The sequence below is a fragment of the Tetrao urogallus genome, assembly GCF_951394365.1.
Source record: "Tetrao urogallus genome assembly, chromosome: 6".
NCBI classification, from domain to species: Eukaryota; Metazoa; Chordata; class Aves; order Galliformes; family Phasianidae; genus Tetrao; species Tetrao urogallus.
The window spans coordinates 10,422,918-10,567,096 of record NC_136819.1 but is presented as its reverse complement, the minus strand read 5'-3'; the positions used below and the strand labels follow the sequence as shown (position 1 = coordinate 10,567,096).

At 40.6% G+C, this 144,179-nt stretch overlaps 2 protein-coding genes across 2 annotated transcripts; one reads left to right on the top strand and one right to left on the bottom strand.

The window, feature by feature from the left end:
* Positions 1–59,525: 59,525 nt before the first annotated feature.
* On the top strand, positions 59,526–117,479 carry TUB (TUB bipartite transcription factor; the record flags this gene model as incomplete). The annotated part of the gene is made up of 13 exons (XM_079537671.1): positions 59,526–59,563; positions 81,992–82,043; positions 83,535–83,697; positions 93,220–93,354; positions 103,158–103,325; positions 106,830–106,901; positions 107,768–107,889; positions 108,728–108,919; positions 109,479–109,591; positions 110,692–110,806; positions 116,020–116,118; positions 116,546–116,717; positions 117,346–117,479. 13 exons carry the CDS (start codon positions 59,526–59,528, stop codon positions 117,477–117,479), a joined length of 1,575 nt encoding a protein of 524 aa, XP_079393797.1.
* Positions 117,480–131,741: 14,262 nt separating this feature from the next.
* On the bottom strand, positions 131,742–142,758 carry RIC3 (RIC3 acetylcholine receptor chaperone; the record flags this gene model as incomplete). The annotated part of the gene is made up of 6 exons (XM_079537235.1): positions 131,742–132,235; positions 133,307–133,452; positions 137,063–137,156; positions 138,567–138,645; positions 139,885–140,105; positions 142,608–142,758. 6 exons carry the CDS (start codon positions 142,756–142,758, stop codon positions 131,742–131,744), a joined length of 1,185 nt encoding a protein of 394 aa, XP_079393361.1.
* Between the last annotated feature and the right edge of the window lie 1,421 nt (positions 142,759–144,179).

The following is a 144,179-nucleotide window of genomic DNA, read 5'->3' as shown; positions in this document are numbered from 1 at the left end:
ATCTTTAACAGAGAAGGCTAAGTATGATAGAGGAGGAAACTAGCAGACACTAAAGAAAAGGAGGAGCATTTTTCAGGACAAATAAATGACTGAAGAAAAAACCATTATCCAAATGTTTCATGCAGCAGGGAAATATACGCACCATCTGGGGAAAATGTTGAAGGCACAGGGAATAAATGTGTAGTATGTAAAGGATTGGGATTTCCAATTGAAAGAGCAGAGTGTTGAACTGGAGCCTGGACTGGCTGTGTGCCAAAGCCAGTGATTAGTAGAACAGATCAGTGGGAGAATTTTAAGGATGGAGAGTAAAAACTCTGAGAGCTGATGGAAACTGATAGATGTCGGTGGGGGGAAACATTCCATTTTATAGTTGGTAACCTTAAGTTAGTAACTTTAAAGAGGAAAAACGTGATGGTCATGTACAAAATTGTTGTTTTTTTCTCTGAAACTTTTAGTTCTCTAAAGCCTTCAAAATATCCTTATGCTAGATGATGAAACATACAGATAAGTGCATAATATACGTGTAGAATGAAGAAGTGTGTGAACTTTCAGATCTCCCTACGTATTTAGCTGTAATACTAGTACCAAGACAGAAATGTATTTTGGTCCCTCTGTTTTGGCAGCCTTGCAGGAACTTTCAAGTTGAAACTATTTTTAAAAAGGAATGCTATGAAAATGAATGTTTTACTTTCTTTGTGAAGTCATGGCGTAAGCGGTATGGTCTCTAGATGTGAAGAGTGAAGGGCAGTGCAGCAAACTGCTTCAGCTTCAGGCTGACATCCCATTTCCTTCCTGCTTGGAGAGTTCATTAGCAAGCTGTCATTAACAAATTCAGTGATGATTTCTAGTAGAACATGAAGAGAAAAAATAGAAATGAAATGTACATATATTTTTACAACATGTTTGTAGGTGTCTATAAAACCTCTAATGTTTCCTTCAGTTATATGCTTAAAACCCGCGTTCAGGATTTTTCTTGAGCCATGAAGATGACTCCAGCATTTCCTCAGGGTAATAAGGGCAATAGGTAGTCATAAATGAAATGTGAATGCTATGTGAAATGCCATAAGAAACACTGTTCTGGTATCATTTGGTAGGTTTTATTACTTCTCCTTCCCTCTTTTTGTATGTTCTGCAAGAGTGCTTTTTGATACCACAAAATATAAGGCAAGAAAAAGAAAACAGTCAGAAATTGTTATAACTTTTGTTAGCAGAAATCATTGTAACCTTTGCTAAGAAGTGGAGAATGTGGCTGGGAAAGGGAAAAGCTGTGATGTGTGCTGTGTTAGGAGTTACACTGATGGTAGCTCAATAATAGGGGTTTTTGAACATTCAAGGAGAGGGGAAATAAATAGGTCCATACAGGACTTGGTGAATATATTATAGGGTCAATGAGGCAAAGGGCCAATGAGCATCTTCACACAGCTTTGCCTGATGCACTAAAGATGAGGAAAGAATTCTGCAGTCTAAATTAGAAGGAAAGGAACAAGAGATAGACCATGCCTTAGTCTCAGAAAGTGAATTGGGATTTTTGAGTCAGGCCAAATCAGTAAACAGAGGCTGGGCTCGGAACCCCTGCACCTGAAAGAAGAGTTAGAAATGAGTCAGGAGATATTTTATCCCAAGAACAAGGAAACAGTGCTGAAGCCACTGATTAAAACAGAGACCACTGACAATAGCTAAGATGGAGGGGTCCCACAGGTGGTTACCAAACGGTGCCGTACGCAGCAGTCAGGATGGCAGACATCCAAGAGCAGTATGGCAGGTTAGCTGGAGGAACAGTGAATCTGTTTTCCTCCAGTTAGTCCATTGGTTCTCTTACGTTTTGGTCATGTTACTCTGACCAACTGCTAGTCAAACACCCAATTATTTGCTATCAGTTCCAATTCCTGCACCAGTTATGGGTTCCTAGAGAGACAGTGTGCAGCAAGAGTCTTTCAGTCATGCTTAGATATGATTAGTCCAGAGAAAGGGCTCTTCTGGTTTGGAAGTCTGGTTCATTTTGAAATCTGGTGGTTTCGTGTACCAACAGCAGCATCTTCCCCCATTCTTTGCGTTTTGCTGTCTCTGAATGCAAACAGCTATGTTTTGCAGGATGGAGAAGTTCCTGGTAGCCCTTCGGGGAACTGATGGCATTGATATTAATGTTTAACTATTGATACAACCTTTGTTAATTTTGCATGCCTACTTAGACTCACTCCTGTCTTCACAGAGTTTACGGACAATCCTTCAAAACATATTTATTGAAGTTAAATTTTGTCCAAATGAAAATTCTGTCCAAAAATCCCATAGAAACATTTTCTGTGCAGACTCCTGCTGTGCTTCTTGTGGCTTTTTATGTACGATCATGCAGGTTTTGGTAGAGCTGTCACCTAGAATTCCACCAGAAGACAGGGAACTTGCATGGCCACTGTTGGTCCTCTGTAGCAGGGATGGAAGTCAAGGTGCTTCTTGGATAGCTGGGGCTGCTGTGCTTCTCTGAGAGTCTGCACAGGGAAGCTCCAGTTCCTAATAGTAAAGCTCTGTTTCTACTTTATTCCTCTCTTGATTTTTAAGTAACTATTTTTTCTTTCTCCCATGTGAGGTATAATTGAAGAACAGCTGTATGGGCCTTCCCAAATTAAATTTGCTGCTTCGAGATAACTTAGTGAAACTTGGATTTCATAAGGGGATCAAACAGTTGTGATCTGATTTGCAGCATTTAGTTATCTGTATCATGAAACAGTGCATTCAGACCTTAACTAACTTTCTGGAAGGCACAGATAAATTTAAAGGAGGAAATAAAGAGAATGACCAGTAGGCAAATCAGTAGCTATTGATTATTAAGCAGCTGCTTGGTCTCACTACAGAGCAAGTGAGTTGGCTTTTATGCACATGCAAAGTACTGTTAGCTACCAAGAATGATGTATGTCGTCAGTGGATTTAGATGGTTTAATTGGCTCTAAATGAACCTCAAAAGAGCAAATAGCTTGCTCTATGCAGATTTCTGAAGATGAAGTCTTCTAAATAATACAGAATTTATAGTCTTGTCTTGCTAGAGATGAGTGAGTAATAGGTAAATACTGAGATGGAGCTGAGCAGCAGTGGGACTGGATCTGGATCCCAACATGTGGTGTGAAAAAAGGCTTGTAAGGTACTCAGGGTGACTGCTTGCATGGCATACCATGCTTGAAACAGCTCTGGATTTTAATCCAGGCTACAGCAGATGTTTGTACCGAAACAAACATAGTCTTGGAAGAAGGCTGTAGTTTGCTTCCTAGTTGTGTTCTTCGGTGAACATAAACATATTATCCTTTTTCCAGTAACCACATATCTGCCCTCTTGACCCTGAAGTTTCCCTCCTTTCATCTACCTGTGCCTACCTGTGCGACCTGCTGTAGGGAACCTGCTTTGGCAGGGGGGTTGGACTCGATGATCTCTGGAGGTCCCTTCCAACCCCTACAATTCTGTGATTCTGTGATTCTGTGATCTTGAACGCACACCACATAAGCTACATTTTCTCTCTTGCATGTCTTATTTTAATTCTCTTCTACCTAGCAACCCCTTAAATGTATTAATTAATGGGGATTTTGAAATTCAATTTGGGCCACTGACGCGGGAAGCACAGGAGCCGGTCTGGGCTATGAACCCCAGCTGAGGCCAAAGCCTGTTAAGTCCCTCCTTGCAACCCTTCTGTTCTGCTGCTAATCACTATAAGAGGATTACCTTGAAGCAAGGGATGTTGGATACTACAGTCAAAGATGTTCATGTCAGTTGCTGGGCTATTTTCATTCATGCATTTGCAAACATAAAATGATTTAAAAAAAAACAAACCAAACAACAGGTGAACTGAGTCAAGTCAGTGGTCAGTGTAGTCTTGCTTAGAATATATCTACCAAGAAAGGGAACTGTGGACCAAAAAACAAGAAGTGGCCTTAAATTGGAACTGAGTTGATGTTCCAGAGTTGCTATAAGCCAGAGCTTTTGCTCCCATTGTCCTCTTGTTTTCGGAAGAGTATTTTACTGTACAGACGTTTGTTTCCTCATATGAAAAATAAGCGACCATAGTACTATACTGCTATATTTGTTGCTGTCTAAATTGCACTGTCTGTGAAGATTCATTGCTTCCACAGTCTCCTGCTGCAAGCAACACCAATATAGCTCTTTCTGTTCATGATTTCTGGAGCTCCTAGAGCAGATCTTCAGCCTGATGGCAGGGATTATTAAATAAATAATCTTAAATATGATATTATTAAATGCAGATACTCCGTCTCTTGCTTGGGAAGCAAAGTGGGAAGGCAGAGACATTCTCCCAGTATGTATCATCTCCTTGGGCATCAGCTATGGGCTGCCTGTAAGGCAAAGTGAAACACCAGCAGTGCTGTGCTGCAGTGGAAATTGGTCTAGCAAGCATCTTTCTAGGCAGACTGGGGCTCGGAATGTCCAGACTGAACATGATTGTGCCACTGCATGCAGTTGAAGCGTAGATGTGGTGACCAAACTCTGTTTTGTTCAGTATGGCATCCTTACCAATGTGTCATCTGTATACATTGCATTCGTTCACTGAAAAGTTTATAAGGACTAGTTGTTTTTTTTTAAATGCAGTTAAGGTGATATGTCTGCAAAGCCAGAGGCATTTGTTGTTCTTATCCGCTGCAGCGATGCTTTTTTGTTGTGCTGATTGTGCTGTAGTTTTGCTAACACAATGCCAGTAAGATGCTGAATTAAAAGCCAAATGTAAGAATGGTGTATGTTGGGACATTAGAGGAAGCCATGCATTTATCTTTGACTCAGCCTGAGTCTCCTGTGTTGACAACTGTCTTTCTAGTACAAATGCCTCTTTCACTTAGCTTGCAGCCCATAACCCTGTGGGATTGTCTGTGTGATTGGAAATATGAGCCTGAGTCCCTCTTCTGTGAATTTTATGCATCACGCCAAGAACAATATTGCAGAGATGATTAGTTTAGCAATTACCTTCTTAGATGGTTTTGTGCAGACTTTGCCCCAAAGAACAGCTGCTACTATTTTTGTGTTTTTATTATTTCTATGTGTTGAACACTGCCTCCAGTAGTGGTATGATGTTGCAGCAGAGCCATTTGCAGGTCTCTGACTTCCTTAGCATGTGACTGTGTGGCTCTGGGCAGCCTGGTCTGGTGGTTGGCAACTGTGCACATGGCAGGGGGGTTGAAATTAGATGATCACTGTGGTCCTTTTCAACCCAGGCCATTCCATGATTCTATGATTCTATGATTGCTCATTTTCTACAGCTACCCCTTCTGAATTTACTTTTTTTGCTGTTATCTTGGTCATGGTGCAGCCAAATAACAAATTCTGAATTCTGTGTACAGTAAATGAAATAATGTATATCAGAGTTGAAAACAAACAATTTTTTTTTTACTAAGTAAGTTTTCTTTTCCATTCTTGTGTAGGTAGTTGGAAAGGGAGGGTAGGTGACTTAGATAAGAATAGGCAAGGAGGGAGGGGGTGATACAACTCATTACGTAGCAGAGAACAATATAGGAGCCCTTTTATAATCCCTTTCTGAAGCATCCAAGATTCAGGCTTTTAAGGTGGTGTAGATATCATGCGAAAAATATTCTAATATTACCTGGCTTCTGTCCATGTGTACCATCAGCATCTATCTGCAGAAGACAGATACATGTCTGTAAGTTATTTGATTTTATTAAGTTTGAGATAATTGAAAAATCCATCCCTGTACAATGAAATATTCAAGTAGGTACTAAAATTCCACTGACTGTGACAGTGAGGCTGTTCTTAAATGCTTGTTCAGCTCAGTTAAGGTTCACCTTTGCTTGAACTTCGTGCACAACTTTGTGCTTTGCCACTCAGCTCTGCTGGAAAAGGTGAGAGAAGAGCAAAGGTGCCAGGGGGACATCTCACCACAGCTTTTCTGATTCATTTAAATTCAGGCTGACATTTAACTGCAGCTTCGTGCTTCCCACCTTGGCCCCAGATGTGCTTACAAGCGCTGGAGGCTCCAATTCATGGAAACTTCTGGCAGGCACCTGAGGCCATCCCAAATTGTATTTGTAATATCTTTCACAAATTAAAGAATGATGATGAGCATTAAGCTTTTCCCCCTTACTGGAAAGGAGGCAGAAATAAGAACAAAAAAAGGAGAGTACTAAAAACCCATATGAATATAAATGAATATTATGACTATACAATTGTATAACTTTCTACTTGGCTTTCCTCGAATGTAAATCAGATTATATCACATCTAATAGGTTTCCACAACATGATTTGGAATTGTCAAAAGCCACAGTTGTAGTTGGCTTCACACACAGTACATTTGTTAGCTCCTCTACCTGTGGGGCTCACATGGTAGAGCATTACCATTCTGGGGAAGATGGTAAGGAACAGAAGTAGTGATTGAACTGCAGTGACCAATTCCTGTTATCTAGTCCCTCTTTGAGCTGTTATGTCCTGGATTCACACTCCAAAAAGAAAAATACTCTCATCATATAAAACAGAACATTGCTGAAGAGACAAGAAGCATTACTGTATTTTAGGGACTTCTGTTGCTGATGTTGCTCTCCATCATGATCTAGCTGTACAGACTGAAGAGCCTGTGATGTGCTGCTGAGAGGCCTTGGGCTCTGGTCACACCCTCTGCTAAATTTGTATATGTTTGCATGTTTATTTTGGGGGGCATTTTAACCACTGTTGACTGTAGGACTAAACTTTACACATTGTCTCTTCACTGCAGCTATGCTCTCAGCACAATTCAAACTGTGGGTGCAGGTACCTGTGTGGGGAACTTGTCCCTCCTGAGCTGGATGGGACCTGAGAGCAAGCTGAACTCCTTTGAGGTGAGGGAGATGCCTGCTGGTGGTCATGCATGTGCAGCCTGCATCTTGCCCTCTTTGCCCAACCTCCCCTTTTGGAGGAATACAAGGATGCGTCAAAGAAGCATCAGGGAAATGATGGCTGTATTGCCTGAAGGTGATTCAGTAAGAGTTTGGTTTCCAGATGACCGATGTTTTGCATCAGAAGTGGTGTCAGCTGCCAAAAAAATCCACTTACAGCTCTGTAGCTTCTTGCTACAAAGGAGGCAGAAGGGATGCTATGGCAAACGCAGCAAACAAGTAAAGCCTGGGAGATGCTTATCCCAGGAGAGCATTTGTCAGCATGTATGAGAGTAAATAAAAACAAGAGAGCCTCTATAAGCTGAAATCAAGCCAGTCTACAGACCATTAATGGTGTTTGCTGCTAATTGCACTTGGGAGCATGCCTGTTCAGGAAATCCCAAGGAGCATCTCATGCGCTGCCAGCAGAGAGGCATTGGGGGAGGCTGTGGTGCCTAAAGGGAGAACAGCAGAACTCTGTGGAGAAGCGACTGGCCTTGTGCAGGGCTGGGGAGCAACTGGCAGTGATGGCTAAGCAGGCAGTAGAGCCTTGCTGCTTCACTGACTTCTTGAAATGCTGTTGAGAGGAGGGAGCTTGGATTCTCCTCTTCTGGTATAAGAGCAGAGGCTTGAGTGAAGATGCGGACATCTCACTTGCCCAGGCATGGAAAGAGTATTTCTTATCAGACATCAGAAGATGAAAAGTCTCTAGAATTGGATGTTTCCAAATAAGTTCCCTCTGTGATGCTCCCTGTGAGCCGTCAGCGTGCTCTGGGCTATCTCTACCATCCTGCACGTCCTGTAGCTGTGAATTATATACCTCTGATGAGATTCTTCTGATATGATATCTGATGATATCCTCTGGGTATTCTAGAAAGCTTTCAGGCCCACTGGATGAATATTTTTGTCCAAAATCATATTCTCATCCTTCAGTCTGAAGAGGTTTTAGTGCAGAAAGAAATACATGAAGATTAGGAGGATGCTTTGTTTTCTTCCAACTACTTCAAGCCCCATCCTTTTTATTCCTCTTCTGTCCTACTTCATTGTCTGGCCTTTTCTTACTGGTTTTTACTGTTGTTTCATTTTTGGCAATGGACAGTCAGGAAAAACAGGCATTGTTATTTTGTGTCTCAGCAGTGGACAAGGCTGGGGACAGTGAAGGTAGACCACAGCTGTGTGCTTGGTTTAGCTCCTGGCTGAGCTGTCATGTGGAGGAGTCATTTGCCTTCTGAATCAAATCTGTGCTGTCTCACTAGTGTATTAACTGACAGTTGGCCAGAGCAATGTGAGCTGTTTTGTTGAGGTATTAATCATATTTTGAAGCAGCATTTCCTTGTGGTGGTTGTGGAGTGAGTGCAGCTTGGCAGTGCTGAACGCTTTGCTTGTGCAACAGTGGAGTAGCAGCCAGGCAGCACCATACTTGGGAATATTTCCATTGCAATGGGTGCGAGAGTGTGGTTGTCTGTGTTGATAGGGCTCAAAAAAGCCAGTTTGTGTTTGCTGTCTCCTGTTACTGGGGTACATGGGGGCTGAGGGGAGTCAATTGTCTGGGCATACCTCATTTTTTAAGTTTAAACTGAAATACTAAGACTTCTTAGTGGCAACTAACCAACAGCGTGATGCTGGTGCTATGTGCCATAGGTTGCACAAGGTCTCCAGGCAAGGCAGCCTTTGGTGGAAGGAAGCATCTCTTAGCTCTTGGGATTGTGCTGGTCACATTGTTTGCTTCCTTCTTATGCTGTATGTGCTGTTAGACATGGAAAACTTGTTTTCAGGTGCCCTCTTCTGCAGAAAATGGTAAACTATGTATGCATAGCAGGGCTCTTTCTTTGTAAATGCTAGTCTTTGGATAGTTTCTCTGCTCCAAGGGAATGTGGTCTCTGTCAGTACAGAAGGGCTTACTCTCAAAAAGAAGTATCAGCTGGAAGGTTTGTGGAAGATGAGCTGCTTTTAACTCATGTTTTCCCTTCCAAAGTAAAGCATGAACAGATAAGGCATTGGTAATAGGCTGCCATGCAAAGCAAGCAGCGGTGTAGATGCCATTCATGTCATTCATACTCATCGTGAAAACATTTGTCATCAAAGGGGAGTGGGAATAGGGGCTCTCCTCCCAAATGGGCTATTAGTGCATTTGGCTTACGTAGCTCCCCTGCCTCAAACTCTATTCAGGTTCTCTTCTCCTCTACTTGCCGCTACGTACAAGGCACCATTCCTTCATACTTTTGATGACAACAATTTTAAAGCTCTATTTAGTTGAATAACTGTACCTTATTTGTACTTGCTGACTGAAGACAGTCATCGCAAAGCACTGCATTCGTCTGGAAATTGGATCTCGTCTCCTGGAGCCTGCACTGTGAGAAATGCAGTCTGTGTCTTTGGCAACTTGCTGGGCTAGAAGAGCCAGCCCAACCCTCAGCATGTGTCACAGCTGTCACTGACGCTGCTCAGCACTTCCCTGTTAGCAAACAGGACAGCAGAAAGCGGACAATCCTTTCACTTGCCAGCAATCACAAAGCTTTGGTGAAGCCAATAATGGGCAGTTTTCCTATATGTTCCCCTTTTTGGGGCTATTCTATGTGGAAGCCCCACAGCTGCTGTCATCAGCAGGACTAAGTGTTACTCCAAAGTGCTAAATCATACAGCACTGAGTACCTATGGCAAAAAATAGCTTTATGCAGATTGCAGTTACTGAAGGGAAGATGAATTCCCCGAGGCTCTTGTAGGAGGGGGAATAAAAAGTCTTTTTGTCCAACTATGTCACATTTATGCAGTCATGTCAAAGCATGATGGTGTGCTGCTTCTGCTTTTTGGAGGACTCTGGATTAATTGCTGTTCTTTCGAGGACAAGGTACGTGAAAGACACAGCGATTGATGACATAGCAGGCCTTCCCCTCCTCCCTGGAAGCCAAGTTTTCAGGAGCAAAAAGGAGAAGGCTGCTAGCATGGTGGTGAGGTTTCTTCCTGAGACCTGCTATATTGAGAAACATTCTGCTCTGCACAAAAGGAAGCACGGTGGAAAAAAATATTGAATAGAGAGCGAATTCTTCATGAAGAAGAGTGAGCTTCTTCCCATGTTGCATCAGTGATGTCTCCCAAAAAGCAGTCATGGTGCAAGCAAAGGATATTGCGTACAAACCACTGAAGGGTCTCTATGTGGCCATGTTACGGGGATACATATTATGCTGAGATACAATTTCTTTCCTGGCGAGACATTTCAAAATATTTTTCTTTCATTACGTGGAATGAAAGTGATACTGCTTTCATCTGGGATGGACAAAGGCAAACTATCTGTCTTTGGCGTAGCAAACAGATCTTCCAGCAGAAGATTTTACCTTTTAACTTGCAGTTTTTTGGGGCAGCTCTCCATGCCTGGCAGCTGTTCTGCTCCACAGCAGTGCTGTTCAGTGCATCCCAGGCTTGGCCAGAGGCGGTTGCCCTGACAATTCACTGCTGATGAATCAGAGTTGTTGCCTAGGCAACTGCCTTCAGCTCTAACTGGAAAATGATGAGTTAAGGCCATGTCTTAAAACTCCAAGGCCTCCATCACACTGGAGGCTCTACTAAGCCTTAATCTTTACAGGCATGTGCTGGAAAGATGCAGGGTGGGGACAGCATGGGAGAATGCAGCATAACTGGGAAACAATAGGTGATGCAGCACAGCAAACTCTAAAGTGAAAAATTCTGTGCTGGACAGAGAAACCTATTATAAATTCAGGCAGTACTTGGTTACCTGATGGAGAGGAGAATGCTGAGGAACAGCCAGGCCTGGCTGATGGCTGCCTGCTACTCTAGTGGTCTGTCACCAAGTTTCTCAGTATGAAACTTCCCATGTTGCAGTTTGTGCCTGTTGCCCCTTATTATAGTGCTGTACATCTCCAAATTAGTCCAATCCAGTGGCTTGGCTCCTGCCCTTTAGTATTATAAACAGTGATGAGATCCCCTCTGAGCTTTCTCTTCTCCAAATGGAAGACTTCCAGATGCATCTCTTGAATCTATGGCTATGGTGATGTAGCAGTGGGGACTACTGCAATCTCTACTGGGGAAGCTAGGGATTATGGTGTAAAATGGAGGGCAGAGAAGCTGGTTGAAGCCAGAGCAGGAGGGAGTCCAAGTTAAACTTTTAGAAGGACTTCCTAAGTCCTATCTGTCAGCAAGGGATCTCCTAGGCCAAAAAAAATAGATGTGTAATGAAGGTTATTACACAAAGCAAACGTTGTGTGATTAATTCAACAGAATATGTTTTGTGTGTTGGAAAGAACGATTTGATGCATAGGGCTGCAAAGAAAGGAACTGTTACTTTTTAAGAATCTAAGCTGGAAGTCATAAGCCTTCGTCATGATCTGTCTCAAGAAGCACAAAGTATCTGACTGCATCTATGTCTGTCCGCAACATTTGTGTTGAAAATCTGGGCGGCAGACAAATGTAAGCCTGAAAAGAGTCATAACAATTTTCTTGTAAGCCTGAAAAAAGAGTCATAACAATTTAGAAATGGCCAGTCCTTGGGAATTTAAGGTAATTAGAAGGTTTTTGGGTTTGTTTTCCAACATTGCTGAGACTGTTGCTTCTGTCTAGCTTTCCTTGGAAGTCTGGGTTCTGAACATATGAGTGCTGCAGATATTAACATAACTCCAATATGTATTTAAGTTTCTTCTCTACAATGCTGACTTTTACAAACTGGTGTATATAATACAAAATCCATCCACTGCTAACCACAGCAGTAAATTGCATGCTGCAGTGCAGACAGATGAAGTACTTTTCTCATAAACATACAGAAATGGTCACACAAGGCCTCTAAGGGAGGAGAGCTTTTTCTTGCAGTGCTTCTGCTAGAGCCATCAACAACCTTGACAGGTCTCATTTCCTGCTGAAATTGAAACGTTTCCTGGGAATAGATTAATTACTGCTAATAGTCTTGACAGAGCACTGTCAAAATGACTTGTTTTGATTTATATGGAGCTCAGAATGCAAGTCAAAATGACTTGCTGGTGCTTGAAATAAGATTCTTTGGAGTCCTAAGTTTAGTGCTTCCAATTCTTCTTTAAAATCAGTTCCTAGATGAACTGGAATTTCTGACATGAAGAATTGTTCCCAATCAGTTTCAGCTTACAGTTTTCTTTCCTCTTCACATTATATGTCAATTGTATTTATCCAAGTCACATATAAAAGAAAAATTTTATTCTTAAAATGATGATTGTTAATATTTATCCTTATGCTTTTGTAAAATATCTGTATGAATTTACAGTTGGCCATATAGCTCTGGATTTCAAGACTTACATATACTAGATATTTGAATTGGTGTTGAGGATTGATGAAATGTTATTTTTTATCACATACTGGGGACAAAAATTATCACCCTTTTCTTGATCACGTCTACTGAAACTCGTTGAGGCCCCTCCTACGAGTATGTTATGCATGAGATGCTGAGGAAGGCTTTCATTCCTCTTACCAGATCCATGAAATCCTAACCCCCTCATTTTTCTTTAGGAAAAATATGTGATGACAGTCCTTCTAAAATGCACTGTTGACTACTTCATTAGGAAAACGCAGCCAGCTGTGGCACAAATCCCAGCACAGCTGTAGCTCCATGTTGTATTGTGAGAGGGTTGTGGCATATGAAAGCAAAATAAATGAGGGCTCCTTTCTTGCACAGCATTATGGTTTCTCCCTATCCTGGAAATGTAACATGGAGGTGTGTTGGATCAGTAATCTGTGAGCTCGGATCACCTCGTGTGAAAGAAATTTAGAGGAAGGCTGTGAGGTGCCTGCATGTCAGAATCTCTTATGTTTACAGTTTAGAGTTACTTGACATTTTGCAACAGTGTGTGTGTGTGCTCTGCAGACACAGACAAATATCAGATTTTTAAAAAGGCGAAGTGGAAAAGCAAATGCTTTGTCTGGTTGAAGTGAGCCAAAGGAAGAGCATTGTTTGCTCCCCCAGGGCATTTTATGATGATTTGCCTTAGGCTTCCCAGCAAAAACCGCAGAAGCACCTGGCTGTTGTTTATTTTTTTGTAAATCTCCATGAGAAATAAGAATTACTTGTGTCAACATTTCAGTTTAACTGCAAACAAGATTTATTCAGCAGCTTACCAACACTCGCCTTTTTAGACTTCCATATGTGGGATCTTTGCATCTGTCTAAATATCCCAATTTGTCTGTGGTCTGACTGTGAAGCTCACACAGTGTGTGGAGACTTCTTGTAAGGGCAGCTGAAGAAGTCAAGCCCCTGTCTGTACAAATACATTTTAAAATATCAGTGTGGCTCACAGTCGAGAACTGGGAGCACAACAGAGCAGATATTTTACCAACATTTTGCCTCATATTTAGCATGTGGGAGAATGTGTCCAAACTTGCTTTCCTGCTGGCATGGAATGCACGAAGGAGCTGTTTTGGACCACCTTTACAAATACCCTGAAACCACATTCTGTGCTGAGAATTGCTAATGCTGGAGAAGAAAATGTGGTGCCAATTGTCTGTTGGAAGTCTTGAGATGCCACACTGAAATACTATACTGAAATATCCGTGTTTTGAAACTCTTTATGTCTTCAAGTCCTCCCATAATGCTCCAGATTAAAGTAGAAAAAAGTCATTTATTCTTGTAGTTGAAATAAACAGCATTTGTCCGAACAGACAGAATGCACTGCCAGAAAGTTTTTAGCTGGAGCATTTGCCACTCTTTCCAGCAGACTTTGGTTTCATGATGCAGTCACGAGGCAGCTGAAGGAACCAGTTAGAAAACAACGATGCAGCTCAGTGCATGTATGTGTTTATGGCATTCCTGTCTGTAAAGCCCACTGAACTTCTGGTGAGGGAAAAGAAGGAAGAGCTTCTTTGGGGCCAAAAAGTGTCAGTCTTCTTGTCGGCACTGAACCCATACCCTGGCACTTGGAAAGATTGTAATGTTACATTTGTTTTTTTGGGGGACTCCTCTGTTAAAACAACTTACTGTCCAATCTTCAGCTTGAGAAGCTGAAGGGAAATTTCATTTCTAATTTGTTTCCCGTGGTGGTTTAAGACATTAATACTTGTATATAGGTACTTGTTTTCAAATAATTGAAAACAAATAATTAACTGATTTCATCTCTTCTTGTTAAAAAATAAAACCCCAGGGATGAGTAGCTTTTCTGTTTCCTCCCATTTTTAGTGTCTTCTTAAGTCTCAAATTCATTTCTGGTGCAAGAAATGGAAGGCATCAAATGAAGCTGATGTGGTAACATGGTCAAACATAAGCAGAAGGAAATAGATTTTTGCACAGCAGGCAACAGATGTGTAGCTCCTTGTCATGAAAAGCTGTGGATGCCAGAGGTTTTATACAGATTCAAGGGTTTGATTCAGGGAATGCCCTTAACTGAGGATCCTGGAAGACTGGAGGAATTAGGATACTTTTTTTTTTAAGGATTATGATGTTTTTCTCCAAGTGCCAGCACATGGCTTCACACAGGATACTGAGCCATGTGGACCCTTGGTCTGGGGCCGCACAACTGTTGTGCTGTTCTCACTGTGTTTCACACTTTACACTGTTCGCGTTTCCATGGCTTTCGTGGAAACAGAGAAACACCCCAGAGATCAGTGCTTCTAGCATTTGCTGATGTAATCCCTTTGAGGTGAAAAGAGCTGTATGAGTAAACATAAAGTCGTGTTCTAACCAAGTACATGAGGCAGTGAAATGGCTTAGAGACCAATACATGTGAATGGTATTCACACAGCAGTTTTCTTGCAGCAATCCAGACTTCAAGAAAGGAAACGCTGTTTCCCATAAAATTGCCACTGAAATTATTGTTGGAACTGTTGAGAATCCTACCTGGGAATATGCATGTAAACAATAATACATAAATAAGTCAATTCTTTAGACATGAAGAGCCAGTAAATGTGTTGGAGAAGAAACATGAGAGCTACGGACAGCAAAAGATTCAGCAGTGCCAGGTAAAGCATCTCTGTTCTGGCTCCTTGTTTTTCGCAGTTGTTTGTATTTTGAAATCCTGCCATGTGTTCTACTCCCAGTGTCAGCCTTGAGCTCTTGTTGATATCTAATCATGAAGTGTGTTTGCTTACCAGAGAAGGTGTGGATTCTCCTTCCTTGGAGATCTTCAGAAGCTGTCTGGATGTGGTCCTGGGCAATCTGCTCTGGGTCTCCCCGCTTGAGCAAAAGGTTGGACCAGATGACTTCTGGAGAGGTCCTTTCCAATCTTGACAATTCTGTGATTCTGTGAGCTAGCAAACTTTCTGCAGAAGCTGCTTTTTTACTGAGAAGTATATGGGCTACACTGTCCCTAACAGCGGAAGTCACATTGAATATAACAGAAAAAAAGAGGGGAATGCATCATAGTGTGGGTAATTTTGCTGAGGGGAAAGATGTTTGCTTTTTCAGATTGATCTCTTTAAGTATGACTCTTAGAGGAGGAACAAATCCTGCTCTCTTCAAAGGAACAGGCATGATTTATGGCCTGGAATGGTGGAAAGTACTTTGAGAAGATGTTAGGATCTCCAGTGTTAAACTCTAGCTAAAAGACTGAATACTGTGCATCCAGAACAGAAAGCAGGATTGTGATGTGTTGAAAGCACTGGACAGAAAGAGAAACAGTGCTGGATGAAAGAAGCTGGAAAAAGAAATATCGCTTGACAGATCTTCTGGAACCTGGTATGTGAGGATCTCAACCCATCTCAATCCATCATCAGAGAGCTCTTACAGGGGACGGGTGGGGAAGGGGTTGAGGTAGAAACAAGCCCCAAAACAGCAAAAACATGGATTGTCTCGCTTTGTGTTTAAAAGCCAGGAGAAAATAGTGTAATGTTTTCCTATTCAGAGTTCTAAAACACAGTGAGAAGTCATCCTGAGCCTCAGCTGCTCCAGTTTGGCACAGCGAGCTTTGCAGCAGTTGCCACAGCTAAAACTGCATGGATTATATGCTGGCTTTATTTATTTATGTATTTATTTTTAATCTAAAGGCAGTCTGACAGTGTTGCAGGTTGCCCAGAGAGGTTGTGGAGTCTCTATCTTTGAAAGTACTCAAAACATGGCCTTGGACAACCTGCTGCAACAGCTTCTGCTGGACAGAAGGAGTCGGACTAGGCGATCTCCAGGGGTACTACACACCTGGGGATCCAAGCTCAGTAACAAGCAATATGAGTGGTAATTTTTAGTATGGTATTATCCTTCATCACATCTCAGTGTTTGAAGTAAAATTATTTTGTACCTGTGTCTATCAGATAAGGCTCTCAGAATAATGGCACTTTTAGGAGCAGCTGGTTCGCTCTCTGCCTCTGCTTCTGTTGCTTCAGCTCAAGAAATGTCTAATATTAACGAGCCTGTTATAGCAAACTGCTCCTAGCCTAGGCTTAGATCCATTATTTTTAACAGTGCTCTTATCTGTGCTTTTACTATTTAACATTTTAATTCTATTCTGGGCAAGAAATAACTGTGGGATTGAATTCTGTTGCTTTTTGCACTATAGGAACATCCATGCTAAAAGATTTCTGCAACAGATCCATGCTCTGGGGAGGGGGACAGAAAATAAGAACTGCAAATACATATGAGCACAGAGAGTATTTGCATGTGGCTCCCTGGGAATATGAGAAAAACATCCAGAATTATTTCTTCCGTCATTGTCATGGCACAGCTGTTTTCTCAGAGGCCATAAATGAACACCCTGGTGATTCTTGAGCCATTTCTCTTTCACCTCTAGTCTCTGATGCAAGCAGGCATAGAGCTAGCAAGGACTCTGCTTCAGGCTTGATCCAGCAATGTGATTTTTCCCTTCAGTCTTTGCTGCTGTCGCAGGTGAGGTTACCTCCTCCAGGAAGGCAGTAGGTTATTAGTGTTGCAGAATCACTGCCAGCAAATAGTTGAAATGCCTCTCTCTGGAATAATTAAAGACAAAAGCTATGGGGCCAGCAGAATTACAGGTGAAGAAATCCTGCCTTTAGTAAGGAGGCCATTTTCCTACCTGCTGTTAAGTTGACTGAAGCAAAAAGGCTAATTTTTGGAAGGCTGCTGAGCCATGTAACGTTGCTTCATTTTGCTTTTACATTTCAACACTAATATTTATTTGTTGAAGGTTCATTTGCTGTTTTCAAACAATGCCTGTATTTCAAATATATTAACGATTTGAGTAACTCGCTTATTACATTCAAGAAATTGAATAACTCCTGTATGATTAGTTGCAGTAGCCTAGTCCCATGGCATTAAAAAATAAAACATAAACCTAATTTCCGAGTTGTCTTTACATGTGTCAGCAGCCAGTCCTACTTTAATGCTGAATTATTTCCTACATGAGATTTGGAAATATTTCTGTGGTCAGTGCTGTATCTTCATGTACTTACAGGGTAATACTGAGGAATCATCTGTCAAATATATCAACTAAGGATTCCTAACTTATAAGTGGTTCTTATTATATAAGGCATCCTCAAGATAAGAAAGTGCAAGAGACAATAGTATATGCTTGCTCCAAAGAAAACCCATGTTGGTACAGAATTTGAGTGCTGTAACCGTGTCTGGCAGTAGCTTTGTAGTGTTCATATGGTGCCAGTAAAAGAAGAAATTCAAGAGGCTCTCTGGCTTTTCCCTTGGGGCTGCCTACAAAATCAGCCCAGATGCTGACATCCCCTGCATCATCCAGGACCATCGGGTTCTTGAATTAGGTTTTGCCACTTGTTTCTTTGCTGTTAGCTTTTATTTTAGTTTAATGTTTTTTCCGATGCTGAGTTTAGGCTTACAATCTGGGTGCTTTGAAAATAGATCCTTTGGAAAAAACTAAGCTAAGTTTTCTTTTACCCTGTTGAGGTACCGCATTTACATAGCAAGAAAAGCTGCCAGGCTGTGCGGTACAGCAAGTGAGAAATGTAGAACAGGGAGTTGGCAGCATGCTGCACCGAGGCAGAGAAGAGTGAGGGGCTAATCAGGCCTATGGGAGAATGAACAAACCTTCCTAGAGACCAGAGGAGTAGTGCAGAGCTTGCTGCTGTGCAGAAAGGCATTGTGTGCACTAAAACAAGGACTGGAATTAACGACAAGGCTGGGCAAGGTGAATGTTTCATGTAAGATTTTCTATTGTATCTTTCCCTGTTGCTGTCTTCCCCACCTTCTTTTGTAGGCACAATTGACTACTTGAAGTCTTGATCTGAATGAGGAGGGCAGGATGAGTGGATAGTTGCAATGAGTCATAAAATGAAGCAAGAGGAGCTGTACTTTAGTATTTTCCTGAAAGAACTTTTACATATTATACCACAACAGAGCTCCTGTAATTCAGAACACGAACATAAGAAGATACTAGATGACAGTTTATGTAGTTGTAAAGAAAGTCTTCTATAGTTTAGCATGTGCCATCTTTCTTACTCCTCCCATGTTCCTTCCCTGCTACTGTTATGGCGTTTGAATCTCTTATAAAAAACATGTACATTCCAAGATGTAGCCTGAAAGAGTTTTTATAACTTGGCCAAAGTAATATGAAAGCAGTTATGTCCATGCAGAATACTGGAACCAAATCCAATGCTTGTTTTTGTGTTGAGCAAATTTTATGTTGCCTGTAATCTGTTTAGACTACTGAAAAGTCAGACAAATTCACCTGATGGAAACTTAGGCTCCTTTTCTTGGTGGGTGATACTACATGAGCAGATGTTAGGCTCTTGGAACAATGCTATTGAAAGGAAGTTGTCACTGCTGTTTCCCATCCATTTATCAAAAGGTATGTGCTATGCTGACTTCAGAAGGGGTACTGTGGCCCGCTGTCATGCATGTTTCATCTGTGGATAATCCTATTTATATTATAACCGTAATTGGGTTTGAAACGGAACCTTAGTGTGCTTTGTAACATGTAGATACAGGAAAGGGAGGGACTTTCTCAACTCATGGGACATATACCAGAGGCAAGTTCATAACAGCAGATCAACATCTGTAGGCTAGATAGCTGATAGAGGAGTCCAGGGGAAAGACGAGCAGAAGTCTGAAGGATTGCTATCTAGAGGCAGATGGTGGGAAAGGATCTGAGTCATTCTCTGAAAGGTGTAATACAGGAGTGTTTAGAAACAAAAACAGTAATGGAAGCCAAGACCACAAACATATCAAGGTTGATAGTGCTGATGACAACCATGGGATCAAGTAAGATAAAAGATGAAGTAAGATGAAGATGAAGTAATTTTTTAAGTGACTTGACAAGTATAGAGGTATCAGATATTTTTGCTGGAGATCTACTGAAAAAAGTAAAAGCTGTAGTGTAGTGATGAGTCTGAATTTGAAATAACCATCTCTTCAGAAAGCCAGTATGATGAGAATTTTAATTAAATTCATGTTAAAGTGTCTTTCAAATTTGGGAAGCAATGATGAAATCAGCATTATTAACACTTCACTTTTTTGGGAACACATTTTGTGTTAGAAAACAGAGGGGGAAAAAAAGGAGTAATCACTCAGTTCATGTTTTTAGAAACACAGTTAGAACTAAGTATATCTTCCCCACAATATAAGAATGACCATAAATCTATATTTTGAATATAAATTATACATCTACATTACATTTATATTCCATTTACATTTGTGCAAAGTTATATTATTAATTCTAAAGATCTGAGGATTTTTTTTTTCTAAGATTTTGTTATCCAAAACTAGACTTTGAAATAAAAAGGTTGAGAATATTCATTACATCACTATGGAGCTGAGAGTCATTTTAAAGGATACAACAAAAGTTAAGGGTTTTTTATTTAGTGATGCAGATATGTATGTGTATTCTCACAGAAGTGACCTACTGTCTTGATGCCATATGACTGATGTACAATTCAGGTGAAGTTCTTAGCCACCTGAGAGCAAAGCTCTGATTCTCACGTGTTATTTCTGGCAGCTGAGAGCCTTTCACCAAGTGAGCAGGCAGAGGGGACTGGGAAGGCTCTTCTGTCTGATGGGAAATCAGTGAAATATGTGGAACGTGACAATTAAATGTAATAAATGCAATGTTTCCGTAAGGGAAAATTGGGGAGGTACCCAAGACTAGTGTGTCCCAACAACACAAAGAGGCACGGGCATTGTTATGAAGAAGACTGGCTCTTGAATGGCCATCCCTGCTTCTTTTCTGATGGTAGTAACCCTTTGTGTCTTGTAGTGCTTAGTTCAAGTAATTACCCATATGAAATAGCAAACTGCGTATTTGCATTTTTTCCATCAGCTCAGAAAGCTTAAACAAGCACTTGGACAGCTTCATGAGTAAGGCATCACTGCTCAGCTCTGTTTGTGACTGTGCAGTGTTTTTGACTGCCAATGGGTCAGTGGTTATTGTCTATCATTGCTCACTCTCTTCTTATGGGGAACAGTGTGTGCTGCTTCATTTACGTAAAATGTTGTGGACATCTATGGAAATTACCTATTTTTAGTGGCAAAGGAACTATTTTTTAGTCATGTTCAACAAATCTGGTCCGATAAAGGCATCATTTACTTGAATTTGATAGTAATGAGAATGATACAAATTCAAAGTAAAGTTATCTTTTGTTTTGTTTTCTTAGCTATAAATCTTATGTGCACTAGGCATTCTCTAGTGGTTTGAAGCATGAGGAACTGAAACTTATCTGTTTGTGCTCAAACTGGGGGATCAATACAGATACCACAATTTCTGAAATAGAGCTATATCACCAGGCATGTGATTGAAATAGGCTTCAGTGTTGTAGCAAATAAAGATATCAGCCTAACTCACCACAGCAATTGCATGTGTCCTAACTTGGTAGGCCCTAAAGCATGTGATTTTGACTGCTTGTAAATAAGAATCGAAAGACACAAGATGCCTAAATGTTATTGATCTTGGTTAAGCAAACAGCAATTAGTTTTCTAATACACTGTGGCTCTGGTTTCAATGTTTTCTAGATAAGTGACAATATATAGCAGCTGAGCATGTCTCTTCATATTGTTTGTAGAAGCATAGATTTTTTTTGCAGTCTGTTCTGTGATCAAATGCTCTTAGAATAGACTGTGCTTCATCATCCTTTTTAAACAGGTCACAGCTAAAGTAGCCATGGAGAATTCTGGCTATTTGTTAGGAAGTAGTCATTCTTTAGCTCAAGAGGAGAAAAAATATATATTTCTCTATTAAATGTGATCTGTGACAGTCTGTGACTTGGAAAACTCCAATTGGGAATTTAGGCAATACTTCAGTGTTTTATTGCTTTTTGTTTTTTTGTTTGCTTTCTATTTGTTTACCAGAGAAACATGTCTCCTATAAGAATGCCTTTATTTGGCTGTGGTGTTGTTACGTGGCACCTGGTGACTCTGGGACCTGGCTCATAGGCCCTCCTGGGCAGGGCTCTTACAGGGTCCCGTCTACATTTACCTGCCCAAAAATGTGTCTGCAGATCCATCTTCACTGCATCTAGTAGAAAGAATGGAGGTGGATTCTGCCTTGTCCTTACTGCTAATTGAACAGAGGGGATAGGTGCAGAACAAGACAAAGGAGAATGTATTGCCAACTGAGGAGAAAACGGGATTCGGTATTTCCTACCTGAGCTTTTCTGGCATTAAAGTTCCAGTGGATTGTGCAGAGGAATGGGGTAGGAATGGGAATAAAGAGAACAGGAAGAAGAGGAAGACAGATGAAGGCAGGCAGGAGAAGTGACCTGAGGTGTAATGAAACAGGTTTGGAGGGTCTGGAGCAAGCATTCACACAGGCAGAGTCATTAAAAACTGCTTTCTTACAGGTATTCTTTGGCATCACCTTAGTAATGCGTTATGTGTTTTGTTTTGTTTTTGTTCCAGTGCAGCAGCCTGTTGCACTGCCTGTTTAACCACCTGCTGCCACTGGTTAAACTGCAAAATTGTAGATGGGAATTAGATCCCAGTGAAACAGTACTGTTCAAATGTTACTTAAAATTCTTATAACAAAATAATCCATTGGATGAGATGTTCAAAATTGCCTTCAGCTTTGTGAATCTTCTTTGGGTTGTTTGTTTGTTTGCTTTCTATCTATCTTTGAAAAACCATTTCATAGCAAAGAACTGACGGTACAGACTCCAGAGTTCTTTAGCTATCTTCTTAGGTACAAACCCTTATAAATAGGAGGGGTGTTTTTAGATAAAGTTTTCTAATTTATTCTCTTGAAAATCCAAGTTCATTGATTTCTTGATATCAGAATAAAATTTCAGTAGTAAGGATTGACAGATGGAGCTCAACCCAGTACTAGCTCAAAAGGTTAAAATTCTTTTTACCTTGGTTGTTTCATTTGGGATACAAATGCAGCCTAGGTGGTGAGCTTATTTGGATTTGTAGTATTATACATATCTCAAAAGATCGGAAATTATATCTTCATCTTAGATTTCAGTACTTAACAAATCCTTTGCTTTCTGTTCTGTAAGCATTGGTGGTTTTTCTTTAAATAGAGTTGCAAGTTCAGTGTACTTACAGTAATTGCTGTTCTCATCCTTCTATGCCAAATAAGGTAATTGAAATTCTTTCTTCCTCCTTTGGTCTGAACACATTTTCATTAGAACAAGCGCGTGGTCTGTTAAGATTGTTATCACAAACACGTTTAGAGGTATTGATTTGATCAGGGTAAGCATGGCCAATTACAGTCTTCACAGTAAATGTAACTGGTGCTATCTGTAGGGATGTTTAGAGAGAAAAAAATATTTTGAAATTAAGATCTAGTTGGATGTTAGAGAGTGGTCTAGTTGCCTTACACTCTGTGTAACCAGGTGCAGTGTGTGAAGTCACACCATTTAGATTCCGTCCTGTTTCTCATGGCCTTCATAGTGGTCTAAGTCACTGCAGAAGGGAAGAAACCATACAAGTAACATCTTACAATACGCAATCATTTTCTGCTTAAGTTTCTCTGTGAGCTATGCAGTCAACAGGAAAAAGAATGCCAGACACATAGGGAAGGTACTTTATACAAAATAACAGTGCACATGCTCAAAGGAAGCCAAGGTTACTTGAGGGAAGAAAAGGAACTTTCTCCCTGGTGGGCACAACAGATGAAATGTTTATTTAGGCAAATGGGACTTAGGCTGGCCGTCTTCTTTTTAACTACCTCTGAAGAACCTTGGGAACAATGCCTGGAAAGAAGCTGAAAGGTGCGATACATAAAATGTTCATGATGGAAGGGGAACAGGTGTTTTTTTCTCTCTTGGTAATTCTTAATTATCATTTTCAAGGCAGTAGAAGGTAGGGTTTGTTTTGTTTTTCTCTTTATAGCTTGGGGAATTTTAGAGCATGGTAAACAGTGGGTTTTCTCTTCCAGTAAGCAAGCTGTTCTGGGCACTCAAGGCGTAGCTTTTAGCCCATTAGATTAAATCCTGCTGTAGTGATGGATGCTGCAACCACCCTATATTGCTGACAATATGGTGTTTCTCCTTGCTTAATTAGTCAGTAAGATAACCTTGAAAGGCAGCAGTTGCCTTGACAGGATCACTGAGAATGGTTAGATGCAATGTGTTGTGTTTTTTCATGTAGTGATTGTTTGGTTTCCAGGAGATGACAGTCAGCTGAGGCTTGACATGAAGGGGATGGAAGAAGGAAAGAGCATTTGGCCAAGAGAGGAGAGAAATGCCTTGCAGTAAAGAGCAAACAGGATTTGACATATGCTTACCAACCACAGGGTGGTCTTTCAAGAGTTTGTGTGAGCTGGGCAAATTGAGCTCCAGGTCTGCCTTCCCCCAGCATACAAAGAAGCTATGAGAAACTACTGCAAGTATGTAGGAAGTTGAGCATTTTAAGTATGGTCAGGGTGCTGGATCAGATGTAGGCTAGCCAGTTCCTGAGGGATGCTGAGACAATACAAGGGTAACTGGGAGCCTTCTGTTACAGCAGAACCAAGAAAAGCAGCCTTGATAAACAAACGTTTTATATGGATATTTCCTTTATAATAAAACTCATCTCACCATTAATAATGCTTTTGGAGCCTTTCCACAGCAGATTAAAGCTTTTTTGAGGAGCTATCTGTAATGACTGGTTCATATATCTCAAGCTGCCCAATCTCTTCCCTGCAGGCCAAATACCAGATGTTTGCCCTGTTACTGGAAATAAGGGAGTGGATTAAAAACATATAACTGGGGGAAGTAAGCGAACTGTTCTTGACCTGGGACTTCACTCTGCTCTTGTGCAATCTTCTTGTGCATTTTATTATCATCAGCAAGTCTCCTGCAGCTCAGATGCGAAGAGTTCTGTTTTATACCTAAACTGATATATGTGTGTATATATATATGTATATTATTTAGTGGAAGCTTTAACAAATTAATTTCAAATTCTTCTTCCCTGCAGAACTCATTAAGCCTAGCCTGCCTGTGCCTCTTCGGGGTTCACAGGAATAGTACTCTCTTCTCCCAGATCTAGTATTTATCCCAAATATCCAATATTTTTTCTGAAGGGCTCAGTGTTACAGAAGTACTGAACTCCTGGGAATGTCTCTTTCCTACAGAATCAGAAAAAAATTGATTTGTTGCTCAGTAGTGAGGTCATTGAGGGCTACCACCCTTCATGATGGTACAGGGGGCCAAAGGTAATAGAAGAAACCTGTACAAAAGCTGTGGACACATCATGTTACATTATAGAGCATTCATTTGCTTTCACTTTTATCTAGTAAAAATTCAGTAATGGGGCGGTAATTATTTGTAAGTGGCATTTCTGTGTGCACTGTGCTGCTAAAGCATAGTAAAATGCAAAGACTTCCCAGCTTTCATCTCTGGCTTTTACAGAGAGATGTAATATATATTTGTTCTGGTGGACTTAAATCCTAATGCTAGATGAAAGTACAAAGTCTGAGAAAAGTCTTGAACAGCATGATGGAGAAAAGGAAATAGGCTGTTGCTAAGTGTACGTATTGTCCATGTGCAGATGTAAACCACCTCTGATGCTGTGTTTATTCAAAAGTAAATTTAAATGGGCATTGGTTGTAGTTGTCCCGGGCTCTGAAATGGTCTCTTTAATATTTAGATATACCTTTTTTTTTCTTAAATTTGAACAGGACTTCTATTTTGCAGGCACAACCCAGAATTTGGGGGGTTTTGCTATAGATACTTTGCCTTGCAGTGAAGTATGTCTGCCACGTTTTTAGTTTTGTTCTGTAAATGGTTTTCAGTGTGATAAGCAAAAACTTTTGCATGACACTGACGAAGGAAAAAACAGCTCTTAGGCTTCAGGCTATGAAGACACTTTAGAAAACTGTGAGCAATTGGAAACAAGGTGGCTTTTCTAGTTGAGGCTCAGTTTTATTGTAAGGTGAAAGACTTGCAATGGCAGCTAGGCACATTTTTCAGAGAAGGGTGCAGAAATTTCTCTGGGAAGCTGCAGCATAACATCCTCAGCGATAAAGAAATTCCAGTTTGCTGTCTCCAGAATGCAGGATGACGTCTCAGTAGTTGTCAGCTGCCAGTGCGGCCTCCGAAAGGAGAGAAACATCGCCATCTTGAGGTTGCTGTTCTCTCCGTTGACATGTAATGAGAAAAGAGTTCAGCTTCAACTATTGAAAAATAAAAAGTCTTCAGCTCTGCTTGGGAGGTTTTGCTTGAACACAAAGATCAACGTATTGCAACAGAGAGAACTTGATTTTTCCCATGATGTGCCGTTTCTTCTTCTAAAGAAAAAAAAAAGAACTATGGAGTGTATTTAAATTCTGCATTACTACTTAAAGTATAACACTACAGGAGGTTCAAGTACTTAATGGTCCTTAATGTGTGATTTTGTGTGTTTTGACTGTACAAGACGATTCTATTTTGATTGGGACCGTGTGTAAATTCTACTGCATCAGGGCGACCCAAAAAAAAGGGAAGCCTACCAACCAAATAAACCAACAAAATAACCCTGCTCCCTCAGATTTTTTTCACTATCCCACTTAGTACACTTATTTCTATCTTTCTGCAGTCAGTAGCAGATACAGAGGGAGCAGTTGAAGAAGTAAAATAAAGAATATTTTATCACCTGTTTTTCTACCCAGAGAATCAGTTATGGCAAGTCTGTTAATAAAAGAGCGTTGTTTATGTATTTGTCCATATTCATACATACAAGGCTTGGTTGTTGGTTTAAAGAAAAAGCCCAGCCATGCTAAGAATCAACCTCCTGGCAGATAATTCAAAGAAAAAAATATGTTTACCAGATGGCAGCACTAGCACAGAAAAACCAGTCTTCAAATATACCAATGGAATACCCATGCTTATAACTGAAGCTGTTATGAGCCAAGAAGGGAAGGTCTTAAAATCAAGGCTGACAAGGGAAATAAAGAAACCGTGGATCTGCTCCTTTCCAGCATTGTGGGTCACATGCTAGCCATGGCACCTGGCACATACTTTATGGCAGGTGACTTTATGGCATGGGAACATCCACCTTCCAGCTGAAGGCTGCTGACTGGGTGTCATTCCATGGTGCACTGGAAACTGCCCATCATCCTGTGGTGGAGTTCTCATTATTTCAAAGTACTTGATGTGAGCATCTAAAGACAGAATGGAGCCACTTCAGAGAGAGATGTCTTTTGAGATTGTCGCCCCAGATACGATGACAGCTGTGTGACTGTCTGAGAAGATGCATAGCTAAGACTACAGCCAAGTCTGTGCAGATGGGACTCATTTTCCCTTCCTAGAAACCAGAGTGAAAGACAACCATCTTCTGGGAATGACACCGTAGAAGTCTATTTTAATGTGTAAGAAAATAAACTAAGTGAGAAGAATGTGATCCCTTGGTTACATTCATGTACTTGCTTTATTTGCTTTCAGAGGAAGAATGTCCATGGACTGGGCCCTCTAGGTGGAAAACATTGTAATTTATTGCTAAACTGCAGTATTGACAATTATAAATACATCACCAGTAGACTTTTATAAAAACCTGAAATTAAAAATTAATTTGAGTATTTACATTTTTTCCCATGACTTTCAAGCATTTCAGAGGTAATGGGTTTCCATCTTCTGCAAACCTGGCAGCAGCAGGCCTGCGTAGGAAAGTGGATCTTCTTAACCAGAAGCTCTTCTTCAGTAAAAGAGGTAAAGTGTCCTGAGAATCTTAATATGTTGTTACCCACATTTGCTACTTTTCAACCTATTCTTTACCCTTTAAAGGAAGGAAAACCTGCTCCCCATGTGTCAGACCAGCTTTGCTCCAATCGAAGCTGATTGTGCTTCTAAATGTGGGATCACATGGACCTGATCAGAGATTGGGCTTAAGTTTGTGCTCTGCGTCGAACTTCAGGACTACCTTGGTGAAATCCTTTAACATTTAGTCTGGGCTCAGTAGGGAACAAGAAATAATTTCGCTAATGATCAATGAGGTTTTTCTGAAGTCGTTTTTGTACCTCCACGGCTTGTGCCTTGGTCTGAGACTCCTGCCTTGTACTTCTGGTAAACCAGGTAGCGCTCAGCTTTCCTTTCACATTTGGAAAGACTTTGAGTGTGGGGCTGTTTCCCGCCTGACAGAAGCTAGATGGAAATATGGCTTACTTACAAAAGTTAGAAACAGCTCATAGGAGCATCAGTTGTGCAACCAATGTATGAGGGGAAGAAGAGAGCTGAGTGTGCAGTGCTACTGAGACTCTTTCCAAGCCACTGGTTTTGCATTTTTGTTTACCCTACCAAATTATAGATGAAAGTACAGGCCTGAATGTGCACATTAGGAAAAAGCACTAGATAACTTCTACTTAATTATGTTACAGCCCGTTATTTCATTAAGACGTAATTGTCGATTTCATTAGACTTAATTTATTGCATTTTTAATGCCACTATCAAAGTGAACTATCTTAGCCATAAGAAGTAGCATATCATCTTCTATTGTGTAACGGCTAGCATGCTACTACATGCCTGAGATCAAGAGCTGGCTGTCCTTCAGACAGATATAACTGCAAACCATTGGGTTTGGTGCTGCGCTTGCTGGGCAGTTGCCTGGGGCTTCTCTCTCAGCAGGTCAGAATGAAACTCCACAGCTCTCAAATGTGGTAAAACTTAGCTGTCTGTGTGTTTGGTTTTTTTGTTTTGTTTTTGTTTTAATATTGCATTTTTTATGCACTCATGGCATTAAGCACTTGGGCAAGCAGATTCTCAATCTGTTTTCATGGATACTGAATTGCCTTGGTTCTGTGTTCTCAGAAGGCCTGTTCTGAGGCCTTCTATTCTAAAGCATCACTTTTGCTTTAGAATAGCCCTTTGTCTGCAGCAGGGGGCAGATGTTCTGAAGTGTATGGCTATACCAACAGCCGTTTCTGGTTCATCATGTGGAATATGCAGTGGTTTGCTTCCTTGCATCAGCATGGTTTTCTGAATGGTTAAAAAACATAGTATAGAAATTAATGCAGGTGTAATTTTGGCAGGTTGGAGAATTACATGAAAATTCTATTTTACTTAAGAAGCATGCTTTGCATTATTGCCTCTACAAAAGGCAGAATAACCTGGATGTTATCCCTGTTTGTCTGCTGTAGTGCTACTGCTTCAGCTTCTTTACTTGGAGGGGAAAAGATGCCAAGTATGACTTAGGAGCAACTAGGGAAGGCTGTGATAAGAGCTGCAAGATTAAGATTAATTGTTTTATTTCAGTAAAGGCTGGAATTGGCTTTTTGTATGGCTTTCAGTGTCCATTTCCTTTTCAGCTGAGGAGAGGCAGTAGAGAGCAGATGGAAAATCCTTATCTGAACTGAAAGAGCTAGCACATTTCTGGGAAGATGTAGCTCATATTGCAACATACATATTGCTTTCCCTGTAGATTGCTTTTGTGAGGAGGAAGAAAGAAAAAGCACCGCACAGCTAACAAGCTCTCACAGTGAGTGTGCACTGGCTGTGCCGTGTTATCCCCCTACTACCTGGAAGGCTTCAGTCGTGGGCACAGACACTGATGTCATTCCTTTGGAAAAAGGCTGAAATAAGGTAGCATGGTTTTCTGCGGCAGTGAGGCAGCCTGGCAGCCTGGTCTGGTGTCTGTACAGAGCCCCAAGCATCAGCATAGCAGAGCAGAAAGCAGTTGTGCCTTGATGGGTTATTACAGAAGTCTTATACCAGCTACAAGGAGGGAAAGTTACCTCCTCTTGGCATGTCAGGAAGCCTGTAAATACTGTCCAGATTAGGAAGCTGCAGTGGAGTAACAAATAATGTTTGTAATTGGCAGCAGTTGTCATCATCCAAATCAGCCCTGACCTACCTGGCTGTGTGCTTTGCAGCATCTATTTGCATTCTGTGGTTCCCTTCCATCAGGGTGTCATTCATTACCAAGATCGTTCTGCCAGCAGTTGCACAGCGCCTGGGGATGCCAGTGTAAGAAGGAAAATGACATTTTGAGAAGGATGTAATTTCTTCTTCAACACTGCAAAACATCCACCCATCTGTCACAAATGCTTGTCTTCTTTCCCAACACTCTGGCATCTCCGTATCACTCACACAGAGCGTACATCTCAGCACAAGAGAATTTATCAAATTAGTGTTATCAATCATGTGCCAGTTCACATTACTTACAAGTGCCAGAACCACCTTCTTTTCACCTCTTACCATCAGGCTTGGGCTTTTAATTTTAGCTTATCCTAGAGAAAAGACAAGTAGGGAGGGAGTGCTGAGGGTGTTTCTGGAAGACAAATTGGATTTCTGCATCCTGAAGGAAACCTGCTGTCAGGTCACAGTGTCAAAGGTGGAACTCTTAAAGCCACACGTCCCTACTGTGCCCAAATCCTCCTGCTGCTCCTTTTTGTTTGAAGCAGCCTAGCAGCTGTTTTCTGCAGATGCTGATTCTTAGCAGAGAAAAGGCGCTGTGACTCACCTAAGTGGCTCTCAGGCAAACAGCAAAACAAATAATCTTCATGCCATTGATTCTGAAAATCACGCTCAGCCCCAGGTCTCCAGTAAAACACCAGCTGTGGTTTTATTTAACACCCTGGGGGCTGACCTGTGCTTTCCAATGTCACCGTGCCATTTAAAAACAGTACTTCCAAAGCCATTCAGTTAACTGTTGTGAAACATGCTCTTGGACTATAATGAAGTGTCAGGTGCACAGTAATTAATAACACGCTTCAAAGTTCTTGCTGTGTGAAAATACAGTACAGGGTGTACCTATCTTACCAGAACTACTTTCTGTTCAGATTGACCTGAAATTTTGGTTCATTAAGCTGTCAGCAACTCACAACAGCTAAAATGAGGAGAACACGTTGATTAGTAGCTTCAGAAGCTGCGTTTGTCTCTGTGAACAGGAGCTGGCTGTAAATGGTAGGCTGCTTTTGATGTTTGTTTATGTATTGCTGCCATATTGATCTTTTGGAAAACCCAGAAGTCCAAGTCACGGTATTGCAGCAATCCGTGTTACAAAATGAACATTAGCGCATCATTAAATGTATGCAAATCTGAAACAGAGCAAAGCCCAGTGAAAAGCCAGTCCAGTTTAATGTAGAATATTGGACATTTTGTATATCAATTGGTGTTTGTGGAGTTACAGTCCACAGTTTGTGAGTTATAGTCCATAATAATGGAATTTGGAACAATTCCATTATTATGTTATTCAAGAATAGCTTTCTCAAAAAGATAAAAAAGAATATGTGGTACGCAGCCTTACTGTGAAGATTAGACAATGTGCTGTTTCGTCTGTTAATTATTTCATTTACTCAGATATTTCTACTGATGTCTTCCATCCATCCTCCTATGGCCGCCTTCAGAAGTGTCTCAGACTTTGAGGCAAGAACTTGATTTTCTTTATCAGAAATTCATATGTCTTGTGTATCCGTGTGCCAATGCAGAGTTTGAAATCGGCCTTAACAACGCTGGAGAAAATTAATTCTCCTTGTGTCTCAGTCAGTCACCTTGAACGCCAACTTCCAGAAGCTAGATAGCATTTGTCATTCTGAGAATTCTGCTATTCTGTCAGCGAGATAAGATGAAATCTCAGATTGGTAAGGCATGCACAAAGCTTATCAGGCACTTCAGTGGATGTACTTTAGTTTTAGAGGGCTGTGAAAGATGGGAACCAAATCCAAGCGCCTTTTTTATTTTTCATCTGGCCACTCCTTGAGAAGAGACAAAATTGAAATGCCAGCGGTTAACAAAGAAGGCAGCACTTCTTTAGTCACTGGTGGCAAAAATACTTTAAACTTGATAACTTTAGGCAAGCTAATTATTTATTTGCATCACTACTTCTGGAGGTTTTCAAGAAAAGGGCAGATGTGGCAGACGTGTTAGTGGGCATGGTGGGGATGGGTTGATGGTTGGACTAGATAATGTGAGTAGTCTTTTCCAACCTTAATGATTCCACAGAAGACAGGCCTCTACTGCATGGTGCTGACCAGAAGGCTTTGGAGTATGTGCTCCTGAAAAGGAGTGAATGGTACAGTAGCAAGTACTGAGCAGAGAAGTCAACATGCACGCATTGCACCCTGTAGCAGTAAAGGTGTTTGTCAAGGGCTACTAAGCAGACCTGTCGGGTAGCTCCAGAAGCCCTAGGATTATTTATATTCTTTTGCCCTTCCTCCCTTCCTCACCCCCCACCCCCACCTCCATCAGCTTTTTGTCTTACATGGAGGGTCCTATCTCCTGCTATAATAATAGAAGAAGGAAAGTGCCCTTCCACAGGCAAAGAAAGAGGCTGCCACTGAGGGTATGACCCTACAACTCTGAGAGACTCCTATAGTGCTGAAGGAAGTAAATTATAAAATATTCTACAGGGTAATGGTATTTGTGATTTTTGTGCCTGGCCTCATTTGTCCTGATGAGCAACAGTTATTTAGTCTGAAGGACCTTGTGGTACAGGACCAATATCATTTTGACAGCTCACGTGCCTAAGCACTATGAATAAGGAAAAAAAATAGAGCTGAATCTAAATTTATTTTATTCCCACGTTGTTGTCATGAAAGCTTGGAAAGAGGAAAGTTTTCTTCTCTTTCTCTGTTATTGGTATTGCTACTGCTAGGAAGTCCTGGTACTCACTCCTTTTCTTGAGGGTACCTGCCTCAATCACATTAGCCACTATCTCTCATGGGATTCTTAGGAGATTTTACTTCTTACTTCTTACTTCTTATCTTAGGAGATCTTAGGAGCCTTACTTCTGTTTTCCCTCCTGCATCCTACTAGTTCAGTGGCCCATATGTAGGACTGTATCTGACTATTTCTAATGGGAAAGGTTCCCTGGCTATCACAAAGCCATAAGCTTGGCTTTTCCTTTAGAGCTCTGCCTTCCTTCCTGCCAGCCATCAGGCTTCCATGTTGGAAAAGTGGTAAAAGAGACACTTAGCCCTATTCCTCTGAGAAGGTGTGATTTTCACGCTGTGTCTCATAGACGTGAAGGAGACACACAAACAGAAGACAGAAATATTTCCCGCTGGCAGAAAGAATAGTTTTTACCTCAAGCCTCTTCCATCCTGATCAGCAGGAGACACCAAGGCTGCCCAGAAAATTCAGACTAGTTTGCGTGGTGGATTATTAATGGGATTCTGGTCTAGCTGAAATGAAGAGATGGGCAGTCAGTGAGAGTGCTGAATGTACCATGCAGTGCTATGTCCAAATGTGTGGTCAGGTCATGCTGTGATGGGTTTCGAACCATTTCAGTGCATAAGCCTGGTCTCTTGCTAGTCATAACTGCAGATTTAACACTGAGGATGAGCTATCAGGCTGCGTTGTAGCCACAGGACAATTGTCAGCTGTAATTCAAAACTTGTCTGTGCCCTGAGCTGTCTTCCTGCAAAATAAATAAATTAAAAGAAATAAATAAATCCACCACTGTTTATCTCCAGTATTGTAATCAGAGTAGCTGAATTATGGTCAGAATGGGAAAATAGTGCAGTCAGAATTTGCTTCTGTGGTAACAGGACTGTTAGCAAACTGTCAATCAGATACAATTTGTTTCAAAGAGAAGTGTGATGACAACTCTTCTGGAACAGAAACTCCATTATCCATCACCTGAACATGCTGCCTGAATGATATAACATCCTTCAAATGTCCCAAATCCTTTTATATGTTGTCTGTTTTCAGTTGATTGGAAAATTGTTTCCTTTCTCCATTACAAAATTTTTCTCCTCATCTCTGCTATCAAAGCATCCTTAGTTTTAATGTGGAGAATACGATGAGGCCTTCATGCTGCCTAAGAATATCTTCAAAGATAAAGCAAATGCTTTATGTCAGGTTATTGAATGAGCTTTTTAATGGACTGTCAGAGGGAAAATCTTGGAGTAAGATACAGCAAGATTGATTGCGGGGGTTGACATTAGGTAAGTAAGTACCTGCTAGGTGGAAAGCTGATGGTTGGGGAATAGTGGTGGAGCAGAAAGGAGGTTAGCTCTCTAGTACAGTTGAAGGGGACATAGTGTTGAAATATGCAAAAAGTGCTCATTTTTATTTAAAAGAAAAAAAACAACAAACAGCAAAGGAAGCAGGTGGCTGGTACACAGAAAGGACATGGGTGAAAGGACATGATGCTGGCTGTGCTCCCACCCCTCATCTCTAAGCCGATGCTCCAGGCAGAAGCAGAGAAGCAGCAGGGCAGTGGAAATGCTGTGCCATGTGGCCTTCCGCAGCCATTAACCCACTTTATTCTTGGCACTGGCTTAGCAGCAATGGCTTTCTCTCTGTCTTTGTTAGCCTGGATGAGGATGGACTATCACAGCTCCTGCAGTGGCAAAGTCCATGAACGTGTTTTTGAGCCTTTCAGTATCATCATCAGAAAGGAGCTGGTTCTGTGCTGAGCATTGTGTTGGTGTGTTAGCAGGTGGGATGCCCACAATGGGATGCGCAAGGGCCTTCCAAAATGTTCCATTAGCAAACTTTAAACCTGAGATCAGGGCCAAAGGGCACTGAAGTCTGTGGAAGAATATACTGGCAAGAGGATGGGTCTTCCTTTGAGAACTTTAATTGACTCCTGCTTAAACAAGTTGCTGGCTGCCCCAAATACTAAATGTACAACTTAATCTGATAATGGCATCTCTCAGATGAGTTCTGAAGGAATGTTTTAAAAGCCCTAATCTGCCTTTCATGTTCATGTTGCATGAACTAGAAAATACTGGAAATGAATGATTCTCTTGGTAATATATTTTTGTTACCAGGGACTTGAAGTAGACATACAAAGTCAGAAAATGCAGATTTTATTCTGGATTCAAAAGATCTGTTCCTATTCAGTTTCTGTGCATCTCTCCTGAGTTGTGCCTATTTTATGAAGTGTATTAAAGTTGTTTTTTATGAGTACTCTTCGTTTGGATCTGGTGACAGCTCTTAGCATTTTCGAAAGCATGACCTTTACTAAGTAATCCCAAAGCAATCTTAAGTGGAAATCCATCAGGTGAGAATGTATTCATTCAAAGAAATTAGGAAAATGCAGAAGCCTCCTAAGAAATAGAGCAGTAGAAGCTTTTTGAAGTGCAGTGTGGTTAGAAGTGGTTAGTAAAATAGAAGTTTTGTGTGATGGGTTGCAAACTGCGTAGTCTGCCAGCACTGAAGTACTGGGAGAGAAAACCCTTATCTGGGACATTCTAATACATGCTGTACTTCAAAAAACCAAGCTATATAGCTTCTATAATTTTCTTCATATAAGAATATGTCATGAAATGTGCTGTAGATCAGAAAAAAACAGGCATTCTTTAACTTTGTTTATGCAGCTTCAAGCAGCATCTAAAAAGGTCACCTCCAGATGTTTGGAAGGGAATAGGAATGCAGACTGGGGATTATTGCTGCTTTAATTTTTTTCCTGTATGGATTACAGAAAAACAAATGTGTGATATTTATTAACTGGCAGTTATTAACTTTTATTTCTGAGTTTGATTCTTGCCTGTAATTGAACAGGCAAACTATATGTGACTGTGCAGAAAATTATAGCACTTTATCTCAAAGAATATCCAGATTTACAGGTCAGTATCAACTGAATTATAACCAAAAGATGTAGACACTTATTTTCATAGGTTCATGGAATGGTTTGGGTTGGAGGGGACCTTGGTTGCCCCACACCAGATCAGGATGCCCAGGGCCCCAGCCATCCTGGCCCTGAATGCCTCTGGGGGTGTTTGTTTTCGCTACTGTAAATTGGGAAAATTAGCAACCTTCACAATTTTTAAACAATTAGTCTATTGAGTAATGTTTAAAAGAAAGTACATGAAAAAAGCCCCAGAAGGTTCCCAGTGATGACTGTTTCTGATTTGTGTCTCCTTATGAGCCTGTAAGACTATCTAGAAGAGTCTCTTGCCACTTTAAACTGAAAGAGCATGAGAACAGCTTTGCAAAGTGATTCCTGATTTATATATGCATGTCAGCATTTCACAAGTACTAAAATACAGCATTTGCTTATTTGCATGATTATTTGCTTTGAGCCTGAGCTAGAAGATATCAATTTAATCACCACTGTTTTATTGGCTCTTGGATCACGCCTCTAGATGTATTTTATAAATGTGAAATAATAGTTCTGTCATGCTGGTACCTTGTTTTTATTCATATACATTGGAATACAGAAATTGTTTGTTTTTTTTTTTATTAAAACACATCACAGGCATATTTATTGATTGGGCTTAAACTAAGACAGAGATTTAAAGAGAATGAGCTGGGAGCTGGAGTGTTATGGGAGCTGGTACACCTTTCCATCTGAGGGAAAGGGCATTATCTGGACACCAAAATAGCCAGAATTTCAAACAACTTTAACTTCAGTTAAGTGAATCACATGATTAAAGACTTTAAAAATGTATGATAGAACAAACTCTTCTGGGTGTTCCTTATTTAGAGCTAATTAGGCTACCTTGACCTGCAAGAAAATTAAATGAAGCATTGCTGGGAAGAGAGAAAGTATTTTTATTTCAATTTTTGTCTTGAGGGAGAGTTTTTGTATGACAACCTTCTGTAACGTTGATCTTTCTATACATATTATTTTTATCATGCATGTATCATTTTGATTTACTAATTAGATTACTTTAGCTCTAGAAGGTAATCAGGTCACTCAATAATTCACTTTAATAGTTGTAGTAGATTTTAGGGAGGAGGGGAAAAAATCTTGCAAGCGACTCTTAAATTTCTACATGAAACACTTTTTCTTTTGCTCCTGTTCCTCTCTGCAGTTTGGTACTGATAAAAGGGGAGAAGAGAAATTAATGAAACTTGATTTTTTTCTGTGGAAGGAGACTCTACAACCTCTCTGGGCAATCTGCTCCAGTGCTCCATCACTCTTATCATAAAGAAGTTCTTCTGCATGTTAGTATGGGACTTCCTGTGTCCAAAGTTTCAGGCCATTACTTTCTGTCCTATCGATATGCACCACCGCAAAGAGCCTGGCCTCATCCATTTGCCTTCCATCTTCTTTTACGTATTTATAAATATTTATTAGATCCTCCCTCAGTCTTCTTTTCTCCAGGCTGAGCAGCCCCAGGTTTTTCAGCCTTTCCTTATATGGGAGACCTGCCAGGCTCCTAATCGTCTTTGTGGCCCTCTGATGGACTCCTTCTAGGAGACTCTCATCTTTTTTGAACTGGGGAGCCCAAAACTGCACATAATATTCTAAATGTGGCCTCACCAGGACAGAGTAGAGAGGGAGGATAATCTCCTTTGACATGTTGGCCATGCTCCTTTTAATACACCCCCAGATATCATTGTCTTTCTTGGCCATAAGGGCACGCTGCTGGTTCATGGCCACCTGTTGTCCACAAAAACACCCAGGTCCTTCTCTGCAGAGCTCCTCTCCAGCACGTCAGCCCCTAATGATGATGCTTTTTTGGAAATGGAACGACAAGGTCTGTGCACAGTATTTGAAATTTAGGTGCAGCATATATTGACTTGTTGAGGAAAAGACATTTCTTTTAAGTTCAGATGATCTGTTGTCTCCATCCTCCACAACGTTTCTTTGAAACTTTCCAGCCTATAATCATAAAAGTGTAACTGTTAATTTATGTAAAGGAATGTTTTTCAAAAATGAATTTCCAATAAGGCTCATGGCTGTGGCCTGAATAGGTTCTTGCAACACTGAAGAGACTGTTCCACATTTGTGTTTGCATGAGATTTTTATTTTATGTCAAATGGATGTAAAAGCGTGGTTATAAATTTATTTATTTCTGAAAATGTTACTTAATCCATAAAATTGGTGTCTCTATGCTTGATTTGCATGAAGGGACTGTTTTTTAGTAGAAACAATTAAGTATTTTTATAATGCTAATCAGGTAGCAGAAACTTGTAACAAATTTTGTGCAGGAAATTAACAGACCAGGAATGAAATTCTTGGCTCTGTGAAACAAGCAGTAATATTTCTATTGGTTTCAGGGATGTATTCCCTGTGAGCTTCTGAGTAATTTAAAAATGCTGAATAGGTTTTAGACCACTGGCTTTCATCAAGTGCAACTTTTGAACAAAGAAACAGCTAATGGTGCGACTAAACACTCAGGTATGATAGATAACTTTGTTTGGCAAAGTACAGCCAACAGCTTATCAGCTGCTACCCTGTGCTCTGTAAGCTCTGGATACAAAAGGGGCTCAGTGCTGTCAGATTGAGTCAAATTAACTCCAAATGATGGGGCGATATTTCTTTGGGGCATCTCGTGGCATGCTGTTAATTTACATGCTCTATTGCTTACGGTTCTGCTCTTAGTGGAAAGCAAGCCCGTTAGAGCACTGGGAGAAGATTTTGTATTAGTTCTTGAAACATGTTGAGCATTTTGAATAAAGAGTAATTATAGCTGTTATAGTCAGCAGAGCAATATGAAGCACTTTTACATCAAGTGATATGCAAGCACTTGTCAGCTTGCCATTCACAAGAACCTTTTAGAATGCCACAGTAGTTACTTTCTAAGTGCGTAAATACTAAAGTCACCGGAACACAAGTGAAATAGTGTTATTCAGAGGAAGGTCTTCGTGCAATTGGATTCTGCCAATTCATGGCAGAAAATCTCAGTGCCTCTAGAAAAGCCATAAAGTAATATTCCATGCAAGCTAGATTTCTTGTTTAAATTAAATTGATATTCAAAAAAATCCACAACAATTACCCCCTTCACTTTTGCTGTAATATTGTACTTAGTACTTACTGTTTAGCTGTAGTATTGTACATTGTATTTAACAATACCCATTTAAAAATGCAAGTAAAGGCAAAAAGAAAATATTTATGCTAATCCCTCAATTACAGCCATTAGCACAACGTGTAGGAAAAGTTGTATTTTGCTCCAGTGATGTTGTGGTTCTGTACCTGTGGGACTGAACTTGTGGTTCTGTACTTGCTGTCTCACAAAGATCTCTGCACCTTACTGAGTTCATTGGTGAACAGACATGATAGGGCTAGGGGGAATGGTTTTAAGCTCAAGGAGGGAAGGTTTAGGTTGGATGTCAGGGGCAAGTTCTTTACAGAGAGAGTGGTAAGGAGCTGGAGCAGGCTGCCCAGAGAGGTTGTGGATGCCCCGACCCTGGAGGTGTTCAAGGCCAGGTTGGATGGGGCCCTGGGCAGCCAGGTCTAGTACCAGATCTGGAGGTTGGTGGCCCTTCCTGAGGCAGAGGTGTTGGAACTTGATGATCCTTGGGATCCCTTCCAACCCAAGCCATTCTATGATTCTGAGATCCTATGACTAAGCTATTCTGCTTCTAATGCACTTAAATACAAAAATTACACACCTGGCATGGCAGAACTTCAATTTAGAGAGTTAGATATTTGTATGTGACACAAATCATCTGGTCATTGCTGAAAGTGCACGCTATGGGAGGGCAAATTTTAATCCGTTATCTCTGTGTAAACCTGGAAAAAATTTATTGATTTCAGTAGGCTTCCTGGTGAGATTTATTCTGTGCAGCAAGGCAGAATTTGGGTAATGTTCTCATTTCCAAGATGAGTGCTTCTGTGGACATCTGCACTGTTCCATGCTGCCTGCCAGAAAGGCACAGCACAGTTCAGATAAGAGCATTGTGAAAGCAGAAGTGCTCCCTGACATTTGAGCTTTGGAGTTTTTACTGCCTTGTGTTTTTACTGCCTCCCTCCTCTCAGCTTCTGCAGGCTGACTATGAACAGTCGTGCGTTATAAAAATAGACTAGTTGCTAAGGCATCAATAAGTCCCTTCATTTAGAAACAACACTGGGATGTTTTTCATTGGAGATTTTAGGGGATTGGGTAAATGGTGTGATGAAGATGCAGAGTATCAGCTGGGCTTCAACTCCGTCTCTGCTGAAATGGCACACAAGGAAAGCTGCTGTGCTCCTTTCTCTGTGAAATATGCTCAAGATCTCTGGCTCTTGCAGGATAGTTGTGAAGCTCAGCTACCCTTTGGTGTAACCTTGCCAAATCTCCCTGTTCTTAAATAGCTGTGTGACATTGGACACAGCCTTCACTCCAATGAGAATATGTAATCCAGACACCTTTGAGTCGTGTGTCAAGGCACAGCTGTCAGCAAAGGCTGGAACAGCTGTATATCCAGAAGAAACATGCACTGAAAAGAGCTTCAAATCAATTTCCTTCAGTAGGCGGCATTAGTTCTGTAGGTAGCACAAAGTTGTCTCTATCGTGAGTGATTGTGCAGATGTGCTGCTAGATACTTGTGTGTCAGTGTTAGAGTACTATCTGAGGGTCAGTGCAGCCAGAGGGTCACCAGGGGTAGTTCAGATAGGGCTGCCTGCAGGCATTGACGTTATTTCTTCAGTCACGTAAATGCCATTCATTTTGTCTGCAGAAATAAGGAGGTTCTTTGCGAAAATGTGTAGGAAAACTGAAGATTTTCTTCACACTAAGGAGACTATTACCTGGTGTTCAGACTGTTTCTTAAGAGTCTGAAGCAAGGCACTGTGCTTAAAAATACTCAACGTCATATTAGGGACCTAATCTTTAATACATAATGCTCAGGAGTGCAGAGAGAATGGAAAAAAATGTGCTGCTTGGGGTTTTGCTCCCTTTTTTTAACCAATTCATTAGAGCCACTTTCCACCTTCAGGCAATTTTGTAAAAATGATCTGGAATCGAGCTTTAGTGATTTAAATAAGCATTTCTCAATCTCAGTTTTTGTCTTTTAGGCTCTAGCAAAAATGGTGGAGCTGATGGAAGAGGATATGAGAGAGCACTGACAAAAATAAATGGAAAAATTTATGTGCAAGTAAGAGAATAATATTTTGAGGAGAAAAGCAAGGTCACCTTATAGCAAATTCTGAAAGGCTCTTTTTGTGAGGTTTGTCTGAGAGTGCTGTAAAGAACAAATACTTGTAAGGAATACAGAAAACTGAAACAGGAAGACTATAAGTGCAACACAGCAGTTTCTTACAGTGAAAGGTAAAGACCAGATTTTATCTTGGGTGAGGGCTATTTTGTTTGGTTCTTCTGGATGATATCTTTCAAGAAGGCAAAATTAGATGGTGTTGCATGAAGCAGCAGATGTGGTAGAATGTAGAAAGTAATCAAACGTAACCAAAATCCATACTTTCAAACTGCAACTTCTATTAAAAGAGGCAACTAAATGGAGGCTACAGTACAGTAAATGTTTCTGGCCCTAAAAAGCATGTGAGAAAACTCCTATCTGTGCCCAGTCGCACAGATATGGTCTATGGCTGTTTTAAGGGACGAGAATATATCTTCCCGCCTACTATTTACTCAGTGGTAGATTTGTGAGGTAGCATAATCCTGATCATAGGAACTGCTGTAAGAATATATATTGCATTTAGTATGTTGCTTTCTTGCTCTTAGGGAGCAGAATAAAATAAAAGATTTAAAAAGAGCATGCCTTAGCATTTAGCCCACGGGCAATCCCTTGAGATTTCATTTCAGCAGAGGCATCACTCAGGCAGGAGTGAACCTGGAATAGAATATGAGTAAATGGGGAGTGTGTGAAATATTGATGGTTTAGTTGGGAAAACAGTATCAGTGCTGAAGTCTCTGGTATTTGCATCTCTCACTTTTTTCCCTTTTCTTCCTCACTCTCTCCCCCTCTTTCCTACTCCCTCTTCCAAGCTTTTTTGTTCTTTTGTCTCCAGTTTATGACATTAAGTTGTTTAAAAAGAGCTAAAACTTCTACCAAGTGTATTAATGCCATTCTTGAATTACTGCATTAACAAAACATTGCTATTAATGATCTTCTTTATGCCATTATTGTGCATAGTAATTCTTTCCTTTCTAATATGTGGAATGCTGTGCCATCTCTACATACATGTCTAGAGATGTCCTTAGCTTTTAAGGACCAGGAGAGCACATTGGTAAGGTCACAGATAAAGAGGAAATAGTATCATTTTGAATATGATCTTCCACGTTGTATCTTTGCCACCAAACTCCTCTTCCATTTGGTCTGAAGCTTGAACAGTGTAATCTGGCCAGAATACAGTATGTGAGTTGATAACTTGTCCTAGCAGTAAGTGTGAGGCATAGCATCGTGGGAGGTTTGGGGTTCTATGCTGCTGCAGCAGCTTGAGAAGCAGAGAAATATTCAGCCTCCAGAGCTTCTATGGACACTTCTCTCTGTTTGTAATGTGTGTGGTATTGCTCCTCTTGCATATTTACAGCTTGTCTTATTGTGTTATGTAAAGGCTGGGTTGCATAAGTGCTAGGCACCACACAAATAGTGGGAGAGACCAACCTGGTCCTGAATAAACAAAATAAGGATGAAAAACTTGCTCAAGGTCAGCTGGTGGCTGAGCCACGGGAAGAATCCAAGTGTCCTAATGCATGGTTTGGTGCCTTTCTACTAGGCCACGGCATAACTGTTGTGTGCAAATAGTGGAGTAAAACAAACAAAAAAGGAAAAAAGAATATGTTGTCTGCAAGCCAGCTCATTTTCAGCATTAAATGAGTATTGAAATCTCATAACAACACAGTGAGAGAGTTGCCTCTGAGATATGTTTGTGATATGGCTGGTACTTTTAATATACAAGAGAAGGCCATGCAGAATCATCTTGAAGCACATATTAATTTTGCAGTAAGTCAAGGGCACTGTTTTGGGTTTCTCGTTTTGTTTTTGTTTAACAATTTACAATACACTGTGTATGTATTGTTTGGTTTTTTTTTTTATACTTTCCCAAAGATGTAAGATTTATCAAAATACCTACTGTCACTGTTCAGCTTTTGCCACAATTTTGTAGTGGTGTTATACCACCCTTAATGATTTTGGATGATATTCCAGAATCTGAACAAGAACACAGTCTTTATTCTGCATCTTTAAAGAAAACAAAACAGAATTTAATACAGCAATGGAGACATTTAGTCAAAGTTTTCTAGGGCCACCCTCCACTCATCAATTCTAGCAGAAATAATAGCATCTTTGTTGCTTTGCACTGAGATCTGTTTGGGATTTAAGCAAGCCAGACAAAGGTGTCTGAAAATGATAATGTGGCAACTGAAGTCATCTGAGGATACCTCTTTCTGATCATGTGTTTGCCAGGTATGTGAGGCCACGCTGTAGTTGTCTATCAGTTATGAGATTTCAGATCTGTGTCCTGAAAAACTCTATTACTCACCTGTATCTGCAGCATGAGCCCTTGTGACCACAAGATTTTATTATTTTAATGCCCTTCTAACACAGCTGCCAGCAGTGCTTCTCCAGGTCTTCTCATTCATTTGAAATGCAGCTGTCTGCTTCCTCGCTGAAGTCAGCAACTGTGTCTGTTTTGCTGCTACACTGACAGATTGCCTTGAGGTTGTCCCTTTGTTTTTTGCAGACCTTATTGGATATGCTACGTGTCTTTGTTTTTCTCTGAGCCTTGTACTTTGAGATTTGTATTCCAGCAATCTCAGAACAGTAAAGATGCTAAAGCTGTATGCTAGCAGGGGAAAAAGAAAATGTATTTGTCTTCTGTGCCTTCTTGGAAATTATTTTCCCTTCAACAGCTGCCTTGGTGTATTCTCTCTACTCTCTGCCTTTTATATTTTTTTCCCTCTTTTAACATTGATCCTTGCTGCAAAACGTCCTGCTGAAAGAAATATATAAGGTTTAAATGTAAAACTTACATTCAGTTCACTCCCTATGCGATTTCTAAGTGAGGAGCTATAAATACGAACTCACTACTTGCCATAATGGCAGTGTAAGCTGGAATAGTCCTTCAGAACAAGAGTGTAAGGCACCCAGTACTGTTGGTTTAGATTTAAAAGATGGGTCCATGAGAATAACCTCTTGTGTTTCCAAGAGGATGACCACAAACCTTGTAATATTTGCAGTCTAGTCTGGGCACTTGATGAATTCTGAAGTGTTTTATACATAGAAAGATGCAAGGTAACTTTAAAATGTGTAAGCCTTCAGAAAAAACAAATTCAAGTACTTCTATGTATTTTGATTGATTGGCAGTCTGAGGTTTGATTTAAAGAGGAATCTGCAATTTCTTTTCTTAGGGCAAGAAGGACTTCAGTGATTCAATAAATATTACTTTTGAATGTTCAGTACATGAACAGATGATAGACACAGCCATCATAGTTTTCAGAGTGTGAAATGAATAGAATCATAGAATCACAGAATACTAGAGATGCTGACCACCTTTGGTGCTCCCTTTATTTCCTTCTTTCAGCTCCTGCATGTTTTTACTGAAGCCTGGGAGTGCCTCAGGCTCCTTAGTACCCAAATCGTGTTAGCATGAGAAGCATATGGATGCTGCAAAGCATTTGAATAGGCTTGAATTCCCAGTTTAAAACAGGAATGCTGAATGCCAACTTTGGCAGCATCTGGGAATTCAGAGGGGAAGCCCTGAACTTCACAGCCCCTGGGGTAGTATTATTGTATGTGTTTGACTGAAACTCGGCATTCAAACAGCCACTAGATGCCCAGTTCCTGCAGAGCAGGAGCCTAACCAATTCCTAATTAAAATCCTGGCTTTAAGCGCAGAGGAGGTGGGTTAAAACAATTTTCTTACTTCCTTTTTGCTGTCTTACTTCCTTTTTGGTGTCTGCACTACTTTCCCTTTTCACTGACTTCCACGGTGTCTGTTTGGATGCAGAGCAGGTGGGTGGCAGCCTGTGCAACCCAGACACCTATTTTGTTTGTCGATGTTTCCAAGCAAGCAGAATTTTCTAGCTTTGTCCTTCTATGGCAGGACTTGCTCTGCTCATTTTCTCATTAGGAAAAGGAGGAACAAACTGCTAGACACCCAACTGAAGGATGCTTTCTTTGGCGGTGGAACTACAGCAACAGAGAAAAGCAGATCAGATTGAGAGACTGATCAAACCAGCTCTACTTTGACTGTTGCCTTTTTCTTAGAGTGTGAATAACCTCCTGAGAGGTGACATATTTACAACAGCAGTCTCCATCTTTTCTCCACAAACCCAGACTTACTGAAAATAGAATCCTCAGACAGGAAAAGTGAGATAGTGATTGCAAGTGCACAGAGGCACCTCACACCGTACATGAAAAGTATCAAACTGAAACGTATCCTCAGCTGCTTGTACCAGCTGTTACATTCATTATAGTAATTGCTACCATTAGTGTGCTATTAATATTTCTCTTACAAAATCGTAAGAGAGACCAAATCAAAATGCAACATCTATTCCATCTGCAACCATTTTGGTTCTTTGTTGGTCGAGCCATATAAGCAACAGTTGATGAGACATGGACACTGCTGCTGGAAATGGTTCTTAGGAGAAGCTTTATTTCTCCAAGTTACTGATCAAATTACCATTTTGTGCCAGAGGAGCAAGACAGCATGTACATTTGGAAGGGCATCAGTAGAATTGCTAAATGATCTGCCTGCCTACTGCACCAGAACTCCAATCCCTTGCAACATGCAGCAGGACACATTCTACATCTGGTATAGGTCTGTACCACTGTTACTGGAACCAGCAGTGAATGCTGGTGCAGTGAGCAGCCTTTTACCAAACAGAGCATTGATGACAACGTCTGAACAGCTGACTTAGCCTCTGGATTGGAAGCAGCATGTTAAATCATCTTCAGATGTTGGCACTGCTATGAATCAGAGGTAATGTCATTTGCACGGTGCTCCCATACCAGCTCTTCATCACCAGCATTTTCCTGGAAGAGCTTTCTTGTGGGCCAGGATTTGGCAGTACGTTTATATTATTTTTCTTCCCTCTCCCATGTTTTTCCTCCTTTTCTTTGTAGAAATTCTCATTTATTAAAGTGCTGTTGGGTCAGCATTCTTCAGCTCCAGTGCCAACGCAGCTCACAAGCTTGAAAAAATGATTTAATTTCAATTTTCTTTTTCACATGAACTATTAGAATGGAGAATGTTGCCAATTTAAATGACACCTATTCATCCAAATAATGAATAGCGCAGCTGAGAAGGGGCTAGTTAATTTATCTTCTTCACCTCAGAAGAAAATGCAAAGCAAGGGAAAAAGTTGCTATATTGATGATTTGTGGCCTGATCCACTTTCAACAACTGCTATGGAAAAAATAATTAATCAGAAGTATATTGTGGTAAAAGTTAATTATTTAGCAATCAGTAAAGGACTAAAGACCATGTTAGTACTAATGCTAATGCTGCATACCTACAGCTACAATATATATTATTTCATGGTAACTTATGCTCTTACCACTGCATGCTAAATACTTCTACTGAAAACAATTGGACTTCTCATGTGCCTCAAAAACATCTCTGAAAAAGGCAACCACTTCTGTCTGATAGCCTATTAGACCGCTTGCAGACCAAAAGTCTTGAGAAGGCTCTGGCTAAGCAGAGCAGAGAGATGGGCTGAGCTCCTGCCCCAGAAGGCTGCAGGGTGCTGGTAAAATACTCTCTCATTTCCCCCTACATACAAATGCATGGGAAGTTACAAGTCTGCCTCAAACATTAGTCTTGTTACCCACTCTCAAAGCACATTGTTTGGCTTCATGGAGAGCGGTGGGAGAGGGAGAGAAATGAGCTATATCTGAAGGGAGGTGTTGCAGTTCTACTTCAAGGTAGTAAGAATATTTTTTTTCCACCCTAAGATGTTGCTGCTTCCTTAACAGCAGCCTCTTGCAAAAGCAAGTGCTCTGTTTCTTCCTGCATTGATAGGCATCCATCCTCTCTTTGGCAGTGTAGCAGGTAGAGCTGCTATCTCTTTGAACCACGTGAAAGCACCATTGCTATGCTCTCTGCACATCTTTCTCACTGCCTGGAGGGGGAAGAGTAGGAAAGCTGGTTATGGCAGTTACTTCCATGGCTATTCTGGATTTCCCCTTCATCCTCATCTAGTGTCAGCTTGCTCACCCTCTGGGCTCAGGGAGAGGGAATTTATTTGCTCATCAGATTACCAACCTCTCACACAAATTTCATGCCTTTTCAGGAGTGGAGGAAGGTTATATTCTCAAAGTGAACTTGAGCCCAGGACGAGCAAAGACCCAAATGCAAAATTTGTCCCAGCTAAAATCCCATCCCTTCGAGCAAAGGGCAAATATAAAATCTGATCGATTTAGAATGAAAGAGTAGTCTATTCCAGCAGGGTCATATACAGCACTGATTGAAGCAGCAAGGTTTAATGGGAACCCTGGTTAAGTTTTAAGAGCTTGTCATTAACACTGCATTTGTCAGGTTTTATGATGATTCATGTAGCTTTAGAGAAATAGTGGACCAAGACTTTAGCTGTCATAAATCTTCACCACTCACTCCTGAATGAAGTTCTGCTCGTCCCTATGGAAATTCCGAGGTTGATTTGCAGTTCTTATTGTTACAGGCAATATTTTCCCTGCTTTCATACATTTGGCAGTATGAATTTCAATCAACATAGCCCATATTAATAAATCCTGCAGAATGCAGAGCTTTCTTTTCAGATTAATAAAATAAAGGTGATCTCACAGAAAAACAGGTACGTGGCCTCTCATTGGTAATGAAATTAAAAGTACTGAGGTGGTCTTGTTAGCTTTTAGCATTGCACTTTCTGAGTAAAAATGTAATTTGATGTTTATGCTGCAACATAAACAGCACTGACAGCAAATTCAACTCCATTAATTCCCAAGTTGCATCCCTTGCATGTGAGAATACCCATAAATTTGTCTTTTTGGGTTCTGTTTCACACTAATACCCATGCAGCGTTTTGTGATCTGAGAGACATTGAAGCAATCTATTCATTTCCAAAATGCTATTTAGTGGGACCTGCATTTCACTTCTCTCATTATCTTTGCATTCAGCCTCTTCCCACAGTTCATTAATCTGAGCTAGGAATGTGGATCTTGATTTTCAGGAGGGGACAGAAAAATACAGCCAGAGCGGTTCTGCTTGGTCTCCCCAGGACCAGGAGCAAACTGCAGTGCTGAGGGGATCTGGAGAAAAAAGGTTAATGGGCTGCTAAAGCTGGCTAAGGAAACTGAAATGTAGGATATCATTTTAACTGGAAGTAAAGGGGAAAAAGTCAGTAAAGGCCTAAAGAAGAGACCTGAATACAAAACAGTGTGAACTGGCAGCCATTCTTTCAGGTAGATCATGCAACTCTTAAATCCAAAGCCTCTGTGCTTGCAACCTTAGGAAAAAAAAAATAAATTAATGCTTTGTGATTGAAATCTGATTTAAATTTAAATCATGATTTTTTTTTCTCATTTTGATTTTATGAACAGATGGACTACAGCTAGCAGTTGCCCTTGAGGAGTCTCTAAAAATGTAGTTCTGTGAACTGTTTCCCTGAAAACTGATACAGCTGCTAATTCTTCAGCTATCTCTGAATCATCCCAATTACAATATGTCTTTATAAAATAATTACAGGTTTCACCCAGGAACTGAGCCTGACTCTGTATTTTTCATTGAATACTTATGTAGGGTTGGTTAGCAAAAAAGACAGCTTTACCCAACCAAGTTTTCAATTATTTCGCTTTGAACTTTTATTCTCTTATTTGATGTTTTGCTACCAGAAAGCAGCTATACTCCCTTGCAAGTGAAATTGAAAAGATTTTGGCTGCTTTATCTGTCTATCTCTTTACAGTAGGAATTTGTCTGCCAGAATAAATCACACAGAACAAAATTAGAAGAATTATTCGTTCAGATGGAGCTATTCAGACTGAAACCAATGAATTAATGATGATCTGGAAATGGAATGTTTCTGCTTGTGCAAAAGTTAGGCCATTCTTTCTCTGTGCATGTATGATATGGAAATACTTTCTAGAAAACAAAACAAAAGAAAAAAAGTTTTAAATGAAAGATAAGGGTGGACCGACTAAAATTATGCGACATTACCTCTGTGTTACAGTGTTGTGGAGGCTGGGTGGTATCCACATGGAATTGTCACCCAGTGATACAATTTATAAGAGTTCAGTAAGTCCTTGCCTTTCTGTACGCCCAGATATATCTTTGCCAATGCCTTTGCCAATGACAGGGACACTGCAACAGGGAGGGCAGTAAATAAAAGAACAGAGATGGCCAGTCATCCAGACAAGACAGCTCCTCACGCGCTGGCAGGTCTTTTCCTTCAATACACTTAGGCATGGCATGTAGGATACATTCTGTCAACACAAGGTTTTGTTCCCTCTGCACTTTCCATTTTTTCCAATATTCAGGACAACTGTTACCCATGGCAGACATCAGATGAAGGTATCAATGTTTTTTTCTGAAGAAATGTTAGGAACTGGGGGAGCCATAGAACTTCCACATGCCTTTATGTAATGATACAGGAGAATGTCTTTCTTTTCAGAACATTGGCAGTAAAATAAGATTTTCAACTTCATAGAAGTTAAATCTTCATCTTTGTATTCTCAATTATTTTGATGCACATAACCTGTAATATATATGCCACGCAGTGGAAGATTGCATGCACTGATCTTTCATCTGGAGGAATTTTCAGTGTGAGTGTCACTGAAATGAATTATGGAAGGAGTCTAAACCTTAACTTACCTTCAATCCAATACTGGTAAACTACTGTAACAGTTATCAGCCTGGCTTTTCTTTGGGGATATCATTAAAACCATTGCACTTACTTGGGTTTAATCAAGTAAGTTTCATTCTCCTATCTCAGAGTGCACAATCTGTTGTAGCTTTATTAAATGATTCTCTTTTGGGGCAGAAAAATTTGCTTTAGAACTTCTGTGCTGTTTTCTTAGAATTCTCTGCTAAAGATGTTTTGTGTTATTGTGAGAAAAATTCCCCGTGCCCCTAAGGGATGGCTGGTTAAGACACAAATGTCGCAGTGATTGGCAATAGTATGCTTAATACTTCAAGCCTCATGAGGCACTTTGGTGACCTGACCTTCTTAAAAACCCTATACATTTTAACTTATATTATGACAGCAAAGTATTTGGCTTGCAAATTCAGATTAGTTAAACTGATGTCAGGTTTTTTTCCATGTTAGCTATTTCGTTTTTGGGTTTACAGTGCAGTGCTCTTCATCTAGATAATAGCACTGCTAGAGCAGACAAATGCATCATGGCTCTGTGCTGCACCACAGTTTGACTGCTTTGTGTGCTTACACTGTAAACATCGCATAAGGAAAATGAGACCCAAGGGGTGAAGTGACTTGATCAAAATTGAGTAATCAGGCCCTGAACTGAGAATTTTATTCTGTTGATACTCATTCTCATGTGCTGTTTTCCTGGTTTGCAGCCTCTTTTGATGCTCTGCTTTGTTGTCTGGAGTTCTCTTGTTCTTCAGGGGCTACAGGTGTTCACAGAACTACCTTTGTTTGTGATTGTTTTCTTTCAAGTAAAGGGGTGATAAATTGCTTCAGGGATGCAGCTGATGTCAGAGCAGGAGATGTAACTTCTAGAATCTCTGGAAATAACTTTGTGATGCCGGAAACCTGACAGTTTTTAAGACAAATATATTTAATCGATTCTTGAGATTGCAATTGGGACAGACGTGCATCTTCTTTTGCATCTGCTTAGAATTCATTTCATGTCAGCGGGGAATGAAAATAATTTATATATACTGGCATAAGTCATTGAGAGGTAGGTGCTAAAACAGCCCAGAGTTTCCATTTTGTGTTTGGTCAACGTATGCTCATGTCAAGGCAAGACTATTCATACTCCCTAGGAATTTTTTACTGCTATCCAGAACTAGACTTATCTCCAGATGGAGGAAATATGCTCAGAGGAACTTCTGTTTTACTGCCACTCTAAAGTCCCCAGTAGTTTGTTAATAGTAGTTTGTTAAGCAGCACGCTGGTACAAAAAACTATTATTTTTTTTTCCAGTATTCTTTTCTGAATTACAGTTAAATTACAAGTGTGGTTCTGAAGGAAGTAATATTAACTGATTCTTCCAAGTATTCGAATTATTCTACAATTTTCTTTAACGATGTAGAGTTAGATTTAATTACAAATAATCAAAAATTATATTAAGGACAGTTAGCCCTTATTGATACTAAGATAAAATGATAGAAGTAGGCTGGCATAATTGTGTTTTCCTCTTCTCAGAAGGCCCAACTTGATCATATTAGGCTGGCTGTAGAATAAATGTGCATGAATGATTTGATCAATTTCAATGGATTTCTGAAAATATCTATTTATCACCAGTTACTTCCTTCCAGATCAAAAGTTGCTGCTGAGCCGCAGACTGTCCTATAATATCTTATCTCAGTTTAATAATACATCCAGATCTCTTGGTGAGTCTATGCGCATATGCAGAACCTCTGAGAAAAGAGCTCTGTGGTGCTGGGTTTTTAAGTACTGTTTAGGACCATAGTATCTTTTTCTAGAGACTGAATTGTCTTTACAAGACCATTTGTAGACAGAACTGCTATTCCAAAAAAAAAAAAAACAACCAACCAACCAAACAAACAAAAAACACTGTATGTGTTTCCTTTCAAGTGTTGTTCATTTAATGTAAGGCTGGCATGTTTTGTAGAACAAAATTCATTGTCACCAAGTGGCAAGAAGTTGGCAAACAGAAGGAAAGTATCAATAACCACCTGCTGCCACTTCAGGTATTGCATAACTCTGCATATTTCTCGCATGACTCAGGTCTAATTGACTGACTTACTTCAGTATCATGTACCTATCCAGTACGTGAGATTTTGGAGGCTTTTCATTGTTGTCAGATTGTGGGTTTTTTTGTTTTTTTTTTCAGCCTGCTGACATATAAACCTTTCCTGTGCAGTTTATCTGACTGCATTCTGTTCATCAACTTCAACTCTGCTTTTCTAGACCTTTACACCCAGCTTTCCTGTTGGCTGCTATTTTCAATATATATATTTTTCCCTTCCGCCTGTTCTCTCTTTTTCCACATCAATTTACCTGCTACCCTTAGTGAACATGTTTTCTAGATTGGCTGTGTTTTTGTGTTTCTCTTTGATTTCATTTTCTTCTGTGAGTCTTGGTTTCACTTTGAGGTTTCTATATAAAGGCCAGGTCTTATTGTTAACTGGATCTGCTTGAGACTTTAATTGGAAAACATGCTGAGAGGCATAAGAGGGAGTTTCTCTGTGTCTTTGAGTCAGTGTGTCTCACCACGTCTCTTTGCTACTATAGTACAATACTACACTGATTGTTAACATGCTGTTACATTACCACCTTCTTAATGTACAGCAAGATGTTGTAGACAAGGATCAATAAATAGCAAATGTCAGAATGAGGAAAATGCTCAACAGTTCCCGAGGAAGAGGCAGTGCTTCTTGCAAAGTGCATTCTCAAGGACACTGGAACACTTAGGAGAGGGAGAAGTCACAGCATGTATAGCTGCAAAAAGTCTGTGCCAGATAGCTAGCATGCATGGTAGCTTCATTGTGGGAGAAAAGGAGATTGAGTTGTGAAAGGAAGAGAGGTAAGAAGCCACAGCCACATCATTCATGAAAGAAAAGGCACAAAGGGTGGTACCAGCAGCAAGGAGATAACAGGCTCTGACATCCTGAGTTGTCTCATGCCCTTTACTTTTATCCTTTCCCCAGACTTCTCACTAAATCCAGGCCTCTGACTAGCTAATGCATCATATATATATATGATATGTATATATATATATATTTAATCAATGCAGATCTTCTGTCTGGTTTTGTATTTTGTATGGCATGTACCATAAGTGCATATCCACTGAAGAAACATTGTGTTGAATGCAGAATCTTTTTTTTTTTTAATTTAGTCACAAATAATACATTTTGGGTAAACCAGAAAGCATCTTTGCTCACAGTCAGCTGGCTTTGCAAATTGCTGCTCCTATGGGGTGGTTGAAGGATGTGGTTACAGTCTTAATGAAAATGTTAGGATTTAGAGCTGAATAATTGTGTCTGGCACATAAAAGACCCAGGCACTGGAACCCAGCTGACTGAAGTTGGAGTAATAGAGAGGAAAGTGTGTTATCCGTGCAAGGAGGGTGGAGTAGAAGAGGAGCTCAGAACTGTCATTAATAAGGAGCAGTGAAGAAATCCTCAAATTCAGAGATTAGAGAGAAGGACATCCATATACAACACACCTACAGTAATTTAGGACAAATTATATGTCTGAAAATGGTCTGAGAAGCCAAATAAGAATACTGGCTTCTGCAAAGCAAAATGAAGCAAAAATAAGACAGATTTCACCTAGACATTATGAAAATCTGCACAGGCTCAGATAATTTTGCATGCATTTAATTTCTATAAAATTTTTACTACAGAAATTCAAACTCACCTTCACTATTCTATTTTTCACTATTCACTATTTTTCAGTTCTCACCCCGAAGTGACTTGAAAAATGTTGCTTTACCTTTTATTACACAAGAAAAGTCTCTTTGAAGAACTTTTTTTAAAAAAATTTTATTTTATTGTATGGGAATCTCTTATTAATGCACCCTTTTTATTTTCTTTACAGTGGTATTTGAAGGTATATGTTTCACTTTGTAATTAATTGCTGCTTAACTACTTACGATTTTATGTCCAGAAGGAAAATTTTAGAACCTTATCTTTATGTCTGGCTGCCAGGAAAGTTATTTTAAGAGAAACAGTTGTTCCAGACTTTTTAGAGAAAAATAACAAACAAAATAGCTTTGAGGCAAGTCTGCACAAATCACTGATGAAGTTAATGAGGACAGTGTGGTCTGCCAGATGTGGCTGATACAGGTCTCACAGAAGTGTTAATAACTCAGCACTGGGCTCTTCTCTGCTGCATAAAAAGTGTTGGGCTGAGGAGTGTAGTGTGGCTGTGTCTGTCCTCATACAGGTGCCCCTTGCCTCTAAGAGGGTGGCACCTTGTCTACTTCATGCTGTACCTTTGGGTTTCCATTTCAGAGGGGCTGGCAAACGCGTGGTCAGTAGAGCTGCCTGGAAGTCCTGGGAGGCCTCTGCAGGTGGGTGCCAAGGGTGGAGGGACATTTTGCTGGAGGGAGTTCTGAATTGCACGATGAACCCATGGAGATTTCCAGGGATAGGCAGTGCTCCCCATGTACTCATGCACAGAGCTACCTCCTTGCCAAAGAGAAACTGCCCCAGACTCCTCCAGAGGAAGCTGCTCAGACGGTTCTATTGGACTCTGTGGCAGCTACAGCACTGAGAACCCGGCAAACAGGGAACTAAAACCTTCATAAGAATGCTAAAACACAACAACAACAAAAGAATGTCTTTAAGTTGGACCAAGTTATTGAACGTGGTGGCCTGATAAATGCTTCTGTTGAGATATTTGGCCACAGCTTCCGTCATCCACTGAGGTAAAGTGAATAAATGGTGTGGTAAAATCAATAACATTTCTAACTCTTGCAAACAAATTTTCATCCAGCTCTGTATGTTACGTTTAGTGCATGTGTATATTTGAAATTATTATCAGGTAAGGTGCATTAGATCACAATTCAGAGAAACACTGAGTAAGCAATGCACTCTCAGCCTGTCCTTGTGTTAGTAAATACGAAGGATTCAGCACTTGGCACACAGAATACAGAATATGCTTTGTATGCACTGCAGATAGATGTTTCAGTAAAGATGGATGGATCGACTCCTAGCTTACCTAGAGACTTTCTATATAGCTGTAGACAAACCACCTTTGGCTCTTGCCTCGGGTTATCATCTCTCATTTGAATGCAACAATTTATTGTATTACAAAGATGATGTAAAGAAGTTATATTATAAATAGTGCCATATTTGCTGAAGTGTAGCTGATTGTGGTAAGTCAAGCTAATAAGTAGTATTAATTCTGTATGATGATCAAGTTATTTCCATTGCAAGCTCAAATGTACTTAAACCACTACAGCAGAAAGAGAGCAGTTATTGAAGTACTTATTCCTGCTCCTTATGGAAAGTTTCACTGGCTTTATCTTTTTACAGAAAGCAAATGAAAAGAATAACTCAATACTGTTTAATCTTAGATATCATCTGAAGACTTCAAGGACTCTAGCACTTTTTCTAATTACAAAAATGCTCAAATATTCTATAGTTAGTCTTGTATTTTCCTAGCTGCTTTATCTCCAGAGAGACTAATTTGAATCGTTTTTTCTTGTACAGTGAGCTTGACTTCATTTTAATTGCAACAAAGCGTTAGTTCTCTCAGACTCCGTGGGTCATTTTTTGTTCTCTAAATAAACCAACGTCTTTCAGTAGTCATGCTTAAAGAAATCTACAGTACAAAATCTAGAGTATAAAATTATGAGATCTTATCATGATGTACAAACCCCTAGGGCAAAGCATTTCTGGCTCTACTAGGAGCATTTCAGTTTTCTGGGTTATTGTCAGGTGAAGCCAATGGCTTTTAAAGGCATGTAAATCATGTCTGAAAGACTACTTGAAAGAAAGACTAATATGAATATATATTTTAGGTTTTATCATTTCAGCAGGCTAAAACCTAGAATCAGTACAGTTTGGGTAGGAAGGGACCTTTAAGATCATGTAGTTCCAACCCCCGTGCTATAGACCTGTTACTGTTTGCTAATAGCTTAAAAGGCTTTCAGGATGGTTGTCCCATTCAGTTGTGAGAAGAAGCCTGTTTTTGTACTGAAAGGACACTGCAGGGTCCTCCAGACTTGCCATGATGACAAGGGAGGTAGGACAGGTTCCTCTCTTGCAGGCTGTGAGCAAAAACTGAGTTAACTCAAAGCAATTAAATGAGTAAAAAGCAGAAGTGATATTTTGTGAAGGAAAAAAAAAAAAAAAAACCCCAAAAAACATCTGAACTGAAAATTTTCATTGATTTTAGAAGAAAAAACAAAAAAAAAGAAAAGAAAAGAGACAATTTTCCTGGGCAACAAAGTGCCATTTAGCTTGCTGTCTTACAGCCACTTGGAGTCTTCTCTATAAATGTCAGAAAATACTAAGCTGAAATGGGATGAGATTATCCAATTTCGGATTTAAGCACTATCACAGGAAAATTCATCCTACACAATGATTTGTTTGTATAAGCATGTAGGAATAATGCTAGAGGGCAGTAAAAACGGGAGGCTGAAGGGACATACGGAAGAATCCACTTTTAGTGGTCCCGCTGGTTTTGGATGAGTGTTCAGTGAGACAGCAATTCCAAACATGACAGAAGCTCAGATTATGATAGTACTAGTTTCTTGCTCCTGTGTCAGTGAATTTATGCATACCAATCATGTTTGCCTCTGTGCAAGAGGTGGATTTTTTCCACTGTAGTACTAGAGTTACAGCACAGAACCAAACTACTGGATATATGCAATGCAAGATTTTGAGAGAGTTTCTAACTGTTATTACAGGATCTGCCATCAAACCAAACTGAAAAGTTACACAGCATGTATTAGAAGCAGGCCACCAGTAGCAAACACCAGGACAGTGGTGGATGTGGTTTGATTTCTAGAGCTGGGGAACAGCTCAGCAATCTTCACTCCTCAGAAGTTACAATTTTCAATACTCACCTTCTTCATAGGAATATGTTAGAGGTAGTGTTAGTTTAATACTAGTTGCAAAATAATAATAATAATAATAATAATAATAATAATAATAATAATATCTCAATGGAGTCAGGCAAGTTCAAACTGAAGTGACTGTAGTGAAAACTTACTGTTTGGGTGGCTGGAGAACCTTATTCTGATATCACAGAATACATTTTATCTCAATGTATTACTGATTGGTATTTATGCTTCACAGCCTCACAATAAAGAAACAGAAATGTAGTTACTAGAATGAGAATAGACGAAATACAGTAAGGCAAAGTGAGATTTCATGGAGAGGGAAAGAGAGAGGATCAACCATGCAAAGGCTTTGACAAATCCTTCATGCAAAAATTCATCTCCTTTGCAGTTTTATCTCCAAATTGTTCACTTTACCACAAAAATTTTCTTGCAATAGCTGAAATTGATATATTAAAATAAAGCATTTTAGTAATATCGGGGGAAACAAGGATATTTAAATTGGACTTCTTTCTGTTCAAATCACAGGGAGTGGGAACTTGGTATAAGCCTTATCCAAAGCCCAGAAAAATGAGCAGAATTATCTTTATCATGTCTTTGGTTTAGCTGAAGTGTTTATGGCTAAAATTACTTATTTTATTTACTTTATTTATTTACTTTATGTGAGAATTTGCTTCTTTTTGATTTGTGAAAGTTTAAATGCTCTTTATCTTACTCTGGAGTTTATTCTGAATTTGTTTCAACACATTCCAAATCTCACTGCTTGGGAAAAAATCCACTGAACTTGCTGAATTTCACCTCATTATTGTAAAACCTCGTATTTTGCATCCTGGTTAGGTGCAGTTTCATTTTAAAATAAGCAAACGAACAAAATACCCTGGGTACACCCACAACTGATCCGAGCTTTGTGCAGAAAAGTTCATGAACTTTGTTAGGAGCTCTAAGTTTGTAACGAATGCAGCTAAGTTCTATTTGGCATGGTTTTACTTCCAATACTGTGGCTTGATTTTAGATATATTGGAATGGAAAAATCTACACACAGCCACCACTTCTGTAGTTATGCCAGCATAAGCACAAAGCTATTCCTTGTCACTTGAGACTTAAATCAGAAACATCCAAGCCAATAAGGGAAAACCAAGAAAGTTTACATAATTATGCGAAATCTGTCCTGTTTGTGATATCATATGCTTTAAAATTCTGAATAGAAGTGTTTTCTGTGTTATGCTATGGACCTGATCCAGAGAAAACAGCCTGTCAGATGTCTTTTTAATAAGACTCAAAAAGCAAAGTTCAAATGGGTCTCATGGATGTCTTACGAATGAATTAGGGTGTGTGAGTCTGGGTACATGTTACACCACAGCATGGAACCAGGATGGGCTCACGAATAAAACTCACGCTGCTCATTGCTGCACTTTTCCTTTTGCTGAAATCAGCCTTCGAGGCCAGCTAAAAGGACAAATGAAACTGGAACATAATTCAATACTTATATCTGCAGCACACAAGTTCTGAACAGTGCTGTGCTCACTGCTGCAGAAGCAACTGCACATGCTGAAAGAAGAGAATATAGATAAATAAGGATCTCCCCACAAAAGATACTCTGTGCTTTATTTCAGATTAGTGGGTACATTCACCATTCCTTTTTTTTTTTTTTTTTTTCAAAGCTTAAATGATAATACCTAAATTACTCCATCACAGCGAAATCAGAACTTTTTATGTTATTAATGTGTACTGTTAGGAAGGAGCTTGCATCGGTTTCTTATTTTAGACCTTGCTTAGGCTCTGCCTACTCCATTTCAAAGGAGTCCTTTCGCTTTGATGTCCTGCTCTCTACCCAGATTGCCAGAAGGCTTTCAGTTGCAAATGCAGGTGTTTCCAACTGTTAGATGTGGCATAGTATTCATCAACTAAATAAAAAAAGGTATTAGTAGGACACTTAATTTACATAGGGGACAAAATAAGAATAATTGGCGAGGTACCACAAGATACACGAAGATGGTGAGATGCATTTTGCAGTGGATGGCCAAAGTTTGCATCTATATTGCTGCTTTCCATGTTTTATATATTCAGAATTCAACATTTAAAGCACTGTTTTTCCAAGAGATTACATTGCCCATCATGTTGGTATGGCTTTTGAGAAGTACAGTTTTCTTTACAGATAGCATCTGGAAATCATTACTCCTTAAAAAGGTTATTTTTTTCATGCTGATATTTTTTTTCTAATTTTTTTTTGTTCTAGCATGAGGGAAACAGTCCCCTGCAAAGGCCAGCTCTTTGCTGAGCTGCTGAGTTATCAGAAATGTGAGTGATCAGGTCTGCCTCCCAAGGGCAATTCTGAGGCTTGTGGGACAGCAAAATGAATGCCTCAGTCATTCTCCCATCATTTAACTCTTGCACTGTCACCCAGTTAGCTCTGTGCACAGTGTATTTGAAGCAGAGGGACATTCCAATGGAGCCTGGTGAGTTGGGACCTTCCTCGGAGGTAGAAATGTGCAGTTCTTCTGCCAGATGCAGAGGGCATTCTGCTCAGCTCACCCGCTGCATCCATGGGGGCAGAGTACAGCTGGTAAGAAAGAGCCAGAGCTGCTACATAGGCAGCAAAAAAACAAGTGGCCTGAGATGGTAAGGTGAAGGAGAATCATTGTGGGGGAGGATTAAGAGGAAGACTGAGAACATAAGATGACACTACGAAAGGAGACAAGAAAGCAAATTATCTTTCCTTCTGGTTCTGTAAGCATGGTTTTCCTGATCTCTCTTCTCTGTATCAGCTCTCACTGGAGGGAAGCTATCTCCTGCTCACCCCCCATCCTCTAGGACACCCTGATGGGCCTCCATTTTTGAACATCTAGAAACCCTGTGCATTTTGTATTTGTTAATACAAGTGTGGATTCAGGCTATTTCAATTACAGTAAGCATCTCCATGATTCATACAGCTCAAAGGTTCAGAGGGAGCCTTTTGATATGTGATAGATGCACTAGCTCAAATATCAGATTTTGCACGTAGGGCTTTTTGAATGTGGATAATCTAATCATCAGCCTTGAAAGCTTTTGAGACTGAAAACATGAAACTGTTCCTTTCTGGGAGAGTTTCTCCTTTCCTCTTTTCTTTCTTTTCTACAGGAGCCCCACTCAGTGGGCACGCTTAAAAAGCACACAGCGTGGCACTGAGAGATGGGCACTTTGGCTGGTAGCACTGAAGGCCGTTGTTTTACATTAGCAGACTGTACCCGATGGGAGCTGAGATCTGCCAAAGCCGGTGTTCAGCACTGGTCAAGAAGTAGTGAATCATCTTATCCACATCGATGCGAGAATTCTTTCTTACCGGCAGATCTCATTTAGACCTCTGGGAAAAGTTTAATTCCTGTCTCTGACTTTCAGACAAAATAACTTTCCAAAAGCTCAGGAGAGCATATGACAAAGTACCGCTTCTGGTGCCTGCTAAGCATCTTACGGATGCCTCTTGCTTTTCTGGCCGTGGTCTCACTGAGGTTCTCCTCTCTTTGCCCTTCCGAGGCACCCCGGGAGCCGCACCAAACTCGGGCGCAGTTTCTGCAAGGGCACAGCCAGCAGCGGAGCGAGGGGAGGAGAGCAGCCGCGAGGCGCCCGGCTCTCACACCTTGTTCTCTCCTCAGTGGCAGCTTCTCAGCCATTTTGGGCCGACGCGCCGGGCTGGCAGGCTCTGCCGGCAGGGCTCGGCCGACAGATGCCGAGCTCAGGCCGGGCACCGCGCACCCCATTCACGGCCGCGTGCCTCACGCCGCCGCCCCGCACATGCCCAGTGTCGTGGCGGACGCCGGCCGTGAGTCAGTGGCGGCGCGGCTGACGGGGCAGGGGCGGGCCCGGCGCGGAGGGCGGCCCGCCTCGGCCGGGCGATGCCTCAGCGCGGCGGCAGTCGGGGGGCGGGCGGATAGCGGCGACGGGGACGCGGCGCGGCCGCCCTGCCTTTCCCTGCCCGCCGCCGGCCCTTCCTCCGCCCCTTCCCTCGCCTTCCCTCCTCCCCCCCCCCCCTCGCTCCGGCGCCCGTCTCAGCCGGCGCTCCGGGCGGGGAGGAAGGGCCGGGAGCCGCCTCCCGCTGCCCCTGGCCGCCCCCGGCCGCCCCCTCCCCATGCAGCCCGGCCCGCCGCGGGGAGCCCTCCCCGGGGGGATGTTTCCGCGGCCGCCGCCGGGATAAGCGGCGCCCGTCCGCCCCCGCCTCGGACGGAGGATGCTGCCCGCGCCGCGGCGGGCTCCGACTCGGGCAGCGGCAGCCGCCAACCCCTCCTCGGCTCCGGGCAGCGTCGCCGGCGAGAGATGACTTCGAGGCACCAGGCGGACTGGATCCCCTACAGGTAGGGGCGACCCCCGCGGCCGGGAGGGTCCCGCGGGACGGCCGCTCCGGGACGGCCGCGAGAGGGAGGGCGGGCCCGGTCCCGCCTGCGAACTCGGGTCCGGTCCCGCGTCGTCAAGTTCGGGGCCGCTCCCGGGGGAGAACCGCCCGAAGCGGGCGGGCGGCGCACGGCCCCGCTCGCTCCGTGGCCGTAGGGTCCCCCTCCGTCCCTCGGAGCGGCCGTGGCGAGCGGCGGGATCGCCATGGCAGCGCCCGGCGGGCGGCCGCCATTGGCTCCGTCGTTGCCATAAGCTACCGGAGCCGCCGCGGCCGCTGCCCGGGAGCCCCGTGCGTCAGCGGGAGCCGGGCCGGGCGGGAGGAGCGCTATCGCCGCCCGCATCGCCCCAGCGCTCCGGTCGTTGCTGGAGTAGGGGATATAGCTCGGTCCTGGGCCGGGGCTGCCGAGCTCGGGGCGGGGATCTGTGCGGTAAAACCCCGAGCGCTGTTCGGGCTGACCGCGTTGCGGCTTCGTTGTGAGAGTTGGAGTCTTCTGAAACTATCGCAAAAGGAATCGTGCGCGCCTTAAAAAGGTGTCCCGCGTAACGCAACACGGCGTGCTTGCTTCATTCATTTCTTTGTAACACGGAATTTTCACGGTGCCCCGTGGGTTGTGGGAACAGACAGCGATTTAGTTAGTTGTTCTAGAGAATCCTAAGTTCAAAAAGAATTACACTGTGCACTTCATGCTAAAGGCAGCTGTTCTGTGGGTCCATCGGCCCCACACTGAGTGGCAGTTTTTCTAGTGAAGGTGTGTGACTGCTGATGCAATGTGACACACGTAAATCGCTCCCTGAGATGGAGAGGAAAAAAAGAACAATGGGTGCCAAAGTGGAGCTCTGTTGGTTTAACCTGTGCTCATGATCCTCATGACAGAGGAATGGGAAAGAAAGAAAACTGCAGCGAACCCAAGAATGTTGCCATTTGCTCCCATGGCTTTTTCAGAGCCTGTGTTTTAAAAAGATGTAAGGCATTGGCAATAAGCTTCCAAAAATGACTAGCTGGTGATTTCTGATGTAATTTGAAGCCGATGTAATGACGGGAAAAATACCACAAGAACAGCTGCTCACGACTCTTCCCGTAACTGTGCCCCTGTTCTCCCACCATATTCAAGGCTCTGCAGAGGCTGGGGCCGAAAGTTCACTCAGGGGCTTTGTAGCAAAGGCTTTGAGGAAGGAAATAAAGCATCTTGTTTTCATTGCACACTGTGCAGTTAAAGAAGCCAGCAGAGTAGATGCAGTAGATATTCAGAGAAACACTGATGTGACGATGCTCACATGTTTTCTAATGTAATGTTCTTCACAAGTGTTGACCGTACACTTATGGTTAGTAACTGCTAAAAGCCTCCCAAGTCGCAGGGCAAAGAAGCCTCCCTCCTGCTCTGAAACGGCCTGCTTTTAAACCTCTGCTGTGATTTGCACTCTCCCAAAGGAGTTGACTCGTTTTTTGGTTTACAGGGAGCTAACTCCAGAGTTCAAAGTAGGTCTTTGCAAATCTTGTGGAATGTGCTCATTTAAAATATCTTCCAGGATGCCCGAAATGCATTCATCTGGGAAATGGGAATCTGAATGTGTATGTGGCTGGCATCATGTTTGAGAAAGTTTTATTAGTAAATTAGGTCAGAATACCATTTTGTGGAAGTGAAATGCGCAACGTGAGGGAGCAGCCGGGTGTACGCCTCTGGGAATGCAGATTGCATTTCCATCCTGAAGATGCTGAGAACATTTTAGGTGAATTAATAAAAAATGTTAACCGATTCATTCTGTGTCAATGCTGGCTTTTTCAAGCTGAGGCAGATGAAAGGTTCATTTTATTTATGGAATGTAGGTTGTGGTTTGGATACTTTGCTCTGTATACATTTTCCTTCTTTTCTGTATTCTGCATTTGAAACACTAGTAGTCATAGGTTGAGGAGATTTGAGTTTACAGGATGATAATAGTTATGTACATGATTTCACTTGTGACCTTTTTTTATTATGCTCATTTTCTTTGTAGCTTTTATGAATTCACTTTGAAGTTTTAAGCTTGTGCTTAGAAATTGAAGCTATAAACAGTCACTACTTATTTATTTGCAAGGTGAAGGATTACAGTTGGATGAGAATTGTGTTGGAGCAGAGCTGTGCTGTAAATTCATGAATCATGGCAATTAAAGCAGCTAAGAAGGCTTCTGAAAGCGTGATGTATAAACAAGTTCTGGAACAGGGACGTGCTTGAAGATGAAGGGTGCCCCACGCTTGTTGCTATGTGTTTATTTGCTATAATATCTATCTGAAAGCGTCAGTACTGTGAGGGAAGCAGCACAGGTGAGGTGCTCACCCTCTCTGCGAGGTGCAGTTTGTGATTGCGAGTGCATCGCAATGCAGGCGAGCTCTCAGCTGCCTCCCATGGGGAATGGCATCGATAATTTATGAGAGCTGTTTTTTCTAAAGAAAAGGGTACAGAGAGCATGTGTCTGCTCTGCTCTGAATTAGGCTGTCTTGCCTCACGTTTTTGAGCTGTATAAAAGTAGCCTAGTTGTGTGCTGTTAAGACATTTAAGACAGAGCTGGGGGTCTGTGCTCTGATATAGGACATAACCATAATACTGCACAGAGCCTCCAGTTGAGATCAAAGCCCTGTTAGGCCCAGTGTCAAGGTAAGGAGCTGTACAAGCATGTCGTCAGCGGCAATTGCTACTCTGATTCTGATAGCTGAAATCAACTGGGTGGAAAAGAGAGGAGAGGATAATAGGGTATCACTTCGGTTTTGCCAGTGAGGGAAATAAAAAGACCAGTGGAAGTTGTATGGAATTGGCTGAAGTGGAAATGGGACAAGGCTCAAGGGAGATCAGGGACTGAGCTGGGAGCGAAACACTCATCCTATCAGTGTGCTAAAGGGGGATTTCAGTTGGAGGGTGAGACTGAGGGGGCTTTTCCATCTCTCCTAGGGTGTGCTCTGCACTGTGTGATAGACAGTGGCTCCCCAGCTGTCCTATAATATTTTGACCTCTGGCTACGTTTACAGTATCGATATCCAGATTGAGAGTAAAACTCATTTCATAACAGGCCAATGGGCCTCTGGTAGTGACAATCATTTGCAGATTTCTGGCAGTGACAATCATTTGCAAGCCATCTGTGCCAGATTTGGATTGCAGACGGAAAATGGCTATGAAATGTTATATCTCCTCTTGCAGCTCACCGAGTCAGACGATTTAGACTCTTATGCCTGAGGCTTTTTGGACTTCCCTTAAAGCTGCTTGCATTTAGACATGTAAGCAGCAGCTTTTCTGGAAGATGGCACTTTCTATTAGTAACTAAAAATTGCTGTTCCAGAGAGCTGGATTCTTTTCACACTTCCTCCTCATTGCTCTTCCCCTCATACTGCTGGCTTATTTTCCAATTCATTTTCTTCTTTCTGTTGTTTCTCTTTATGAACAGACCTCTTTTTGCCATTTTTTCCCTACACCTTGTTGTGCTCACTTCTTTTTTGTTTCCTTTTTTGTTGTTTCAGCTTATTCATGATGATAGAATTCTGTCTTGCCCGCTGTATGGTGTCTGCAGAAGATCTCTCTAAATATCTTCCCTTGAATTTGTTGCTGTGTGCTATATGATGGTCTGTCTCAGACAAACAGGTGGCCATGGGGAGCTGAAGAATTGTTCTCTCACCTTCTGCAGCCTCTTCTATGACACAGTAACAGGATAATGCCAGCAAGACCAGAGGGCTCTCAGCTGAGAATATGGCATCTCTCCAGGCTCTGTTATCTTATGGATCTCGGTAATATTATGCAGATGTACAGCAAGTGAGTCTTCAGTCTGAAGAATTGTCAATGTAGAAGGCAGGTGCAAGGGAAGGACATGATGTATGTGCAGAAAGATTGGGGTCACCATTGGCGTAATTACTGCTCTCATTTTTCATACAGATGTATGATCATCAGCTGCTTTTGTCTGTTCTGATCTTGAGAAAATAAGAAGGAAGAGAATAGTGACTTAAGTAGATAAAGCTCTCCCAGAGAAGGCTATATAGAGCATGAAAAGGTCACTGCTTCTACCAGCACAAGAACTATGCAGATCTTGGATGCTGACTCTGACAACTCAAGTGACCAAGTCATTCTTTCATGAAGTTGAGTTTTGTCTTGAGTTCTGAGTTTACCAAAATTTAGCCTTGAACTGCAGATTTTAGTGGATATCTCAGGGTTCCTTTTGAGATGCAACTCAATATTTTAATTCATAATTAATATAACTCATTTGACATAGCTAATAAAATCACAGGGTGAAGATTTTAGTGGTGATTTTAAGTGTAATCACAGTTCTAACTACCTGCAGGTGAGGAATTATGAGGTGAGGAAATACCTTGATTAACTTCAAATGATGTCTAAGTTGGAAATTGTATCTGCAAGTGAAATACAGTATTTGATCCATGTTTAGGGAAAGCAATAAAGCAGGTTTGTCTTTCAGATATGCTATCAATTTGAAAGCAGAATGAATGAAGCTGAAGGCTAAGTGTTTCCACTCGTGGTATCTGTGTTATGTCAAGAAGTGCAAGGAAAATTGATCTCACTTATTTCTAGAGTGATTCGTTGCTAATTCATACTAGTAGTACAGCAGCATTTTCAATTGACTACAGTAATAAAAAATATACTGCAAGGTGTTGCAATTCTCTCTTCCACAAATTTGGGGAAAGTGTTGGATGTACTGTAGAATGTAACAGATAACTTGTCTGGATGATGATTTGAATTAACTTCTTAGGTTGGGTTGAGTAGCAAGTCAGAAACTAAGATGCTCAGTGTACCTTGGAAAGCATCCCACCGATTCTGGCTGATATAAATGCCAAGACTCAAGCCAGGAGAATGATTTTCCTTTAAATAAGCTTTTCCAGACCTAGGGATAGTATGAAATCTCACATGCCTGTCTCAATTTTAGGTTAGGGATGTGGGGAGATAATACATCTTTTGGGGCACTGCATCTGTAGAGCAGTGTTAGGTAACATTAAAGATGTCTGTGCACACCAGTGAGTCAGAAGCTGACAACTGATTATTCAAAGATCCTGAATTTTAAATCTCTTTACTGGCTGTGGCTGCAGATTTAAAAAGTGGAGTACAAGAGAGAGTCGTTGAGCTTGCCCTTGAATGACACTGGTTTTGTTTTATTGCTTGTCCTTAAAGTAGGGCTGGGATGCATCTGCACATCATTTAATCTGTGCAAAGATTTAGACATGGATACTCAGTAGCTTTGGTCGGTGGAGAACCGGTTAAATTCTTTCCTTCTGTGATACCATTGATCTCTTTGGTATGTCCATGCTGCATACTGCAGTGCAGTAGAGAGGCACTTGGGCAAGCTGCATGTGAGCTGCCACGGATATTGAAAGCCATACGACGTCAAACATGCAGAAGGGATTTACTCCTTTGAGGAACGAGGCAGTTCCATCTGTGATGAGCTATGGATTACTGTAAACTGTTTCCAGCATGTGTGTTAGGTTGTTTACAGCTAGTTCAGTGTCTACTGCAACAGAGTTTGTAATGTAGATGTAACTGTTAATTTAAAATTGATTGGCTGTTTTCATGTTAAAATGTTAATTTTTGACTTATCATTCCCTGCCTACTCTAGCTCTGGCTTTCTAAATTATGAAGTTAATTCTTGGATATATCAGCTATAGTTATTAATTACAGAATGCTATGTTTGTGCTTAGAGAAACTGAGCCATCAAATCAGTGCAAAAAAAGTCTAATATCATGGCACTGCTTCTTGTTTGAGACATCCTGGAAGGTGCTTTTTAAATCTGGGCTACTAAATGATATAGAGAAGTACTCTGGCACTATTGACACAGATAGAAAACATAGGCTTACTTACTTTGGCTTAAATATGCTCCATAGATCTGAAGATCTTTAAAAAAAAAAAAAAAGAAAGAAAAGATTAAAATGGGATGAATGGTTCTTCCTTTCTCCCTTCTTTCCCTTTTTCCTTCCGGTTTTGATTCTGATTTTGCTTCACTTTTTGCTGTTTGTTTTAAATTTAAAGCACTGTTTGTGAGGCTTTGCAAAATAGAGGTTGTGCTAAATAGTACTGGAAGGGAAAAAGAATTCTTCCATTCTGTGCATCCAGGGTCAGAGTGATTTCCAATATTACTCTATTGGAAACATGTGATACCGATGTTTGCATTGCCTGGAGGGTGGGATGTGCAAGTTCAAGCCCCTGCCTGGGGTGTTTCCTTCATTAAGAAGGTATTTCTAATGCTCTGGATGAGGGCCTGGACTTTCAAGTTACTTCTTGCTGTAGGTTTAGTCTGTTCTTCCTTTTTTTGCCTCAGAAATTTTACCCACAAACTCTGGAGGTCATGGAGTTTACAAGATACAGATTTGGTGAACTGACATTCATGTTTCAAAGACTTCTGGACAAAAACCTACTGAATTCTGGAGTTGCCATGAGAGGTTTTATTGCTTCGAAAACTGGAAATAAAATTAATAAGTTATAATCTCTGAAAGCCATTATTGCACTGAACTAATATAAGCAATAACAAAACTCCAATAACGTGCTGAATTCTGCTAAACTATAAACTTTTTGAAATAGAAGAGTTGTGTTTTTAGCATTGGTCTAGCATCGGGGTTTAGCATCTGTCTGTTGCAGGCTTACGAGGGATGGAGAGTAGTAATACACGGTAAGTGCTGAAGAGTTTATGAGTGGATTTTCACGAGTGCTGAGATGGCTCTGATTCTCTGCTCCTTTCATTTCCTGATCACTAGCCTCTTTGATAATGTGAAGCTTCTGTTGAAAATGCTTAATGTGGTGGATAGAGAAGAGAGGAGAATGACTACTGAGATGCTTAGTCAAAAACTCAAAAAACAGCTTATAGCACGTTGCAGACTTTATGTGTTGTTTTGCAAGAATAACTTGTTCCCATCTGAAAAAGTTAAACTTAAGGTGCATTGGAGACATGGAAGTTTTTACTGCATTACACAATGAAACGTAAATATACCCAATGAACAGTGCTAGGAGCTCTCAAACTAATTCTCTGTGCATTGGAATGAAAATTCAGTGCAAGGATTTTAGTTTACAGCCAGCTCTGAGGTATTGCATTTGCTATGGTCAAGTGCTTGGATTAATGATGCTAAACATCAGTGCATAATGTAGTAAATAGCAATTAGAAGGAGGAAGTTGTGTAAGATTTTACTTTTCACTTTGTACTTGATGACTCCTATCTATTTTTCCATCAAAATGGATGTGATGTTGTTTCCTTATTCTTTCTATTTTCACTCTGTTAAAGTAGGTCTACAATGAACAACGATTGATTTACCATGAGTCATTCTCCAAGTTGATTATTTGGTTAAATGAAAAGCATTTGTTTTCTTTTTACATCACAATATGTCTGTATTGTGTATACCTCTGTATTCTAGTGATACTCAATAAGGAAATTTATTCATCTTGTTTCCGTTTTGTTTTTTTTTTTCCACTTTTGTACATGGAAATTGGGTCTGTAGCCTGGACTGTCAAATATCTGGCACTGTTTTTGGGGAGGGCCATACATGTGCCTCTGGGGTAATGTCTGGACATAGTATGGGTTGAGTCAGAAATTCAGTGGCTGTATTTCCTTATAATCTTCCATATCTTTTACAGTTATATTTTAATAATCTTCTAATAACCTTTTAATAATCACAAAGCAGATAAGTATTTCAGGTCTGTTCTCGCGTTCAGGAACTCTCACCGTACTCATTTCTGAAATAGATTTGAGGTTCAGATGGAGGTCCTTCTGTTAGCACATGGACACAGGGGAGAGCAGATGTTCCCTGGGGGGCTGCATGGTTTGCAGACGTGCATGGCTTTAGCCATGCAAACAGGCAGTCACTGATCACCACCCCGGTCGCTGTTGTTGTAGGCCTTGTACGCACAGCGTTCTCCCACTTTGCTGCAGGTAAAGCTAACAGCATGAGTGCTGGTAACAGTACAGTGCTACCCCAGGATGGCAGACACTTCTGAAGGGTCACACAGAGGAAGCTGTTGCTGCCTATGCATTGCTGGCTTGCTTGTGCCAGCCAGCTTTCTTTCCGTAACTCCTGGGCTGAACTGTGCATCATCCTGTGCTGGATCCTGAAAACTGGAGGAGATACAGCTATCAGAATCTGACACAGCAAAGCTGAATGATGTTGGGTGGGTGATCCTGCAAGCTGAATGGCTCACCTATCAACCTTCAATCCTTGAAAAAATACAAACTCTGGTTATGAATGAAAAACGTGCAAGTAAGAGAAATTACATGCTACGTTGATTCAGCGTTTTTGTGCAGTAGGCAAGTTGTGTTCCATCAAGAAATCAGGAGGTATACCTTCATACGTATGTGAGAGGAGCTGAAAAGTACTGATCAGCCTTTTTTTCACTTGTTTATTTATCTATTTGTGGTCTGATATTTAAAATGATCCTTTCTGCCTTACTGAAATGCATTTAGAAATATCCTCCCTCAGTGGCAGAAGTGGTTTAATTACATCTGATACAGTTAATAAGGCCTCTCCAGCTACGCCAGATAGAGCTTCCCCTGTGTCAGAGTACATATGCGTGCTGATTTTTCCCACAGTTGCCACCTCTTGCTGGCCTGCACCCGGTGGATTTTGGTGTGGCTGTGGCTTGTGAGCTCAGTGTGGCAGTGCCTCAGCAACCCGGGTGTGCTGTGACAGGTGCTGCAGTAATCCCCCTGTCCCTTGTCCACCTTCACAGGCAGCATTTTGGGTGTTGTTCTGGAACATGGTGCAAAGGCAGAGGCACGTTACCTGCGTTATGGATGGGGATCCTGCACATAGAGCAGTGTGGATTTTCCAGGATGAGAGATCAGCAGCAAGATCAGGAAAGGAATTATATTTCATTTATCTTCTCCTTCCTTCTTGCTTCTTAAGCGGATTATCTTTTTTATTGCTTTTGTTTTTGTCCAAGTGAGGATTATGAGGATTATGCATGTGCAGACAGGAACAAATGAAATGCAGGATGTTTTTATCATGTGTTTGGGTTGGAAGGAGTCTTCTGCATGTATCAGGTAGTCTGAGGATCAACACAACTTCTGAAGGCAGGATTACTCTAGCTGTTGTTCATAATGTCCCTCTGTGTTAGTTCTCATTACTAATACTGTTGAGTTGAGGCCGTTGAGGCTATTGGAAATCTCTGGCTCTGCTTAGCCACCATTCTTTTCATGAGACCTGTTGGACACGGTGCTTTTGTAGGCTATGCCCCTCTTTAATTTCAGTGGAAATTAATCAGCTGGAGGAAAAAAAAATACACACGATGAGCGCATGCCTTACTTCCTTAAGGAAAGAGACATAAATCTTGATGGACAGGTGGAGAACCGTCAGTGAAAAAGCTGGAATTTTGAATGTCTGATCAAATTCTATTGCAGAACCACTGTGGAATGAGAGTTCTTCCTAAAACTTGCAGAGATGCACTTGCTCACTGCCTTCTGCCTTTATGCCAAATCATAAAATCATAGAATGACCTGGGTTAAAAAGGACCACAATGATCAACTAGTTTCAAACTCCCTGCTATGTGCAGGGAGACCCATTTTTCACAGGAAACAGGAGAAAACCTGAATACTGCTCAAACAACTGAATGTTTTGAATGTAATTCTACTTGCGTGGCGTGATTTGCTTCCTGTTGAAGAAACCAGCAACAAATCTGGTAATCATATTTCTGTCTGCATTTTGCACACACTGAACTGAACACGTTGCTCAGGCTGAGCAGTGTTTGCTTACAAGGCTCTGCATGGTGCTTTGGTCCCCAGGGGAGACTGCTTTTGTTGTAATTGTTGCCAACAAGCATTATAGTGGGTGAAGTGGAGTAATTAAAATGGCAACTTCGGTCACATATTAATAAATATATATGAAAAGGATGGTGAGAAGCCCTTGCCTGCAATGCTTCGCAGCTGATTTCATTGTACCGGAGCGTCTTTGTTCATCAAAAACTCTTTGTCTTATTCTTCCACTGCTTGCTTTCAACAGTTTAAACACAAGCTTAAAACAGCCTGGATGTGTATGCTTTACTGTCCTTTTGGTATCCACAAAAAAACACCGTGAGACTTTGCTGTTCTGTTTGTCAACATCATCTTTCTTAATCAGTTAATCTGATCTGCTTTGGCTGCTATCTGTTTAGTTACACAAAACCAAAGATGGTTTATCTCTAGGCTTTTTAAATGACACACTGGAGCAAATGCAATTACACTTGTTTCCTTTGTTGAAAAATGGAAAACAATATGGATCCAATACCTGTCCTATCTTGAATTACCTCAGGACCTGTGTCTGTCACACTTAACCAAATTTGCTACAAAGAGCAAGGCTTGTAGACCTGATCTCTCTCTACAGCTACGCTGTTTCTAAGATTAGAAGTAGAGATGGTTCTATATGAATTTCTTCTTAATTAAAATATTTGGGCTGGGAAACACTTTGCGCTTTATTCTAAATGTGTAGAAAGTGCCATTTGCAAAACAACTTGATTCTGGTTATTCTTTTATCTTGAAGCAAGATGTAAACACTTAAGAAACAGTGCTTCTCACGGCATAATTGAGTACTGATGATTTGCTTAAGGTCTGTTTCCTGTCTGAATCCACAGGTTGAAATTCATTGTAGGACTATTATTTATTTAAAAAAGAAAAAAAAATCCAAACAACAACATGAAAGGGAATAAGAAACAAGGAAACCCAAACTCAGTGACACCCCATCTTCTGCATGTCTGAACTAGGCCTTAAAAAGGAGAATTTCTTTGTTCCGTGTATTAAGAAAAATATCAGTAGATCTTCCTATGTTATTTCTGACTAACAAACTTAGCTGTCTTTCTGTGGTTTCGTAACATGCCCTCATCTCACTGACAAGAGAAGAAAAAGGCAAGGGGAAGAATTTTTGTCAAACTGGTAAATGCACAGCAGTGCTTTCAGTATCTGTATTTAGCATGAAAACACTCATTGAAACTGCAGATTTTGCTCTCCACTTTGTTTCTAGGAACTGACAAATGTACAATTTGCAGTCCTATGTAATTATAATCTGATTCTGGAGAACTGTAATTTCTACCAGTATCTAGAAATGTATCATATGAGCGTGAGTTTTCAGTATACTGTGTGTGGGGATTAATGGCACAACTCTAATGAGAATTGATGCTTAATTCCTTGGATATCATGCTGATATTGTTTCCTCTATGTTTTTGGCAGGTGAAATTTCTCTGAAAATGTGTAGCGTTAAAGGACTGACGAAGTGTGCTGGTGGTTTATGTGATAGCTCTTTCTTCATTTATTTAAAAAAAACCAACAAACAACTAAGTTGGACTCCCCATTTTAAATGAAATTATTTTGCAATGTCTTATTTTAAGGAAATGCCTACTCTTTTTGCATGTGAGTGTATGTGCAAATCTTGGAAACGATCAGAAAAAAACATCTTGCTCGTTTTCTCTTGTTTTCCCCTCTTCCTTGGTTTGTAAGTGTTGGAACTGATGAATATTTGACACATAGTTTACAAAACAAAGATAAAAGTGAAGAATTTCTTATCAGCCAGTTTTTGGTGATCAGAATTTTACATACAAGTGAGTGTTTCTTTTGTAAATACGAGCACACACAGCCATTTGTACAGCCCTCTGACTCCAACAGCAATATTAATGCCCAGCAGTAACGAGTTTTCTCAATCCATGCAGTATCAGAACTCTGAAGTTAAGCAATGTGCATGTATCAGAGAGTGAAAATGATGTTCTGGAGTCTGAAATACATCGCTTGGGGGGACCTATGGAAAGCATCACACAGTATCACTCAGACTAACTTCCTGCCACAGTCTGTCCCACAGTTTTTGCTGGTAGCACATATTTTCTTGCATATTCTTCATTTGTGTTGCAGTGCAAAATTTTGTCTTGAAAGATTGCTGTATCAATTCACTGCCCATCTGTGCAATATTTGAGTCATACCAGTGAATGATGGTAGTTTTCCAAAGTGTCTTAAAAAGGCAGTAGTAGTTTTCTGGATTTTATACATATAGTTTAGATTTCCATTAACTATTGCAATTTTCTGAATGAACAAATACTTTTTAGGTTGTATTTTTTGTCACGAAGTTTTGGTGATAGGAGTGGGAAATTTAAATGGTCTTGTTGAGATCTGTTATCGTCCTGTAGGGTTGAACAAGAAGAACTCAGGATTGCTTTTTCTTCTTAATTTTGTTCTCTTCAGTACAATTTCTTAGGTGCCTCAGAATTCTGTTAACAAAAATGGTCACAAAGTACAGTCAGTGCTCTTCTGATTCATAACAAAGATAGGAATAAAGAAAACATTACTCCAACTAGCAAATATTTGATCTATTTAAAATTTGTTTGATTCCTTTGGAGTATTTAAAGCTGATCCACCAAATTAGGTATGTGAACTCACTTTTGTGAGCAGTTAAAGTTTATGAAAATCAAAGATGATGTCTCAGAAGATCATGGAACAGATCCTTCTGGAAGCAACATTACACGCGTGCAAGACAAGGGGGTGATCTGAGATCACAGCTTGACCAAGTGCAGATCATGCTTGACTAATCTAGTGGCCTTCTGTTTTGGAGTGATGGCATCGATCAGCAGGGGAAGAATGACTGATATCATCTACCTGGACTTCTTTGAGACCTTTGATTTGGTCCCACATTGCATCTCTAAACTGGACAGAGGTTGATTTGAAGACTGGAGTATTCAGTGGATATTGAATTGGCTACAGCCAGAGGGTTGTGCTCAGTGGCTCTCTGTCCAGGCGAAGGTCAGTGACAAGTGGTATCCTCCAGGGTTCCACCTTGGGGCTAGTGCTCTTTAACATCTTTGTCAGCCCTCTAGATGACAGGTTTGAGTGCACTTTGAGCAAGTTTGCTGAGGACACGAAGCTGAGTTGTTGCAGTTGATATGATAGAAGGAAGAGATGCTGTCCAGAGGGACCTGTACAAATTTGAGAAGTGAGCCCACGTGAACCAAGTGAGGCTCAACAGTAGCAAGCCCAGTGTGTTGCACTGGGGTTGGGGCAATCCCAGGCATGAGTGCAGTCTGGGAGAGGAACTCATTGAGTACAGTGTGGTGGAGAAAGACTTACGGCCTCTAGTGGATGAAAAACTTGATGTGAGCCAGCAGTGTGCTTGCAGTCTGGAAGGCCAGTTGTATCATGGGCTGCATCAGAAGAGGGGTGACCAGCAGGGAGAAGGAGGAGATTGTCCCTCTCTGCTCTTCTCTCCTGAAGCCAGGCCTGGAGCTCCCAGTACAAGAAAAACGGAGCTGTTGGAGTGGGTCCAGAGGAGGTCACAAAGTTGAAAAAAGGGAGCACCTTTCCTATGGAGACAGGCTAAAGGAGCTGGGTTTGTTCAGAGAAGAGAAGAGAAACCTCAGGCGAGAACTCATTGCAGCCTTCCACAACTTATGGGGGGCTTATTTAAAAAAAAAATAAAAAATGACTCTTTAGCACAACAGTTATAGCACAGGGAGGGAATGGTTTTAAATTAAAAGAGGAGAGACTTAGATGAGGAAATTCTTTACTTAGAGGGTGATGAGACACTGGAACAGGCTGCCCAGAGGAGCAGTGGATCCCTGGAGGCCAGAGTGGGTAGCCTGAGCTAGTGTATGGCAAAAAAGGATATGCTGGGTGGGAATGCTGAGACTATTCTTTGATGCTTGATTTCCAAGGTGAAAGGCATATCTGGTGCCTGTTGGCTAAAGTTGTGGAACGCAATTTCTTAATCATCTTAAAGACCCAAAAAATCTAATAAAGGACACTTATTTTATTGACCGTACTGTAGTTCAACAGTTTTCTGTTTTACATTTAATTCCACTTTCTGTCTGGTTATCTTGCAGGCAGGGTGTTTTTGTCAACCCCTTCCAGTTCTCCAAGTATAAGAATTCCTGAGTGGAGGGCAAAAAAAATGGGTCGGCTCAGGAGTTTAATTCATCTGCTCACTGATGAGCATCCTTGTTTGCATGAGAATCTTTGAATGGTTTCCAGCACGCTGGTTCGTGTATCAAAAATTAGAAAAGATTGCGTGTTTCATTTCTTTTGAAATTGTCTCTGAATGTTATTGTCATTGTAATGTTTTAGACAGAAGTGAATACTTATGTCTCATTTAGAATAATTCAAAAAAGAAGGCAGGGGAGGGAGAATAGTCAACACTCACAATCTTATTACTGTGTGTTGTTTTTCTTTTCTATGATTGCATTAATACCTGGAGGACCATCAGAAAAGAGTCTTCCTTTGTGAGAAGACTGTATGTGCTCACAGTGCAAAACAGTTTTCTGTCTCCAGTAGTTCTTCATTATAAGTCAAAATCCCAGCCTTATGAAGCCTTATGTTTATACACATGCAGCTTTTCATGCTAGGAGAAATTAATGGGAGCACTTTCATGAGACTGAATTAACATGGTTCAGGATCAGGGCTCAAATATGTGGCTCAGGCTGTATTGAATACCCTCATCTGCATAGACTGCTGTTAGAAATAAGGAGTTTGTTTTCACTGTTGTGTACATAAACCTAAACCAGGTGGTGCTCAGTACTTTTGCCAGCCAATGATATCTTACAAATCTTGGAATATGTACGTGCTCAGGCACCAGGATCTGATGAACTCATTCTTCCACTGGAAAAATGGTCCAGTTTTGGCAGGCTTTTCTATTTTTGCTGAGATTAATTACAGAGAATTAACTGAAACCTAAATGGGAAAAAACCAAACCAAACCAAACAGAACAAAAACAACAACAACAAAAAAACATTTGCCTTCTACAGTTCCAGTTGGGAAAAAGTGAGGAAATATTGTGTCTCAGGGTTAGTGTTTTATCTTCAGATTGCGTGTATTCCCTCAGAAACTCTAATCTATAGAAACTGTTACAGCACCTGTAACAAGGAAAAAGGAGCCTGGCCATTTCTCTGCACTAAACACGTTGTATCTGAGCTGTAATTCTTGCTGCATTTTTCTTTAGTTTTGGTTGTTAGAGCAGCTAAGAGCAACTAGCTTGCCTCTTTCCCCTTTACACTTTCAATAAATTGACAATTTATTTTTACTGTGCCTTTAGAAATCTGATAAATACATCTGTATATTTTTCTTGTTCTATATGCATAGGTAGGCAGTGGGAGATGTTAGGGAGCTGCTGCGTTAATGAATTGCCTCAGATACCTCATTCTGCATATTTGTACCTGTGTTTACTTGCTTACTGCACAAAGTTCTTACTGCACCCTGCAGAACATGATTGGGATTATTGTTTTCCTCATTAAGCACTCCAGGAACTAGTATTATTTTAAAGTAACCTGGCCATCCACTCTTCCCTTAGGTGTTCTTTTCATTACCAGCGATTTACAGCTGTGTGCTATCCTATCATGTCTTCAAAATTGCAGAGAATGAGTGTACAAATACTTTTTCAACTGATCTTTCCAGGACAATAGAGGCAACCCTGTAGTTTGTGTTATTTAAAACATACAATGTGCTTTAGGGAGCATTTATGGCTTTACTCTTGTTAGATCAGTTCCTGGCTTCTTAGCATCCTTAGTGAAGGCTGTCAGCCTAGTCATTTTAAACCCTAAGCTATAGCTTCTTTTTCCCAGGGACTGCAGTTTTGTACTTGGAAGTTTAATACTTTTCTGATTGATCCCAAATCAGATCTCATTAATACAAAGCAATATCTACAGCATTGTAGATCTCTTGCTGTTTTCTGCAGCGCTCAGATTCTGTTGGGCATGGTGCCTTTGGCCAAGGCTTAGTTATATATATATGTATATATATATATATACATATATATATGTATATATATATCCTGTAATATACTCTTCCAATATGTATTTATCTGGCTGGTGATCTTCCCTTCCCTTCCCTTCCCTTCCCTTCCCTTCCCTTCCCTTCCCTTCCCTTCCCTTCCCTTCCCTTCCCTTCCCTTCCCTTCCCTTCCCTTCCCTTCCCTTCCCTTCCCTTCCCTTCCCTTCCCTTCCCTTCCCTTCCCTTCCCTTCCCTTCCCTTCCCTTCCCTTCCCTTCCCTTCCCTTCCCTTCCCTTCCCTTCCCTTCCCTTCCCTTCCCTTCCCTTCCCTTCCCTTCCCTTCCCTTCCCTTCCCTTCCCTTCCCTTCCCTTCCCTTCCCTTCCCTTCCCTTCCCTTCCCTTCCCTTCCCTTCCCTTCCCTTCTTCCTGAATGAAATGTTTAGATAATTAATTTTCTAGTTGTGTCCAGCTTGCTGTCTACAAAGACCCCCAGCCCCATTCAGACAGACGGTCCCCAGCTTGTGTTGTCTCAGTGGTTTTTCCTTCCCAGATCGAGGGCTTTGACACAGATGTTGTTTCTTGTGTGTTCTACATTGATTTGCTGGAAAGAAGTAAAAAAAAAAAAAAAAAAAAAAAAAGGATGCTAAGAAGTTTTTTGTTCTTTTTAAATCCCCAAAACAGAACTGTTGGATAAACAGAATTAAGTGCTGTAGATCTTAATGTACCACGAACATTTAGATAACCCTAACAGGACCAGCAGTTCAGAAAGGTCTCATTCATTTACTGATTTTTAATTAGGAAATTAGTGTGCTAGACAGGATTAGAACAGAAAATAAAGCATTTGGTTCTGTAATTATTTGTGCAACTACAAATTCAATTTCTGCTTTCAGCCATCTGCCCTGCAGGCATTACTTTTGCTATCATTTGAAACATTGCCACTCTGCATCTTCTTGTGTTTTGTGAGTGATTCAGTGCTGGTAATTCTAATAAAAAAACATATCCATACTCCTGTCCCTTTTTCTCTTTTGCATGTTTATATGGCCCAGGAAAGAAGGGGCTTATTTTATCACAGTGATAGTAGCTGAAGGTTCCATTCTAGATCAGATGATTGAGCAGCCACTTTGGGGTCAGAAAACCTTTATTATTCTTAGCTAGAGGAAACCTTACAGAGTTTCAGGATGGTGTTGTTTTTGTTTTTAATAAGTCTTTGGTTAGGATGTGTGTCTGTTATAATATTGTTCTGTAGTGCATATCTAGTTCTATTCCAAGTATTTAATGTGCAGTAAGAGATGTCTGGACAATTCAACATACGGCATACATGGGAGAACAGATCTCATTTTATGTGGGCTTGCAGATGTTGGGGTTTTATAGTTTGCTGGCTTGCTGGTGGGGAACTCGTGGAATGTCAGTGGTTTGAAGAACCTGTATGCCATTCCCTCTGCAGCATGACTTGTGTCTGCAGGTTCCTTGGCCACGTTGGTGGACATGTACAGGAGCATTTCTTGACAGTAACATTATCCAGAGTAGTTGGATTTTATTGAACTACTGTGATCTTATGGAAGCATGGAGATTACAGAGGAGTGTAATCAGCTGAACGTGACAGATGGTATCTTGTAAGTCAAGTGCTGTTTCTCTGCATGCTTTAACTTCATGTCTGCAGAGACTATGTAATGTTCAAAAGGCACATTACACCCATTCATGTACTTCTGAGTCAGCCTTATTCTATAAGATCCCATAACCTACTTCACTTGACACAGCAACATATTGGGTTTCTTTGCTGCAAGACTGCAGTATAGTTTAGTGTTGTACATGGGCTACTATTACCCCGTTATCCAAACTCTTAACTTTTTATAAGCTCAACTGTTTGTTTCAGGAGTTCTCCCTGACTATGTATGCATATCTTGCTTGTACGAAGGTCCCTGATTTCACATGGAGTTTTGGAGTGCTGCTGTTAGCAAAGTATTGTCATGAACAAGCAGTAAAGGAAAATGCATGGGTGACACTTTTAAACAGTATATGAAAGTTTAGTAGTCATATGAATATTTGTTAATACAGGAACTTTTCTCATTACAGTTAAGTGCTGAACTGCAGAGATATGATAGATGTGATTTCAGACCTCTGTGCTAATAAAACATTATTGTCTTGGAAAATCCTTCTCTGTAAGGCAGCGTCAGGAAGAAAGAAAACATTGCTTCCTTTGGCAGAAGCAACATCTGCTTTACAGTGTCAGACTTCTTCTAAAAAAAAGAAGTAAATAAATTAATGACTACATACATCCTGCAGATTTTAATTAAAAACATCTCTTGTTTGTTCTTTTTGCTTGCAGTGGCTTACTGAAATGTGAGCAGTTTGCACATTCAGTGAAAGAAGTTGAGTCGCTCTCTGTTAAATGTATTTGGATTAAGGCTTTTCCTATTTTACTTAAATTGAAATCAAGCAATGTGAAGTTAAAGGAAAATATAGCAAGCAAATTGAGGAGCTTCACATAGTGGTTTTTAGCTTTTGTCCTTAAAAATTCTGGAGTTTCTTTCCAAAAGATTTTTAAGGAAAACAGATTATGAAGAGCTTGGGATACTAAGATAAACTAAGTTCTTACATTTTTGTCTTTGTTATGATATGCAGTGCTTTAGGAAGCCTGTTTATTTTTGTGTAAATTGAATTTTATGTTGTAACTGTCTCAGTAAAATAGATTTTGGTTTAAAAAGTGTGTTAAAAAGTAATGCTTTGACAAGGTGATATTTCATTTATAGTTCCCTTTAGAAAACAGGATGGGGGATGTTTGAATCAAATGCCATGTATAAAATTTGAAAATATTGCTATCTGTTTTATGGATCTTGGACCACACTTTCAACTTGAATCTCTATAATATATAGCTGTAGTCTTGCAAACTTCTTAAGCCCAACATCCAGTAAGTTCTCAAGGGTAAGTTGCTTGAGTTTGAATATAGATGGATGAGTCTTCTCTGAATCGTTATCTACAAGGAAATATATACAAGCTATGATTTGTTAACTGAATTTGGAATAGAATGTATTGCTGCAAACCTGGAATACTGTTTTTAATATAATACACAGTGTAAAATCACTCTTCCCTACAAATGTTGTTTAAGCCATGGCCAAGTTGTTACGTGAATACATGATAATTGGTCAAATAGAAGGGAAAGTGCAGCTTGCTGGATCTTCAGGATGCTTCAGCACAAATTGCTCACATGTATGTATTCTCTTCAGTAATTTAATTTTCATGAGCTATGAAGTATATTTCTTTATTAAGACTGACTGAGTTTCATGCTGCTACTGGGATTTTCTAGCATCTCACCAAGCATGTAGGCAGAATTGTTCTAACAGCCTCACTCTCTACGAGATTATTTCCTGTAGTGATCCTGCCATGTTACAGCTTTGGTTTTCCTACTGTTCTGGGACTTCAGTCTATGTACATGTCACTTATTTTGACTATGGAACAACAAAATCTTTGCTGCTTCTGAATCTATGTAAGATGGTCTGGGTCTCCTTGCACACGGCTTATGCTGCAGAAGTACTGTTCCTCTTCCCTTCTTCCAAGGGAAAAAGCAATTGTTTTTTTCTCTTTTCAGGATGGGTAAAGACTCTGCTTCTACTCCTAGACTTTCATCTATTCCAAAGAAATGAAAGGGCAAATCTGCTGTATTTCAGCTCTTGGAGTCTGGAATACCCACCAGAGTGCAAGGAGTACCAGATGCAGACACATTTGCATCTCAGAGTCTGCTGCAGTTGTTTTTAAGGCAGCAAAAGTGAGGGCTTGATGGCATTGCTCCAGAAACAAATCTTTTGTTTATTTATTTATTTATTTATTTACTAAAGCCTAATGTTCCTTTATGGTAAATCTTGGAAGTCACCCAGTCTGAGGAGAGTTCTTCCATTGAAATTCAGGGTATGTGAATTACTGGCTGTTAATCAACAGTTCCAAGGTCTCATAGAAAATAACAACAAAGAGTACGGTCTCAGACCAGAGCATTTTGCTATTATATCAGAAGAATATACAGGCTACATTGGATCCTTTTCTTCTCTAGGCTTGCATGAGCATCAAGAAAGGACAAAGTCACAGCTTTTCAGTGGTTGTGGCATTGGTAATTGTTAAAATATAACTGGTGGTAATTGGATTACTTTTAAGGCCCTGTCTACACTGTGATGGACTCAGAAGAGTGGTGTGGCTGTCTGATGGCAGTAAAGCATTCTAATACAATTCCATCCATCTGAAAGGTGAGAGAATTGATGAACTGTATTCTGCTGAACCTTGGTGTCTGTGAAGAAAGCTGGAGTTCAGTTTTAGTGTTGAGCATTGCAGCTTAGATACTGCAGCAAGGGCAAGCGCACATTTACAAAAGGATTGCGGGAAACGACCCAGAACTTGATAAAATACAAAGTCACAGAAAGAAAGACTTGGAAGCTGCAGAAGGCTTTTGCAGGTGGGTATCAAGGCATGATGCTCTTGCTGTCAGCTTTGATTATACTTATTCACTTACCAATGTCTTGCAGTAAAAGGGCAATATGGAAGGGTGTTTTCATGTTATGGCATCCACAGCTTTTAGATGGAGATTTGTTTCTTGGTAGTCCTCCAGCATGTCTGATACAGTTGCTTTGTTTTCCTGGAACGCTGAATCAATGCAAATCACACTCTTCCTCTGCCTGATGTTTGCTGTGGTGCTTCTTAAACACCTGTGTTTAAGTTAAGCTGTGAGTAAGGAGACCTGTGGAGCTGTGCTTGTTTAGTTGATCTGAGGTCAGCTTGTTGTGGCTTCCCAGGGAGACCCAGGTGAGGCTTAAAGCAAGTCTGAGGAGATTTCCTTTCTCCCTTGTTCTACACAGTGTGGTACATCAGGATATGATATAGGAAAGCAGAGGAAGCTACAGACATCCTGAGTGCCCATACACCTTGTCTGTGATAGAGAATTTGGAATTAAAGCTGATCCAGCATAGTACCGAAACCATTATATGCATGTAGAGATGACTACTGAACTGATGCTTTATGGAATGTCTGAGAAGTGTATAAATATCTCATTTAACAAATCTGAGGGCGTCAGCACAGTCTGCTTTATAAAGCAGAATATGAAAGAAGAGATCAGAGTTTTCTCCTTAGCTCTGCAAATGACTGGTGAAGTGGAGCAATATTGGCTCTTGAACTCTCTATTACAGCTGCACATGCATTGCTGCCTCTGCAGTTCTTAGGATCTGTGCTATCATCATTACTTGTTTTTGTCTTTTTCTCTAGCATTATCTTAAATGAGAAGGATTTGTTCAGTCCATTAAGCCCAAAAGTTTCTTCTTGGTATCTTTTACTCAATTGTTAGTTCAGAGGTATCTCACTGGGTAATAGTGCAGCCAATATGTATTGTTGTACTGAAACACCTCTGGATAAGCAGATACTGTGTACCGTAGAGGAATATGTGCCTTCTTGTAACTTGTTTCTGTAATTTATCTGATTAAGAATGCTTGGTATAAAGCAGAAGAATTTCTTTTTTCTTTTTTTCTTTTTTTTAATTATGAATAATGCATTGTGTCTACAAGAGACTGCATTATTTCCTTCCTCAGGTTCTTGTACAACATAGTTTCAGTTCTTGGAATGCCAGTCTTGGTAAGAATTAAGAATTGTGTAAATTTTAAAGGCTGATACTACCAGTAGTACTTAATTGCAGATCTTGATGAAGCTGGTGTTGGTAAGATGACCATCTGTATGTCTTTTTAAGCTTTACTACTAGGTTGATTTTTCTCCTAAGGAGTATGTATTAATGCATGGGAAGTCCCCTTTGCTATTTCCATTGTAATATAATTTGGCTTTACATATGTCAGAATGCAGGTTCATTTGTCCTGGATTCCTTTTTATCTCTTTAATAGTTAAGAGTGATTATAGAAATGGGGCTAATCTCTTTATTATTTTTTTTTTAAGTGCTATAAGAGGAAATGGATTCTGCTTGTAAGACGCTATTTCTGTAACAGAGTATTCCTTGTAGGTGATATATTACAATTTAAAAGACTTAATGATCTGCATTCAAAGTTTAACCATAATGTTCTTACAATGGAGACCTCTATTCTCTAGAAAAGAAGTATAGTCAGTCATTTAATAAAATACCTCATAAGAAGTTTTCTGATTGCAATACCATTAGCTTTAACATCTAATTAATGAAAACAATTGAAAGTGCTGGAGCTAATCTCCCAACTACTAAAAATTAGCAGAAAGAAATACACCAGTGGCACCATGCTGTTTGTCTTGCCAGTCTCTAAGGATTGAACACATGTCAATAAGTGTGACTTCAGGTATTCGGAAATAAATTCTGGTGTTCAGTTTGCAAAGTCTGGATGGTTAATTTTTCTAAGATGATTTTAAATACTGCTGAGTTCCTAACGCTCATTACTTTGTATATGACTTACATGCAAATTTTCAGTCAAATCCCATTGCTGTTTACATTGATATTTTCATTAGAAGATGGTGGAGAAGAAAACAAGCTGTAAACCATAGAGTTTGCATTTCTTTGTGATCTGGTTGATATAAACTTTTTATTAAAATTTATGTGAACCAGAGTTTTCCAGTCTTTCACAGACTGCATTTAAACTCTCTTAAGCCGGCTTTTGCGAGTTGAGACAGGCAAACTTCCATGGAGCACAGAGCACAGTAGAAGTTTTACATAAGTAGCTTTTGTGGCACTTGGCTTCAGTGATTGCTGTTTGGTGTTTATTTTGAGTGATAAATCTGTTCTAATTATGTACTTGTCTTTACAGTGTTCTGGATGATGAGGGGAGCAACCTGCGTCAGCAGAAGCTTGACAGACAGGTAAGATTTGGAGGAGTATCTTATTGCCTTCTGAAGTCTAGATCTTGGAGCAGTGAAATCTGCAGCACGCATATCTGGTAATTGGTAAATATATCATGCAAGAAAATTGCATCTCTGATTAGGGAATGCAAATGAGAAATCTGTGGAGGTCGCAGCTTATGTAAAATTCTAACTTCTACTGAAATTTTTCTTATGAGATTAACATCTCTACTGCCCTAAACTCATTTTAAGTTTGCTTACAATGCTTATCACATTGGTGGACTGAAAAGGACAAGAAGTTTTTGCAAAGTTGTTGGCCAGCAGAGATTTACCACGGAGTTTTTACATCTTTTCCTTTTCATTCCATGTATTTAACCTCGTGGCTACAAACCAGTGGCATTATGTTCTATGTTATCTGTTTTGCTACTGTTATCCTGCATGATTCATAGAAAATGATTCAGAATCTCTCTAATGAAATCTCAGGAAATTTTGCTGTTAAATTTTAACAGGGTTTGAGGTTTCCATTTCACCTTTTTTTTGTGTGTGATGCCTCTTCCATAAACCTTTGTGTTTATAATTAAACCTTGTAAGTTTAATTTTTTGTTGTTACATCCATTTCTTCTCCCATTTTTTTGTTTTTTGCTTTTGTTTGCATGTCTACTAGCATTTCATTTTCAAGTGAGAAAATGAGAAAACTTTCTGCTTATTGTTATGCTGACCATTCTGAAGTTGTCTTGGAATGTTACAGACACCTTAAGGAGCTGTAAGGCTCCAGTCTCCATTCTTGTTCTTAATTTCTAGCATGTCCATATGGATATGCTTTTAAAAGCATATCCAAAAAAGATATCACTGTACATGAGCACAGGGGTGGTAAAGAAATGGATAATTAAAATTAACATTTCTGTTCTCTGAGACTGTGGAAGATGTCTCAGACAGAGAGGTATCAATGGAAACTGCACAAAGCAGCTGGGAGAAGGAATTTGTGAGACTGCCAGGATAATTCCTTGCATTCCATCAGTATTGCTTTGGTTTTCTGCAGGTGTAGCTGAGAAATTCAAATGTTTAATTAAAGTTTGTCTTGTATAATTAGATTAAGCTTACGTCCAGCATTATCATTTGTTTCTAATTTGCAAATTATCTGCTTTTGATTTATGGAAATTTAAATTGGCACCTCTGTGTCTCATGCCCTTGCTTACCCTCCCATTGCTTCACAGCTTCTCTCACTGTTGTTTTTCCAAAGGTTATTTCCAAGTAAGCTCTGACAGCTGATAGAGTGCTCAGAAAGATCTATTTTAATTATTTGCTGTTTTCAGCAGAAGGTGTTTTAGCAGTGGGTTGGTGGTTTTTTTTTTTTCCCCGAAAGATTTCCTATTACCCAAAATAACCCAAGATCCTACTTGCCAATTCCCACCACTAGAAAACTTAGAAGACCTAAAGATGATCTATTGTTTTTCATCGAAGATTGCTATTGTTTGGAGTCCAGTAACCTGATTTCCTTTGTATTTTCCTCAGCGAGCATTGCTAGAGCAGAAGCAGAAAAAAAAGCGCCAGGAGCCGTTAATGGTTCAGTCCAATGTGGACAGTCGCACAAGAGCGCGTAGAACGAAACATTCGGAGGAACAAGCACCATTGGTTGAATCGTACCTTAACAGCAACAGCAGCACCATATACCATGGTATACGAATGTGGTCTATTGCATGCATGTTTACTGCAAGTTGTAGTATGATGCTGACAGTGCTAAGTTCATGCTGTGAGAAAAAAGGTGTTATTTTCTAGTGAATAATCGATAACCTTCACTTGTTTGGGAGTAAGAGCCACTGGGCCATGGAAGAATAGGGAACAGAGGAAGGTAACTAGCTACCAGTTCAGATCAGTTGGCAATATTAAAGTGTCATCAGCCTTTGCTTCCTCTGAAGTAAAGCTCATGCTGTACTAGTCTATGGATCTTGTCAGTGTTAATGATAAATTTGAAACTTCTTAACTAATTTCAACTAAGTTTGTATATCACAACCTCAAAGATACCACATTTCTGCAAGTTTCATTAAAGTAGGCGAGTAGCTAGAGAAGAATATCCGAAAGTTGTAAACTGTGGTCTGCGGTTTCTTATTAAAAATTGCAAATTCCAAAAGGGACAGAGACACTTCCGGTGAAAAACTGTAAAGCCATTTCTGTACTGTTCAGAGAATTTTGTCATCAGCAATAAATCCTCAGGAAACCAGTCGTTATTTAGTTCTGTATTCAGGTGGCCCATGCTAGTTGCCCCGATGATGTTTAGGTGTGTACTTTTCCCCAGGTTATCCTAGAGAAAAGCTTGGGTTACACATGTTCAATATTGTGTCTCTTATAGGTCTTGTTCCAGGCTGATAGTACATCCAAGAGGTATAAAGAACAGTGATCTTCAGTCTTTCTTGCTCTGCATATGTTGAATTTGATTCAACTCCATAGCCAAAGGCTTTCTTCTGTTAGTGTTGATAAGTGTGTGGGACATGAGCTGAAATAGAAGGGTACTGGGAGAGCAATGGCTGTTTTCAGATTGAGAATTCTATTAGGTGGCAGAGTAGTTAGGGTTCAGTGTCTGAAAAACTGAAGCCTAAGATGTTTTAGTGAATCTACACCTGAACAAAAAAGGCCGAAACAGTATCTTAGTTTTAGAACAAACAAAAGCATAACTATCAGTCCTTTCAGATTTCTCTCAAGTGCACTGCGTGTGCTCTACTTTTTGTCTGTTGTGCAATGTCATTTTCAGCTAGTGGCCACACCTTTTAGCAGGGTTGAGGCAGACATTTGCTCGACTAACAGATCATACTGTGAGAAGTGTAGGTTTACAAATGATGGGCACTTTTTTAGTTTTAGGTTTTGTATGTTTTTTAAACACGGAGAACATATTTCTTCTCCTTGCTCATCAGGTGCCATTATACACTGAACTTTTTGTACTGTAGGTAGAATCAATAGCTCAGAAAAAAGCTCAGAAAAACAGGCATTATAATCCTATAAAAGGTAGCATATTATCTATGTTAATTGAAGTAAATTTTGCAACAGTTTGCACCATAGTGGACTTTCTGACTTAAGTGAGATTAACTGTGCTCTTAAGGTAAAGAGTGACCCTTCCTGTTATGCTGTACTGTACCATTTACTGGAATATTTACTAATCTCTTCTCCTTAAATCTCCTGATTTTTCTCTCAAACCCTTTCAATATTTAACAAGGTGTCAGAGAAGCAAAAGATAATGTTTCTCATATTCATCCTAAGAGTTTGTTAGTCTTTGAGGGTCAGCTGTCTTTGTAATAATCCATGCCGTTAGCAAAAGCCGACTTAGGAGAATTTAGTTACTTAGTAAAGTGCCTTATTCCTTATAAAATCCTTTGTTGGGAACGTTACTCTTGAAAATATTACAAGAACTCTGAAAGCATCCTTTTTTGGTGTGGTCTTCTCTGGGAATGTTCTTAGTGTTTGCACGATACATCGTTAGGTCCTGATGACCGGTTTTAACTACAGTATTCAACTTCAGGGTTGGTGCTTTTTTTTTTCCCCTTCAATGAATACATTTGTATGTGGGAGTGTCGGATGCATGAGACAGCTGGGCTGTTTCTAAAGAACTATTCTGCTCTTTTCCGTTCATTTGTTTCTGCTCTAGGCATGCAGATTTTTAGTTAAGAATGAGTCTTTGATGGGAGTTGAAGGTCTGCTGAATGAACTACATTGCTCGGATGAACACGTTTGTTAAGTCAATTCCTGTACAGCAAATGCTGCAAAAGGAACACTTTACACCTACCATCCTCCTCTACTCTTCTTTCCTTGTATTAATTCTATGCAGCACAAAAGCACTGGTTGATTTCGAAAAATAATTGGATGCCTATTTGGAGGTATCTCTGTGGTACTTTGCTCAAAGTAGGTCAGAGATAACATCTTAGAATTGCTGAAATGTTAGGCTTTCTGCACTGAGAAATTCTCTTTCAAACACTGCTATAGCTCACTGTGTTGCAGTTATCTTTGCTGCAGTGGTTCACTGATGGGCAACTCTATTCTGGAATAAAAACTGATTTCATTCCAGAATAATTTTCAGAGAGTAGAGTGAAAAAAAGTCAAGATCATTTTTATTCTGGAAGAAAACATTGGCCTGGGAAGCTCTTTGTAGCTAGATAGCATGGAACTACATATTTTACTACTTAAGCTGATTTCTTTCCGTATAAGCACCCTTTGCCATTAGGTATGAATTTTCAGATAAATAACTTCCACGTTGAAGTATATCCCTCTAAAACCTTCTGGTTACTGTCATACTGGCTTATTAATTAATAACAGCAAAATTATTTGAGTTATCTGAACTCAAATAACTGAGATGAATTTGATTGAACAGGCCAACCTGAGATCAAATAAATCCAAAAAGTCCATGAGTGGAGTTAATCCAGTTAGTCTGAGCTGGGTTACGAGCCAGTTTGCTACAGTTCCCACTACTTGCCAGCCAGCATCTGTGGATCAAGTAGGACTGGAAATTGTTTTCATTATTTGGAGGAGGTTGCAGAGATATATTTTATGGGAACAGAATCTCTTGTTTTATAATCTTTGCCCCTAGGAATCATAGAATCATAAAATCACTCAGGTTGGAAAAGACCTTAAATATCATTGAATCCAACCACAACCTAACCATACTACTCTAACAAACTTCTGCTAAATCATGTCCCTGAGCAAATTTAGGCATACTAGCAGAAGTACTTTAATGGCAGTATTTCTAGATTAAGTCCAGGACAAAACTGACTGTGTGGAGGGAGCAGGAATTATGCGTGTAAAATGAGCATGGTAGTCTTTTCCTTGGCACTGAAATGAATGTATTGATATTATTTTGGGGTCACACCTGTAGGTTAGATCCTAGATGATCTGCCTGCCATTTCAAGCAGTAAGTCTCCTTCCATTAATTTCCATGATGTTTGGCTCCAGTTTATTACAAAGCCTGTTTTTCTTGTAGTACTAAATACAACTTCGTTACTTCATCATTAAAAATAGCTGAATAAGAACATGTGTTGAAATAAAGCATAGGTTGTATATAGAAGATGACAATCTTTTATTCAGTGGGATAAGCTTAATCCTTCATTACCTTCTCTTTTTTGTGACCTTGTTTATTTTCAGTTCAGTGTCCTTCAGAAAACATATTGCTGCCTGCTTGTTTAAAGTTTTTATTAAGTGCAGCTTGCCATTCTGTAACGCCTTGCAGTCACATCTACTTGTTTGTTGTCATGGATCTCTACACCCCTTATTTTGAAGTGCTTGTTCAAAACTTGAACAAACATTTTAGCCTCATATGGCGCTGCAAAATTCGGCTATGACTGCAGCTTTTCTCAGTCTGGATTGCAAATATATATACAAATCAAGTAACATGCAGAGATACACTGCTTACTGCAACAATTTAATTACACTATTAAATCACATTTCATGCAAATGATGAAAACCCATTTTTACAGGGAAGAGTAATTTTATATCTATGGAAATGGTGAATTTCCACCAGGGAGAGATTTTTCTTTTCGCAGCAGTGAGGAAAGCAGAGATTTGAATGTGTGCCAGATATGCTTTCATTAATATTACCATATTTTGTTGCAGCTGGGGCTTTTTTTTTTTTTAAAGACTTGGAATTAAAATCGTTTTCCGTTAGAAACTCTCTGAACAATTTTCATGTCAACATTCAGTTTAGAGATGATGATTAACCATGTGCTAAAAAGCAAAGTTGCTTCCTTGTTTTCCATTTTTGACATTCGCCAGCACATCTAGAAAAATGGTCCTGTATTGTGTTGAACAGCAGATTTCAGGTAAAAGGCATCGGTTTGGACTGCTAAGTTTGACATGACATTCTGCCCTTCTGTCATAAAGGGTGAGAGACAGGTGATGAGTACCAAGCTGTCAACTTATAAGAGAATGTCAATTAACCATTTAAAACAAAAGGCAAACAAACAAACAAACAAACCGTATGTAAGCATTCATCAGAACTGTGTGTTGCATCCTTGTATTTCACTAACCTTGAAATGAGGTGTTAGTTTATTTTTTTGAAGGCAGCCAGGAATGTTCTATGGACAAGACTATTAATATTGAGAGATCCGGCAGCACTCCAAGTATCATGTGGGCAAAACACCTAACTTCCAATAAGCATATATTCTGAAATCTCCCTTACAGCCGCAGTCTCTTTACCCTTCATCCTTTAAGGCATCTTCTTGATTTATTATCAGTCATTACCACTCTAGTACATTCCCAAAATAGATGAACCAACCCTGTAGCTGCAGAGAACAGCAGGTAGCAAGTCATTTAGAGGTGTCTTTGTGTTTCTTGGTACTAGAAGTTTTGAGGTTTCGAGGCAGCTGAGGGAAACTTCTTGAAAAGCGCCCTTCTCTTTCTACTTGAAATACATTTCCTTGTTGCAATTTGATGTTGGGAAGCAGCAGCAGCCAGCAGCTCCCAAAGGAACAAGGAGTCTGCTTGTGAAAGTGAGCCCAGCACCGGCAGTGCCCTCACAAATGGGAACCCATCCCACAGGCTCTGAATGCAGCAGGCAGAGCTGGATGCTGCCAATAGTATCCTCTGCAGTCCCAGATGCAGCAAGGGAAGAACTGGGGTCCCTCAAGCACCAACAAGTCCTCATGTACCCTTGTTCTTTTTGTCAGCCCTTTCACACTGAGCTTCAATTAACAAATATTTTCACCTTTGTAAAATCATCCTGGTAATGCACCAGTATTAGGGGCAGAAGCTGCAGAGCCACAAGTGATTTTGCAGGCAGCATAATTTTTTGGGAGCCTGGAATCTGTGTGTAAGTTGCTAGTTGCAGGGACAGTGCCTTTGATTATAAGCATTTTAATGTGAACATCAACTAATCGTGACTAAATATTACCTTACATGCCAGCATCTTTGCTCTCATCCAGCCCCTCGCATGTAACAACTTTTTTTCTTCCATACATTCTTTTTTTGTAGGCCTTCTGTACAAAAAATATTTTGTTCTACAAAAAAGTGGTTTTGCCTTTCTTCTGGATATTTTTATGGAACCTATTATCTGCTTTAGGATGATAAAAGTGCTAGGTCAGTTCATAATCTTAAATTGACCAAAAAAAAAAAAAAAAAAAAAGCCAAAATAATTATTCACTAAGATTAATATGTTACAGAGCAAAGCAGTGAGCTGTTTTTGTTGTGAAACACAAGAACAATTCAGTCAACACCAGGAAAAGCACAACTGATTTGCCCCAATTTGTTAAGATGCACCCTTGACTGAACTGTAGTTTAGGTTTCTTTGCATGGTAATCTTTCTGGATTTCACTTTTACCGTGAGAGAACAAATCAATACTGTGATAAATAGAGTGAATAGCTTTATAGAGTTGAGCTAGTGGTTTGCATCACATAATTCATCCATCTTTCTACATGAGGTGTTCTCTCCACTACTTTGAGAGTTTTTAATCTGTCCATTTCTTTGTGTGCTTGTGTAGTTTTTTACTTTCTTCATTCTTCACACAATATACTGATCAAAAACATTTTTTCTCCTATCACATGGCATTGTTATGTGAGAAGGTTTAGTATGTTATGTTACAGTTTCCCTTTTTTCATTTAAGAACATGAGAGTATGCAAGTATTCAAGAAAAATAGGCATGCAAATGAATAAGAAAATCATTTTTATTGCAGGGCACTTTGAATTGAATTTCCTGTGTGAACTTACAGTCATGAAGGCCAGACAGAAAAAACATGCTTTTCATTGTCGTTCACTTGAATATCTGCAGATAACTGTTTTTCAATATTTTTTTTAATTCCTTGTTGTCTGCATCACAGATTATTCAATAATGCAGAAGTTGCATCCTTCCCATTGGTTATGAGTTGTAGCCCTACCCCAGTGTTGTCCAGCACAGAACTGGTTCATGAAATACTTCTTTCCACACTTTTGGCTGTTGGACTCCTGACGATGAAAAGCAAAGCCAGCTCAGGGCCCTTTTCCACTTTGATGTCAAGACCACGTACTGCGTTACCAGTTCACTTGTTTGTTGTTCACCTTTCCCTCTTAGCTCTGATTTTCAATTGGTAAAGTAACCTCTGCTATTTTCTGTCTCCCAAGAAGCATGTTTTGTAATACTGCATTGGGGTTAGTAATGAGCAGTCAATCTAACAAAAAGATGAATAACAGTAGAATTAAAATCATATCATTGTATTCCTTGATATCTTGCCATTTATCTCAAAGTAATTTCTTACAGTTTATGAGTCCAAAAGAGAATGAAGCATGAGGCACGATGATCCAGTGTTGTTTGCTCTTTGGAATTTTGTCTCAATGTAAGACATCCTGCTCACATTTCTGTCTTGTCTAAATGAAAATTCCAATACATGCAAATCTAATTGAAAAGGAAAAATCATCTTTAATTTTTTTAATTAAAATTTTAATAATTTGGAGCTGGAAATATGAGGTATTGGACTGTATTTTTGAGCGTAGTCACCTTATAGTTAAGAGAAGTGGGATTTTTAAAGTTAACTAGTCTTCTTTTTTTAATTGAAACGACTACATTTTTGAGTGTCATTCGTTGAAACTTCATCCCTGTAGCTGCATGTAAGAGTCTTTATTTGTCCTGTGCTACAGGTATCATTATTTATCATTTAACTTTTTAGCATCCAACTGAGCACATAATCATATCATTATAGCAGTTTCTATTATGCAGGGAGGCCAGAGAAAACATTATCAAGTGGATGAGCCTCAGTAAAAGTCTGCTATTCTCTAGGTAATCAGTAGCTAAGGATAATGTGGTGGGGTTTTGTGATGAAGATGATATTTTAGGATTTGATTTGAATTTAGTTTAGAACTAGTGCTTTAAATGTAATGTTGCAGGTCATTAAAAGTTCCTTTAGAATTATGAGATTCTGTGCAAACTCCTTTCACAAACCCATCTGTACTACCGGCACATTTATGGTTTAAGTTTTATTTTTCATCCTCCATCACTTATGTTTGAAAGTTCTGTTTACCATACACAGCAGTGATGGTGTAAGTTCAAAATGGCTGTCGCTTGGAAATTTTGCATTATAGATGAAAGTAGTGGAGGTATTTTCTTCTCTGGCCTTTGAAGCACCCATCACTGGAAGTTATGGGACAAAATGAATTCAAAAAGCTTTGGGAGTTTTCTTGTTTAATCAAGGGACAGCTGAGCAGACAGTGAGGATAAGTCTTTAACTTTTCAATGTACAATATCAGAACATTTCATCCCTTGCTTATTAATCATTGCCTTGGGCCAAGTAGATGATACTTCATCTGAAAGAATGAATGTGGTCATATTTAAAAGGGAACTGATTGGTCATTGAATGTCAGTCATTTATAAAACAACGGAGTTCAATTAAAAGGAGGATTATCATCTTTAAAACAATGGAAAGAACATACCCTCATTTTTATAGATTGACTGAGTTACAAGTACAGGACAGATTGCTGGGCTGACCAATCCTGCCTATTTAAAGACCGTGCAGCAGGGACACTTTGGTTCCCTGCTTAGTCCAAGGCTGCCATGCCTGTGGAAATAGGATGCCATGCTGCTGTGTATGTGCCACTTTCCCTGACATGCTGCGCGCTCGCTCTCCAGTTCTGTCTTCTTAATTTCTGCAGTACTCTGTGAGGCTCAGCAAGGAGACTGCAGTCTTGGGATTTGTTTGATAAAAGACAGAGTGAGGAACTGGGCAATGCCAAGCTGTTCATTTGAGCTATTAATCACTCACACCTCTGCCTATTTCACCTACATACTCTGTAAAACTTGGGCTCTTGATGAAAAAGGAGTGTGTGTTAGTGAGTGCTCCAGATGCTCCTTGTGCAATGAACGTAACGCTCTTCATACTGGATTGCTGCTCTGAGGATAGCAGCTCTGGGGTTGTAAGGTGCATTCACACAGGCTGACTCCATCTTATTCCTCTGGGAATCTCTTTGGTGTTTGCTTCTGTTGCTCTTTGTGTGCATGGAGGATTTAGTGAACAGAAAAGTTGCTTCAGAGACCAGAAACTTGGGGAGAATTTCACTTTTCAAAGGGACAACTGGCTGTCCACATGTCATCACTAGCTCTTCTGTGGCCTTAGGAAGTATGCCAGATATGTTTTTACCTAAATTTATAGGTGGCCAGTTTGTTCCAGTTAGATTCCTTTGAGGTTTTTTTATTCGTTCATTTATTTTGAAGAGAACAATTCAGTTTTGGGAGTAAGAAATGGTGGGAAGCCCTGAGAGCCATGGTGATATTCCTGTGGGATAAATCAGTCACCTCGTAAAGCTGGGGGCTTAGGAATTAACAGCAACCAGCAACTAGTGCCAACATTTTTTAGTGCCCACCTATGGGTTATTTTGCTTGGGATGTGAGGTTTGATGATTTCTTTATGTATTTCACAAAGATGATTGTTTTTATACCTCTCTACCTTACCAAGATTGCTTGAATTCATGGCTTGGCCTGGCCAAAAGAAGGAGTTACTGCGTGTATTGCTTTGCACGGTTGAAATATTGACCTCAATGCGTGTCATGCTTGTAGAAAGTGATAAAGCCTCTTATTACTTTGAAAGCATCTAGCAGTATGTGAATTATGCTGACATTCATAGTTCGTGCCACGCATAATATGCTGAGACTTCAAAAAATTAATTTGTGTGGTACAAACTGGGGGGAGTCTGTAATTTCAGCTTTGTCTATAGTTTCTCCATAAAGTGCCTGGCTGTCCTTCTCATCGTACTGTGGTGCTGACAGTTGCACAAGATGTGTTTCTCTGAGAAGAAAACCAGTGGTTCCTTGTTTATGGTTTTAGGATATAGTTTTAAACATAGACACTACAAAGTCTAAATGAAGCTCTTCTGCCTTTATGCTGCCGCTGTTTGTGATCGGTCTGGCAGACTTTAGGATGAGGAAATGGGCTTCCTACAATAGCTCAGCAGCACATTAATGTTATGATGTTATTTTTGGCCTGAAAGCTAGCAGCTAGCATGTTATTGGAAAGAGGGAAAAGGTTAAGAACTACATCCCAGTTAACTTAATGCTTCCAATTTTTTACTGTAACTTTGCAATTTCTCATTTATTTGAATCTCCTCTTTGCATGAATTATCTGAAATACCAAATTCTGCTTGCCTGCTCACAGCTTTATGCCTTCTCAGAATTCTCAATGCATTCTCTCTTCTCTCTCTCAATTTGTTTCTCTCTTGTTTCTCTCTCTTTTTCTTTTTCATGGGGTACCCTGAATCTCTCAAGCAGTACAGGAGGCCGAACAGGAAGATGTAAAGGTGGCAGTGGATGCCCAAGCTCCGAAATCAACTAAAAAAGCCAAGGCAGCATCTGCAAGCTGTCAGACTGGCAGTGCCAGAAAGGAGAAAAAAGGGAAACACAAAGGTTAGCTGCATGCTGCTGAATGTCAGATGTTGAACTGACTGCACCAATACCTTTCTTCTTCTTCTTTATTTTTGTTTCGTTTCTATCAGAATCCGTACCTTTCTGCGAATTGTCTGAAAGTGATTTATTGCAGTTTTTATGAGATTGGAAAATGCGGATGACTTGGAGCTGCGTGTGTGAAGGAGGGCTGAATGTGTAAACCACGTCTGTTCCAAAGGAGCACGTTTGTTCAAATTCTAGATGAGTAAAAAAGTCCTGATGAAACAGATGAAACAGACGCTTTCCTGCAGTGTTAAGGAAATGACAACCATCTCACACCAGTTTGATTTTTCTTTGTCTGTCCGCATACAGTGTAATTTGGAGGAACAGCCTCCATTCTAAGACTCTCACTGAGGCTGGAATGCTGCACAAATTTGAGGTTCAGTGAGAATTTTGAAAATTAAATTTGTCAGATACAAGATAATATCTTCAAAGGGATTCTTCGTGTTGTTATTTCAGGATTGATCTGTCCTAACTGCTAAAATTATGTGGGGTGTTTGTCTGAAAAAAAAAAGTCTGCAATGATAATATTGGTTAATTGGGTAATACTGGTTAAACACAAAAAGCTATTGATAATGACAGAAGTGTAGGTAATATAATAAATATATATATAGAAGATTTTTTATGCGTGCACAAGTGTGCAAAAGAGAGATTTTTGTATCATAATATGCAAGGTTTTTGATTTGATGGTTGATAACTAATGAAATTAGTAAATAACTTTCCAATGGTTTGCAGTTCTTGTATAAAACCATTGTAAAACTGTCATGCCTAGGCTGGACTATTCCCATCTGATGTTTTCCTGCAGTCTTTCTATTATTTCCTAGGTAGAGTGTAGTGTCTGTTGTTGACAAGTCTACTTAACGATAATGATGACTAGCAAAGGTAATTATTGAGGTCAGTGTATAAAGGCTTATCCACAGGGATTTTTCAGACTTGAGCCTGCCTTCTCAAAATCCATTAAACCACACTGCAACCTAATTCTTGAGGTGTGAATCTTCAGCTTCTCTGTATCTGTAGTCCCCCTGAGACTGGGTTAGTCAGGTTTCAGAGGCTGGCCCTGAGGTGAAGAGTTTATTCATTTATTTATTTGGAAGAAAGATGATGTTTGTCTTGTCAATACTTAAGCTTGCAATAATAAATAAAAGATGAGGGTAAAATTAACTCTGTGTAAGAACTTACAAAATAAGTGAATAGAAAGCTAATATTTCTGAATTTAACATAAAAAGTAATTCCACTCCAGCATAGTCGTACTGATGCCAGGTTTTATTCTGAAGTGGGTTTTACTGGAGAATAAAATTTCTCTTACTAGTTTAAGAGAAAACTTTCCTGAGGCTGCAGTTGAGCATTGTGTGGAGTAATACTTAAATTATTCCTACTGCATAGCCTTGAGGCTCTGTTTCATCTCATAATGCCTGCTTGAGCTGTCTCTATACGTGCAGAACTTAAAACATTGTTCTGGTCAGATTCAGTAGGCTTAATTTGGGAAATCTGCATTATGTAACACCAGTGTATGTTTATGTATTTAAATTTGCATGTTTTCTAATCAGTTTTCTCCTGAGTTCTTGCTGGTTGTGTAGTTAGCAGAATCTTCAGAATCTCTGCCATTGCTATCAGCTGCTTGAAAGGAGTTTTGTGTTTGGTTTTATGTAATATTTGAGGGATAGATGTGCAGCTTGTCCACTTGTTAACGTTTGAGCAATCCAGGTCTGTGCCATGCTGTAACTTCTACATGTCCTGTAACAGGATGGTTGCTGAGGGGTGAATGAACAATACATGGTAAGATAACATTTTAAATGTTTCTGTTAGTGTTTAGTTATAGTATTACTTTTCTGAGTGCAGCTGAGCTCTTTGTGCTTGAAGAAGAAAAAAAAAAGCCATTGGACTAGATCCTATGAATAATAAGCTAATTCAGACCAAGAATCATTGAATTATACATGAATAGCTCTTGCAGCTGTAATGTAATGATCCTACTCTGGTCTTAGATGTGTAATGCCTTTTTAAGTGGCTCAAAGAAGATGAAACTATGATCAGAACAATGTGCTAAAGATAAACATGAGGGAAGTAGTAGGTTTAATGAGGTTACACCGACACAGGGCAAGAGAAGGATGTGGGTAATAGCTGGTGGCTGCTCCTGAGTGAGGGTTCACTGCATTTTGTGATTCTGTGATGGGTAGTGTAGCGTTTAGCAGCTCCCTCTAAATTTGTGTTACTACAGATATTTCTCTCTTAATGATGTATCCCAAATACACTGTGTCTGTTTTTGAAAAGCAACATCATTTTTATGGGAAAAAGCCTGTAAATGCAGTAAATTGATTGCATTTCGTAGTGGTATTTATGAAAGGCTGGGTCTCCAAGTTTATTGTTGGACATAATATTTGACATAGGGAAAAATGAAGCAAATGAATACATAAAATGGTGGAAATAATGGATTGAACAGTGACTTGATTTTGAACTTGGTGATGCAAAGAAGTGTTGCATAAGGATATTAGTGAACCACAGAAAAATAGCCCAAACAAGTGAAAACAATTGCAACAAGTACCTATGAAAAACATGCACCTGGCATGGGATGCCAATACATGGGATGCAAAGATCAGAGCATCTTTAAATCCCAAATCCCTAGATTACTTGTTCAGAATTGAGATTGTACGGTTGTACATTGTGGTATGAAGTGGTTGGTTGTTGCTTTTTAATTTGTTTTCTTTTTTCTCAGCGTAGGTTTGTGAAGTAAAGTGGTTCTTTTTAGCTTTTTGAGGTAAATCATGCAGAAGCAAATCAAGAAGATAAAAAGAACCTTTATCAATATTAAAAAAAAAAAACAAACAGACAAACATGCAAAGCCAGAACATAATTCAAAGTGAAATCTGATATGGAAATTCATAAGTCATTCCATGAGGGTTTGTTTCTTACTGAACCCACTGTAGACGTACTGTGTTAGCATGTTCTAGGAAACATTTTCCCTTCCTGCATGTATGAATGTCAGAAAGCAGATGAGAAGCTGTGACACACAGTACTTTTTCTGCCAGGATGACTGTTTCGTGTTTTGATTTTACTTACTTCTTCCATGTTTATTTCCTCTCTTTCATGCTGGTCTGTCTACTTTGATTTGTGTATCCTGTCCCATTTTTTATGTAACAAGAAACTACATTAGTGCTGGCCAACTCAGAAAGTAGCACCATTTGTTGGACAAGAAGCATTATTTCTCATCATTAGTACTTACTCTTACAGGAATAAAAGAGTTTATGTAGAGTGGATTTATCTTGGTTTCATGTGCATTAAAGAGAAAGGGTTGTAGGAGGAGCAAATGAGTTTCCACCAAGAAAAACCCTGTTGTTACCAGATTTGACAGCCCTTCCAAGCTACAATTTAGGAACACACAGACTTAATAGTGATGAAATCCAGCTACAGTTTTCTAGATTTCATCAAGGTGAATGTAGAGCTTGCTGGTCGACTGCTTGCTGTATTGACTCGATGTGATGTTAGCAATAGGCCTTCCTTCAACTGAAGTTTAGGCTAGATCACCTCTGGGGTCCTTCCCCCCCAAAAAAATGTCTTTGCATCCTTTTCCTTACCAACAAATACCTTTGTGATTTTGCATTTGCATCTCAATGGATGCGCAGTCCCTAAGAGAACAGACATATACTGGGAAGTGGCTTAGAAAATATTAGCAGCTACACTATACTTAAGGCGAGGTGATCCTAAAGACAGAACAAAAATTGCATTTTTTGTACCTCTTTAAGCATTCTCTCTTTTGAGGAGAATTAAACCCAACAAATTTTATTGCTTTTCTAATTAATGGACTTCTGTGTTTCTAGAAGATGTAGTTTCCTGATATTTCATTCTAGCTATCATGCTAGAGCTTTCTAAGTAACCACTGTGAGAAATAACCCTTTTAATTAACTGAGTTTTGCAATACTGCTTTCTTGTACCACTGTTCCAGAAATAAACCTCATTATACTTGTGGTCTGACTTCTGGATAGATTTGAAAAACATAATCAACTACTGTTTTTCTTTTTAGCTTAAAACACAGATCACTTGAAGCAATGGAAGCAGAAGCAAAGTTTCCTTTCAGCCAAGTTCTTTAAAGCCTGGAAAGTCTCTTTGTTTCTGTGTCAGTACAATAAAAATGGATTTTTCTGTCTCTGACCTTGGAGTAGGCTAGCTGGTTTTTGAAGCTACAATCTTAAGCTGGCAGAAAAGTTGCTTTGCAGTTTGTAATAGCAGCCTTGCTGCTGGTTGCAGCCTTGCCTTGTCCACTTGGATGTGCCTTCTGTGTTGGACCAGTGGCTTGTCTAACCTGGTGTCTTTCCTTTTAAGGCACGTTTAAAGAAAGAAATGAAGGAAAGTTTCTAGTGTGTCGGTGGTATTTGGGTTTGCAAGGGAAGGACATAACTTGGACTTGTTTTTGAGTCTGATACACATATAGCTTAAGCATATTCTTAAAACTTAGTGTGTTAATCAGTTAATCATTCTTTCCTATGCTTACAAGTCCATGTAGAAGTACCAGTAGGAAGTATTGCTGGGTAGTTTGCCACTTTTTGAAGCTTGAACTGATTTATACAAGACTAACATTGTGCACTGTCTGTTACTGTCACATAGCAGTATCTCTCCTTGTGTCTGTTCTGGTCCTCATCTGTAAGCAGTGGTCACTTTCATCAGCTGCCTCTCTGAGCTTTCCCCGGTCATACACAGCTGGATGGGATGTAGTTTATTCCTCCTCTTTGAACCCACACCCCCCTCCAAGTAAAAGGATCACAGAATGGCCAGGATTAGAAGGGACCTCAAGGATCATGAATTTCCACCCCCCCTGCCACATGCAGGGCCACCAACCTCCCCATTTAGTGCTAGACCAGGCTGCCCAGGGTCCCAACCTGGCCTTGAACACCTCCAGAGATGGGGCATCCACAACCTCTCTGGGCAGCCTGTTCCAGTACCTCACCACTCTCACAGTAAAAAACGAAAGATGTTATTCTTTCTTGATTATCTCTTGAGCAACAAAATGTGCTGTTGTTTTCAATTGTCTATAAGATTTGAAGTGCTGAGATACAGTATTCAGTACAGATATTGAAAACAGAATACAAATTGGAGGTGTAGGATGGAAATGCCAGTGAATGCCAGTTGCTTGGGTTTTTTCCCTGTTTTTTATTGCTGGTTGTTCCAGGTTTCCTCTGAGACACGGCAGTGTCAAAGTTTTCCAGAAAGTCATAACTGAAGGGAGTTGCTTCAGTAACAGGGTTGTTTCAGTCTCTCTCTTTGTTCCCTGCCCTCCTTTGTTGTTGCCAAGAGGGTAATATAAAGAATTCCTTTTCTTCTTAACAGATATTCAAGGACACGTCCATCGGTTTTTCTCTACGTTACCCTTGGGAAGAAAAACGTAGAAAGCCCTGCATCTAGCTATAAACACTTTATTTTTGGCACAGCCCACTCAGCTTGTCTTTGCTGACACTCTTCTTAAACTGGAAACTTGAACCTGTAGACATGAGTTGTTTGCTTTTATTGCTCTGTGAACCATCCTTCCAGTAGGTGGGTGGAAGGACAAGGAGGCAGTGAGGCAAAGAATGAGAACAAAGGGAAGATTCACCTCAGATATCTCAATTGTGCAGGCTTGAAAGTGCTTTCAGACATTAGGCAGGTGATGATGAAGCGGCCTTTTGAGCCATGACTGAACAAAATACACAGACATCACATGACATATATGAAAGAAAGGTGTGCTTGCATTTAGTACCGCTGCACATAACTATGTTGCACACACACACATATAACTGCAATAATGCATGCACACACACAAATATTATCGTTAATCCCGTGTTTGCCATGAACCATCTGTGGCATCACATTTATTTGCTTCTTTTTTTTTTTCTTCTTTTTTTTTCCCCCCCCACAATATTATGATACTACAGAGGTTATTTTCATTTTTTCTCTCTCTGCCCAGCTAGATCTTCCATTCCCTTCAATGGAATCACAGAATCACAGAATGGCCAGAGTTGGAAGGGACCTCAAGGATCATGAATCTCCAACCCCCCTGCCACATGCAGGGCCACCAGCCTCCCTATTTAATACCAGACCAGGCTGCCCAGGGCCCCATCCAGCCTGGCCTTGAACACCTCCAGGGACGGGGCATCCACAACCTCTCTGGGCAGCTGTTCCAGCACCTCACCACTCTCTCTGTAAAGAATTTCCCCCTGACATCCAAACTAAATCTTCCCTCCCTCAACTTAAAACCATTTCCCCTTGTCCTGCAGTTATCAACCCTTTCAAAGAGTTGATTCCCCTCCTGTTTGTAGGCTCCCTTTAGGTACTGAAAGGCTGCAATGAGGTCACCCCGCAGCCTTCTTTTCTCCCTCAGCTCCAAGCCCAGCTCCCTCAGCCTGTCTTTGCAGGGGAGGTGTTCCAGTCCCCTGATCATCTTTGTGGCTCTCCTCTGGACCCTCTCCAACAGCTCTCTGTCTTTCTTGTACTGGGGGCTCCACACCTGGACTTTTGCAGCTGACACCAATGGAGTCACCAGCAGAACCATTCGTAATGCTTAATAACATTCTCTACCAGTGATGCATATTTTAGAATGCTGGAATTGATTTTTCTTTTCTAAAAGTGTGCCCAGCCAGGGTAGCCTTTGCCCTACTGCCTAATAATACATGATGTTCCTGACAGCATGGGATGTGAGCACAGATGTGCTGCAGGCATCAGAAAGCAGCAGCCTCAGAACAGTCTCTACTGCTGTCACTCAGTTCTTTTGCTGCAGATATTGATCTGCTTGGAAGAGGAATAATTAGGGTTTTGTTCCTTTTGAAATGGGTTCACAAAGTTAGGTTTCGAGCGTCCAAAACTTAATCAGGTCTAGATGTGCACAAAGGATAAGCATCTTGTTCATGGGTGCTTAATGCCTGACACTGTGAATGTTATGGTAAGAATTGGTCACTTTAAAAATGATGATTAATATGAATAGAGTCATTTCAAGTACTGCAGTGGATCCAAGCAGTTCTCTGTTCTAGAATACCTTTGCTGTAGTACTTATCCTGAAATAACTCCAGTCAGCAAAACTGCTAGTCTGCTCACTGCAACATTATGCCTACAGCATTGGGAATTACACTGTTCAACATAAAATTTGTCCCTGCTAGTGTACTTAGGTAGCTAAGAATGTTTCTGTTGCCCAAATTGGTATGTGAATATTTGGATGCCATAAACTTTTTGACGTTTCCTTTGTTACTGCTTTTCTCAGGTTCAGTGCTTAGTTCACTGCAGCCGTTGTTTTGCATTTGCTACCTTTCAGTATATCAACGACCTGATGAAAATCCTTGTGCTTGTACTGTGAGTGGTGGCAAATAGAAAGTTAAATTTACTTTTTTTGTCGCTTTCATTATTTTTATATGTTTGTTTTTGACCTCTTCTTTGTTTGATTTGACTTAGGCTGCATAAGATTAAAGTGCGGGTATCTGGAACATCCATATCACACAGTAATAAGTTAGACTTATGCAGTTTCCTAAGAGAAGTGTCAACAGTAAATATGTTGAAAAGAGGACTTCTCTGTTTTGGGACTGATGCCTTACAGTCAAAACTTCTAGAATTTAAATCACGGCTGGCAAAGCTTGCTGAATAAACACAGCTTTGTGTTGTGAATTATAAGACTTGTGAAACAGCAATCTGTTTGTCCAGTGAACTAGAATTCGTTTAGACAGCATGCATTTTTGTAAAGCAGGATGCAGGATTTATGTTTAGTTTTCAGTAATTTTAGTAACAAAGCACTTGGGGAGCACTTGTGGTTTGGCAGACTGTCCTGGGAAACATCTCCTGAAAGATGAAAACCAAGGTGAGAGGAGCTCTGTTGTTGTGCAGGAAATGGCACTGGAGGCCACAACTAAACTAATGGCACTCCAGGCTTCAAAGAGGAAACTCTCAAAGAATTTGGAATGATTTGAAAAGTGGAGGACAAGAAAACATATGCAGGGGCATAGGAAGTTTATCTCCTTTCAGTGATAAAAGGTAAGTTTGAGAGGTGCGTTGGGGACTGACTTCTGAAGGGACAAGGTACTTTATGGTGTGGAATGTGTGTTGCTTAACAGATGGTGTAAAAATAATCAAGTAGCAGGAACTCAACAGGCCTGTTCAGAATGAGTCATGCATGTTGGGCATGGAGGATAAAGCACCAGTAGAGCAGTGGCCATGGGGTTGCAGTGCACTCCGTGTCACACAGAGCATTCGAAACTCTCATCTTGCCAAGATGATAGAAACATTTCCTTCAGCTTCATTTAGACCTCCTAGGTTGGACAAACTGTTTATTTGTTGTTAGTTTTGCTGTAACTACACCAGAACTTACAGATTGGTGCAGAATTTGTCATAAGGTTCTGCATGATGCAGCAGAGTCAGTAATTTCTGCTGACCTTGAAGTCTGACTGGGGGAAATGTCAGTCACAGCTCCTCTCGTCTCTCTCTTTTTCCATCTAACCTGAAAGTTTTTAAATACTTCTGTGTTGTTGGACTGCATCTTGTTAGGTGGCAGCACAGTCAGTGCTGTTACTGAGGGGATGGACCACTTTTTTTCCCGCTTATGCTTTGCACCACAATGACAGTGACACCAGGTATGGCAGCGTACAGTTAAGCATGCTAATGTATCATCCAGTTGACTTGTAATGCAAGCTGACAGCTACTGGCAAGGAAGGTTGTAATGGTAATCTGGGAGACTTCTGCTACAGGTGACAGTCTGCAAATACCCCAGTCCCTAACAGTTCATTCTTAGAGGATTCATTCAACTCTGTTTGGTCTGAGGAGCTGCATATTCTTGCACTGAGCTACCTCTTTGTAATGCTTTTAAGACATAGCCTTTAAAACAGCAACAGCGCAAAGGGTTATGTTATTTATCACATCCGTAAATGATAATAGTGCTTTTTTATTGGTGCAGAAATGCTTTTTTATATAGCTAGTTTAGTTATATATTCCAGCACTAAATCTTCACTAAGGGCTAACGCATGTTTGCAGTCTAATGTTTCAGCCTACTGTCCTGAAGGAAGAAGTTAGCTTATGATAAAAACACCCCCCCCACACTCCATATTTCCATTCTTACATCTTCAGAGGCAAAATACAGCAATCAGGAGATAGGTAGAGCCAGAACTCAGAATGGCTGAGGCTGGAAGGTGCCTCATACACTGCCTTGACTTCCATCCCCGCTCAGAGCAGGTTGCCCAGGTGTCCAGTCTGATTTCAAGTGTCTCCAAGGATGGAGATTGCAAGGGATATTTATTGTCTTTGTATAGTTTCATTCTGGTTTTCTAGCTGTATGACAGTTTACTGAATTGGTAGGCATATTTAGGCTTGTTAGTCTGATGCTCCTGTTGTGTATGGTGCTAGTTCTGCAGGTGAATTTTCGAGGTTTCTTGGTTCTTAATGGGAGTCTTCATGTTTTATAGGGAATACGTCAGAATCTGGGACTCAGGTTTATTTCCAAACCAGTCGTGTCCCCCTAGGAGAACTGCATCTGTTATTTGTCTTTCTTCTCCATTTGATTTCCGTTCAGTTTTCCATGAATGGGTACATTGCCTTCAGGATGAGGAGGGCAACAGTGAAATTCTGATCACCTCTTGGACATTCTAAAGCACAGCATATGGGAAGTGAGGCTTTTGCCTCTGGTACTATTTTAGTCTTGCTTAAGTCTAGAAAGTGTTATTAAATATGAGCATTTGTGTCCTAGAAGCATGCTTTTTATAAGGGAGTGATTCTCTTTTCAGTAACTTCTTGACACAATGACAACTAAGGCTGTTGCTGTTGTCTGACAGGAATTGATGGCCCAGCTGCTTTTCAAGATGATGTTCAGAAAGCAGGAAGTCAAGTGCAGATTCTCACTGTTGGGCAGTCTAGCCATGATGAAGATGATGGAGAGAAAATGGCTACTGGCCAACAACAGCAAAGCAAGCAGGACCTTAAAACAGCAATGCAGAAAAAGGGTAAGTAGCTAAAGCCACTTCAGATTCTCATTGCTAGCTTTATTAATATTGATTCCTTTTCTTGTTCTCATGCTCAGCCCTAGCAGAGATTGATATTCTTCCTTTCAGGCTCTTCTTCTATTCTGTCTCTAAAAATAATGAAGTTCTCTCTTGTCCCAAGGAACAAATGTTCCCCAGGCTCTCAGAACTGTGATATTCCCATCTGCAGTACAGTGTGGCTACTGAAACACCAAGCAGATGCTAATGCTTATATCCATCTGTTACATTTTGATATTTTATGACTCCGGAAATCACTTCTATGACAGCTGATGGAGAATATAGAATAACAATATTTGAACTACAATATTAGTTTTAATTTTTCTGTTGGTTAAACTCTGTTCATGGTTTCACAATGTATGTTCATGCTTGGAGAGGTGAAAATTACAATACTGCATTCTGCAGCATTTGTCCCACGTTGTCCTGAAATGCTCTCTGTTGGTTTTTTTTTTCCTAAAGGCACACATGATTTAGGAGATAGACTGTGTATGTATGCATTCATGCATCTGTGCTTTCCTTCCTGCAGTGTTATTATCTTTTAAACATTATCCGTAGGAAGGAAAAAATCCTAAAATCTTCACAGAGCTTTTTCTGAAAGCATTTATTTAGGAGGAGTTCTTCTTCAGTGCATGGCTTTTGAGGCTAAGATGGCTTGAGCCAAGTGTACTCTGATGCTTTAAGAATAAACTCCTTGTGTATAAAGAGCAAAATGTAAGGGCAAACTTGACTCATCTAGAATAGACTATTCATATCTAAATGCACGCTTCTTGTCTGCAGCACAGTTCTCACTAAGATTCATTTTTTCTGGGACATTACTCTGCAGATGTGAGCAACTTCAACTGAAACGGGCATATTTTATCCAAGTGGGGCACTTCCTGGGCATTTGAGTCAAAGGAATGTTGGCATGACTAACAAGTTCTGATCTGTGTGATGATTGTGTTGACTTAGACTATGGCTCAGAATATGTAATAGTTGGACACACTACTTACTAAAGCTGGTGGACCTAAAAATTACCAGCAGACTTCTCAAATTAGGTCGGAGCAGTCAGATTTTTACTCTGGGGACATTTCTATTTTTGATGTTATTCTCTCGATTCTTTTGTTTGTTTTCTCGGTAGAAGCAATGTATGGCATGACCTTTTTTTGTTTTATCCAGCACTGAGCATACTGCTGACCAGAGCAGACACTGCTGAGGCTGTTTGACTGGTATGCTTCAAGTCTGTGTAGGGGCTTTGTTTTTGGGAGTGCTGGGGATAATTTTTATTAACAACAGAACTGTTGTCTGTGGGACACAAAGAAAAGTATGAAGACAGGACTGCAACTAGTAGTATCTCCATAAAATATGTTTACTTCTGCCTATGTGGTTTTGCACTTGATAGCAGTAAAGGAGACTTGATAGTATCCCAGTAGTCCTGGAAACCTTTACGTAGAGCCAGGGCTTTTTATGTGGATTCCCACTGCTGCTTCACTGCTTGTGAACTGCTGCTTCCTTTCTGACGTGTTCCCATTGGTCTGCAAAGCATTTAGAATGGCTTTTTCCCATTAGTCCACCTCTTGCATGTAACAGGAGCAAGAGGAGAAAACCACTGAGGTGAATGCTAGCTGGCCTAGTGGGAAGAGGCAGGTCAAGTCCCATTAGATTTGCTTACCCTGATTTGTGCCAGTTCTGCTCTGTGACTTTAACTTTGTGAAGAGAAACCTCTCTCAGCATATGCATCTCTCCTCTCTGAGGATCACTCAGCAAGTCAAGCTCAGTTAGGGGGCATAGGATAGCTGAGTGTGAAGAGAATATGCTGTTTGCAAGAAAATGCCAAATGTTTTATTTGATTTCTCCATCTGTTGGAAATTGCCATAGCTAGAATCAGTTACTTCCTGCAGGAAATACTTGTCCTTTTAATTTCAGAAGTTTTAATATGTATAGGTCCCTGCTGGCAAATGAGTCACTAGGACAGAGCCAGACTTCTCTAGGTTTCACCACTCAGTAATTAAATTTCAGTCTTCACGCTTATCAATTTCTTGTATGTCTCTGTAAAGACTTGGGATGAACAATTTGTTCTTCACACAGATCTCACAATCACAGAATGGCCAGGGTTGGAAGGGACCTCAAGGATCATGAATCTCCAACCCCCCAGTCTTAGTTCTTTCCACCTAAAGTTACAGCTCTTTTGAAATTCGGAGAGGGAATAGGTTTGATTTCTGGATTGAAGAACAACACAGGAGCTCTTTGAAGCATTCTTTCCCATAAGTCTTCCCTGCAGGCTTTTCTATAACAGGCAGAGAATTTTCCCCACCAACATACTACCTGAACGTAGAAGCAAATTATCTATGGCTGTGCATAGCAGTGTATGCAAGTATGGCTTTTCTGCACAGATGCCAGCTGAAGAGATGGATTCCTTCTCCTAACCATGACTAGAACATTGGTTGTCATCATTAACAACTAATGTTTGTGATTAATGTGCGTGATTAATAATGAGTGAGTTCTGCAGGCTTTAAAAATACCAGTTGACCCATGAATTCAGGCTCCCCTGCATACCCACGTCCTACTAAAGCTTTCTGCTGTCGTGCTGGGTGCTGTATGTCCACACTGGAGCAACTGAAGAAGTAGACCGTGAGACCACTTATGGTACAGCTGAATGAAATACAAAAATTGCAGTATGCTTCTGTTTCATTTTTATTCGCTCTTACTGCTTTGGTGTTGTTTTATTGCCAGGTACGCATCTGGTGTCAAAAGCTATTTTAAAGGGCATGTATTGAAGTAACTGGAAAGAGCAATAACATAAAAAATATTTAAGAGGTTTTTGGTGTCTATTTTCCTCATTCATTTCCAAAATTGGAAGTGAAGCAAACCATTACTGGTACAGACTCTAGTATTTATATTTCTATGGTAGTTCAGTCTCTGCTTATTGCAGACCAAGCTCATACTCCAGTGACTGAGTTGCCTGAAAATCTCTGCGTGTACCTGTGGGAGTTTAGAAGCACCATTTAGATAGCTTAAGATAGATAATGCACACACATTTGGCACAGGGTTTTAGGTAGAATTTAGACCATCCAAATATCTGAATACTTCTTTTTCAGTGTTACTGAATAAACATTAGTATAGAACCTGTGTTTTGGAAGGGGTTTTTTTTTTGGTGTGTGTGTGTTAGAATTAGGCCAAAAACTTACTATGAAGGGCATGTTGTTCACAGAAATGTTTGTGGCACAGCCTTTTAGCATGGATGATGCTTTCTGAAGCTTGAGCTCCATGAATCAGGACTATATGGTTTTATTCTAAATCACTAAAAAAGTGACAGTGGGTATAGTAAATGGAAAGTGAATTTGGTTGTGCAGAAAGGCATGATGTTCCTAATTGAACATTGTGGCAGCAGTGTTTTAGCCACACGTGGTAAGCCTTTAGTGCTGTGAAGAATGCTGTTGATGAGTTATTTGAGTTTGCAGAATCATTCCCTTAGATGTTTTCCTTTCCCAGATCCCCATGCAAATACATCCTGGTCCTCTTCCACCTCCCAGTCCAGTCTTGTCGCCTTGGATCATGCTCCTGGTAAGTACAGAAAGAAAAAAGTTCATTATGCCCATGCTGTTTAGCCCTGGAAATCACTGAGTTTAATTTATGCTTCTGTGTCAGGCTTAACAATAGCAGAGATTCTGGACCAGATGGTTGTAGGTTTGTTTCATGTTTTTTGGGGGGTTGGGGGGAAGAAAGCGGGTGAGAAGTACTGCGTAGTCTGCCTCTGATATGAGAAACTTGAGTACAGGGTGGCTTCATCTGAAAAACTACACCTGGCAAATGTCCCATAGTTGGATACTTTTTGCTGCCCAGCCCTGTTTGATGTTCAAAGTTTTGTTTCCCTTTGAAATGTCTGAGGCTTTGAATTCGTTTAAAGTCAGATTTTTAAGCACTCTAAGGCAGAACCTTTGGCCTAGGCTGTACTGTTTTTTACATGAAATAAATATGCATAGGAACATTTCCTTAACGAATGGTTTCTTCTCAGTGTAAGATCTCCTTTTATTGGATCTCACAGGAACTGTTAAAAGTGTGCTGTAGAAGTGTTCCTATTTTAATTGTTAAGGCTTCCAAATGGCCATGATAGGTTGTCTACTCAGTCATGCTGTGTTTGAAGTACTTGATGGGGTTGAAATTTATATTTAATTTCTCACTCTGTATTCTTCTTGTATCGCTGCTTAACAGTCTTCTCTGTGGAATGGAGACCATGCTATTTCCTGCCTCATGTTTTGGTTTCTCCATGCAGGTGCTGTCTCACCACTCGTTTGTATGGTGCCTCACATAACGAAGCCCCTCACACACACATTCCTTCTCTCACCAGTAAGCCTAAGGGTGCAACAACATAAGAAATGATATTTTTATGTCAAGTATTAGTATATCATAGTGCACTGCTTTCTCCTCAGGCATTTCAAGCAGCATGAATTTCGATGAGGAAGAGGATGAGGAAGATGCAGACAGCTCTAGCTCTTCCCAGCTAAACAGTAACACCCGGCCTGGTTCTGCCACAAGCAAGAAATCCAGTAAGGTAAGTAAGGGGTCAGTGCTGAAGAAGGAGCATGTGGGTCACTGTGTACTGCATCAGTTCAGAGCACAGTCAGGATAGGCCTGTTTTTCTGTTTTGTTTTCAATATGAACTACAGCATCTCTGAGCTAATTTACTGTGAAAGCTCTCATTTCACAGAAGGAATGAAAATAATGACTTGGAGTGAAGAACAGCAAACTTGAATGAAGAGAAAGTTAAACTGTAAATATTTACCCTTCTGCCTCTTGCAGGATCTCAGAAGGGTCTTTCGTTTCTATTGTCTTTTTTTCTAAGCATTTTTTCACTCTGCTCTTGTTGGTGCTATCTGAAGATAAAACAAAGCTTCAGAGGTTTGAATATCCAGCTCTTGTTAATCCAGTTGATGATGGCTCACTCCTTTGTGTACTTCAACTGACTTCTCCTCCCTCTTAGAGTTTTCTGTACCTTAAACTGTCTCTCAGCCATCCAATATCTTCTTTTCATCAAAGAACACTGTTGTCCACGGGTATGAACCTTCTCAAAAGAGGAAAGTTTTGAGATGGAAAGTGTGAGCCAGAGTTTGATTTTGTAACATGACAGCACTCTGTGCAGCTGCCGGTTCTTCTTTGCCAGATGTGTCTGTGTGCTCAGCATCAGCAGGACAGAGAACTGCTTTGTGGGCCTTTATTAGGCGAGAGCTCAACCAGCTGAACAGGGAGATGTCCTTAGTTTGATAAGTTGCCTTGAAGGCCTCTGTGGAACTAGAATGGAGGAAACTGTGTGTCCCTTTTGTGTGTTTTTTGAAGCGCGGCTGATAGCAAATGTCATTCCTTCATATTTTGAAGTTTTCCTTCTGTTTTAGGAAGTGGCCTCAGCCCCTAGTCCTTCCACAAATGAGCCTCTCATAGATGTTGATGACCTGGAGGAATTTGCTGTAAGACCTGCTCCACAGGGTGCCACGGTCAAATGCAGAATCACAAGAGACAAGAAAGGAATGGATCGAGGGATGTACCCTACCTATTACCTCCACTTGGAAAGGGAGCATGGTAAAAAGGTCATAAAATAACTTGAATAGCATAACAGTTGCATCTGAATATTAAAAAAAATAATAAAAAATCTGAAGAAGTCTTACAAGGAAAATGTGATCTTGTATTTTATATGCCTTGTCACTGAGACCTGCCCTAGTCCTCCAAAAGCAGAACAATATCACTTTGTTCTGCTGCCTTTCTCCATATGTCTAATCATTGGCTTTAAGTAATCCAGGCATGGCACCTTTTTGTGAGAGCAACTGGGGCCTTTCTGCATTCCGTGGCCTGAAAAACATCTATTTTCAATTCCAACGGTAGAGACAGTGCAACCTAGAATTAAACATTTAACAAAATAGATTGGATTTAATTATTTAAACCATAACTAATGGACTGAATGGTTGAGAAGTCACTTTCCCGTCCTGATTTTTATCTGGTTTTGCTAAGTGCCAGGAAACCTTCTTTTACTTTGCTTATGATGCTAGAAAACAGAAAAATTGCCTATGGTTTCCTTATATCAAAGCAGGATGTGATGTGTTCTAACCACTTTGGCATTCTAAAACATGATGGTTTTTTTGCACTGCTCAGGTGTTTCTGTTAGCTGGAAGGAAACGAAAGAAGAGTAAAACCTCTAATTACCTCATCTCCATAGACCCAACTGACCTGTCTCGAGGTGGAGAGAGTTTTATTGGAAAACTGAGGTAAAGATTGAAGCATATCAGATTATTTTTTTTTTTAGTATAGTTCATATAAAATTAGGAAGCCTTTAATCAATGTGACTTCTTCTTTGGAGGTTTGGATGAATCAGATGGTAATGGTAATGCAGTTAAGCAGTATCCAAGACATGGTTTCAAAATGTCTCAAGTAAATATCAATAAATAATTAAAAGTCAGTAGACTGAGGCTCTTAAACATTCAAAGGCCAGATTCTCAAGAGTTATGGGCATCTCAAGATGCAGACAGCTTATCTTAATGAGATTTTGAGAAGTGCATGAGCAGATTGTGTCTACCCACTATTGATATAAACACTTTGGAAGCTCTGTCTCTTAGATAATCTGAAAATCTCTTGGGTTTTGCCCATTTCTTGAGATCCTAATTAGAGATATTTGCATGTAGTGGACTCTACTCAGAACCACTTGCTTCTTTTCTGTCTGTCATCTCATCATGCATCCATCTGTTGTTGGGACATACATGGTGCCTCTCAATATGTCTTTAGTTTGTCTGTGCCTGAGGAAAGGAACTACACTACTAGTTGCTGTTTGCCTGTATGGATCTCAGAACTTCATGTGCTACTGCAGTGCAAACACAGAAGGAGGATAATGCAGTGTTAGTGTGCTCTAAGTTGTATTTTGCAATCCTTGATATGATTTTCATTTAAGTAGTAAAAACCAATCTTATGTGTAACCTTATGAAAATCACTGTCTGTAGTCCAACAGAGTAGCAGTCAGGTGAGAAAGCCAGTGATATTTTAGATGGTAAGCATTTTGTGGAAAAAAAAAAACAACAACAAAGAACAGACAAGATAACCCCAACCTCACTCAGACATTTCGTAATTGCCTTCTTGAATTTACTAGTTTCTGAGATGCCACGAGAAGTCTTCAGTTAGGGACCTTTACTGTGCCCTGCTCTACCTTTACATTTTTGTTGTGGCCTTTAATCTAGAAGTTACCATTCAGTTGGCATTAGAGTTAACTATTTGTACTTCGTATTCTTTGTCCTTTGGAACTGCAGTGCAGTAAAGGATAGATGTCTGAGGCAGTGTTATTGACAAATGGTGATCGGATTTTCCATTTTTTTGATAGATCAAATCTTATGGGAACTAAGTTTACAGTTTATGACAATGGAGTAAATCCAATGAAAACAACATCAAGCCTGGAGGCGAGTGTCCTGCGTCAGGAGCTAGCTGCTATTTGTTATGTAAGTACTGCTCACAGGCAAAATATGCAAGAAAGGGCAGTTCAGTTTCTGAAACAGCACACTGAATTTCCTTCTCACTTAAGGTTATGTAAATCAACATTTGCACTTTCATGTAGTGAAACATCTGATCTTCAATAGAGCAACCAGGAAATTCGGTGGAAAGTAAGAGTTAAAAGTCATTGTGCGCAGAACCAGGTTGCCCAGTTCTCACTTTCGGTCAAAAGCTGTTAGAGGTTTTACATAACCTTCTTGAAGGGGTAGGATGCTTCACAGCCTGCAGACATCATCTGAGAGAGCCTCCACAACTGGGAGGAGCTGCACACATGGAATTACTGCACTAGGGCCTGATAATTTCTAATGATATTTTGGAGGAGGCCCCTGCCATGCAAAACACAGGTAGATGGATAAGAGGCTAATCAAAGCTATTAAACTCCTTTTTAATAGGAAGACAAAATGAAATCTAAAATGCAACTGAACGAGAAAGCAGCCTATTAGAGGAGACTAAACAGTGTTTGCTGGGGCAATGCAGACAGTCAGGACTTAAAGCACAGCTGTTGTTTTAGAACGATTCCTGGCTGACTGTTACGATGAGAGTATTCTTTCTGTCCAGAAATCTCTGGGCCTGAAGAATTCTTCCAGTCAGAATTGGTAAGTGCAGTTCTACAGAAGGTTTTCTGTTTTCCCAGTTCAATAACTGACAAAAATACCCAAGAACACTTTTGTCTGAAAAGTTGCTGTCCAGATCTAATCAGGAATGCCTGGAGCTCTTTCTGTTTGAAATCTAGCCATCGCAGCGTGTCCCTGTGTATGCACAGAATGTGTTTCTGGAAAGATTTAGCTTTAGGATGTGGGAAGAAATGTGGGGAGCCTGGAAGCTTTAAGCAGGAAAGGAAAAGGAAAGAGCAATCCAGTTAGCAGGATTTCACATCAGAGTCCAGAATTTGATGTGAGTTTCTATTCATCAACTAAAGTCTCAGTAAGAACCTGGAGTAACTTGCATTTTTAATAAAGGGAATTTTACCGGTTTACATAGGAGAGCATTCACTGGATCCAGGTAATTGTTTGGTGCACACTGGAAATACAAAGAGAACACAATAACAGTTCAAAAAAGGTCATGCATTGAAAAGTCAAGGCACTTGTAAGAGTGAATAACACTGATATTTGAACCACTAACGTTACCAAATAGACAACTCCGCTGCAGCCAGTGGAAGTATTTGGAAATGCAGAGCAGATATAGCAAAGAACAGAAGCATGGCTTCTGAGAAAATGTGGCTAACACTAAAGCTGTTTTTATATGCCTGTTTTCAGATCAGCAGTATAAAAGTTGTACATTTGTATAAGAAGATGACTCATTCCACTTGATGCCATGGAGAAAGGCAGAAGGCTTGCAGGTGTGCTATGGCTAGAGGACAAAAGGAAATCTGAATGATGTTTCATTAATAGATAGGTTTGCTAAGATAAGATTATTGTTGCTGGCTGCAGCAGAACCAGAGTAAAAAATGCTATAAAGAGCACTCCTGAAACACCCTTGTCCTAAAGTATTCTTTTAAATCCTGCCTTGAGATTTTTCCTGCAGCAAAAGCTGTAATAAACAACAGGCTGAAAGCACCACTATGCTGTTTGCTGTTCTTTCAGCTCATCCAGTCAAGTACCCATCAGGAGAGCAAGTTGTACCTGGTTCCACCAACTTACTGCACCTGACCTGCTGATGATTCAGCATTCTAGTTTATACGGTCAGACAGTGTTGATGCATCTGCCCTCACTGATCTTCTTTTAGAGCTTAGGTGGAAAAATAATGTGTTCTAGAGGTCCCTTCCAACCCCTACAATTCTGTATGGGCATTGGAAGTGAGTTTGGGTGATGTGGGAAGACTTAGAGAGATGCTATTCACCACTGTAGATAGAAAATTTGTGTGGCCAAAGCACAATTAGAGTTGAAACACGCCAGTACTGTGGATGACAACAAAAAGGGCTTTTCTAAAAATGGTAACAACAGAAATAACAATGCTTGGTTACTTTATGAGGATGATCACCACATAAATAGAGATGCAGACAAAACAAAGATGTTTAATGCCTTCTTCACCTATGTCTTCAACACTGATGATGGGACCAACTGCAGGATCTTCTTTCTTGCCCTTTGTGAAAATTGGGAAAATTTGCTGGTTAGCTGGGACCACTCCAGGTCTGTGCAGTTTGTGGCAATATAAGAAGGACGTAGAATTATTAGAGAGTGTCCAAAGGAGAGCAGCAAAGATGATGAAGGGTCTAGAGGGTGGGATGTATGAGGGAGCAGCTGAGATCCCTTAGTTTGTCAAGCCCAGAGCAGAGGAGGCTGAGAGGAGGCCACATTGTGGCTGCAGCTCCTTTTAGGGGGAGTGAGCTCTGCTCACTGGTGAGAGCAATAGGGCCCAAGGGAATGGCATGGAGTGTGTCAGGGGAGGGGCAGCTGGGAGTTAGGGACAATTTCTGCACCAGAAGGTGTACAGGCCCCATAACAGACTGCCCACAGTAATGTCATAGCCTCAAGTGCCAGAGTTCAGGGAGCGTTTGGGCTGAGCTCTCATACATAGGGTTTGAATTTTGGGTGGAACCAAGTAATATTTAATAAAGTTAATGCGATAACGGAGTTTTAACAAGTGCTCTTAGCCATATTTACTCTTCTTGACGATGGCGGGCTGGCATATTAATAAACCTAGAGCAACACCTAATGGCTGATTGCAGAATCGCTTGGCAAAATTATCAAGAAGCAGGGAGGTGTAACTGTACTGCTTGTACCACTAGATTCTGCTGCAGCTTCTTTTACATCCTTAGCATCTCACAATTCAGATTCTGCAGGCAGGGAGCTCAGCTGATACTGCAAGGTATGGCTATACTTTAAATAAAGCAGTAATAAAGCTACATATACAAAGAGTGGAGGGAATCATAGCATGATAGAATGGCCTGGGTTGAAAAGGACCACAATGATCATGTAGTTTCAACCCTCCTGCTATGTGCAGGGTCGCCAACCAGCAGACCAGGCTGCCCAGAGCCACATCCAGCCTGGCCTTGAATGCCTCCAGGGATAGGGCATCCACAACTTCCTTGGGCAACCTGTTCCAGTGCGTCACCACCTTCTGAGTGAAAAACTTCCTCCTAATATCTAGCCTAAACCTCCCCTGTCTCAGTTTAAAACCATTCCCCCTTGTCCTATCTCTATCCACCCTTGTAAACAGCCTTTGCCCCTCCTGTCCCTTCAAATATTGGAAAAATACATCTTTCTGCTCAAACTGCGATTGCTTTCTTTGTGCTCAAATGTAGTTTTGAGGTTCTGGGCCTTCTCTGGAAGGAATCTGCAGAATATAGGAAGGACAAGGCACATCTGTGTAAATCAAGTCCAGAGAGTGAAGTTGCTGAAGGCGTATTTGGGGTGACTAAATTGTGAGTTCCCACGTTCCCCTATGAATGCTATTTGTAGTCTTGAATGTATGCACAGTGTAGTGGAGCAGGGACATAGCAGAGAAGCAGGTAAGGGAAAAGGACAAGGGAACTAATTGTGTTTGGATGCAAGGTATACTGGAAAGGTCTGCTCTTTCTTGAAGCTCTTCTTTTGTCCCTACTGTTTTCTTCATATGTTATACGCCTTTAGAATCTTAATCCTGTACCTTGAGCTTAGCAAAAGGGTCACTTTTGCCAAGAAATCTTTGATGTAATTGTTGATTGAAACAGTGTGAGAATAGAAACAATTCTCTTAACATTTGGCAGAAATGCTGATTTTTAGCATGTAAGTAAAATCCAAAGAGCACAGTCAGATTGTTGCAGAGAGATAATGCTACTTGTTGGGAGGAAAGTGATTCAGCACTATTATTTAATTTTACAATGTTTTCAGCCAGTCAGCATCTAAATGAATTGTGTATAGCGTAACTGCAGCTTATGGAGCAGCAAGCTTGTAAAGCATTGCAGAGAAGAGCAATATTGTCAGTATCTAGTGGAAAGTAAGCATGAGCATGCACCTTAGATGTATTCTGCTCTGCTGAATCTCTCATCCTGCATATAAAATCTGCTGACAGCCTTTTTAGTTTGAGTTTTGTCACTATACAAAACCAAGCAGATGCTTCCAGCTAAACTAAACATTGGTTTACTTTGCCAAGGGCCATGATGTAAGGGATTCAGAAAAGAGGTTCAATTTTTCCAATTAATGTATATAGTCGTGGAGATATATAAATATGCCTGGATTGCTTCAAGAGTATTCATTAAAATGTCTCTGTGGAATTTTCTTTGTGTGCATTAAAAACTTCGGTGAGTTGTTTAGAATCTCCAGATGGTTTGCTGAAATAACCAAAGGGATTTCAAAGGTCTGATGGATGGAAAAATGTGTTCCATAGCTAGTAAATGTTGCACAGACCCCTGCACGTGGCAAAGGTGAAAGGGAAAGTTACATGTGACACCCCTGACGTCTCCCTCCCCCCCAAAAAAATACCACAAACTAAGGGATGGATTGGATCTCTCAGAGGTATCACTGTTTCATGTTCTTTCTGTTTTGAGAGGAGAGTACAGTACTGGATGCTTTTGTAAAAAGCTGGTCAGAAATACATCAAATGACACTTACTTAATGGAGGAACTTGTATTTCATGTTGGTGCCCGTGGTATTTCTTTTATTTCTCTGCTTTCATAGCTCAAAAATTTGCGTTCATGCTAATGTGTTGTGTTGGGGTTTTTTTTGCCATGCTCATCTCTAAGCATAACATATCCAAAGACTTGGGAAGCCACAGCACTGGCAACAGACACTCTTCCTGGCAGCTTCTTCTTGTTCATCCCTGTGCTGACTCTGGAATAAATGTATTTAATTTGGTCTCCCATCAAAATGTGTGCTGCATTTTATGTTTTCTAAATTACAACTACTTTGTTTTCAGTTTTAGCAGTACCCAAACAATCTGGTTAGTCCATATCCTTATCTTTAACAAAGGGATTTTTTTTTTTTAAACTTGTATTAAGGTTGCTGGTGCCCAGTGCTGAGAATGTCTTTGGAAACATGCCTGCTTCTATTTTTCCTGTTGTCAGAGTTGCTCAGATGAAGCTGGAATGTTTGGCATGCAAGTAAATGTGGGAGCTCAGAATATTTTTTGATGGATTGACTTAAGGCCTTAAGACTTAAGGGCTGCTGCTCTACTGTTCCTCTGCTGAAGAAGTGGACTTTAAAATACAGAATATGATGAACTCTTTTCTAAATATTTTTAGGAAACAAATGTCCTGGGCTTCAAAGGACCTCGTAAGATGAGTGTGATCATACCAGGAATGAATATGGACCATGAAAGAGTTTCCATCAGACCAAGAAATGTAAGTCATACCATCGGTCAGTCATAAAAAACTACTTGAATTCTCCTTCAGTTAGAGTTTGTTCTTTTTTCAGTTGTTATTCTTTTCATTTCTAGAGATTCAGAGACTAAACAAGTATTTTAAACAGATGAATAACAACGGGATGTGTGACTAGCTCTGTGACTCAGCACAGCACTACAAATAACTGTACTTTGATAACAAAAGATACAGCTAACCTTTTCCAAGGTGTGGAAAGCACTTGAGCGCACAGCCTCATTAAGATGCTCAGAAATCTCTGTTTCATTCTATGATGCTGTGCTGAGAATTGAGAACGACAGTTAAGTCTTTGGGATTGATTAATGGAGTCATGTGGGGGTTTTTTTGCATGAATGTATTTGTTCATCTTGTGAGACTGTTAAACCGAAGCGTTCATCTGCGCTGTGTGCAGGAACATGAGACGCTGCTTGCAAGATGGCAGAACAAAAACACAGAGAGCGTCATTGAGCTGCACAACAAAACTCCCGTCTGGAACGATGACACCCAGTCCTATGTTTTAAATTTCCATGGTCGAGTCACACAGGCCTCAGTGAAAAACTTCCAAATTATTCATGATAATGATCGTAAGTATCATTCCTTACCTGTAATGCGTAGCAACAGTACTGCATACCCAACCTGAGAGTGATTCTGCCCTTGCTGTTACCTGAGTGAGTTTATTTTAGTTGCTTGGGTCCAACTCACTGCTCCTCTGCCTCGTTCTTGAGACAGAGGACAAAGAGTACAAAAAAGGAAAAATATGGAGTATTTGAGTTGACAGAACAGAGACGTGACAACATCTAGATCACAATCGTATTTTTTCTTCCCCCCTTATCCTTACTTGTCCACTTGCCTGTAATTAAGTAGGAATAGAACTAATTCATTCTTGATACATGTGAAACTCAGCACAAGTAATGCACTTGAACACTCTATGGATAAACAGTTCTCCTTCTGTATTTGCAGAAATACCCAGATCTGTAATTTTCTAACAAGGCTCACAACCCTTAGTCACTCAGATATTCCTCGCTCAGCCTATCCTTGCTTCTCCCTGTGATATCACCACACCCACTCTCACGAGTTAAGTGTTGTGAAGTTTGATGGGAGTGAGTTTGTGTTTTGTTCAGCTGGGCCAGAGGAGGGTGTTGCATGTATGCTTATTTCATGAGAGCTGCAAGCAAAACTAATGCTTTGTCGCTTCTTGTGGCCTTTTTGCAGCTGAGTATATAGTGATGCAGTTTGGCCGCGTGGCTGAGGACGTGTTCACCATGGACTACAACTACCCAATGTGTGCTCTACAAGCCTTTGCTATTGCCCTTTCAAGTTTTGACAGCAAGCTGGCTTGTGAGTAAAGGGGCGTGGGAGAGCGTCCTCTCAGAGGAATCGGTTTGCCGTATGATTCCCAATCCCGGCCGGTGTCACTTATGGTCCGTACTGAGGTCAGGGAGAATGCAGTTGTGGAGGACCACCGGATTGCTGGAGAGAAATTTAAAAGGAACCTTCTAAAAATTCAGGACATTCAGGAAATAATGCTTTCCTTTTTTTTTTTTTTTTTTTTTTTTTTTTTTTCTTCCTTTTTCTGTCATATTTTTTTCTGGAAGCGGCTTCGAGTTTGTGTAAATAGAAGTTCTATCTCATGTCCTTGATTATGTTCTGGAGGTGTGCCATGATCTACTGTGGCTCTAGTAGCACCGTTACAACGGTGTGTCTTTTTTAAACCCAGAAAGTGTGCTCTCAACAAATTTCTTTTTACATTGTAAGAATTATTCCGAGGCTGCAATCGTACCTCAAGGTTGCATTCCTACAGCGAATAATCAGATCTTCACTTCATCCAACATGAAAGAAAGATCACAAAAAAACAAAAAAATAATGCACTTTTTTGAATTTGCAAGGATCTCATGTAGCTTACGGCCAAGTCTGAGGGTTGAAAACCTATCTGGACTGAACTTGATGTATCACTATTGTACGTGTAGAGAAGGGCATGATGAATTTTAATCACAGTAGGAGGAAAAGGAGAAGTAGAAAGCACAAAATAATGTTGCACAAGTCACTTAAATTCTAAGCTGTCTTTATGTTTTAACATCTATGTGCTTTTTAATTTGTTTCAAATGAAAATGTATGGGGGAGTACAGAAAAGGGAAAGCTCTAGATGCCAAGAAATCGTAACGTACGTTGAATTTGGCATGTTGCGTGCTGGGAATTTATAGCCTTGTATTGCTGTGGTGATTCAGCCATATTTTGTATGAAGTGATACAAACAGTTGGGTAAAGGCTCTCTGCAGAGAATCTTCTTATTTGAAGGAGGCTGTGTAAAGCTGAGGAAGGTAAATGGAAATATTTTATTAAATTTGTCTGGCCTTTTGCGATTTCTCTATTTGTTGACTGCATTTTTTGAACTTTCAGCAACAACCACTTTTCATATTTATTTCCCATTGTAATGATGCCTGAAACCATTTGAAACTGTATGCTGTTCTGTGATGTAAAGTGCCAGCTAGTGAGCTGAATCCTTCTAGGCGAACGTAGCGTACGCTGCATACAAATCAGATGCTGGAAGGACACCGAGTAGCTTAAAATAGGGTGAGGTTTCTGTCTCATTTTTTCTCATTTGAATGGGATATGTAAACAAATGCCATTTCAAAACACAAGCGAAGAACGAAGCTTCTCTTCTTCCCTAAATGTCTCAGAAGCCAAGAGCTGCAACTGAAAGCACAGCATAAAGCACCTTTAAAAGAAAGAGAATCTTTTTGCCACTGTTCCATATAACGTAATTGCCAATGACACGTGAAGTAACAGGATCTGTATGTCGTTTACCAGAAAGGTATTGAAATGTGAGTAAAGAGCAAAAGCAGTTGTATTTTATACTGTGTGTACTCAGATCCACCTTTTTACTCTTTATGGACTTTACTTGGTTGCACAACCAAAGATTACATAAGGAGAAAATGAGATCAAATCTGCTCGTCTCGTAGCTGTCAGCTCCTTTTATACGATAGAGGCAGGCCATAAGGAGTGGTTGCGCCATCTGGACTGTATGATTTCAACTAATAAAAGAAATATTCTGTCTTCTTCACGTTTTGCCTTCAGGTCTCTTTCCCAGTGTACGGGCAAGAAAATTGCAGATAGATAAGGGATGGAAATAAGTAATGCTGTCCTTTTTTTTCTAATATTTCTTTTCTATGAGAAAACTCTGCTGGCTTTGAGCAGTGTGTTGTTGATGGACTCAGCCTGTCAAATGTCATCCGTAAATAACAAGAGGCTCTGTCATTTTTTCAGATCTCTTTACAAGAAGCTTTTCCACACGGTGGTATGAAGTGGAAAGGCACCTTTTGTTTGAGAGAAAAGAGCAGTCCATTCCCTCAAAGAATGTTCAAAATGATGAGTCACGAGCTGATGTCTGATACTGAGCACTTTGGACATGGATGCTTTCTTTTTCTGTGTATTCTGTGGTTTCCCACTGCCTCACATCGTCATCCATGGTCTCACTTTGGCTTTTAACAGTGGGGGCCCTTATGCCTTTGGTTACCTTCCACCAGTCTTCAAAAATGAACTCCAGTGAAAAGCAGAATTTTTGCTTGAGCTACTGCAAAAAAGGGGCAGACAGGAATTCTTGGTGCTGGTACGTAGGCCTGTTCTGGATTTCAAGAACTCTGCAGCATGCAGATGATCAAACGTGTGGCTTTAATTCTGTGATCACCACTCCTGTGTTGCCTTTATAGCCTGGGAAAGTGACACCTGACATAGTTTTCTGCCACGCTGTGCACAAAACTCTGTTAAAGTAACTAAGCGTCTTGTGGTGCAAATATACAATGTGTTGGCTTTGAGAGCAGAGTTGGTTAAGGAGAGGTTATTTTTAATCCAGATCTTAATAGCGATCTCGCTTGCACCCTGACCCACAGGGAACTGGCACGGAAGCTTGTGCCCAAGGGTGAGAATAAGGGGCAGGGCAAGGGCAGAGTTCAGCATCTTGGGATAGCTTTGCTGCTAGCACACTGTGTAACCTCACTCTCGCCGTGTATTCTTTCCAGGCCAGGCATTTTTTTAACCTGTAAGCACGCCAGGAGGAAGGTGGTGCCTCAAACTCCCGTCATCGTAACATAATCAGTCACACGGGGACGTCAGCCAACATGCTGCCGAGAAAGAAGTGCCCCACAGTAAATTTAGGTCACCACAGGGAGGTGTTAACCTGGGACTAACAGCAAGATTTGTGCTGAGTGGGCTTTGCCAAACCCCTGACTCCTCATGGTTGTTGAGTGCAGTGCTCCTTTCCTTCACTTGAGCGTTGCCCTCTGCTCCAGAAGCAGTTGCTCGTAATTTGGACTAGCACCTGTTTGATTTCTGGTGGGCACTTTCTGTTGAAGGGCCCTGCTGCTTAGCAATGCCAGCTGATATTACAAGTTTTCCAGCACATCTGCAGATTTTGTTCTGCTAACTTAGTAAAGTCGCAGCAGGTTCCGTCTGAGTCATGCCTTAGTCCCCACAGTTACATTGTCCTCCACAGCAGCAGTAAATCTTGGAATCAGTATGCATTTTCACACATATGTGCATCTGAAAGTAACACAGGAGTATTTAGTGGCATACTCATATTGGCTGTAGCTTCTGGAGGGGCTGCACATTAATGTGCAACAGAACATAATCTTGTTTACTCAGTGTGACAAAGAGTAGAATGGCACCGAGCTGTGTATTTCCTTCACACAGTCCTATGAGTGTTTGGATACAGTAAATTTAATATGATTTAAACTCTTGCTATTGATTTTTTTTTGCAGCTGCTGTTGATTTTGGCAGAGAGTTGTAAACAAATTCCTTGCCTGAATTGCTTATAGGCAAATACTGCATGCTTTAATGAAGTTCTTAATCTAACTTGTCACTCTGCATACATCAAACAGTTTCTTCCTGGCCCTTTATCTAATTTTCTTCATCTCCGATGTTCTGTTCCTCCTCATTCTGTTCACAATCCCTTTATCTTTTCTTCAGGGACGTGCAACTCAAAAGTGTTTATTTTGACAATATTCCTCAGTGATCTCTCCACAGATGAATAATGCCTTTGGTGCACATCCAGTGATGCTCCCACAATAAAAGCCTTATCACAGAGGGCAATTTGGCCCTTTGGCTTTTCAGTGGAGCAAATTAACACATTAAAAAGAAGCAGATAGAAAAGCTTGCCTAAAATGTAATCGCAATTTCTTTCAGTAAACATTGGGTAAACCAGAGTTTCCAAATCACTGGTTGCAGATCAATGAGCAGAGCCGTCCACAAGCCTGGAGGCAGACTGTTATACAAATTCCCTTTGTAGTGCTGCCTTATTTTTCTTTGCAAAAGGCTTAAAGCGATTCTGTGAACTGAAATGTGCCAGTGCCCTAAAACAGTTTGTTTTCTAGAAGCTAAACACCACTCTGTTCCTTCTGTAGGATATGTGGCACATAAAGGTGCACTCATCCCATCAAACAGGGGATGCTGTAGCACGCTGTTAGAGATTCTGATGCTAAGAAGGCTGTAAGGATGGTTTTGCTATAATGACTGGGCAGATCTCACTATTCACGTTGCCTTAGCGTAGTGCCACAGATCGCATCCTTACGAGGGAATGAAAGAGATCTGGTGGAAAGAGCTGTTCCCAAAATCTGGTAGCTGCACGACTGAAAAACGTTACTGTGCACTCAGATGACATTGTGGAGAGCCAGACTTTCTGGGTTTTTGCTCCCTTTGGATAAACAAAGATGTAAGGAGGACTTTCTTTGAACAAGGCCAGGCATCACTGAGGTCTCTATGGGTGCTGAGTGTTAGACCTCCATTTTTACCTCTAAATATTTGATCCTCTGGAATTGTAGCTAGTTCCCCCATGCTATCACATTGCTGTCCTATTTGTAAGCTTTTCCTTTTTTTGGAGAAGCATGTCCTTACCAGTAAAAGATCTTTATTTGGCAAATAAGGACGGCACAGGACAGAACAGCAGTCACCTCTACTAGAATTAGGTGCTGACAGCTCTCAGGTATTTCAAATGCTTTTATTTTTATTACTAGAAGAATTACATATATAAGGCTTGAACTAATCTTACTACAGATAATGTGCTACTTTATGAACCTGTGTTGCTTCTGTTCTTCATATGAAATACACCTTCTGGGGTTCTGCTCTGTAAGTGTTCAGAGTTAATTGTGTAAATATTCTTTCTGTTCTTGCCAGGGATCTGAGCACAGCTCTCACTGTTGGTGTTTTGCATTGAATGATGGCCCAGTAACGATGCCTGTGTATTGGATGATAATGCATTTCTATATTGTTTTCATTTAACTGCCTCGAAATTTTAGATTCCCTCTTTTCAGTAAGGGCATGTTTATCCATACTGGCAATGAAAAGACTTGAATTAGCATCCTGAAATTGTTTAATGAATGCAGTATGCTGGTTTGCTAAATTGCTTTAGGAAAAGGACATAATTCAGAAAAAATATGCTTACATTCTTGAGGAGAAAAAAAAAGTTCACTTTATAAATTGGTTACATCTATAGCAGCAATTTGAAAATTACTCTCTATGATTCCTCCCCCCCCCCTTGGATGTGACTCAGCTGCTCAAACTGTGGTTAGGGCAGGCTTTGACTCCATCATCGTGCACAGCTGATAAAAAACGAGTCTCCTAACTTCAGGCTACCCTTATAGTCACATGGGATGCTTACAGCACAGTCTGTTCCCCACATTTGTCCCTATAACTGTGTTTTCTACTGAGGTTATCCCAGCTGGCACGATGCCGTTAGAAGTATCAGTAATTTATAGTGTGAACTTACTCAAACTAATAATGTTGGCTATAAACCCACCTATAGATTTTAGCATTAAAATCCAGCTAATTTTAAAGCTTACAGATTAGATAGTATTTCTGCAGGATTTGCTTTCCTTAAGCTTGTCTTGAATGCTGGGCTCTCACATAAGCAGCCAGCTCCTGGCCCTGTCCCATACTGCATCAGGATCTCGGGTTAGGTCTGACCATACAGACCTCCCCGCTCAGGTGGCACCACTTTGCTTTTAGGGAGCTTTCTGTTGGCAGCTTTTTTTATTGCACTGTCTTTCAATACATCTTAGTTGCAATCTGTTATTAGGTCAGTAAGTGTCAGCCTTAAAAAAAAAATCCAGAAAATTCTCGTCAGGCAATTGAAATAATTACGCTAAAATCAAGTTTCATGCATGTTAGAAGTTAGGATGGCGTCTAAGAACAAAGATGAGGGCTGTGTCAGTGTCAGGAACAGGAAAGCTGCTCAGCAACTCAATTAAATTGGGCCATAGAGATTTTACTTTCACTTAGCAAAAATCAGTGAGGTTCTGTTTCACTTCTCACTGTATTTATAGGCAAATGGGGTGTGCTGCTGCGTAGGCTGAATGTGAACAAATGCCACGTATTGTAACAGACATCTAGTTCCAAGTAGGGCTACAGCAGTGATGCTTAGTGTTACAAGCACTGTAACAGGGTTGTCTTCAAAAGCTGAGTGCGGAACATGGCTCTGGATTTTGGAGCCATTGCATTCAGTGACACTGTGACAGGTTTGGCCTATCAGCCTGAGGCTCTGGGACAACAGCACTGGTTATTCTGCCTTTTTGATTATGTAGCAGGTGTCTGTGAGGGTGAATTCTTCTTTGGCATCACTGCAAATCCCTTCTTGCTTTTTAGCATCTTAGCAGTACGTGTTACTGGGATTTCATCATTTTCACTTACGATCGCTGACATTTATCCATCTGTAATTTTCTTGTTTCAAGCTTATACAGGTTTTTCCATATGGGGACTCTCAAGAAAGTTGGTAAAACCTGTGTCAGTGAATTAAAGTGTGTTAGATCCCTGTGTGTATGTTCTCCTTTCAAAGTAGGGTGGCCTTTAATTCGGGTTGCATAATCCTCAGCGGGAGGATTCGTCACGTTGCACGGTTCAAGGTTGTTGGTGAATGTAAGGCACTGAGTGTGTTTCTGGCCAAGGCACTGGAGAGCATCTGCAAAAGGATTATTTTCCTTTCTGTATTCTCAGGGTGGTGGTTACAGCATACAGTGCAGCACTTCTAATAGCTGCCTCCTTGAGCTGCAGGCACAAAGCTCAGTACCTGCACACTACGGGCCTCATTCCTGAAGTCCTCTTTCTTACCGTAGTGGTTTTCAGCCCTCTCTGAATAACTGACAGCTGTATAATGAATCCGAGCTTCCTGGGATTGTTGTAGATGCCTGGGACTATGCTAAAAGTGATGCTTTAGTGGTATAACAGAGCAAGATGTTAAGAGCACGATGTAAGTATGCCAGCATAATCAGGTTTACTTTTACAGTGCCATCACAGGTGTGCCTGTTCTTTAGCGAGAAAATAATCATCCTTTCTCTTTTTCTTCTTCATTTCTATCTGCCTGGATCTGGAGGACAAGCGCCCACTTTAGCATTCATGCAAGCAGCCACCATGTACAGAAACGTGCACACAGCATATTTGTTATGGATGGGTTTATCACTAAGCAGTGCCACCGTTACATGCTTACTGTCATTCCGCCATGTCACTGTGCATGTTCTCCCTGTGTGCTCTTTCCCACCCTGTGTGTTGTCGCCAGTCAGAGGACTCTGCTGCAAAGCTGTGCATGGAAGCTTAGAAAAGAACCTGCAGAACTGAAGCCGCTGAGATACAGCTCTCCTAATCCTGAAGAAATAGCGCCTTCCGAAGGCACAGATTGGGACCTGTGGTTTGTAGAACTTTCCAGGCGTTTGTGTTGCACGTCAGAAGATAACACTTCATTATAGCTCTTGCACTATATTCAGCCCAAAGCCCAAAGGAACGTTAAGTCAGAGGAGTGCAGAAGCAGGGAACAAACCTGAAGAGAAAACAAGCTGCCTTTACAGGTCTGGAGACGCACCAGCACCCAAGCAAGGCAGTGGTTCCGTGCTGGGGAATGACAGCAGAGTGATTTCTGGGCAGAGAATTAACATCCTGCTTGGCATCCCTCCGAGTGAGTAATGCATTTCAGTACTTGTTGGTAGATTGTGGTGGTCATTGGTTTTGTTGCATTATGTTTGTCCGTAGCGACTGTTTTTCTCCTGTGGAGCTTTATTTATTTCATCATGATGACATTTTCACCCATTTATTTCACATTAGGGATTAACCCAAAGCCGTGTAACTGGAAGTTTCTATCTAGCTTCTGTTGTCCCTCCATCGTGCCATAGGTGCACATCTCCTCAAGAGTCCTTATGTTTTCCTCTTGATAGGCTTCTCAGAAACCAGGCATTATTGGCATACAGACTTCTGCACGGGGGCTTAGCAGGAAGCAAGGACTTTGCCTGTACCTCATTCATACTAAAAGGGGTATCTAAAATGTCAGCCAGGGAAGAAGTTGACCATTCCTATTAAACATGCCATAAAATTATGTGATGTTATTACTGCGATTAATTGAGGCATTTAGAAAAACAAAACATTGTTAATAGCTGTCCATGTTTGAAGGAATAGTATAACTGATATAACTGAATAACTGACCCTGCACAAGAATTCCAAATTGCATACAGTTTTGCTAGGAAATGAAATAAGGTCTGTAAGAAGCAAACCTTATTCAGTGGGGTACTAGAAAATACGTATTGAGAAAGATAAATACTGGAGCTTTGTTAATCTTCTCAGAATCTATAAAGTATACAATTCTCTACTTGTGATTGAAACTATTTCAAATTAAAAAAGCTTGACCTCAGTGACGTGAAACTAAGGTCACCTTGATGAGATGCGTAGTATCAAGAAGGCACAGAGACCTGCCCTGCAAGGCAGGATTCTCATGATCAGGAGTAGGTTTAATTTTTGATTTACTCAACATTTTCCAAAGGTACATCGTGCTAGTCTGTGTGTTCTACACACACATTACTTAGTCTTAAAATTCTATTAGTCTTAGCTGCGGATTAATTGACCTTCCTTTCCCCTGTCTGCACTGACAGAATGGAATAATTCATCAATTTGTTTTCAAGAAAATGATCACAAGATACCCTTAAAAGACTGTCATTTGATTCCTCTTCTAAAACCATTCCGAACAAGTGAAATCTTTACGTGGACCAGCTGAAAAAAGAAACTCTTAAATGGTTTTCATACACGTGTCTGTGTTTAAGGTGGTCAACTGTGTGCATTTCCTTTTGGCAGTCAGTCCATCCGTACCAACATCATTACAAGACCAGGGCTCCTGTGTCTCCTTTTTGAACAGTTTCTTACACTTTTTAGGGCAACAAGGGAAGAAGTATAAAAGTACCAGTGGGGGACATTTTGCAATTGATACACGTGGATGCATTCAAGGCCAGGCTGGATGTGGCTCTGGGCAGCCTGGTCTGGTGGTTGGCAGCCCTGCGCAAAGCAGGGGGGTTGAAACTCGGCGATCTTTGAGGTCCTTTTCAGCCCAGGCCCTTCTGTGATTCACCTTCAGCAGTATCTCAGAAAGCCCATACTTTTGACATGGTACATTTCTGAAAGTTCCTGGCAGCCACTGAGCTTCCCAACACTGTTCTCATCCAGCAAGAGATGGGCTGAAAGATCCACTGTTTGCGAGGAGCTGCAGAAATGAATGTTTTAGCATTTGTTGGGACTGTATCTGCCTGTGAAGAGGAACACACCTTCGTTTCTGACCTGTTTACTTAAACTTCTCCAAGTAGAAAATGTAACTTCTCCAGGGATGTTTCTGTACCCATACACTGAGAAAGCAGTTGTGTGATTTCTTTTTTTATTGCGACCGTAGACATTTTCTAATGCATCTCTTTGCCTTTCTTAAATAAACCAATGATATACAAGAAAATGTGAGTCCATTCTAGTCTAGATTTCCTTCAGTTTGATGGAATTGTAAAAATGGAAAATATCAAAATGGACAAAAACTGTCTTAGAATCCTGAGAACCAGCCATGTTTTCTTCATAAAGCCTCCACTATGTCACAGTTGTTTGCACAAGATGTTTTGTCCTGTTCTGAATAGTTAAGCATCTCCCTTTGGTTGAGACCTATGTGAAGTTTCAGGTAAAACTGCAGGAATGTGCTTTTTTGAAGTAAATTTTTTTTAAAGAAACTCTTTGGAATTCTGGAGTAAAGTGTTTATTTACTGCATGTATATCTTTATACACGACTGATTTCTTTTTTTCTTTTTTACATCATTTACATTATTTATGTCACAGAGGTGTCACTGTTTGTTAATACAGAACATTGTATAGGAATATTAAACTTCATTTGTTGGAAACAACTGTCTTATCATACCTAAGATCAGAAATGCCTTAACAAATTACCTACGTGGAATACAGAGGTTTTCTAGGTTAGGAATTTGAACTCCTTATGGTCCCAACTTCACCAGCTCTGTAACCTTTCCATCCTGCCAGCTTTGGCTGAACTGCACACTCAACACCTTGCAATCTGGACACACCGCAGGAAAATGAAGAGGACCATGAGATCCTTAGTGAACAGTGGCCAAGCAGAGACCCAGTATTTGCTGTCTTAGGTCCCTACTGCTGGAGTTACACCTTCAAGTCCTGCTACCTCAATACTGTTACCAGTTCCACTATCTGTTAAGGACTACATTTTTGGCATACATAAATATTAGTCTGAAAAGCGGTCCGAGAAGCCAGGGCTAGAGATTTTTAAAGACAAGAGCAAAGAACAGCTTAGGCAGGAATAATCCATTGCACAATCCCAGTGACCCCCCCAGGCTTCAAGTGACTATGGGAAAAGAGAAAAGACACGTCCCCCATCTCTCCACTGGACACAGCAAATTCAAACTGGAGTCACAAGTTCCCGACTACAGCTCTAGAGGCCCTCAGCACAGATCATTTTAGAAATGAACAATTTTAGAATCTTAGAAGCTTTCATTAATGGGAGAGTCACAATTTCTTCTGTTGGGAATAATGTACATTTGAGTGATCTCTGCATCAAGCAACAGCAGGTAGCAGCAGAGAGGAGGGGCTGGGCTGCACTTAACACGTCCTGGAAAGACAACTGAGAAAAGTGAGCCTCGTGTCAGCTGTTTGTTTTCTAGGAATCTGCCCCTCCCTAAAACAGGTGAAGCTCCCAAGCTGAATAAAATCACTTGGCTACAACAACCTTCCCAGTACATGGCATACTCAGGCTGCATGACTTACCATGACTCACATTTCCATTGGCATAGCTGGTTGTACAAAAAGACTGAAACACAGATTACTCGGTAACTCTTAACTGGTTATCTTGTCCAGTGCTAGTGATGTGTAAGTTATAAACAATGTTTTGATATGCAGGTAAAAACACTTTATGATTACTGCACTAGATTGTTATGTGACCTCAAGATTAATAATAATTTTTGGATTCTCAGTTAGCTGGAAAAAAAGAAACCAACATAAAACCCCTAATTTCTGGTGCAGTGAGTCAGATCATGAACTTCCTAAGTCTGCCTGTTCTACAAACATTAGTTAGTAATCCTTCTCACTGTATTTTGGGACCAACTCTCATATTTCATGCCTTATTTCCTGATCTCATCAGTAACCATTAAAAATACCCAGGAATAACTAGCACTTCTGTGTTGGCAATAGTTTTATCAGAATATCTAAGGTAAAGAACACATCTTGTTCATTTAACTTTAATAAAAGTTATACCCATCTTTTTGAGAAACATTTGAATTAAAAAAGCAAACATTTTTACTAAGCCCGATTGCTTTCACTGGGAGACCAGAGCTGCTGCATTTTTCCCCAAGTCCAGAGTTTGCTGATGGTCTGACCTATGATTTTCATTTTATTGTCTAATAGAGGTTCTTTGCAGAATGCAATTTTATAACACACTCTTCTTCTAATTACAACTCTTCCTCACTAAAAACAAGCTATTTATAATTAAGAATGCTGGACAAACCTCTGAGATGATTTTCTAAAACCAAATAAATGCACATTTCTGTTTCAGAGAGGGAGGAAAGCTGAAGGAAAGAAAAGCAGTGTCATATGAACAAGAAGAGTATTAGTTTGAAGGCTGCTGTTAAGCTGCTGCATGAGGTATCACAGGCTGTGTCCTAAGAGCCCTTCCTGGTACCCTGGATGCCACCAAGGAGATCAAGACCTCAAGCCAGAGCAGTTTAGACTCTTTGGCACCACACTGTCATCCTGCATTAGTATCATTTTCTCCTACTGGCACTGCAAAGGAATATGAAGCCGTTAGCTGTGTGTCACAGGTATCACAAGCAGTCCTAACTGCTCTCTGCACTAGGAGGGAACTTTTTCTTACTGGGAGGTTGGAAGAGACCAATGTCAAAATTCAGTCTTGATTTAGGGATTAAATTGTTGCTCTTAAACTGGTAGCACAGTATTGTCACACTCATCAATTTCTTGGTATTTCTCCTGCTGATACAAGAATTTAACTGCCACCAAAGGACATGCTGAGACGCCTATGGCCTCTTGGTAGGCCACCCCTGGGGGACAGCTGAGGACCTTGCTTCAGATCACAGTGCTAGGATTTACAAGTGCCCCCCACTACTGTGGTGAGCTGCCTCTGCCCCCAGTTTCCATGAGAAAAGGCTGAGACAGCCCTTCAGTGCTTGACAAATTCCTTACTGAGATTTACAAGAAGCTGACATAGCAACCTCTGAGTCCAAAAACCATTTTTTTAGGGGTAAGTCTTCCGTTTGGCATTTCTGCTTTCCAGCTGAAACAACTCTCAACTTTGCTGGGTCTTGCCCGACAGCAGGAACCTTATGCTCCTTCCACTGTGCTTAGAAAACAGAACTGCTAGGCCAATGCCACCTAAAATGCTGGCTATCCCTTAGCCATGTGGATCTAGTTCTTAGTTTACTATCAATCACTTATTCTCCTTCATCATATCAAAATATGCTGTTAGTAAATTTATGGTATTAGGGGTGTATCTCCCTTGCTGTTTTTCAAGAGGTTTCCATGTTACCAGCCTGGCTACTGGGTTTACCACTGCAGTATTTGGGGCATTGCTAATATAGCGCTCACAAGTGACAAGATACCATCTACATTTTTGTGCCTTCATTCTCAGTGCTGTCTCTAAGGCCAGGTCAGCCTATTCAGTACAGACACACTGCCCACCAAAAGGTCACCGGGAACATCTGTCCCACAGATGTATGAACCATCCAGTGCAACACACACAGCCAGTGACTTCTGAAGATTGTAATGAGTAGAGCTGGCAGCAGCAAGTGTTTCACTGCAGTCTGCAGTATATTTACAACTAACACACTCTGGAGCCTGGAGTTCCTTATGCATAACAACTTGCTACATTTTAGCTTCTCAGTGTACATAGCTAAAAACTCTACCTTGTACTTCATGCATAGTGCCACTTTTCCATACACTGTACACAATTAAACGCACAGATTTGCATGAATTTAAATGAAACCAAACTTCTAAAATTTCACATACCATTATAAGCAGCTGGAATCTCAAGTACAACATAAGCACATTATTTATACAGACAGGTAAAATCTATCTCTAAAAGGTGCAGCAAATCTAAGCATTCTTATTTCTCATGGCAACAGGTTGGGTTACTGCTACATCCTTCGCAGCCTTCATCTGTCTCTTAACACTGGAAAGTCAACAAATAAAGGCTGTGATTAGCAAGTCATCCAGCTGTATCAGTATAGCTTGACTATGTCTAGAGAAGAACTAGAAATGCCCACAGTGAAAATGGCCTTCCCTGTGAGTGACCGATACCAGCTGATGTGCTCCAGCTCAAGGACAGTGACTAAAGCAGGACAAATGTGATCTGGTATTCTCACAGAAACACTGTGTGTCAGGTCCTGCATGCTGCAGTTGTGCAGCCAGGATTCCCAGCAAAGAGAACACAAGTCCTGCTCAGAGACAGAGGTCAAACTACTGCCATGGCGAAGAGAGAATGAGTGTTGAAGGTCCAGAGAAATAAATAAATAAATAAATAAATAAATAAATAAATAAAATCAAGTCTACAAAATTATTTTAAAAGATAAACACTTTCAGTAACAAAGAGTATCAAATATGTTTTTGCTATCATTTTCTCTCTTCCACCATCATTAACTCATTCCTGTTATTTATTCTTTAATTCCTACAGTAGGGATTCTTTATGGATAACATACGCACTGTAAACATCAGACTGCAGTTGTAACCTGGAAAACCAATCAACGAAAACAAAAGCAAAAGAGATGCCTCAATGGCAGATATCCACTGCACAACAAACCAGACACGAGCGTGTAGTGAAAGATGCCTTTTTTGTTGTTGCTATTCTTTCCCCAAACTCAAGATATGTCCTGGTGAGCTGGGATTCTCCTCCTGCTTCCTAAGAATCTCTTCAATGTATCTCAGTTTGATTAATTTTCATAACTGAAAACACACTGATCTTTATTTTTTTTTTTTGAGAAAAGATATTTTTTTTCTTGTTCAAGAGTAAACAAAGAACTGCTAGTTCAGAAACTGGAAAGAAATAAAAACACAAATACGTGAATGGAATGACCTGCTTCAATGTATCAGTCCCTAAAAGCAATGACAAAGTGCTCTCTGCAAAGCAGCAATGAGTTGAGAAGAACTGCATGAAAGAAGGCATTGGCTTCCAGTTCAGGTAGACTGTTACTGTGGGAATAAGTTAGTACAAGGAGAATAAAGCACTGTTCTTTAGGGACAAAAACCACACAGATTGACGTTTCTGACCTTTACTGTCACCACTTAGATGGCATCCACATATTGTCACTATTACTCAAGTCCTTTTGTGTAGCGCTTTCTCAGCGTGCCTGTTTCATCTGAATCACTGGCTTTTTGCTTTTTCACTGCTGCGTCTTCATTTTCAAACTCCATGAACAGGTCCTCTGGGGTTGCCTCTTCCGCTTCGCTGCTGCTCCCGGAATGAAACACAGCATATTCTGCTATTACAGCAGGATCATCCTCCTCCTCATAACAGTAACAGCACTCCTCAGTGTTTTGGCTGCGTTGAAGGTCCTTCTCCCCTTCACTGATGCCAGCTACCTCATCTTTTTTCTGCCTTGAATCATAACTGTCCCTTCCCATGGTGAGATCAGATAGCAGAGCTTCACTGCACAGGTACTCCTCGTCTTCCATGCCCTCCATTCTTTCTGCCAGTTCTTCTGCAGAGGGCTGGCTCAGATCGGGATAATCTACGAGGATTGTGTCTTGTTTGCGCTTAAAGCGATCTGAGTTATCATAGATGGGATACGTCTCTTCTGGGTAACCTTAGGAATGAAGTGACAAGCAGCTTGAAATGTTAACAGCACATAAAAGTAGCACTAATTTCAGTGATGGATGCAGAAGTGTTAGAACAACCATTCTTGGCACTGACAGCATAAGTGGCATCTACTTAAGGCTATGTGTTTACGACAGCATTTAATGTCACAGCAAGAACCACGTGCAAACCACCACTTCTTGGAAGATGGTGACAAAACTCCTCTGATTTTTAGGGAGCCAGGATTTCAACCCAGACTTCCAAGAGCCAGTATTTAAGCTCTGCTGAAAGCTATGGGAGCTAATAGGTGAAAACTGGGTGTCTTTAAATATACCCACTCTTGTTCCTGTCCATAGCATGATTTGTGCTTTACAGACTTTTTTTTGACAAAAAGCATTATTTATAAAGCTGGAAAAAAAGATATGAGTCAATGGCTCTGTGCCAAACACGCATCATGAGCCTGACTTCAGAAGACAGAGCTTGAGGCAGCTGTTTATGCTTTATATTAGGAAACATTGCTTCCTAAGGAGCAAGGAATTAGATCTGCATAAAGATGCATTTAGAATTCTGAAAGCAAACAGCTCAACTGGAATGTCTTGAAAATACATTTCTGAAAGAAGTAAACAATAAGGAATAGAAAGGACATTATAATTAAGGATCTTTAACAGACTTCCTGGAGTTGTCTTTTACAGAACTGGAGCAAACAAATCAAAAGTAAAAACTATAAGTTTTCCACATTGATTCTGATTTCTAAGGGCTCTACAATTTTCTATGAAATCCAGCCCAGCAAAGAAAGGGAAAGATGAACCTACAGCAGCCAAGACCTGGCAGTGTATGTGAATATTCATTTGCCACTTCTGGCAGCAGATAGCGTAGACTTTATGCTAAAGGAAATGCTGGCTGCACTAGAATATTTTTTTTTCCTGTTACGGTTGGGAAAACAAAGCACCTCTTGCAAAGCTTTTAACATTGCTTTCTGAAAAAGAAAGCTGAAGTTAGATTTTGAAAGGAATTCAGACTACAAGTAAGCCTTGCTCAACTTTCCTCATCGGGGAAACGGAAAGAAAGGGCTCTTGCTTACCTTCCCAGTCCTCCATGTAAGGAGCTTCTTCAGCTTCTTTCTCAGGAGAGATGCCATCTATGAATTTGCCTTCCTTCATAACTCTAGTAATTTCTCGGAGTTGCTGAAGTAACCTTTTTTCCTGGTCTGTTGTAACATTTTGAGCTCTGGTAGAAAACATCAGACAACAGAATTCAGTCCACAATTATTGCAAGTTGCTTACAGAGTTTGGGCACAACTGTCACTGTGAGTCGGACAGTCAGGAAACCTAGATGCAGTGTGATCACCATTCTTGTAGTCTGCGCTTCAACTCAGTAAAAAGGTTTATCCATTTATCTAGAAAGCCTGCAAACTTAAACAGGTCAACGCAGGCAGACTTAGCATCCCATGGTACAGAAGACACTACAAAAACTTTGTCCAATGCTGTCCTATCACCCTTAAAGATACCAGATTTGCAAGGCCTCAATAAGAAGCAAGCCAGTTGGACCAATATTGAGCAAATCCAACAATGATGCTGGTTGAGCACAAGTGGAGGAGCAGGAAGGCTTAAAACTGCTAAGAAGTTGTTACATTTAACTTTAACTTGCCCTTTAGAATCAGAGAGGGAGAAGACAGATTATCAGATTAAAAGCAAACTGTAATTCTCCCTGGTTCTACGTGGCTGATTCTTGTGATTACCACTAGCGATAACAGCATTATTCTAAAATGATTACTACTCCTCAGGTGAAGCAATTACTGTTACAACAAAGCGATTCCAACAGATAAGATTATGTAGTTGTTACATGCTATTTTCTCTATTAAAAAAAAAAAATAAGCTCATGAAAATCTTATTGCAAAAACTAGTCTTTGGAAAGTGGTGACCCGAGCTCTAGCAAGTCACTCAGTGGGTTATAGCAAGGCAGATCACTGGCTGTACTTCAGGTGAAAATGATTCTGACTGGTTTTGTTTCATCTTGTGTTTCATGTTGTTCTTGAGAGGATGTTTGATCTCTCTGTAAGGACCAATCCAGGCCCTCAGGGGACAGAGGCATTACTCTGGCTCACTTTTGAATCCTGCTGTGTTTTAACCAGGACCTACAACCTCTAGTTGTTCAGAGAGTGTGGCTCTCATCACGCACAGAATGCTGAACAGCAGGCATATCTGAGGTCGGACAGATGATCTCTGATGATCTCCACGCCATCAGACAGATCACCTCCAACAGCTGCTCAGTGACTCGGGTGAGACGGAGAGAGCACTGATTAATGATTCTGGATTTAGATGCTAAATATCTACATCAACCTCTTAATAAGTACCAAAATTCTCAAAAGCTTGCAGCATCCACTTTTCAGTTTTTCTTCCTATTAACCTTTGTGAATAGATCAGCACCTTAATGGATGCCTCGTGCTACACACGGAGGAATGGTGATGACATGATGGCTACTCCACTAAGGCAGCAGTGCCGTACTGGTGTAACAACAGAGATCAGCATCACATTGCTGGTTTGTTTTGTGCACGGTTACACACACCACTGCATGCTACAGAATGGAGCTCAGGAGTCACTGGTATCACCAGCAGCTATCCAGATAGGAACTGCCTTGCTGACATAAAGATTGAAGTGTCAGAAATCTTGTCCTTGCCACTTTCTCTGTGCCTCCCCTAAGAGGCGCTCTGCCCTCAATTTGTAGAGCTGATACAGCCCCAACCCTACACGGAGGTTACGCTGAGTCCCATCAAGCTGCGTGGCAGTTTGCTGCACAGAACAAGAGAAGGTGTGAGGCAGCATCTTCTCAAAAGCCTGGTTATGCAGATGTACAATTCCAAATGCGAATTAACTGGCACGTGAAAATAAATGGTTTCATCAGCTAGCTGCCTTTGACAGAAGCTGTAATAGAACTGCCAAACTGATCCTCCTTTTCTAGACAGAAGTGTATGTAATTTGAATCTATATCACCTGGATAAAGACAGACAGATCTGTCTGTTTAGCACAGTGCAGAGATATGCCAGCACAAATAACAGGATCGATCACTGCAGCTAAAAAGCAGTGGCATTTCATATCAGAATTCTTAATATGCTGAATATTCCCTACAGAAAGCAGTACTTTCTTACTGCAGCACAAGGTCTCCATGAGCGTTTCAGAGATCCGTTCCCCCTCTAGATATCTTATTTAAAACACAGGTTTTCCTTAAACAGGGAGAAATCAAAGTCCATGCATTGTTTCTACTTAAAGTCTCCAGGAAGGTTTAGCTGTAGGATGCTTGCAATGTATGAGACATCTGGCTGCCTGTATACAGGAGATTTACCAGGGTACAATGAAATAATCACTACTTAAAATGCACTGTAGCCCCCAAACCGTATCTCACAGAGTTCCACCTCTTTTCCTCAAAAGCTTCAAAGCTTGGGTGTATTTGGAAAAAAGAAAACAAACAGCTGTTTGCTCCATCTAGAGGTGCCCTCCTCTCTCTTTTAAAGAGAGGCTACATTCAAAATTCACTATGAGATTCCATTTCTGATTTCCCCCGAGGTCCTTAGATCCATGTATATAAATAGTTTGGGTGAACAAAGAAGGGAAGCATTACTAAATAAAGGCTCTCAGACAATTGCACTGAATGGAACAAATACCGCATTGGACCCTAAACTCATTTTATCAGTAAAAAATATTTTATCCTGAGTACTTGAGAGGCATACAAGCCTAATTCTGGCAGCCTAAAGGTAAGTATAAAACACTGCTAAGTTCTCCAAGCAGGTGAGTCAAATAGTCAAAACAGTGTCCTGTTTCACCAGCAGACACAAGGTAGCTTAGGGACTCCCACTAAAACTCAGCCTAACTCAGGTATATTCAGCATCTTGCCTTGCTGAGGACACTGCAGCTGAGGCCCTGGTTACTCAGAGAAGACAGGATTTGTAGCGAAATGAACTCAACAGGCAAGTTCAGCACAGAATTGTTTCTAAAGAGTGTTTAAAATCGAATCACCGACCAATCCAGGAGAAGTTAGGTGTTACAAGCTATCTTTTTTGCTTGCAGACTGCCTTGTACTTGTGGTGTTTCATTTTCCAGACACTGCAGTTATGCATTACCAAGCTGATGCCTTGTTACACTTCTTACAAAAAGTACAAACTTGTTAGCAACATTTCCTTCCAAGGCAGACTATTGCTCTCAACTTTAAAGCAAACATTAATAAACATAATATATGTTTGAACCCTGATCTTACCACTCTTTTCTCTTGTATTTCTAAGCAAATGCATTTACTGGTTATGGAGTGGAACCAAATTATCATACATGTTATTATCAATTCTGCCTTTAAACATGTAATTTATGGAAATTCTAAGACATTTACACAGATTATCAAAGCATTTATATTTAAAAAAAAAAAAAGCCATAGCATTAGAAAACACCATAAAACAAATGTTTCTCTTGGGAATCACTCAGAAAATTATTCAGTGACATAAAACAGGTTGTTTTATATACTTTAAATATAGACATTTTCAGTTTAGACATAGCTGTCTACACTCCTCCAAATAAGAAGAAGTTATCCTCCAAATAATGCACTATTCAAAATGGGGAGGGTAAGGATTGGTTGTTATTCTGTTTAAGGAATGTGAAGTTGGAAAGAATTAGTTATTATATAAATATTGGCCTTGAGAAGAAAAGACTGCAGGACAAAAAGCACCATGCTTAAAATTAGATTTCTACACTTTGAAGTAGAATTTATAATGCTACTTTTGCATAACCAATGTAAGAAAATTCAATTCCTAGTCAGAAAATAACTGTTCCTTAAAATGCTGTGGTTTGAAGCATACCTGTCACAGTTAGGACCTACTCTGTTGATTAACTTTTCCATAGCTTCTTCAGTCTCTCTCAGCTTTTCCTGAAGTTGGGTGAGCTCATAGTCAGCTGCAAAAGGAACAAAATCCCAAGATCTGTCAGTGGGAGCTTTTAAAACCCTTGTCTCTTTATCACAGGTAGCAAACTGTAAGGAAACCAAAACACACAGCTGAAAGAGTTCAACAGATTTTTCCTGGTGTAACGGTGACAAGCATTGCCAACGATAACGGGACACACAGAAAGCACCTTCTTTCAATGGCTCCTCCCAATAAGCAGAGTGAGTGAGGCAAACAGAATAACTACCATGGGATTGGTGGCACGTGACCCTGCACGGGTGTGGGAAGGCAGGCAGGGAAGCTATCCATCCATCAGGCTCCCCAGGATGCACATCAGCTAACCACATGACGTCTGGAGAACAAAGCACTGCTTTAGAAGGTACAACCACAGGAAAAAAAACGTCCACAGTACAGTAACAGACACACGTGCACACGTCTGGGCAAACCCGTACTGTCTCTAATTTAGTTGAAAGAGTTAAGAGTTTCATAGCTGAGAATCTGTTCTCTCAGCCAGTGTTACTGCGCTCTTTATAACTCTTGCGTCTTCCATGGAAATAAATAGGAGGCATTACTTTCAGAGCAACTTCTTCTCCATGACAATTTTCTTACTCAGCCCAGGCAAACCAGAAGGTTGGATTGGACGCTCGTGCATTAAGAGAAAAATATTCAGTTACCATTGTTAATAATTTGCACTGAATCTCCAAGCACGATGCAGTACAAGGGCACAGAAAACAGTCTGCACACCGAGTGTGTTAAATAATGCCAGATTTGTATAAGTTAATGACAGCTATGAAGAGCATGAGCTCACTGTTCTTACTGTTAGCATTTTCTATAAGCTCTCACACACTTTTCTTTCCTGTTTACAATTTAGCCAGCTAAACACAACACTTTTAAATACTGATGGGTAACTAATAGCTAATACATGTCTACAAATAGTTGAATCTGTTAACTCACTGATGTTTAGCTACAATCATAGAAATATTTCAGAATCCTGCCTGCCTTATTTATATTGAAGTTGCTAGTAAGTTAAGCAGTGCAAACAGGGCATGGAAAAAGTAGGGAAGAGGCTGCTAATGGCTAAGAATTCATACATTCAAAAAAGAAAATATGAAGATAGCTTTTAAGAACATGGTATATGTTATTACTGGAATATTATAGATGACATCCTCTTATCTATTTGCTAATTATTGGTCATGTTAGCTTTGCAGCAAATAGCTTCAAGGCACTATTATATATTCTCATCAGCCAGATGAGATTAGAAAGCAATGGGCCAGTAATTCACTTTAACACAGACTCTTCTGGCTTGCTCCTCACGCAGTGGAACAGCTTCACAGCATGTCCAGAACCTGAAGAACTCGGTGAGACTGTGACTATACAGAGTCAATGGCTTCTCACATACAACTTAGAAATGAAAAGCACTTACTGATTTTCCTCTTCATGTTTCCAGGTGCAGCAGGAAGGCATTTCCGTTCTCCAGGGGTAGTTTTTCCCTTGGAAGCCAGCTGATAAGTGAAAAAAGCCAACCCCTCAGTGAGTTACAGCAATAGCAATAAATGAGGCCCAAAGGCTACCAAGTAAAGGACAGAAAGCTAAAATTATGCTAGGAAATAATCACAGAAAAACATCCCCAGCAGCAAAAACAGACAACCATGAAAGATGCCTAGGAGATCTTCTGAGCTGAAAATTCCTAAGAGACATTTGGAACAAATTTTATTTTGAAGCATAAAGAAAGCATAACATAATTTTAGAATATTTATCTGTTGCAGGAAAGGGCCTGATTCTATAGCTATTCTGCTTATCCGAGGGAAGAAATTATTGTTTTGAAATGTGAAAAGTGAAACGTTCTGAAGGAGTTATAAGTGACCCCACTTGACTCCCTCGTGTGTTCTGCCACTGATTCCTTACCAACTTTGTACGTGCAGCAACAATACCACCTGGCTCTGCAGCTGCAAGCTCCCTATTTCTTTCCTCTTCTTCCTGTTTGATCAGCTCACCCAAGTCACCTTGCCCTTACCCTGGGACTTGCCTCCTCTCTGGAGTGGGCTCAACTCTATGAACATCTGTCTGCCTTAAACTCCTGCTCAAAGGAAAAAAATACATGATCTGCAAGACTTTGTCCCCTTCTTCCTTCCAAGCAGCTGGCTGTCATCACCCACATGCGTGGCACATCTGTGTCACAGAAAGCTTGAAGTTCAAATCACGTGCAAAACATTTGGTTGGGATTAGGGCTGTACTTTCAGCCAGCACCTCAGCTGGGGTAGTTCCAGCATGGTCACTGCAACCTTACAACTCCCATTCTTCATCAGCAGGGTGCTTTTGTTCCAGAAGGAATTCAACAATGGTACCCCATCTCTCCCTCTTTAAATGCATATTGCAATCCATGATATATACAGTGTGTATAATATACCGTATTTTATAAAAAAACACTCTGTGTACACTCAAAATTAACCTGTGACCAGACATACATATTTTCCAGCAGAAAAAAAACCTAAAAACTTGACAATTTTCTCACGTCAGAGGTCAACACAGGACCATAGCAACACCTTGCTGCACTCAGTTACAGTCTTTGCAATGGCAAAAACTATATAGCATACATCCATCTTCCAAGTACCAGTCAAAGGTAAGTATGTTTTTGAGCAAGGCCAAGATGAGACCTGGTACAGAAATAGGACTAACATTTCTGTTTTGAGCATTTTTAGTTGTTACACTCTTGACTTTTCAACTATTTTCAATTTTCTTACCTTAAATAAGATATACAAGATGTACAAGAAGATGCCAAATCCATATATAGGGATGATCTGCCCCACAAGACCTCTCCCAGCTCCACCAGCACTTCCACCACCTCCTCCAGCCTTGGTCTTGGTGACTGCTTCAGCAAGGTGAGACCTTGGGAAAGGAGGGGCAGCGCGGCTGTTGGGAGTTGCCTGGTAATGCATCCTTGGTGGAAAGCGACCGAGTTTCCCTGCAATAAAACACAGCAACCATTTCTTTTTCTTCTGTTACTTTTCACCTTTTTACATGCAGTCCAAAACTCCAACAGGTACAGCTGGTCTCTTATAAATGCACCACCGGTTATGAAAACATAGCCTGCAAGACCATAAGTAATATCTGCAGACTCAGTATTCAGTTTAACTAGCTTAACTCATGCAAGTACCCACCTGCAGTTATTCTTCTGGAAGTGAGACAACAACACTGTGCTAACATTTGCTCATACTAGGAAACACCGCCATGGCTAAATTCCCAAAGCACAGAAAATTGCAATAAACATATTAGGAAGTGATATCAATAATCTGTGATGTCCCACTATTAAAACATTTTTCTTCTAGGTGATGACACTGATTTTTTGACTGCTTAGGCTTCAATGAAACCACACAGGCGTGCCCCACTGACCAGAATGCTCTCAGACTAACTAAGCCTTCACTACGAGGAAGCTGTTACAGTGCATTTGAATTGCAGTGAATTATTCAAAGCATAGCATGGAAACCAAAGCACCTTATTCACAAGAAATTCTTATTGCTACAGCAGAAATGTAACTTTTGTAAAATGTTTTACATTCATGCAAGTATTCTTTATTCATGGAAGGAAAAAAAAAAAAAAAAAGAGAACAGAGAAAATAATTGGCAAAGGTGAACCTGTATTAAATGGATTAATTTGAGGCCAAAAGCATACACACTGGGCATTTGATTATCAAAATAATTCTCGAGGAAGTTTAATGGCTACTAGCATTAGGTCCTTCTTGTTGATTTTGAACTTTTATAATGATCTCCTATTTAAAATGTCCTCTACTGTGAAGAACCCATACGAACCGTACAGGAAATCAATGGCACATGCAAGTTGCCACATGTGAAAAGAGCTGCCAAATACGTGGTATATAAATGAGAACATGCAGACATCTGGATGCCGCTGTCAATTACACAACCTAACCTGTGCTATGACAGGATCCTAATGCCCTAACACAGCGTAGGTGATGCGACTGCTTAATAGCAGTATAATGTCAGAACTTCTTAGTTCTTTATCTTTCAGCAATATTAAGGCTCAGCTGAACGTAGAAAAGCTTAAACACAGCTAAAGTAAACCTACACAACAACCAATCAGCTGACAATACTCAGACCACCCAAAAGAAATCTGGTACGCGCTACACAAAATTCCAACTGGGCAAGTAAGTTGCCTGATCAATCTTGCGTTCTTCTGGTACTCCAGCACAACACAGCACATCCACAGTGAGTTATTGTAATATGTGTTAAACTATTATAGGGGAAAAGAACAGTTTTCTTCTTTGAATATTGATTTATAGAGTACCATGCCTAACATTCTCTATAAATAGACTACTTCCAAGCTGTTTTAATGAAAAGCCCTATGATAACATGCATTTCCAATAAGTAACTTTAAGAATGCCTTATTTGGAAGCATTTTTCCCCCAAGACTGCACTAAGTATTTTATTAACTTCAAGAATTACACTATTCAAGTCTCTGAAGCTGAAGTTTTTGGCAGGTAGCCACAGTTAGCAGGTCGCTCAAGGGAACAGTTAATGACAAGAGATATGAACTGCTCAATCAAGATTTATTCTACCACTCAAAACCAACTGCAGGTGAAACAAAGTTTGGTCTGCAGAGGTGTAATGACATTCCTGCTATCAAATTGAAAATACAGACAATAAATTCTAGTCTGAAGCTGGCCAAATGAGATGAGGCATTACATCCTAAGCCAAAGTCAGGGGCTGGAGCCAATCACGGGATGAGCTGAGTGCTCTTCTGATCCAGGGACACAGTAACCTGGGAGGTATGGATACCTCTGACACCATACAGGAAACTATTTGAGCTCTCTTCTGATGATGGAGAGAGCACTTATGCTATATCTAATTCAAGCATTTAGCTAAGGCTGATCTGACACCATACAACAGCAGTGATTAAAGCAGGCCGTGCCAGAACAGGTGACAACATCATTAATCAGCAAATGCCACGGAAAATAACTTGGGGCATTTGCTTTCAGTTGGTTATTGGTTTTTGACTCAACACACTCCTCACCAAGCCGACGTGCTGCACAGTGGGCACTTGTGGGTGCCAGCACCTAAGAGCAATGCATTTGACGTGCTACCAAAAAAAAACTAGCTATGATTTAGGTTTCTCACGTTCGAGATTATGCAATGAAACTACAGACCTGTGGATCTGCAGCGTGTCTGAGCCTATACTCAACTCCTTCAGAACAACACACAGCAACCACTGAAGGACAGCCACAGCACAGCACTCACGGCTCTCAACGCAGAGACCTATTCAGCAGCATCATCAGCCCTGACGGACGCGGCCCAGAGGGCGCAGGGAAGGATGGCCGCGCCACGCCTCCACAGCGGGCGGCGGCTCACCTCCCGACGCGCAGCGCCGCGGGAAGCGCAGAGCCGCGTGCCGGCGGCGGCAGGACCCGGAGCGGCCCGGCTACGCCTCAGCGCGGCAGGCGGCGGCCTCTTACCCTCTGGAGGAGCGGGCGCTGCGAGCGGCGCGGCCCCGGGCTCCTGCCTGCCGCCGCCTCCCCGAGACAAGAAGGTCCGCGGCAGGAGCAGCGAGACGCAGAGCACCAAGCAGGAGACCGCGGCCACCCTGCGGCACGTCGAGGGCGCCATGGCGGCCGCCGGGCAGCCGTTACGGACCGTTAGGCGGCCGCCGGGCGCTGCGCAGGCGCGAGTGGTGCGCGCGTGCGTCGGGCGGGAAGCTGAGGGGGCGAGGCGCGGGGATGGGCTGCGCGCTGCCGCCCTCGTCAGAGCTTCGGTGCTTCCAGCTAGGAAAAAAAAAAAAGCCGGCAGAAAAGGCTGCTTTAGGCTCTGACCCACCAGCTGCGCCCTCATATGGAATCATCCCCTGCCTTGCAGCACGCAGGGCGGATGAGGGACGGTCCAGAGCGCGTTTAAAACTAATTCAATGCGCTACGATGAAATGTAGTCGTTACAAATGTTTGGGTCTATCCTGAAGCTGCCTTCCCACTGCATTGGGAATAACACATCAATGCAGAGTGTTGCTTGCGCTAGTTCGTGTTCACCAACTTAAGCAAAAAAACTGCCAGTCACGTCAAATTAGATTATACGGTTTTGTATTTCCATTATATTTATATTACACTATATTACTGTAGCTGAATTAGACTATTTTCTGTGGGTCTGGGCTGTGACTACTGAATTTAACTCACTTTACGCAAGAGTTCCCTTTAATTAGGCTTGAGCTGAGAGAAGAATTGCTCTGACTGGCACTGCAGGCCATTGCAGCAGCAGAATACCACAGAGTCTTAAATTACTACAGAAGACATTTCCATTGCCTGGACAACTGGCACTGGGCTGATGATTCCAGTAATTGTTCTTATTGAACACCTTGGCCCTGCGGACACAGCAGCCCCTGGACAGGTTCCCACTCACCATTATTGGATTAACCTGGCTGAACCGTCTCCTTCCACAACTCTGCAGTCAGTCGCTCGCCAGCTCTCACATTCCTCACAAGAGAACTTCTGGCACTCCCCGCTGCTGCTCTTGGAAATAAAAGTTGTTGGTACTATCAGTTCAGTGCCTCACTGTGCTTATTTCCTAACCGTGCCACCAGCTGTTGGTGCTTAAAGTGGCAAAGTCAGCGGGTAGGAGCATTGAAACAAGCCTCACCCTGATCAGAAACATGTGATATCCAATACATGTGTGAATCCAATAACAACAGATAATTAAATCTGCGATACAAATGCATTGTTATTCTCTCATCATCACCACAAGTGATCTCTTCACTGAGACAAAATCTTTCTTGGTAATCATGCAGTCATCAGCATGATCAGATGCTAAAGTTACCCAGTGTATTGGTCCTTGAGCATAAACAAACTTCCACGACCACAAGGTGAACATATGCTACTACAGCACTCTTGTGAGTCTCTTCTCATTCCACTTTAATTCCTGGGATGCATAGAAACAACAATGAGCATCGAGAGAACAGCACCACAACCTGAGCCTTTCACGTGTTAAGTGCAGCTGCTAAAGAACGGTTTCACCATTAGAAGTGCCAGGTGTTGTCAGGGCAA